The sequence below is a fragment of the Ornithorhynchus anatinus genome, chromosome 6 (assembly GCF_004115215.2).
Source record: "Ornithorhynchus anatinus isolate Pmale09 chromosome 6, mOrnAna1.pri.v4, whole genome shotgun sequence".
In the NCBI taxonomy this organism is placed as follows: Eukaryota; Metazoa; Chordata; class Mammalia; order Monotremata; family Ornithorhynchidae; genus Ornithorhynchus; species Ornithorhynchus anatinus.
The window spans coordinates 13,568,820-13,687,694 of record NC_041733.1 but is presented as its reverse complement, the minus strand read 5'-3'; the positions used below and the strand labels follow the sequence as shown (position 1 = coordinate 13,687,694).

At 46.6% G+C, this 118,875-nt stretch overlaps 5 protein-coding genes and 2 non-coding genes across 12 annotated transcripts; 4 read left to right on the top strand and 3 right to left on the bottom strand.

Annotated features, from left to right (window-relative positions):
- The first annotated feature begins 10,245 nt into the window (after window positions 1-10,245).
- FUNDC2 (FUN14 domain containing 2) lies at window positions 10,246-23,661 on the top strand. Its single transcript, XM_029067615.2, has 5 exons — window positions 10,246-10,336; window positions 16,909-17,047; window positions 18,315-18,390; window positions 18,971-19,102; window positions 20,272-23,661. Exons 1-5 carry the CDS (start codon window positions 10,318-10,320, stop codon window positions 20,347-20,349), a joined length of 444 nt encoding a protein of 147 aa, XP_028923448.1. The 5' UTR covers window positions 10,246-10,317; the 3' UTR covers window positions 20,350-23,661.
- Window positions 23,662-24,898: 1,237 nt separating this feature from the next.
- CMC4 (C-X9-C motif containing 4) lies at window positions 24,899-35,811 on the bottom strand. Of its 4 annotated transcripts, none has more exons than XM_007671564.2 (3): window positions 35,747-35,811; window positions 26,628-26,695; window positions 24,899-25,288 (listed from the first exon to the last, which is right to left on the bottom strand). In XM_007671564.2, the coding sequence occupies exons 2-3, from the start codon at window positions 26,683-26,685 to the stop codon at window positions 25,140-25,142; spliced, it is 207 nt and encodes a 68-aa protein (XP_007669754.1). In that variant the 5' UTR covers window positions 26,686-26,695; window positions 35,747-35,811; the 3' UTR covers window positions 24,899-25,139. The 4 variants fall into 4 exon arrangements, with proteins under 4 accessions (XP_007669754.1, XP_028923295.1, XP_007669755.1 ...); XM_029067462.2 differs by lacking the exon at window positions 35,747-35,811 and adding an exon at window positions 28,018-28,051; XM_007671565.4 differs by lacking the exon at window positions 35,747-35,811 and adding an exon at window positions 27,739-27,880.
- Window positions 27,833-32,186, bottom strand: MTCP1 (mature T cell proliferation 1). Its single transcript, XM_029067460.1, has 4 exons — window positions 28,428-32,186; window positions 28,164-28,334; window positions 28,018-28,069; window positions 27,833-27,924 (listed from the first exon to the last, which is right to left on the bottom strand). Exons 1-3 carry the CDS (start codon window positions 28,533-28,535, stop codon window positions 28,022-28,024), a joined length of 327 nt encoding a protein of 108 aa, XP_028923293.1. The 5' UTR covers window positions 28,536-32,186; the 3' UTR covers window positions 27,833-27,924; window positions 28,018-28,021.
- A 254-nt stretch (window positions 35,812-36,065) lies between the features above and the next one.
- On the top strand, window positions 36,066-55,633 carry BRCC3 (BRCA1/BRCA2-containing complex subunit 3). Of its 2 annotated transcripts, XR_003760492.1 has the most exons (9): window positions 36,066-36,200; window positions 43,620-43,739; window positions 45,748-45,835; window positions 47,834-47,922; window positions 48,635-48,690; window positions 50,446-50,577; window positions 51,434-51,477; window positions 54,485-54,582; window positions 54,859-54,948. XR_003760492.1 is itself a non-coding variant. In XM_001514565.4 (8 exons), exons 1-8 carry the CDS (start codon window positions 36,096-36,098, stop codon window positions 55,008-55,010), a joined length of 786 nt encoding a protein of 261 aa, XP_001514615.2. In that variant the 5' UTR covers window positions 36,066-36,095; the 3' UTR covers window positions 55,011-55,633. The 2 variants fall into 2 exon arrangements, 1 of the variants encoding a protein (XP_001514615.2); XM_001514565.4 differs by lacking the exon at window positions 54,485-54,582 and having other exon boundaries at window positions 54,859-55,633.
- Window positions 49,700-49,837, bottom strand: LOC114813080. Its single transcript, XR_003760691.1, has one exon. It is a non-coding gene; the product is annotated as a small nucleolar RNA SNORA7 (small nucleolar RNA).
- Window positions 55,634-73,204: 17,571 nt separating the features above from the next.
- Window positions 73,205-108,018, top strand: LOC100084062 (transmembrane protein 47-like). Of its 2 annotated transcripts, none has more exons than XM_029067092.2 (3): window positions 73,205-73,648; window positions 103,745-103,885; window positions 107,527-108,018. In XM_029067092.2, exons 1-3 carry the CDS (start codon window positions 73,453-73,455, stop codon window positions 107,703-107,705), a joined length of 516 nt encoding a protein of 171 aa, XP_028922925.1. In that variant the 5' UTR covers window positions 73,205-73,452; the 3' UTR covers window positions 107,706-108,018. The 2 variants fall into 2 exon arrangements, with proteins under 2 accessions (XP_028922925.1, XP_001514590.1); XM_001514540.4 differs by having other exon boundaries at window positions 73,206-73,648; window positions 107,524-108,018.
- LOC114812990 lies at window positions 85,095-85,232 on the top strand. Its single transcript, XR_003760603.1, has one exon. It is a non-coding gene; the product is annotated as a small nucleolar RNA SNORA7 (small nucleolar RNA).
- Window positions 108,019-118,875: the final 10,857 nt, after the last annotated feature.

Genomic DNA, 118,875 nt, shown 5'->3' with positions numbered 1-118,875 from the left:
TCCCCTCTCCCTTCCCCTCCCCTCAGCACTGTACTGGTCCGCTCAACTGTATATATCTTCATTACCCTATTAATTTTGCTGAGATGTACATCACCTTGATTCTATTTATTTGCTATTGCTTTATTGAGATGTTCTTCCCCTTGATCCTAATTATTGCTATTGTTTTCGTCTGTCCGTCTCCCCCGATTAGACCGTAAGCCCGTCAAAGGGCCGGGACTGTCTCTATCTGTTACTGATTTGTCCATTCCAAGCGCTTAGTACAGTGCTCTGCACATAGTATGCGCTCAATAAATAAATGAATGAATTAATGAATTAACCGAATATCTGGATTGATCAAGCATATGCTACTACAGTTTCTTTGCCGAAGATTACAGAATCAATTTTCAAGGAGTGGTATGTGTATTTACCAAATTCACTTAAGCTTTTCATGAGGTTAGCATCACTTGCACAGAGATTCTTTGGTTCACTAACTAGTTGTTCAGCTATCGACAAATGACTTAAATGCCCAGTGCTTTTCAAAGTTGACCTTCAGATTAAGGAGGCCAAAGTCCTCCAACAAGAAGGTACAGCTGCCATAGCCAATCCAGTACAAGGCAGGCTCTAATAATATTAATAACAATACTAACTGTGGTATTTGGTAAGCACGTACTATGTGCCAGGCACTCTATTAAGCACTGGGGTGGATACAAGCAAATGGGGTTGGACACAGTTCCTGTCCCGCATGGGGCTTACGGTCTCAATCCCCATTTTACAGATGAGATAACTGGTAATAACAATAATAATAATGGTATTTGTTAAGGGTTTACTATGTGCCAATCAGTGTTCTAACCGCTGGGGGAGATACGAGATAATCAGGTGGTCCCCCGTGGGGCTCACAGTCTTAATCCCCATTTTACAGATGAGGTAACCCCAGAGAGGTTAAGTGGCTTGCCCAAGGTCACACAGCAGACAGGTGGCAGAGCCGGGATTAGAACCCACACCCTCTGACTCCCAAACCTGTGCTCTATCCACTACACCACACCGCTTCTCCTCCAACAAATTGCTATCCCTCCCAGCTTCCACCTCTTCTTCACTCACCCCCTAATCATTTATTGGTTTTAATTGTATCAGCACAGGAAACATATGTGTTTGTGCACCAGCCTCTGAAAGAGCTACTGTTATTGAACACACCTAAGGAGGAGGGGTCGAAGCGGGAAGAGAGGCTTTGTGGTAAGAATCAAACAAAACCAGATTGTTCATTAGCAGGATTTTTGGGGACAAAATTTTGGCAAGTCGTTTTATTTTCTGAGATAATTGGTTTGAAGAACAATACGAGTATTATTTTATGGTCTCCGGCTCCTTCAACAACTGAATTCCCAGTCCCTCCTCTTTCCTGTTCCAGGTTTTTGTGCTTGGTCTGCTTGCAGCATGGGAGCCGATATTAAAAAGGGAGTTATTCCAGGGGGAGACTCTTTCTCTGCTCCCTTCTTTGGGTACTTCAAACCATTCATTCACTCATTCATTCAGTCGCATTTATTGAGCGCTTACTATGTGCCGAGCATTGTAATCAGCGCTTGGGAGAGTACAATACAACAACGGGCACATTCCCTGTCCTCAGTGGGCTTACGATTTAGGGGGGAGACCTGGAATGTCCTTCCTCCACACCTCCGCCAAACTAACTCTCTTCCCCACTTCAAAACCCAACTGAGAGCTCACCTCCTCCAAGAGGCCTTCCCAGACTGAGCTTCCCCTTTTCCCTCTGCTCCTCTGTTCCCTCTCTGCTCCCCCTCTGCCCTCTGCTCCCTCCCCCTTTCCCCCTTCACCTCCCCTCAGCTAAGCCCCCTTTCCCTCTGCTCCTCTCCCTTTCCCTTCCCCTCAGCGCCGTGCTCATCTGTATATATTTTTATTATCCTATTTATTTTGTTAAGGAGGTGTCCATCCCCTTGATTCTATTTATCGTGATTATGTTGCCTTGTTTTTGTCCGTCTGTCTCGCCCGAGTAGACTGTGAGCCCCTCACTGGGCGGGGATGGTCTCTATCTGTTGCCGAATTGTCCATTCCAAGCGCTTAGTCCAGTGCTCTGCACATAGTAGGCGCTCAATAAATACTACTGAATGAATGAATGGTGTTGGGGGGTGATGAATAAAGGGAGCAAGTCAGGGTGACACAGAAGAGAGTGGAAGGAGAGAAAAGGAGGGCTTAGTCAGGGAAGGCCTCTTGGAGGAGATGGGCCTTCAATAAGGCTTTAACTGGGGGTCGGGGGGGAGGATAATTGTCAGATTTGAGGAGGGAGGGTGTTTCAGGATGGAGGCAGGACGTGGGCAAGAGAGTGTATGCATGAAAAACACAAAACACACACGCACAAACATCTTGTAGGGGTTGGAAATCTGGGAGACATCCCCAAACTATCATGATTCATCCCCCGCACTTTTTTTAAATCCCTTACTTGCCAGAGAACCAACCTCAGAGTTCCTCTGCACTTATATCCGGTCTCTTCTCCTGAGTTCTGAATGAGAACTCATCTGTGAAACGTGGGCAACTGTAAGCTCCTGGAGGGCAGGGATGGTGTCTACCAAATCCATTGTACTGTTCTCCCCCAAGCATTTAGCCCAGCTCTCTGCACGGAGGAAGTGCTTAATAAGTATCATTAGTTGATTGATTGGTGGGAGGAGAACTCAGGTATGTGACAAGGGACTTGAGCGCAGTGTGCGAAGAAAAGGAAGAAGCGCTTCTCCGACCCCCCAAGCTGGCAACACGGCATTTGCTCCTGCAAAAGAGTCGTCTCTCCGGATTTGAGCATTTGGATATTCTCCACGTATTGGCTACAATCCTCTTCTAGTGGCTCATGGGCTATTTCCCTGCTCGCCGTCGAAAATGTCTGGGAATAGAGAAACGGCATGGCCTAGCGGAAAGAGCACGGGCCCAGGGCTTTGCCAGTTGTCTACTGTGTGACCTTGGGCAAGTCACTTAACTTCTCTATGCCTCAGTTTTCTCATCTGTTAAATAGGGATTCAATACGTGCTCTCCCTACTACTTCAACTCTGATCGCCCCCCACACCCCCTGGCTCCCCAAGGGGCTACCATCTGAACGATTTCACTGGTATTTACTCCAGCACTTTACAGTGGTTGAAACATAGTAATCAGTTAAAAATACTATTATTATTATTATTGCTATCATTTCATTTACCAACAAAATCAGAGTCTCCAGTGTACCCACACACCTGTATTTTTTCATCCTAGAAGAATATCTTTATTCTTTCTCTTCTAAACCATGGTTGTTAAGAACTAATTTTTGATGTTCTCATTTTCTGGCATGGGAATTTTAATGTGGTGTCAGCACAGAAAGGACCCCACCCAAGGAGGAAATGTTTTTCATATGTTTCCTAACTGGAGATCCAGGTTTTCTGACCTTTTCTGTCCCATCTCTTCAGTTTTCCTAGGAGGGACATAATGGTTGATAACAATAGTAATACCATCTGTTATATTTTTAATAGTATTTATTAAATGCTTACTATGTGCCAAGCACTGTACTAAATACTGGGGCAGACACAGGCTAATCAGGTTGGACCCAGTCCACGTCCCACATGGGGCTCACAGTATTAATCCTCATTTTACAGATGAGATAAGCGTGGAGAAGTTAAGTGACTTGCCCAACGTCACATAGTAGGCAAGTGGCAGAGACAGGATTGGAACTCATGTCCTCTGACTCCCAAGGCATGTGCTCTATCCACTAAGCCATGCTTCTTCTCAAAGATACAAGCTACTGTGTGCCTAGTACAATATTAAGCATTGAGATAGATACAAGATAATCAGGCCAGACAAAGTACCTTTTCCACCTGGGGCTCATAGTAAAAATAATAATAATGATGGTATTTATAAAGTGCTTAGTGTGTGCCCGGCTCTGTTCTAAGCGCTGGAGTGGATACCAGCAAATCGAGTAGGACACGGTCCCTATAATAATAATGATGATGGCATTTGTTAAGCGCTTACTATGTGCAAAGCACTGTTCTAAGCACTGGGGCGGATACAAGGTGATCAGGTTGTCCCACATGGGGCTCACAGTCTCGATCCCCATTTTACAGATGAGGTAACTGAGGCACAGAGAAGTGAAGTGACTTGCCCAAAGTCACACAGCTGACAATTGGCGGAGTCAGGATTAGAACCCATGACCTCTGACTCCCAAGCCCGGGCTCTTTCCACTAAGCCACGCTGCTTCTCTATCCCATGTGGGGCTCACAGTCTCAATTCCCATTTTACAGATAAGGTAACTGAGGCACGGAGAAATTAAGTGACTTGCCCAAGGTCAGATAAGTGGCAGAGATGGGATTAGAACGCATCACCTTCTGATTCCCAGGCCAGTGCTCTATCCACTATGCCATGCTCCCTTTCAACATATCAACAATATGCTCCTCGATTAAATAGAGGAAGTAAATAGACACGGAGCACCACCAAGTTGGATCATGAACAAGGCAGTACAAAGATTTTTTGTTTAATGTGAAATGGACTTGGTGGGCTTTTAATGTTCATGCCGCAGTAATAATTCCATCAAACAAAGCAAGAGTAGCAAAAGATGCAAATGGGCCCAACTGTATATTTCTTTTAAAATGACTGTTTTCAAAGTTCAAAAGGTCAAGTGGCAAAGTGAAAGAAATTCCCATAGAAGAGACCACAAAAACCTTGAATTCGAGATTGTGAAAAGTGTTCAGGAACATAAGAAGTGGCCTGTCAGCGTGGCTTAGTGGAAAGAGCAGGGGCTTGGGAGTCAGAGGTTGTGGATTCTAATCCCGGCTCTGCCACTTGTCTGCTGTGTGACTTGGGGCAAGTCACTTAACTTCTCTGTGCCTTAGTTATCTCATCTGTAAAATGGGGATTAAGACTGTGAGCCCCACGTAGGACAACCTGATTATCTCGTATCTACACCAGTGCCTAGAACAGTGTTTGGTACATAGTAAGTGCTTAACAAATACCATCGTTATTATTAACCTAGATTCATCTCTCTCATTCAACCCACACATTCAGTCTGTCATCAAATCCTGTCGGTTCGCAGCGTGGCTCAGTGGAAAGAGCCCGGGCTTGGGAGTCAGGGGTCATGGGTTCGACTCCCGGCTCTGCCACTTGTCAGCTGTGTGACTGTGGGCAAGTCACTTCACTTCTCTGTGCCTCAGTGACCTCATCTGTAAAATGGGGATTAACTGTGAGCTTCACGTGGGACAACCTGATTACCCTGTATCTCCCCCAGCGCTTAGAACAGTGGACATTGCGTGGCTCAGTGGAAAGAGCCCGGGCTTTGGAGTCAGAGGTCATGGGTTTGAATCCCGGCTCTGCCACTTGTCAGCTGTGTGGCTGTGGGCAAGTCACTTAACTTCTCTGTGCCTCAGTTACCTCATCTGTAAAATGGGGATTAAGACCGTGAGCCCCATGTGGGACAATTCCCTTGTGTCTACCCCAGCGCTTAGAACAGTGCTCTGCACATAGTAAGCGCTTAACAAATACCAACACCAACATTGCTCTGCACAGAGAAAGCGCTTAACAAATACCAACATTATTAAAATCCTCCCTCCCCTCTCCATCCAAACTGCTATTCTGCTGTTCCAAGCACTTATCCTATCCCGCCATGACTACTGCCTCCGCCTCCTCCTTGAGCTCCCGGCCTCCTATCTGCCCGCATCCAGTCTCTGCTGCCCGGATCCCTTTTCTAAAAAAAAAAAAAGTTCCACTCACATCTTCCCACTACTCAGAAACTTCCAGCGGTTTCCGATCCACCTCCGCATCAAACGGAAACTTCTAACCATCGGCTTTAAAGCTCTCAGTCAGCTCTCCCCCGTCTATCTAACCTTGCTGATCGCCAACTATAACTCAACCCACACACTTTACTCCTCTAACACCAACCTACTCACTGTACCTTGATCTCGTCTACCTTGCCACTGAGTCTTCATCCACACCCTCCCTCTGGCCTGGAACTCCCTCCACCATCGTATCCAATAGACGTCACTCTCCCCACCTTCAGAGCCTTATTAAAATCACATCTCCGCCAAGAAGCCTTCCCCGACTAAGCCCTCTTTCCTCTCCCTTCTGCATCACCCATGCACTTGAATCTGTACCCTTTCCATCCCCACCCTCAGCCTCATGGCACTTGATATCCATAGTTTATTTTAATGTCTGTTTCCCGTTCTAAACTGTAAGTTCCTGGTGGGCAGGGAATGTGTTATATTGTTCTCTGTTGTACTGTGACTGTATCGATCCATTGACTTCACGACTTGCAGAAGTAAGAGTTTACCTCACTGAATTTCCTGAATTCCCGAGGTTTCTTTGGGAAGTTGCACTGTCCTTTTTGAAATGTTAGCATCTTCCCCACCATATAGGATTAGGTTCTTCCCTGCTTCTAAAGGGTGAGCTATGTTGTGCTCTAATAGCAGGATGGTGCAATCAACGTGCTAGCACCCTTTAATTATGTCAGCAAATCAAGCGCCTTGATGTTATGCCAAATTCACAAGGAATCGTTTCAAGGAAGAGGAAGGAAAGAGTCTTCCTCCGACCCGAGAAAGAAACAACAATGGAATCCGAACCCAGGGGAAAAAGGAGTCAGGGGAAACTTGGAAACTATCAAAGATGAACTTGAAAAGAACCTGTATACTCCAAAGGAAGGCCGACTCCTCCAGAATTTGGAAGACTGTCCCACATGAAACAGCCAATGATTACTGGTACGGTAGCAACTTGGAGTGAGCTGTTCAAAGCCAGCTGGTGTTAATAATAATAATAATAATGTTGGTATTTGTTAAGCGCTTACTATGTGCAGAGCACTGTTCTAAGCGCTGGGGTAGACATAGGGGAATCAGGTTGTCCCACATGGGGCTCACAGTCATAATCCCCATTTTACAGATGAGGTAACTGAGGCCCAGAGAAGTTAAGTGACTTGCCCACAGTCACACAGCTGACAAGTGGCAGAGCTGGGATTCGAACTCATGACCTCTGACTCCAAAGCCCATGCTCTTTCCACTGAGCCACGCTGCTTGTGTTCTCGGGTCTGAATAGCCCAGGGACCTCTCCTTCCACAAAGGAAAATAGAACATATGTGACCAGATGCTATGTATGTGGTGAATAAAAACTACATTCCCGTAGCTCAGGTGAACTGAAAAATATTTACTCTTTATTTCTCTTTGTTTGGGTACTCTTCAATCTGGAAACTCCATTTTATAGTTCTGAAGTCACAATATTTAGTCCTTCATTAGTGTGGTAGAGGGGATAATTAAGTAAACATAATTAATGTGACTACACAAGGTGAATTTGTCTTTACCGAGTGAATTTTCATCATCTACGTCGGATTTTGCCACGGATACATTCCGAGCCGGAAACCTGCACTGGGTAGATCGACCATCTTGCTGACACAATTTTGGCAATAGGGGACGGGGGGAGAGGTAGGCTCACACCTGAGCCAATATCCCCTGAACTCTGAAGTCAGCCTAGAAGCCTGAGTGGCTCAGTGGAAAGAGCCCAGGCTTGGGAGTCAGAGGTCATGGGTTCGAATCCCTGCTCCGCCACTTGTCAGCTATGTGTCTGGGGGAAGGCACTTAACTTCTCTGTACCCCAATTACCTCATATGGAAAATGGGGATGAAAACTGTGAGCCCCACATAGCTGACAACAAAGATCCCTAGGTGTGGACACAAAATGATGCTTTTGCCTACCTGTCTCTTTACCACTTGATCTGAGAAGAAATTTTTCTTCAATCCTAATCATTCTAATAATGAGTGATATTTTGATGATGAATATTATCATTCTTTAGCAGTCCCTTAATAATTCTTGCAAGGCTGTTGGAGAAGTTGGTGCGAGTAAAGATGAACTATTAAATAGTCTTTTTAGATTTATGTAGTATCTCTGAAGTTCCACTAATTTGTTCTTGGGTTTAAATAAGTGATTGGTCCAAAAAACAATGTCACCAGTGATTGGCACATAGTAAGCGCTTAACAAATACCATAATAATATTAATAGTAATGATAATAATAATATTTGTTTAATGAAGTGCTTCCTACATGCCAAGCACTAACCTAAGTACAGGATTAAATACAAAATGATTAGATCAGTCCCTGTCCCACATGAGGCTCGCGGCCTAAGTAGAGGGGAGAAGAGGTATTGAATACTCATTTTAAAGACCTGGAAACGGAGGCCCAAAGAAGTGAAGTGACTTGTTCGAGGGCACGCAGCAGGGAAGTGGCGGAGCAGGAATTCGAATCCGGGACCTCTGACTCCCTGGCCTGTGCTCTCTATGTCATGCAGCGCACCACGTATCATTTAGCGTCAGCAGAACGACAACCTTTAGATGCAGGAATACTATCTTTAGCGTCCTTTATGATTACTCTTCATCAGACGTGCAGCAGATGTGAAATATCCCGGTGGTTTTTATGGATTCCCTTTTAGTTTATCATCTCTCAAGGCAAGCTTTGTGCTGTGCATCACGTTCCTGATAAGAAGCGATCACTAGAATCCCTTCCAAGAGAAGACTGTGACAGCTCACAGTTCTCCATGTCCACAGGAAGGGGTAAGCAATTTACTGCAAAGGTTAAAGGGTGTTTTTGTTTTGGATTGAACAAGGGGAAATTAAAATTATTTTTGGCTCTAGAAAAAGATGACCGCGTGCTGTTTGAGATTTAGCCATTAGCCTTTCCGTGACACCAACTCCCATATTACACAGTGTAATTCCTCAAGAGAAATACAATCGACTTGCAAGAGCCCTAAATCTGTTTACCTCTTCAGAGGATCAGAAATCCCTCATTCGTGGTCTTTAAAATGAATTTAATTCAGAGAGCTTAGATATTTGCTGATATCGTCTACGGAAAATAAAAGAAATTCATATTTATCAATGGTGTTATTAATAATATTCATAGTGCAATATTCATTAATAGTACATCTAGTCCATGACTTGTTTGCTCTGTTTTGGTCAACCCTCCGACTGCTTAGGGAATCCCCCCAAAATGAAGTGATATGGGATTTTCATGTCCTTCTACTGAATTAATTTTTGGAATCATAGTAGTAGTAATAATAAATCTTACTATGTTCAGAGCACCGTGGTAAATGTTGGGGCATTTATGGTACAGTCAGATGAGACGATTCCTATTTCACATGAGGCTCACAGTCTAAATGGGAGGGAGAACAGGTATTTAATCCCCATTTGGCAGGTGGGAAAACTGAGTCACAGAGAAATGAAGTCACTTGCCCAGTCACCGAGTGGGCAAGTGGCAAAGCCGGTGAATCCCACGTGGGACAGGGATTTTGCCCAACCCGATTAATATCCCCTTGATTCTATTTATTGTTAGCGTTCTTGTCTGTCTGTCTCCTCCGATTAGACCGTAAGCCCGTCAAAGGGCAGGGACCGTCTCTATCTGTTGCCGACTTGTTCATCCCAGGCGCTTAGTACAGTGCTCTGCACATAGTAAGCGCTCCAGAAATACTACTGAATGAATGAGTGAGTGAATGATCGAATGAATGAACGAACAAATGAATGAACGAATGAATGGCTGAATGAATGAATGGTTGAATGGCTGAATGAATGAATGAATGAATGGCTGAATGGCTGAATGGCTGAGTGAACGAATGGTTGAATGGCTGAATGAATGAATGAATGAATGAATGGCTGAATGGCTGAGTGAACGAATGGTTGAATGGCTGAATGAATGAATGAATGGCTGAATGGCTGAGTGAACGAATGGTTGAATGAATGAACGAATGGTTGAATGAATGAATGAATGGCTGAATGGCTGAATGGCTGAGTGAACGAATGGTTGAATGAATGAATGAATGAATGAATGAATGAATGAATGGCTGAGTGAACGAATGGTTGAATGAATGAATGAATGGTTGAATGAATGAATGAATGAATGAATGAATGAATGGCTGAATGGCTGAATGGCTGAATGGCTGAGTGAACGAATGGTTGAATGAATGAATGGTTGAATGAATGAATGAATGAATGAATGAATGGCTGAATGGTTGAATGGTTGAACGAAGGAACGAACGGACGGAGTGAATGAACGAAGTGGGGCGGAGCGAAGGGAGTTTCCCGCGGCGCCGCTGGGCGGTTGCCCGGCAACGTGTGTGACGCGCGGGCGGGCGGGAAGGGGGGGAGGAGGGACTGAGGTCACGTGCGGAGGGAGCGGCTGGGGTCACGTGCGGAGGGAGCGGCTGGGGTCACGTGCGGAGGGAGCAGCCGGGCCCGGCCTCTTCCGCCCCGGCCGTGGGGATGGAGACACCCGGACCACGTGCCGGGGGCCCCGCCCCGCCCCCCGCCCCGCCCCGGGCCCCGCCCACCTCCCCGCCCCCCGCTCCGCCCGACGCCGTCGGCGCCATGGACAAGGCCGCTCAAGGTGCCGAGGGGGGGACCGGGGGCAGGGGCCAGGTTAGGGACGGGCAGGGGCAGGGAAAGGGAAAGGGAAAGGGAAAGGTCAGGGCCGGGGGGGTGCAGGGGCAGGAGGATGGGCAGGGGAAGGGCAGGGCAGGGGGGAGGATGAGCAGCGGCAAGGGGAGGGACGGGGGAGGGGAGGAGCAGGGGGGAGGGTCAGGGCGGGGGCAGAGCCGGAGTAGGTAGGGGCTGCCCAGGGGAGCATCAGGGCATGGCGGGGAGCAGGGGCGGGAATATGGGCGAGGGTTAGGGATGGGCAGGGACAGGGGAGGGCAAGAGTAGGCTCAGTGGGAAGGGAAGGACAGGGACACGGGGAGCAGGGGCAGGGGGAAGGGAGGGACGGGCAGAGGAGGGGCAAGGATGGGGGCAGGCAAAGGGGGGGGAAGGGAGGGGCAGGGCCCAGAGGGGGCAAGGCAGTAAATGCCCGGTCAGGCCAGGGAAAGAGCTGGGACGGGGGAAGGACGGGGCAGGGGCGGGAGTACGTGGGTAGGGTGGGGACGGGGCAGGGGCGAGAGTACGTGGGTAGGGTGGGGACGGGGCAGGAGAGGGGGCACGGGGAACGGTGGGACCGACAGGGTAGAGGCAGGGGCACAGCAGGGCTGGTGCAGATGGGAAAAGAGGAAAAAACATCCTGCTGTAGATCTTCGACTCGGTCCTCTCGACTGCAAGCTCGTAGCGGACGGGGAACGCGTCTGCTAATTCTGCTGCGTTGTTCTCCCCCAAGCTCTTAGAACAGTGCTCCGCACCTACTGAGCGCTCGATAAATACCATTGATTGATGGAAGCGGGGAAGAGCCGGGATCTCAGTGGGCTGGAGGGCCGGCGGGTCACATTCCTGCTTCCTTGATGGAGAGACCCCCCCTCCCCCCCCCCAGAGGTCCAGTGAGGGGAAGCGAGCTAATAGTGTTGGTGTTTGTTAAGCGCTTACTATGTGCAGAGCACTGTTCTGAGTGCTGGGGGGGATACAGGGTCATTTGCTTGTCCCGCATGGGGCTCCCAGTTAATCCCCATTTGACAGAGGAGGGAACTGAGGCCCAGAGAAGTGAAGTGACTTGCCCACAGTCACGCAGCTGACAAGGGGCAGAGGCGGGAGTCGAACCCATGACCTCCGACTTCCAAGCCCGGCCTCTTTCCGCTGAGCCACACTGCTTCGGCCCAAGGTCACCCGAAAGGCAGCAGGGGGGACCCCCACCCCGACCCCCCCAGTCCACCCTGGGGCCGGGTTTCCCTCGCTTTCCTTGGCGATTGAGCGATGTCATAATATTGGTAACTGTGGTATTTGAGAAGCCTTACTCTGGGCCAGGCACTGTACTGAACACTGGGTCGGATACAAGGAAATCAGGTTGGACACAGTTCCTGTCCCGTACGGGGCTCTCGGTCTTAATTCCCATTTTACAGGTGATGTAACTGAGGCCCAGAGAAGTGAAGTAACTTGCTCAAGGCCACGTAACAGACAAGCGGGCGGAGCTGGGATTCGAACCCATGACCTTCTGATTCCTGGGCTCGTTTTCTATCCACACATCATGCTGCTTCTTGGCCTCAGGCTCCTTGCCCCCTGCCATTGGGAGTAGCTGCTCAGACAGCATCTGGCCTCATTAAAATTTTCGTTCCTTTAATCCGGGCATCTCTTCTAATAAAAACAGTCGGATGTTGGTAAACCCCAAGGGCGGGAATTGCGTCTACCTACTCTACCGATACGCTCCCGGAACAGTTGCAGATGGAGGTGGAGATAGCCCGAGCAGTGCTTGGCACATAGTAAGCGCTTAACAAATACCATCATTATTATTATTATTATTATTATTATGCCTCCGTGGCATCACTGTGGGTCGGAGACGACTCGGCAGCATAAGACAAGAGGCCACTGTACTCTCCCCAGTGTGTACAGCAGTGAATGCCCAGTGAATATCAAATCAATCCAGCAATCTATTGATTGAGTGCTTACTATGTGCAGAGCACTGTACTGAGTGCTCGGGAGATTGGGAGAGTATAATACAACAATGTAACAGACACCTTCCCTGTCCTCAATGAGCTGACAGTCTAGAGGGGGAGACTGATATTCGATTTGTCCATTCCAAGCGCTTAGTACGGTGCTCTGCACTTAGTAAGCGCTCAATAAATACTATTGAATGAGTGAGTAATATAAATAAATTGTGGATATATACGTAAGTGCTGGGGGGCTGAGGGAGGGGTGGAAAGGGGGAGCAAATCCAAGCGCGAAGATGATTTCAGAAGGGCGCGGGAGCAGAGGAAATGAGGGCTTAGTCAGGGAAGGCCTCTTGGAGGAGATGGGCCTTTAATATGACTTTGAAGGTGATTGATTGATTGACAAGTGGAATTAGCTTCTTCGGCTTTCCTTCGAGTGCATGCGCCTCCTTTTACTAAAGCAAATTTTCGAGATAAATGTTTGTGAAATATCTGCAGGCTCGGCATAGGAGCTATTTGAATTCTTAGTGACTCAGAGTCGGTAGGAGACTCTGAATCACTGCCCTATCCATAATATTTAGCTGCTTCTCCCGGATCTTGAATAGTAACGGTCCTATGTGGTAGATCTTTGAATTGACTCATTCAGACGTATTTAGTGAGCGCTTACTATGTGCAGAACACTGTACTAAGCGCTAAGAATGTACAATTCGGCAACGGATAGAGACAATCCCTGCCCAGTAACGGGCTCACGTTCTGAACGGGGGAGACAGACGGCAAAGCAAAACAGAACAAAACGAAACATTTGTTGTTTGCAGCTCAATTCTACGCTGACTCCCACCTACCAGTACATAATTAAAAGGCAATACCTTTTCCCACTTCCGTTAATAGTCATACTAATAATAATTGTGGTATTAGTTAAGTGCTTACTATGTGCCGGGCACAGTACTAAGCGATGCAACCAAATCCCTGTCCCACATCGAGCTCAGTCTTAATCCCCATTTTACAGATGAGGTAACTGAGGCCCAGAAAAATGAAATGACTTGTCTAAGTCACACAGCAGTCCAGCGGCGGAGTCAGGATTAGAACCCGGGTCCTTCTGACACTCCGGCCGGGGCTCTTTCCACCAGACCACGCTCCTTCTCTGACATAAAACAAGGCCTCACCTCAAAGGAAAGAAAATTGATAATTGAAATTAAAAGGAACCATCTGGGGGATTTGGGGTTACATCATTATCTTTGAATTTGTCCAGAAAGATTCCAGGATTTTCAGGCCCCTTTAGAAATAGAAGTGTCCCTACACTCATTCAGTAGTAGTTCCTGAGGGTCTTCTTTGCGCAGAACATTACACTATGCACTGATGGATCAACCAGCTAATCGGTGGTATTTATTGAGCGCTTACTGTGTGCAGAGCACTAAACTAAGCTCTTGGGAGAGTCCGGTACAACAGAGTCAGCAGAGCTGTGTCCTGTCCCCAAGGAGCTTGCAATCAATCCATCAATAGTCCAAGATACAAGGTGTTAATTCAGGGTCTTAGTTAATTCAGAAGGCTCCCAACCTAAGAAGGTAGGGGTGAGGGGCGATAGATATCTGGCTCAGTGGGAAGAGCCTGGGCTTCGGAGTCAGAGGTCATGGGTTCGAATTCCGGCTCTGCCACTTATCAGCTGTGTTAATGTGGGCAAGTCACTTCACTTCTATGTGCCTCAGTTCCCTCATCTGTAAAGTGGGGATTAACTGTGAGCCTCACGTGGGACATCCTGATGACCCTGTATCTCCCCCAGCGCTTAGAACAGTGCTCTGCACATAGTAAGCGCTTAACAAATACCAACATTATTATATACAAAGAGCGACTGAATTCTGGAATATAGCAGAACGAGAACCTTAATTAAAAACAAGAGCTACTCTCTGCTCCTCCCCCTCTCCCTTCCCTCCCCTCAGCACTGTGCTCCTCTGCTCATTTGTATGTATTTTTTACTACCCTATTTATTTTGTTAATGAGATGTACATCACCTTGATTCTGTTTATTGCTCTTGTTTTAATGAGATGTCCATCCCCTTGATTCTATTTATTGCTATTATTTTTGTCTGTCTCCCCCGATTAGATTGTAAACCCATCAGTGGGCAGGGATCGTCTCTATCTGTTGCCGATTTGTACATTCCAAGTGCTTAGTACAGTGCTCTGCACATAGTAAGCGCTCAATAAGTACTATTGAATTGAATGAATGGTCCCGAGTCAGTCACCCCCTTGCCCAGCATTCTCTGGAAAGGTGCGTTGCCACCGTGTCCACAGCACTGAGCTAAATGCTTGGCTGAGTACAATAAAACAGTTGGTAGGCATGTTCCCTGCCCCAAACAAGTGTAGGTTGTAAATGGGAGAAATAGATATTAATAGAAATAAATGATTAATAATTGTATCATATACAATTTGTAGATATGTTCAAAGGTGCTGTGGGGCTGAAGGGGGGTGGTGAATATCAGGTGCCCAGAGGTCACAGATACAAACGCGTAGACCACCCAAAAGGGAGACGGAGCTGGGGAAAAGAAGGCTCAATCGGGGAAGACCTCTTGGAGGAGATGTCTCTAGTAAGGTTTTGAAGATGGAGGGAGAGGTGGTCTGGTATATGCAGAGGGGGAGGGACTCGCGGGCCAGAGGGAGGACGTGGGAAAGGAGTCGGCAGGGATATGGAGGTAAAGCGAGGCAGCCGACGCTAGAGGAGCGAACGGTGAGGGCTGGCCTGCAGTAGGACACCAGCGAGCTTAGGGAGGAGCGGGGCAAACCGGTTGAGTGCTTGACTGGGAGTTCATGGCGAGCAGGAATTGTCGCTTTTTATTGTTGTATTGCACTTTCCCAAGCGCTTAGTGCACTGCTCTGCATCCAAAGGCGCTTAATAAATGAGATTGAATGAATAAAGCTGATGATGAGTGAGAACAGCTGGCAGCAGTGAGATACGAACCCAGACCTCCAGGGAGACTGGAGGCTCGTGTTTATTCAGTCGTATTTATTGAGCGCTTACTGAAGGCAGACCGTTCATTCAATCGTATTTATTGAGTGCTTACTATGCGCAGAGCACTATACTAAGCGCTTGGAAAGTACAGTTTAGCAGTAGAGACAATCCCTACCCAACAGCGGGCTCTCATGTGAACTTTTTGAGTGATATCCATTCCCAAACCTTCTTCTGGAATAGGACTAGTAAGCCAGATTTTCCAAAATACCGCCATTTTATTAGTTGCCTTAATTTTAGTGTTCATTCGATCGTATTTATTCAGCGCTTACTGTGTGCAGAGCACTGTACTAAGCTTTTGGAAAGTACAATTCAGCAATAAAGAGAGGTAATCCCTGCCCACACCGGGCTTACTCTAGTCATGTCCTCACAATTTCAGGGAGGCAGGTAGTGACGTAAATAAGAGCTTGAGCTTTAAACTTGACTGCCCCTGGTTTTCCGTGAGGTTATAGGTGGGTGATTTCATTTCTTTTTTATTAATTGATGAAATAGGGATGCTACTGCTTTCCCTTACAGGAATGATGGGTTAAACAGTGATTGTATTAGTGGTGGTAATGGATACATCACAAGCCAGAGGTTTATTTTTGTCGGTGACTAGGAACATGGAAATTGCGTGGTCTTTTAGGAGGCTTAAGATTTTTCAGTCTGGTCCAAGAATCCTGGCTAGTTGCTAGTGGACTCTTCCTTATGACAGAACTCCTCTGAAATATCTGAAGTACAGATATATGTTTTAATGCAAACAAAACTGAATTTTTTTTCCAAGTTCTTAACCTGAAACACCTTGGGGGCCCTAGCCATTTTTTTTCCATTGTATTCTTTTCCAATGCTTAGTACTATGGTCTCTGCACCCAAGAGGGTTTCAGCAATTACTACCGAATGATATCCAAACAGAAAAATGAATGGGATAAGAACACGATCTAGTTGACAGTCTGTATATTTTAATGGTACTCCTCTGACTTCTGAAAACGATTAAAAATTTGGTTAATTTGGGCCATCTCCTTAAAAGGTGAGTTTTTTACTCAAGTTCTGACTAGTTCAAGCCGAGCCCAGTGTTGCTATCCGTGTGATGTAATGAATCTATTAATGGCTACGTATTAGAAGCACACCGAGGAGTGTTTGAGCGCTAAATAAACTAGTCATGTTCACTTGTACCCCAATTTGGCTCTCATGTGGAATTAGGGAAGCAGCATGGTCTAGTGGAAAGACCATGGACCTGGGACTCAGAGGGCATGGGTTCTAATCCCTGCTCTGCCACGTGTCTGCTGTGTGACCTTGGGCAGGTCACTTCACATCTCTGTCCCTCAGTTGCCTCATCTGTAAAATGGGGATTAAGACTGTGAGCCCCATGCCGGAACTGTGTCCAACCTGATTACCTCGTATCTACCCTAGTGCTTAAAACAGTGCTGGGCAAATAATAAGCACTTAACAAATATCACCACTATTATTTTCCAGAAAATTCCCAGTTAGAATTTAAAATAAAGAATGTAAAACCCCAATTGTAAAAGTGTCACATCATGGTTATTTAAGATTCCATAGGAAATGAATAACCTTACCTTCCCTATGTGGCTCAGTAACAAATTTAAATGTTTCACGTTGCATCTTATTAATGTTATTACAGGGAAATTGGACTCACTGGACCTTGCCGAGTTCACAAAAAAGCAACCATGGTGGCGTAAACTCTTTGGTCAGGACTCCGGACCCTCTACTGAGAAATACAGTGTAGCAACACAGTTGGTGATCGGAGGGGTCACTGGATGGTAAGTGATTTGCAAGATGACAGATTGCCAAATCAACCTGTATTGCTGGAAATAAGTGGTATTTTCAAGTATGTTAGTACAAATGGATCAAATACTGCAATAGTTTCATTCATTCAGTCGTATTTATTGAGCGCTTACTGTGTGCTGTGACATAGCATCATTTGAGACATCTAAAAAGGAAGACAATAATTCTTACCAAATTTGGAACCTGCTTTTTTTTTTTTTTTAAAACAAACACTTTTAAGCACAGCAAAGTTTTAAAAATTCCACTCCTCAAAAATTCATCGCTCACGCAATCGGTCAGTGGTATTTATTGGGCATGTACTCTGCTATACTGAGCACTCAGGAAAATGTAATATAACAGAGTTGGTAGATAATAATGTTGGTATTTGTTAAGCGCTTACTATGTGCAGAGCACTGTTCTAAGCGCTGGGGTAGATACAGGGTAATCAAGTTGTCCCACGTGAGGCTCCCAGTTAATCCCCATTTTACAGATGAGGTAACGAGGCACAGAGAAGTGAAGTGACTTGCCCACAGTCACACAGCTGAGAAGTGGCAGAGCCGGGATAAGATCCGTGCCCACGAGGAGCTTGCAGTCTACAGGGGGAGACAGACATTCATATAGATTTAGGAATAGGAGAAAGAGTAGATTATAAGAATATTTACCTAACTTGGGAGCTGGGGCATCAAGATGTTTAAGGGGTACACAGCCAAGTTCAGAGTTGACAAAGAAGGGAGAGCAGATAGGGGAAATAAAAGGCTTGTCTGGGAGGGCCTCTTGGAGGAGATGTGATTTTAAGAGAGTTTTGAAGGTGGAGGGCATGTAAACTAATTTTTAAAACTACAGAAACAGCGTGGCCAAGTGGATAGAGCATGGGCCTGGGCGTCAGAAAGACCTGGGTTCCAATCCCAGCTCTACCACTTGTCTGCTGTGTGACTCTGGGCAAGTCACTTCACTTCTCTGGGCCTCAATTTCCTCATCTGTAAAATGGGGATTAAGACTGTGAGCCCTATGTGGAAGAGGGACTGTGTCCAACCCAATTGTCTTGAATCTCCCCAGTGCTCAGAACAGTGCCTGGCACACAGTAAATGCTTAACAAATACTATTATTATGTCATTCCCAAAATCTTATATTCTGATTTTGGTTAGGATAGGCCTGCTTTTAGTGTCTAACCCTAATGAAAATATGAAGTTCTGTTACCTCTGAAAAAGCTGTATAAAATGTTGGTGTACACCCATCATTCTGACTCCTGGTCTGATTCTATAGGTGCACAGGTTTCATATTCCAGAAGGTTGGAAAGTTGGCAGCAACAGCAGTTGGAGGGGGATTTTTTCTACTTCAGGTCTGTATGAGTAACTTTTAATTTATTGGAATAGATTTTTAATGAGGAAGAGGGTTACACTCGACCCTACTCCTAATCGAATCACGTTTTTTGGACTTTGACGCTCAAAAAAGAAATTCAAAATTGTATATCATATTTCGTTTTAAGCCTGGGCTAGATCCTGGTTATTTGTTTTACTATTCATGTCAGTTATAGCTTCTGCAAATGATTTCTACCTGTTTCTTGTCTGTCAGACATTTTTAAAAAAGCATATATAATAGTCCATGTGCCATTAAATTTTTCTATGTAAGAATTCTCCTAATTAGTCCAACAAAAATCACATATAGATTCTGGGGCCTGAAAACTATGTGAAAAACTTAGTCACTCACTTATTTTTCTTAAATTTGGACACACAGAATTCTAGAGCAAATTTTCCTTTTAAAACTCTGGAAAAGCAGAAAAGAAATTCATTCAAAATTGTTTAATGAGCGCTTACTATGTGCAGAGCACTGTACTCAGCACTTGGAATGTACAGTTTGGCAACAGAAATTATGCTTTTAGGTTTAACCCTTCTTTATCGCTTCACTCTTCTACTATGTAGATTGCAAATCATTCTGGCTACATCAAAGTGGACTGGCAGAGGGTGGAGAAGGACATGAAAAAAGCTAAAGCACAGTTGAAAATCCGCCAAAGCAACCAACTGCCCACAGAAGTCAAAAGCAAAGCCGAGGAGGTAGGACTTCTTTTCCAACCAGGCAAATCATGAGTGGAAAAACAGTGAGTGACAGAGCAAGAAATACTATTTATATATATCAGAAAATTGTAGGTAGGTAAAACTTGTGGATCCCAGCTCTGCCACTTGTGGGCAAGTCACTTAACTTCTCTGTGCCTCAGTTACCTCATCTGTTAAATGGGGATTAATACTGTGAGCTTCACGTGGGACAAGCTGATGACACTGTATTACCCCAGCACTTAGAACAGTGCTCTGCACATAGTAAGCGCTTAACAAATACCAATGTTATCATTATTATTATTATAGAGAAGCACGGGCTTGGGAGTCAGAGGTCGTGGGTTCTTATCCCAGCTCCTCCACTTGTCTGTTGTGTGACCCTGGGCAAGCCACTTAACTTTTCTGTGCCTCAGTTACCTCCTCTGTAAAGTGGGGATTAAGACTGTGAGCCCCACGAGGGATAACTTGATTACCTTGTATCTGTCCCAACATAGTAAGCACTTAACAAATACCATCATTATTATTATTATTATTATTATTATTATTATTAATCCTGGCTCTGCCACACATCTGCTGCGTGATCTTAGGAAACACTTCACTTCTCTGAGTCTCAGTTTCTGCCTCTGCAAAATGGGGATTCAGTACTTGTTTCCCTTGTACTTCGACTGTTAGCCTCACGTGGGACCTGTTTAACTGGTTTTCATTCAGTAGTATTTATTGAGCGCTTACTGTGTGCAGACCACTGTACTAAGCGCTTGGAATTTACAATTCGGCAACAGATAGAGACAATCCCTGCCCAATGACGGGCTCACAGTCTAAATGGTGACAGGTAGTAAGTGGTTAACAAATACCACAATTATTATTATTAATATGAGTCTGGGGCTCCGACTTATTCAGCCGAGTCAGATAACTTTTCTAAATCTTGCCTTATGAAGATACTAAACTTCTGCTGGGAAAATACCCAGGTGATTAAAGATAGGGGAATCCTAATAGTTGATTCAGCATTCAGAGAGCCCAAAATCGAGGTGTCTCCTATCAGTGGAAGCAAAACTGCTACTAAGTAACTGGAAGTTAAATCTAAGACCCTTAACGGAAATGAGCAATGTAAACGAGTGCCCTAGCAAAGAAGACGTGTGGATTGCCGAACTGACTGTTCCATCTTCTCTGCTCAGGTGGTTTCATTCGTGAAGAAGAACGTTCTCGTGGCAGGAGGCTTTGTCGGAGGATTTCTGCTCGGCATGGCTTCGTAGGAGGAAGACATCCGTACCTCCATTTTTCAGGCTGCGTTGTCCAGGCTCCGTTGCCCCCATCTCCCTTTTCTCCTTTCCCACCGCTCTTAGTAAAGAGAGAGTGTTCCCAACCGGTTGTCATCACAAATTCTGCTGGCCTCTTTGGTCAAACCGACTTTTTCTGAGACTGGTAAATCTCTGTTGGCTTCTTTTCATTTACTCCAGTAGCCGCAGTCGCCAGTCTTGTCAGTGGGGTACCTCCGTCTCCCCGCCGCCCTCTCCCCTCCGTCCGAAAGCCAGTTACACATGGCTTCCTAAACTTATCTGTGGCACAGGATAACTGATGTGTGGCCGTAATTTCAGCCGTACGGTGTTGGAAAGAATAGTCGGCATCCTGTCTCTCTTAGGAAAACACTGTCTGCGGTCCCTGCTTATGTAAATGCTGCTGTGTGGTCAGGTATTCTCTAGTAACAGGCAAGATCAAGTTTCCTCCCCTCACAGATTTCCTATTGGATTGTGTGCTCGAAAGATGTCTAACTGTGGAGATGATTCATCCACAAAGATTGCCTCTCTTTAGTTGGATCAGAAACTGACAGGCAGATAAATGTCACGCAAACACATCCTACGTGGTGGAGGGTGTGAGTACATTTGCCATTAATCCTGCAATGTTGTGGTGGACTTGCCTTGCTCTTGCTTCTTCACTTGGTGTCAGTCTGCAGGCAGCTATTTGGCATCTGCTGAGTTATTTATATCGTTACTGGAACTCCTCTATTGACACCGTGTTTGGAAACTCTGAATGTTCTCTGGAGCTTTCCCAAAGACATACCCCGTGTATATATATGAATGTTTTATTGTGACTTTCAAAATGTATTTTTCACCACAAAACGCGAATTTTCTTTCCATCTGCAGAAGGGATTTATAGCCGGCACAGCCGATGAAAAGTATTCAGAAGTTTTATTTTCACTGCAGGTAGAATGCTCAAAGGCTTAATTGCCCAGATGGAAATCTCAACTCCACTCAAACAGTACCACGACATGTTATTTTAAGGATTTTTTTTCTTTGAATGGTCATGAAAAATAAAGGAAATGTTACGTTTGTCTGGCATTCTGAGGAAATAAAAAAGCTGGTACTTATCTTGTTGTGTAGCAAGTGATATAATCGAATTTTCATTGAGGAAATAAATGGTTAAACTAACCAAGGTAACGTCTCATTAGGCAACAAAATGCTTCAGCGGAGGTAGATTTTTCTTTAGCCCATATGTGAACAGGGCCAGAAAAAGTGTTGACTTTCCTGAAAGTAATTCCCAGAGGCAACATGAGACTCTTCCCTTGAAGAAAACTGACTCCTGAAGAGTACTTATGGAGCAGTTCAAAAACTTACTAAAATGAACCTAGATGTCTCTAGCTTCATTTTCATATCTATCTCCATAGCTTTTTGAGAACTGAGGCTGCCTTTGTGTGGGTCACAACTTATTAAGCATTGCACTTTTCTCCATTTGTTTTAAATTGCAATAACCTGTTCTTAAGGCATTGTGTTATTTTACAAGCATTGGATTTAAGCACAGGGTACACCTGAAATCAGGTCAGGAACTCCTGTGTTAGAGACCTGTATTTTCCTAAAAGACCTATTATGCCTTTTTTGCAGAGATTTTAATCACGTAAAGTGAATGTGTTAGCTTGCATTTAATTACTTGATATCATTGGTTTTCCAGTTGTAAACCTTGGGCATTTCTTTCAGATCCTTAAAGTCATGTGCTGTCACCTGCGAGAACACTCCTTTTTTTAAGATTAAGCCATTGATTAGTTTTTACCATCCCATTTTTTTTTTTTCAAGATTTGAGGCAGGCAGGGTCGAGGTACTGTAGAAATTTTATCATGATCAGTTCTGGGTGTGGAAACCTATTCCCATTTTCCAGTCTAACTGCTGACTTTTTTTTTTTTAACATCCTAAGTATTGTTTGGAAGAACATGATGAATTAAAGCAGTTTTTGTATGAATCAGTCTTGCCCAAGTTATACATAGGTTAGATACTGGGAAAAAGACTGGCTGTCAAGTTCTCATCTTTCCCCTACTCCAGATGTTGATTATCCACACTATTTTCCTATTTGGGATTCTCAGCTTTAGCATCACCATTTCATTTCTTCTTCTTAAGTTTGCCAGTGCTCTTGATTTTCATTTGTTTTCCCGGTTGCTAAGTTCGTTTCCAAATCTGAGTTGCTTTTATTGTTGTTTGAATTGTTGGGGCAGGAAAGGTTTTGACCATAGCTATAAAGAGTGGATGTAGGGAATTTAATGGCATTTCTTAAGTTACTGTACTTAATGCTTGGGAGAGTACAGTACAGTAGTTAGACACAATCCCTGCCCATAAGGAGTGGAGTCTACAGGGGGTGGCAGGCATTAAAATAACTTACAGATTGGGGAAAGGGGAGAATATAAGACTAAGTCCTATAGGCGGACTATGGGTACAGATCCACGTGCACAGATGATGCAGAAAGGAGGGCAAATAGGGGAAAATGAGGGCTTAGTCAGGGAAGGTAGCTTGGAGATGTTATTTAAGTAGGGTTTTGATGGTGGGGAGCTTGGTGGACTATTGGATCCGAAACCAACATAGCATTTTTTTTTGAGGAAGTTGGGGCAAAGTAGATTTTTACAGTCCCTCGTGTCAAAGGCTTGCCTTATAAGCCTCTTCAGGGCAGGGAACTACCAACTCCATTATAATTTACTCTCCCAAATGCTTAGTACAGCACTCTGCACAGAGTGAGAGCTCAATAACAACCATTGACTGATTGATTAAGCATCTCCAGCCCCACTTGAGCCAAGCCCCAGGACCGCGTTAACTGGATCCAGGCAGAGAAGGGACCCAGACCTCACTTTGGTGGAGAGGGATGTTAGAGCCCTCCCTAGGCTGGATTTGCCTCAGCCAAATTTGCAAAAAGAAGGGGATGATTGCTTAAACCTGTACAAGGCTCCATTGCATTAAAAAGCAAAAGAACCATTAGGCACAGCAGAAACCAGAAGAACTTGATAGGCCATGAAGCTTTGCTTATACCTGGAAAACTGGCTGTAATTTAAGTGAGAGGAGAAATGACTGGAAAGTTAAACTGTCAAACTTAAAGATCTTACCTAAATTCCCAAAGTCTGCTAGTGTTTGTTTATTTTACTATATGAACCTTAAAATATGGTATTTCAGATTTTTTTTCTCAAGGTAGCTTCCCTAGCATTCGTGTCAAGGTAGAATTTAAAAATGTATAGTTTTAAAACTGTTTTCTATATTATAATGCAAGTGCTGGTTTGAGTGAAATATTTTATTAAACTGTTTTGCTCTACTCTGCGATTAACACGTTTCCTCTTTTTTTTGACTTACCTACACCAGAGTGTCCGGTCAGTGGGCATATTTATTACAAAGTGTGGATGTATAGTAATAACTAATACTTTTTATGTCACAGAAAACCTCCCCATTTTAATAATTTCTTGGGTATATGGTGAGGAACTCTTATGTCTGTACAATTTGGCATGGGCAGGTGATCAGAAACCTATTGCCTCAGGAAGTGATTCTTAGCAGACCTTTGATACCATCAGCCATTCAGGGCATGCTAAAAAACAAAAGTGAAAAAAAATGAGCATAAAGTAATGTAAAACATGAAAAAGTAAAAGCCACATGCATATACTAAAAACTACTTGAAGTACAAAAGGAGTTGAAGGATCTTGGTCAGATCAGGGTTTTCACACCTAAAAGGACAAAAATTGTCCTAAAAACAACTCCAATACTTAAAAAGTTTTCCCTTTATAAATAAGGGATTGACTAACTGATCCTACTCAAATATTCAAAATTGCTTCAGAGCTCTGCATAACTCCATTTGTGGTAATGGCCTAAGCATTAGTATTTCCTACACAGATGGCTTTAGAACAAAGGATTTTTTGGATGAGTTGTCAGTGATACTTATTCATCATATCTTTTACCTTTCCACCTTCCATCTTGCCCTGAAAGAAGGTCATGTGGGAAATCAGTTAATTGACTCTGCACTAAACAAAATATTCAGAACACCTGAAGCAGAATAGGAATGCACTCTTGCTGGGAGTTCTGTGCCCAGTTTTCTGACTTAAGATTAGATTTTAGTGATAGGAACGTGACAGTTTTTCCTAACATCCCTAGGCTGCTGTTTCAACTGTGTTTATATCCTAAAGGGTAAACCCAACTCCTCCGGGATTATTCTTGAATGTGTAATCTCAAGGGGTGGTATATCCTTAAAATGGAGCCTAGGTTCCCTTGTCAGCTCTCCCTCTGACTCAGATCTTCAACCTTGTAAATCAGCTTCCACAGCCACAAAATTACCATTTCTGCTCCTTCCCGCTAGCAGCAGCATTTGTAAAGATGAGGAATTTGGGGTATATTTAATATATCCTGTGCCATAGATTTACTATCCACAGCAAGAATATCTTTCACAAGCTTCATTTAAAAAAAAATATATTACTCGTGTGGAAAACGAGAAGAAGGGTAGAAATCCTTTTGGATTTTAAATTACTCGCATTCTGTAATTGATTATATGAGTGACCATTTCAGAATCAAAATATCCTATATTATTCATTTATTTTATCAGGTCAGCTCTGTTACAATTTACCACTTAGCATAGTAACAGGTTTTAGAAATCACACCTTATTTCTTTACCAGGCTTTATTCTCTGCATGTATTCTGTGGCCTGGATAACATAACCATTTATTCTTAGACTTGACTTTTCCATTTGGCAATTAGGACTCCGGTTCAGGAGACCAAATAAAAACTGCTCGATCGACTGTTCATCTTTCTGTAGAGGTTCACTCTGACTCAGGCTTAAGCTTCTGGCGTTCTTCATCCTCCTTTTCGAAGCCTGAACAGACAACAGACTTCCCTTTAGGGTGCCGGGCACAGCACCTTCGTAGCTCTCGGATTACATCCTGACACTTGGATTCTATGTAGTTGTTGGCTGAAGAAAAACACACACACAAACACAAAATGGGTTAATAACAAGGCCTCTGCTAACTGTGGGTAGTCGTAATAATAGGTATGGCATTTGTTAAGCGCTTACTATGTGCCAGGCACTATACTAAGCGCTAGGTACCTTCAGTCATAAAATCCCGGATTGTTGCTTGCCCTAACCACTGGCCTAGCATGCACCTCGTCCACTCCTCTACCCCCCTCGGAAGGGTAATTCAAAATATTGCCAATACCTGCTCAATATCAGGACTCCTGATTTTTGTATTTAATCTGGTTTCTACTCAAACCTTTCCCCCAAATGATATCATCCAGGTCAGCAAACTGGTAATCAAGCATCCGGACCAGATCCCTGAATATTTTAGCTAACAGAAAGGAAATAGGGAATGGCTGGGTCTTATTTCTCATTTAGGATGGGGGACTTAAGCTCAGATCAAAAAGGAGATCTACGAGTCGCTTTTCCTGCCAGCAGCTTGGGCCCTGGCCTGAGGAGCAGTAATTATTTTTTTTAAGCCTGCTTCCCCAAATTACCTCGCCACCGTTGCTGTCGTAATAAGCTCTCATAAAACACACAGGGCTCCTTCTAAGCCGATAGTGGAAACTTCTCCCTTTACACGGAGGGAGCCAGGGCAGCTTTTCATCCAGGGGAACAGCATCTACCCCCACTCTGCTATCCCTGATGGAGGGCGCAGAAAGCAGGTGTTCGTGGGGGGAAGAGAAGGGAGAGGGAATGGTAGTGAGTGGCAGTGGCAAGCAAGAGCCAGCTGGGGATGGGGGTGAGACGCCAGGCACCCCTCTTTGCTGGGTCCCTGTGGGCAGGGGCATCACCACGACCAATAGGGCTGTTATTTGCCACTGCAAGAGTGCTGGAAAAAAATCTATGTACGTGAGCCTCACAGCAAGTGAAGATTTGCCTGTGGCTCAGGAGCCGCAGTTTGGTCTCACCCGATAGTTTAAGCTTCCCCCAGTTTGTTTCCAAATTTGCCGATCATCCTCGGGGATTTACCCACAGCACTGCCACTAACAGGAAAAAAATCCCTACGAATGAATCAGGTTGTGAAACAGAAAGTTGCAGTTCGCTCTCCAAGCTTTTAGTCAAGCTATATCCCTTCTCCTCCCCCACGGGGGTCCTCACTGCTGCCCCAATTTGCCAGGTACTTTCTAAATCTTTCAAGAAGCAATAAAGGATGACCATCTTATGTATCGATAATATATCACGGGTTGCTAATTCTGTAAAATCAATTGCAGAGATGGGTCACCACATTTAACTCTTTAACTTGCAACTCTTTAACTGCAGACCGGTTTGGATTCAGAAGCACTGCACGAGGTACCTTGCAAGCATCTCTGTATTTCACAGGCTTGCTTCTGGCAGGGATCCTTCTGGGACATATCCAGAAAACTAGAACAAGAGAAAAACATTTAATGTACCATTTGTTTGTCTTTTCTCAGAAAAACACTCCGACTCATTTTATAAAACAGACCTCTATTTTTCCTCCTCTGGCCTCAATCACTGGCAAGTTGTTACACTCCAGCAATTCAAAACACTCCCAGTTCAGCAGCTGAGCCCAATAGGGCAAGTATTGCTGATTATCGGCTTAGGGAGGAAAGTATCTTTTGTAATTTTATACAGGGCTAATAAAGGACATTATGAAGGGGCTGTCTTTTCAGCCACCTCACACAATGGTTAAGTCTTTGTCAGCAATGTCCTCTCTGAACATAAAGGGTTTATAACGAATGCGTGTGTCTACCTTAAAGACATTTAATGTTTGAATACACTTGAATGCTAGCGTAGCCCTTAAAAAAAACCCAAAATCTATTCACTGATTTGTCATTTTGAAAGAGGAAACTTTTACAGTTCAAGTGCAATTGAACTATCACACATTATTAATTCAATTTTAACTCAACTCTCCTTAGTCTTTTTTTTTTTTAAAAAAAAAGGATTCAACATTATCGAACATATTGCCTAGGGAAAACGCCATTTATGCAACCAACACATTTCTAAAGGCCCTAAAAGAGTGACTCTTATTTAACTGATTTAGTTAAAAAGATCCACAAGGCTATGCGCCGGTTAATATTTTTAAATCAAATAAAATTTCAGAATCCGAAGAGTCCTAGAAGGCACCCTAGCTTCGAGCCTTGGTGAGTTTTCAAGGGATAAAAGCTAGGATAACCTAACTGAACCCAGATGTTGGGAGGATGAGGGGCAGGAAAGAGTGGCTTATAAAGAAGTCGGGGTGATATTCAGTTAGAGGCCCTCCTCAGTCAATACCAAGTTAGCAGGTTGGTTGGGGGAAACTGTGGAAAGTTTTTTTCTGCCTCTTGAATGAGACACCAAACCTCAGATGTGTACATCAGAAATTCCATGGCACTTTTCTAAAGAGTCAGGGGTTCCAAGCTAAATATCTTGGCTAAACTTTTGTTTTGAACTCACTTTCTGCCTACCTAGAGCTCCCTCTGCGGTTTCAATTGGATACAGTACTCTTCACTTCCCTTCCTAAACTGTTGAGCTGTGTTCTTGAACAGTTCCACTTTTCACCCCAAAGAGGGGATCGCATTTTAGTGCTGGGTGAAGTGATTCCCAAATACTGTACAAAACAACTGGGGCATGTCTTCTAAGTTTCCCAGCACCTGGAAAATAAAGACACTATTAAACCACCACCACAACCGGAGAGCAAAATGTACAACGGGAGGGAAGGTGGAGGGGATGGTGTCAAATATTACCAGATTAATCGTCAGGCAAAAGCTTAAGCAGCAGCTCTTGCACACCCCTGACCTGTTGAGTCAAGAAGAAAGACCAGTTTAGAACAAGGAATACCACCGCTGCAAGCAGCTGGATAAAATGAAGGATGTTTAGCCGGAACATATACCATTATATGGTGCTCTATCTCCCATAACCGGGAGTTACTATCCTTGTAGTGTTCTTCGGGGTACAGCTGCCACATCAGCGGTAACTGGGATGGTGGGAGGAGACTGGGCCGCACCGGATCGCCTAGGGGGACCTGAATCTGCTGGATTCGGACCCTTAGGATACTGGCCTCCTACGGGAAAAAACATCGACAGGCGCTAAGACTAAAGACGCCGAAGCGCGGAGAATTAAAGAAACCCCAACCATCAGAAAGCAGGGGACTTACCTCATCCAAGACCGCAACCCACGTCCGCTGACGTTCGTCCCGGTAGACACCAGCCCGGTGCACCCAGAGGTGGTCGGGTGAGGCCCCTGCGCCCCCGCCTTCTGCCATTCTAGATTTTTGGTTTTGGAGATGTGCTGACCTTTTTCCACCTAAGCCTGCAGCATCCCCGTATGACACATGCGCAGCTCCTTAGGTCTGAATGAATTCATGGGTGAGCCATTAGCCCAATAAGTCAATATCAGGTGTCAGAGACCACCTTGGAGGGGTGGGGAGGGGGCGGTGTCTGCCTAATAAATTCCCATCTGCACGACCTTAATACAGCTGAGGAAACCACAGGTGTCCAAACTGCTTAGATCTTTAGGCTCTGCTCAGTGCGCGGTCTGTGAAGCGCTCCGGGGTCCTTCTGGATGACAGGCCCTATGGCTACCTTTAAGGTTTGTTCTTTCCGCTAAGTCTGACGGTGGCCTTTTAAACTCTGCTGGGATGCACGCCTGCACTGAGAGAACAGAGTCTTTTTGCAGAACGAGGGAGCAGGCATAAATGCAAGTGAAAATCTGGGGAGGATCTAATTGTGTCCTCATCTCCAAGCAGTCCTAATTTTGAGTGAAGCTCAGGTGGAGGAGGCTGGGGAGAAGCCATTTCAGAAGTGATCTCCATATTAGAAAGTGGGATTTTGCAGGCCAGATGAAAAGTTTTGTGGGGTTTTTTTCTACTATATTTGGAAATGCTGTGATGTTGACACCTGGCCTTTCACTTTAACCCCCCCCCCTCCACACCTTAGGTGCTTCATTCAGTACTCTGCACAGTACACATTTGAAAAAATATTACTGATGGATTGATTTTCCCATTTTTTAAGAGCAGGAACAAGAGTGTCTGTTGACAAGTATCAGAGCTCACACAGAAAGTTAGCTGGAGGAAGGAGTCCAACCTAGCCAGAAAAACCTTCTCAAGCCAGAATTTTTTATTAGATATAAGCATCGACCTCCTCAGCCACTGTGTGAATAATACAAGAAAATCTCAATACTCTGTTGGGGAAAGAGGAAGATTGATTTTGTGACTTAGAAACGAGTGGCCATTCAGAACCCAACCAGTGGTATTTACTGAGTTCTTACTGTGTGCAGAGCACTGTACTATGTACTTGGGGATGTATGTTGACCTGATCCCTGCCCCTCCCAGAATCATTCATCACTTCCTTTTAACTGTTGCAACTAGGCCTATGACATCCTGTTTCTCAGTAGCTTTTCCTACAGCCCAGCTCAAGTGGGGCCTAAACGGATAATCTGAAGCGGGGATGCGTCCTCCCACACGAGGGCCTGAATTCTGCTTCTACTAGAAGAGCTCGGGTTTCACTGTAATTCAGTGGGATGCAGAGCCCACAAGAGCTAAAGGGAGATTTCCACCACAACTCCATTTTGTCCAGAGTAGAACCAGTGAAATGGGATAGAAATGTGAGAATCAAGCTGAAGCCTTTTCCTTTGGGGAATCTTTTCACCTAATGAAAGAACCTGGGTGCAGTTCATTTACCTCTGCACGAGGTCTTCTACTGATTCAAGTATTTTCAAATGGGGGTAGCAAATGCCATGCTAAGTGATAAATTGCCAAGTTTGGGGTCATTTTCAGGAAACATCACATTATCATGAATGCACCATTACTACCAGTGAGTGCACGATTTTTCATTTTCCTAAAAGCACAATGACCCCTTTTTTTAGCTTTAGCTTAGCTGTTTTTCCCCCAAAACATAATCACTCTACTCTATTTTGAATTTGAGAGTTGCAACTGTAGTTCACTGAACTATATGAGAAGACTCCTCAGAAAATACGGTGAGCAGAAATGTCCATGCTATGAACTTTGGAGTTTCAGGGTAGAGAGGGAAATACAATGGTTGAGCGTGTCATGGACACCGACACACACACAATGTACTTAACGGGGATCATTGTGTGGCTAACAAAGGAAAATACGAACCAACTACTGAGAATCAGATTCCTGTATGTTTTCTAAGCATTGCAGTTCACTCCAAGGCTTGCTGCTTTGTCCTTTCAAGTGACAACACTTCACTGTGATGGATGGTGGATGAAATTGGGGCCATTGCACACATAAGGGGATCTTCCATAAGTATCCACAGAGCTAAGTCTTTCCAATGAATCTAACTTTCCTTTTCCTTTGACAGATGCATCTTTTGTGTGCTCAACAGCTTAAGTCTACTTTGATTTGCTGGTGAATTGAGAACATTGGTGAAAGTGTATACATTATTTCAAGACTCAACAAACTCTTCAAAGAAAGTGCTCAGTACCTCTAGTCAACTAGTTTCAAATTCAAAAAAATTTATAGCATTAGATTATTTCATTCAGTAATTTACACAGTGCTCATAGTTGTAGCAAAGTTACTTGCAACTTTAAACATTTATTTTAGTGCCTCCGAAGAATGACATTCTCAAAAACCCCCTTTGCCCCCAAAAAACCCTAGCCATTTTTGTGGTGCCTTTCATCCTGAAGGAACTTAAGCACTTTAGATACTTAAATTATCCACTACTAAAAGGTAACGCTTTCTGTTCAGTCTCAACAGCAATATAAAACAATTTAGAAGTGAAGAGAAAAAGGCTACTCCGATGGAAACCGAAGAAGGGACAATCTAGCTAGGCCAAATGTAATTCTTCAGTTTGAAATCTGGACGCAGGATACTACTATTAATGTCCTAATATTTGGGGGAAAAGTGCCATGGGATCTCTAATAAGCACACTTGCAAAGAACCTTGATTTTTCCATTCTTGGGAACGATGCCTTAAATCTTGGTGAGTTTCAATATGGATTTTTGGATTAAAGAGCATTACCAGGGACATCATTTCCTGCACCTCTCAGGAGCTCTCCCAAGACTAGCAATCCACTATCGTTCAAAAAGGCTCTGAAAAGAATCCTAGCAGTACAGAACTTTTCTTCAATAGAATAGAATAGAGTGAATTTTTCTTCAATAGAAAACCCAAACTCATTCCAAAACAGAGCAACCAAGATGGGTGAATTGGTGGGCCAAGAAAGCGGCATCTCCATTGTTGAATTTTCTGATGTAAAACGAGAGCTTCACAGAGGACAGTACACCAAGGGATTACCGAGAACTTGGGACAGTTCAAGACCTTCACTCAACTGAATTTGTTGAGTACTTACTGTGGGCAGGACACTGTACTGAATGCTTGGGAAAGTAAAATATAAGAGAGTTGGTAGACGTGGTCCTTGCCCACAGTGAGTTTACCATCTACAGGACTGAAAAACCTTCATCCTAGATACCCTGAATCAATCAATCAATCAATGGTATATATGAAGCACTTACTGCGTGCAGAGCACTTGGGAAACTACAATAGAGTTGGTAGACAACATCCCGGCCTTCAAGGAGCTAAGAAACTCTTTCTAAACACTGGATATGGGGACCAAAGGAACCAAAACCTTTTTTGCTTTGGAAATCGTATGGGGCAAAAGCCTATTTTCAAGAGCCAGCCGATATTGCCCTGCGGTTATATATACATACCCAGCTCTGCCACTTGCCTGTTGTGGGACCCTTGGCAAGTCATTTAATTTTTCTGTGTCTCACTCTCCACTTGTATAAAATGTGGATCAAATTACCTGTTTTCTCTCCCCACTTAGACTGTGAGCCTGTGTGGGATGGGGACTTATGTTCAACTTGGATATCTTTGGATCTAGGATTTAGGAGAAGCAGCATGGCATAGCAGAAAAACCTCGGGCTTGGGAGTCAGAAGGTCATAGGCTTTGATCCCTGCTCCACCACTTGTCTGCTGTGTGATCTTGGGTAAGTCACTTCACTTCTCTGGGCCTCAGTTCACTCATTCTGTAAAACGGGGATTAAGACTGTGAGCCCCATGTGGGCAGGGATTGTGTCCAACCTGATTTGCTTGTATCCACCCCAGTGCTTGGTACAGTGCCTGACACATAGTAAGTGCTTAACAAATAACATAACAAATAACATAATTATTATTATTATCTACTTCCAATGTTTGGCACAGAGTAAGTACTTCAATACCACAACCATTATATATATATATATATGTACATATACATCATTGTAAATATATGTGTATAAAGTTTATACAACATATATTTGACCATTCCCTATGAATTACTGTGTGATTGTTTTGAGTGTGGCACAGTAGATAAGAGCACAGGCCTGGGGAGTCAGAAGGACCTGGGTTCTAATCCTGGCTCTGCCACATGCCTGCTGTGTGACCTTGGACAAATAACTTCACTTCTCTGGGCCTCAGTTCCCTCACCTGTAAAATGGGGATTAAGAGTGTGAGCCCCATATGGTACAGAGACTGTGTCCGACTGATTAAGTTGATCTACCCCAGTGCTTGGAACAGTGTTTGGCACAGAGTAAGCATTTAACAAGTGCCATAATTATTATCATTATTATTACTGTGAGCCTGTTGTTGGTTAGGGATTGTCTCATATTTGTTGCTCAATTGTACTTTCCAAGTCCTTAGTACAGTGCTCTGCACACAGTAGGCACTCAATAAATATGATTCAATGACTGAATGATTATTAACAGTGGCTTCAAGGGGCCTAATCCCAGAACACCAACTAATATCACCTTCCCAATGAAAACCGCATTTGCTCCTTTCCAGCACAAGAACAGACAACGACCGAGAGCAATACGGCCCCGGCAACGATCTAATCCAGGCTCCGTCACTTGTCAGCTGTGTGACCCTGGGCGAGTCACTTCACTTCTCAGTGTCTCAGTTCCCTCCTGTGGAAAATGGGGATGAAGACTATGAGCCAAACGGGGGACAACCTGATGACCTTGTATCTACCTCGGCATTTAGAAAGGTGCTTGGCATGTAGTAAGTGCTTAATAAGAACCATCACCCTTATTCCTATCATTATTATCCTGGAGGCCAGGAGATTCCCCAAAATGTGAGGTGACCATTTTCAGGCCATTTTCCTGCAGAAAGGTACTTGGCACATAGTAAGTGCTTAATAAAAACCACCATCCTTATTCCTATTCTTATTACCCTGGACGCCAAGCGATTCTCCCCAGTGAGGTGACCATTTTCCCTCAGAAAGGTGCTTGGCACAAATTAGGCGATTAATAAAAACCATCACCCTTAACCCTATTCTTATTATCCTGGAGGCCAAGGGATTCCCCTAAAAGTGAGGTGACTATTTCCAGGCCATTTTCCCTCAGAAAGGTGCTTGGCACACAGTAAGCGCTTAATAAGAACCATCATCCTTATTCCCATTCTTATTATCCTGGAGGCCGAGAGATTTCCCCAAAAGTGAGGTGACCAATTCCAGGCCATTTTCCTTCAGAAAGGTGCTTAGCAAATAGTAAGCGCTTAATAAGAACCGCCATCCTTATTCCTATTCTTTTATCCTGGAGGCCAAGGGATTCCACAAGAAGTGAGGTGACCATTTCCGGGCCATTTTCCTCAGAAAGGTGCTTGGTACACAGTAAGCGCTTAGTAAGAATCATCCATCCTTATTCCTCTTTTTATTATTCTGGAGGCCAAGAGATTCCCCAAAATGTGGGGTGACCATTTTCCCTTAAAAGGTGCTTGGCAGATAGCGCTTAATAAGACCATCATCCTTATTCCTATTCTTATTATCCTGGCAGACAACAGATTCCCCAAAAAGTGAGGTGACCATTTCCCCTCAGAAAGTTGCTTGGCGCATAGTAAGCTCTTAATAAGACCATCATCCTTATTCCTATTCTTATCCTGGAGGCCAAGAGATTCCCCAAAAAGTGAGGTGACCATTTCCTCTCAGAAAGGTGCTTGGCGCATAGTATACACTTAATAAGGTCATCATCCTTATTCCTATTCTTATTATCCTGGAGGCAAAGGGTTTCCCCAAAGGAGACCATTTTCCCTCAGAAAGTTGCTTGGTGCACAGTAAGTGCTTAATAAGAAGCACCATACTTATTCCTATTCTTATTCTCCTGGAGGCCAAGGGATTCCCCAAAGTGAGGTGACCATTTTCTCTCAGAAAGGTGCTTGGTGCATAGTAAGCGCTTAATAAGACCATCATCCTTATTCCTATTCTTATTATCCTGGCAGACAACAGATTCCCCAAAAAGTGAGGTGACCATTTCCCCTCAGAAAGTTGCTTGGCGCACAGTAAGCTCTTACTAAGACCATCATCCTTATTCCTATTCTTATCCTGGAAGCCAAGGGATTCCCCAAAAAGTGAGGTGACCATTTCCCTCAGAAAGGTGCTCGGCACATAGGAAGCGCTTAATAAGACCATCCTCCTTATTCCTATTCTTATTCTCCTGGAGGCCAAGGGATTCCCCAGAAAGTGAGGTGACCATTTCCCCTCAGAAAGTTGCTTGGCACACAGTAAGCGCTTAATAAGACCATGCTCCTTATTCCTATTCTTATTATCCTGGAGTCCTGGAGGCTAAGGGATTCCCCAGAAAGCGAGGTGACCATTTCCCCTCAGAAAGGTGCTTGGCACATAGTAAGCGCTTAATAAGACCATCCTCCTTATTCCTAGTCTTCTTCTCCTGGAGGCCAACGGATGCCCCCCAAAGTGAGGTGACCATTTCCCCCTGAGAAAGTTGCGTGGCGGATAGAAAGCGCTTAATAAGAAGCACCATCCTTATTCCTACTCTTCTTATCCTGGCGGCCAACAGATTCCCCCCAAAGTGAGGGGGTCCTTTTCCTCAGCAAGGTGCCTGGCACATAGTAAGAGCCACCATCCCTATTCCTATTCTGATTCTCCTGGAGGCCCAGGGGTTCCCCAAAGGCAGGTGACTATTTTCCCTCAGAAAGGTGTTTTTCAGCGCCTCATCAGAAGCACCACCCTTCTTGCTATTCTTCCTATCCCGGAGTCCAGGGTGGGGCGGCCCTGGCCTGGCCCAGGTGAGCTGGGGGTTTCCGGCGTCTTTGGCCTTCGGGGGCGGTGACCCGCGCGGCCCGGAAGTGCGGCCCAAAGTTGGGGGCCGCCCCGCCCCTATAAGCTTCGCTTTTAGGGTTTTTTTCTGAGGTGGGGGTGGTGGTGGGAGGGGGAATCTCCTCTCCGGGGGCGGGCGGGTGGCAAGGGTCCTGTGAGGAGGTGTGAGGGGGAGCCGGGGCCCGCCCCCGTCGGGGTCTCCCCTTCGGCGGGAGGGGGCGGGGGGCGCTGCGATGGCAGGAGCGGGCAGCCCCCGGCCGGGCCCTCGAAGGAGGAGGAGGAGGAGGGCGGCGTTGACGAGGGGGAGCCCCGGACGCCCCGGAGGGCGGGGAGGCGGCCCGCCGAGGGGCTCGGAGCGCCGTCGCCATGACGCCGCCGCCTCGGCCCCCTCGGAGCCCCCCGAGCCTCCCCCCTCCCTCTGACCTACCTGTTCCCCAGCCAGTCAGCGGCCTCTACCCTGTGCGCCGCTCAAACCCTTCCGCCTCCCTCCTCCCGCCCCGCCCCGCCCCGGGGCTCCGGCCCGCCGGCTCGCCCGACCGTCTCGGCCCGCTCCCCCCGCTCCCTCGGCTCCTCCCGGGCCCCTTCCTCCCCTCCTCCTGCCCGCCGGCAGCCCCCGGGGGCCGAAGGCGGAACCCCGCCGAGGGCCGGCCGGCCGGGGACGGGCCCCGGGGGCGGCGGACCCGTTCGGGGGACGGACCGGAAGCGGCGCGGGGGCCGCCGGGAGTTGTAGTCTTCGGGAGGGGGGGAGAAGGGGGGGAAGGACTGGCCGGGCCGAGATGGCGGTGCAGGCCGTGCATCTGGAGGCCGATGCCTTCCTCGTCTGTCTCAACCACGCCCTGAGCACGGAGAAGGAGGAGGTGATGGGGCTGTGCATCGGGGAGGTGAGTGCGGACGCCGCCATCTCCCATCCGCCCCAATGCATTCCTTCGGTGGTGGTTATCGAGCGCTTACCAGGTGCGGAGCGCCGCCCTGAGCGCTTGCAACGGACACTTAACACTGCTGGGCTTGGTGAGGCGCTTTACTCTGCGCCGAGCGCCGTTCTGAGTGCGGGGGGGCTGCCAGGGGATCGGGTTGTGCTCTATTTATCGCCGTTGTCTGTCCGTCTCCCCCGATTAGACCGTAAGCCCGTCAAACGGCAGGGACCGTCTCTGTCTGTTGCCGACTTGTTCATTCCAGGCGCTTAGTACAGTGCTCTGCACCGAGTAAGCGCTCAATCAATACTGTTGAATGAATGAATGAGCAGTCTTCATCCCCATTTTGCAGATGATAGTAATAATAAGGTTGGTATTCGTGCAGAGCACTGTTCTAAGCGCTGGGGGAGACACAGGGACATCAGGTGGTCCCCCGTGAGGCTCCCAGCTAATCCCCATTTGACGGATGAGGTAACCGAGGCACCGAGAAGTCAAATAATAATAATATGTTGGTATTTGTTCAGCGCTTACTAGGTGCAGAGCACTGTTCTAAGCGCTGGGGGAGACACAGGGGCATCAGGTGGTCCCCCGTGAGGCTCCCAGCTAATCCCCATTTGACAGATGAGGTAACCGAGGCACCGAGAAGTCAAATAATAATAATGTTGGTATTTGTTAAGCGCTTACTAGGTGCAGAGCACTGTTCTAAGCGCCGGGGGAGATACAGGGTCATCAGGTGGTCCCTCGTGAGGCTCACAATCTTCATCCCCGTTTGACAGATGAGGTAACTGAGGCCCAGTGAAGTGACTTGCCCACAGTCACACAGCTGTCAGGTGGCAGAGCTGGGATTCGAACCCATGACCTCTGACTCCCAAGCCCGGCCTCTTTCCACTGAACCACGCTGCTTACTGAGGCCCAGAGAAGGGAAGTGACTGGCCCAAAGTCACACAGCTGGGATTGGGAAACTGAGACCATCCCAGTCCAACGGCGGGCTCGCAGTCTAGACGGGGGACGGATAAAAACCACAGCAGTAAGAATGAAGGGGACGTAATAATAATGATGTTGGTATTTGTTAAGCGCTTACTATGTGCCGAGCACTGGTCTAAGCCCTGGGGGAGATTCAGGGTCATCAAGTTGTCCCTCTTGGGGCTCACAGTCTTAATCCCCATATCACAGATGAGGTCACTGAGGCGCTGAGAAGTCAAATAATAATAATGTTGGTATTTGTTAAGCGCTTACTAGGTGCCGAGCACTGGTCTAAGCGCTGGGGGAGATACAGGGTCATCAGGTTGTCCCACCTGGGGCTCACAGTCTTCATCCCCATTTTACAGATGAGGTAATTGAGGCACTGAGAAGTCAAATAATAATGTTGGTATTTGTTAAGCGCTTACTATGTGCAGAGCACTGTTCTAAGCGCTGGGGTAAACACAGGGGAATCAGGTTGTCCCACGTGGGGCTCGCAGTCTTCATCCCCATTTTACAGATGAGGGAACTGAGGCACAGAGAAGTTGGTATTTGTTAAGCTCTTACTATGTGCCGAGCACTGGTCTAAGCACTCGGGGAGATACAGGGTCATCAGGTTGTCCCTCTTGGGGCTCACAGTCTTAATCCCCATTTTACAGATGAGGTAATTGAGGCACTGAGAAGTCAAATAATAATGTGGGTATTTGTTAAGCGCTTACTATGTGGCAAGCACTGGTCTAAGTGCTGGGGGAGATACAGGGTCATCAAGTTGTCCCACTTGGGGCTCACAGTCTTAATCCCCATTTTACAGATGAGGGAACTGAGGCACCGAGAAGTCAAATGACTTGCCCAAAGTCACACAGCTGACAGGTGGCGGAGCCGGGATTAGAACCCATGACCTCAGACTCCCAAACCCGGGCTCTTTCCACTGAGCCACCCTGCTACTCCAACGTACACCTCGTTAACCAAATAAATAGGGTAATAAAGATGTATACAAATGAGCAAATGAAAATGGTGGCATTTGTTAAGCGCTTACAATGTGCCAAGCACCGTTCGAAGCGCTGGGAGATACAAGGTGATCAGGTTGTCCCACGTGGAGCTCACAGTCTTCATCCCCCTTTGACAGATGAGGTCACTGAGGCACAGAGAAGGGAAGTGACTTGCCCCCAGTCACACAGCTGACGAGGGGCACAGCGGGGATTAGAACCCACGACCTCTGACTCCCGAGCCCGGGCTCTTTCCACCGAGCCACGCTGAGCGTCTACTGTGTGCAGAGGGCTGGGCTGAGCGGCTGGAGCGTATGTACCGGGGGGCAGCAGACGGAGGGCCAGGGAGGGGCTCACTGTCCAAGCCGGGGAGGACGACGGCACAGCAGGACCAGCCAAACGACAGGGCCCGCGGGACCCGGGCCTAGGCACAGTGCTTGGCACATAGTGGGTGCTTAATACCTGCCATCATCATCATCATCATCATCATGATTAGATGGAGAAGCAGGATTATCATCATCTGTCAAATGGGGATGAAGCCTGTGAGCCCCACCTGGGACAACCTGATCACCTTGTATCCTCCCCTGCACTTAGAACAGTGCTTTGTACGTAGGAAGCACTTAACAAATACCATTGTTTGGGGGAAACAGCGTGGCTCAGTGGAAAGAGCCCGGGCTTGGGAGTCAGAGGTCATGGGTTCGAATCCCAGCTCTGCCACTCGTCAGCTGTGTGACTGTGGGCAAATCACTCCACCTCTCTGTGCCTCAGTTACCTCATCTGTAAAATGGAGATGGACTGTGAGCCTCACGAGGGACAACCTGATGACCCTGTATCTCCCCCAGCGCTTAGAACAGTGCTCTGCACATAGTAAGCGCTTAACAAATACCAACATTATTATTATTTTTAGTACAGTGCTCTGCACATAGGGCTCAATAAATATGACTGAATGAATGAATGACACATAGTAAGCGCTTAATAAATACCACAATTGTTATTATTGCATCAACCCCCTTGCTGACCTCCCTATCTCCTGCCTCTCCCCACTCCAGTCCATACTTTTTTTTAAAAAAAAATGGTATTTGTTAAGCACCTACTGTGTGCTGAGCACTGTTTTAAGCACTAGGATGATAATGATGATGCTATTTGTTAAACACATACTATGTGTGAAGCACTGTTCTAAGCGCTGGGGTAATAATTGATGGTATTTGTTAAGCGCTTACTATGTGCTAAGCACTATTCTAAGCACTGGGATAATATTATTATTATTATATTATTATTATAATAATAATAATGATGGTATTTGTTAAGTACTTACTATGTGCTAAGCACTGTTCTAAGCACTGGGATAGATACAGGGTATTGAGGTTGTCCCACGTGAGGCGCACAGTCTTCATCCCCATTTTCCAGATGAGGTAACTGAGGCACAGAGAAGTTAAATGGGTTGCCCAAAGTCACAGAGCTGACACGTGGTGGAGCCAACATTAGAACTCGTGACCTCTGACTCCCAAGCCTGGCCTCTTTCCACTAAGTCACGCCGCTTCTACTTCAGTCCGCTGCCCGGGCTCATCTTCCCGCAGAAATGCTCTGGGCCTGTCACTCCCCTTCTTAAACACCTCCAGTGGTTGCCTATCGACCTCCGCTCCAAACAAAAACTCCTCACTCTAGGCTTCGAGGCTCTCCGTCACCTCGCCCCTTCCTACCTCTCCTCCCTTCTCTCTTTCTACCGCCCACCCCGCACGCTCCGCTCCTCCGCCGCCCGCCTCCTCACCGTCCCTCCTTCTCGCCTATCCCGTCGTCGACCCCCGGGCCACGTCCTCCCGCGGTCCCGGAAGGCCCTCCCTCCTCACCTCCGTCAAACTGATTCTCTTCCCCTCTTCAAAGCCCTACTGAGAGCTCACCTCCTCCAGGAGGCCTTCCCAAACGAAGCCCCACTTTTCCTTACTTTCCATTCCCTTCTGCTTGCTCCTGACTTGCTTCCTTTGCTCTTCCCCTCCTCCCAGCCCTACAGCACTTATATATATGCTGTATATATCCGTATAGATATATATATATATATATGTATAGGTATTTGTAATTTTATTTGTCTTGATGTCTATCTATCTGTGTTGCTTTCTGTCTTCCCCTGCCGCCTAGACTGTGAGCTCACTGTGGGCAGGGATTGTCACTGTTTATTGTTGTATTGTACTTTGCCCCCACTTCTCTGAGGTGTGACCTTGGAAAAGCCACGTCACTTCTCTGTCCCTCAGTTACCTCATCTGTAAAATGGGGATGAAGACTGTGAGCCCCACGTGGGACAACCTGATTACCTTGTATCTACCCCAGCACGTAGAACAGTGCTTGGCAAACAAATACCACAATTATTATTTCCCAAGTACTTAATACAGTGCTCCTCACACAGTAAGGGCTTAATAAATACGATTGAATGAATGAGTGATTGACCTCTCGCTTGGACCAAACTAAAAAAAATTAAAATTATGATATATGTTAAGCGCTATTTGCCAGACACTCTACTAAGCGCTGAGGTGTATACAAGCAAATCGGTTTAGTCACAGTCCCTGCCCCAAAGTGGGACTTACAGTCTTAATCCCCATTTTACAGATGAGGGAAATGAGGCCCAGAGAAGTGAAGTGATTTGCCCAAGGTCACACAGCAGACAAGTGGCAGAGCCAGGATTAGAAGTCATTCATTCATTCATTCAATCATTTATTGAGTGCTTACTGTGTGCAGAGCCCCGTACTAAGCACTTGGAAAGTACGATTCGATAACAGAGAATCCCTACCCAGCAATGGGTTCACAGTGTAGAAGAGGGAGACAGACAACAAAGCAAGAAGACAGGCATCAATAGCATCAAAATAGATAAATAGAATTTATAGATATGTACACATCATTAATAAAATAAATGGAATGATAAATATGTACAGATATAAACAAGTGCTGTGGGAGTCACAGCCTTCTGACTTCCAGGCCTGTGGTCTGTCCACTACCCCGTGCTGCTTCCCAACGTAAGCCCCGCACTGAGCTCCCCGAGGAGAGGCGTTCCCAAAGAACGGTTATTCCCCAGGAAAATAATAATAATGTTGGTATTCAGCGCTTACTATGTGCAGAGCGCTGTTCTAAGCGCCGGGGTAGATTCAGGGTAATCGGGTTGTCGCACATAGGGCTCACACTTAATCCCCATTTTCAGATGAGGTAACTGAGGCACAGAGAAATTAAGTGACTTGCCCAAGGTCACACAGTTGGCAAGTGGCAGAGCTGGGATTCGAACCCATGACCTCGGACTCCCAAGCCCGGGCTCTTTCCACTGAGCCACGCTGCTTCTCAGAAAATCTATAGAAATCTTAGGGACCCACTGCCAGAGCCATTCCAAGGAGTCTTGAGTTTCTTCAACCCGCAGCTTCCTTTTTGTAAAGTGTGCTTGACTGTAATAATAATGATGGCATTCGTTAAGCGCTTACTGCATGCCAAGCACTGTTCTAAGCGCTGGGGAGGATACAGGGTGATCAGGTTGTCCCACGTGGGGCTTGCAGTCTTCATCCCCATTTTACAGATGAGGTAACTGAGGCCCAGAGAAGTGAAGTGACTTGCCCAAAGTCACACAGTTGACAAGTGGTGGAGCCGGGATTCGAACCCATGACCTCTGACTCCCAAGCCCGGGCTCTTTCCACTGAGCCACGCTGTGGAATGTAAGCTCCCTGTGGCCAGGGATCTTATCTGCCGACCCGATTGTATTACATGTTCTCATACTCCCAAGTACACAGGCATTCAGTAAATGCCTTTGATTGATTGATTATCTTTTCAAGGCTTGACAAGTGCATCAACAACTCTTCAAATCCAGCAGTGGTTACCTCTTCCCCTCTGCATCAAACCGAAGCTCCTGACCAGTGGCTTTAAGGCGCTCAATCAATTCTCTCCCTCCTACTTATGCACTCTCTTCTCCCGTTATATCCCAGCTCGCACTCTTCATTCCCCTCAAGCTGACCTAATCAATCAATTCTCTCCCTCCTATTTATGCACTCTTCTCCCATTATATCCCAGCTCGCACTCTTCATTCCCCTCAAGCTGGCCTAATCAATCAATCAATTCCCTCCTATTTATGCACTCTCTTCTCCCATTATATCCCAGCTCGCAGTCTTCATTCCCCTCAGGCTGAACTAATCAATCAGTTCTCTCCCCCCTACTTATGCACTGTCTTCTCTCTCCCGTTACATCCCAGCTCGCACTCTTCATTCCCCTCAAGCTGACCTAATCAATCAATTCTCTCCCTTCTACTTATGCACTCTCTTCTCCCGTTACATCCCAGCTCGCACTCTTCATTCCCCTCAAGCTGACCTAATCAGTCAGTTCTCTCCCTCCTACTTATGCACTCTCTTCTCCCGTTACATCCCAGCTCGCACTCTTCATTCCCCTCAAGCTGACCTAATCAGTCAATTCTCTCCCTCCTACTTATGCACTCTCGTCTCCCGTTATATCCCAGCTCGCACTCTTCATTCCCCTCAAGCTGACCTAATATCTCGGCGCCTCGTCGTCCTCTCTTCTGCCGTTCGCCAGTGCTCTCCCCCTTTATGTCTGACAGACCACGGCTCTGCCCGTCTTCAAAGCCTTTTTGAAAATCCGTTTCTTCCAGGAGGCCGCCTCGAATCTCCCCACCTTATATCCCCCCAGCTGCTACATCGGCCCTTCTGTGCCACCTTAACGCTCTCAACCCTCACAGCACACTCTTTTATCGTAAACACTCGGCTAATTCCTCCCATCTGTGTTTGTCCCTGCCTCTAGGTTGTAAGCATCCCGAGGACAGGGATCGTGTTTGATCATTCCATTGTCGTCGTTCAATTGCTTAGTATCGTGCTTTTTTAAAAGGTACTTGTTCGGCACTTACTACGTGCCGGGCATTCTTCTAAGCGCTGGGATGGACACAAAATAATCAAGTTGGACACCGTTCCTGTCCCACGTGGGGCGCACGGTCTTAATCTTCATTTTACAGATGAGGTAATTGAGGCGCAGAGAAGGAAGTGACTCTTTCGAGGTCTCACAGCAGAGCCGGGTTTAGGACCCTGGTGCTTCTGACTCCCAGGCCCGTGCGTAGTCACATGCTATTGCTTGATTAGAAAAACCTTGTCTAATGCTGGTGAGAAGCTGAGAAGCAGCCCGGCTCAGTGGAAAGAGCCCGGGCTTGGGAGTCAGAGGTCATGGGTTCGAGTCCCGGCTCTGCCACTTGTCAGCTGTGTGGCTGTGGGCAAGTCACTTAACTTCTCTGTGTCTCATCTGTAAAATGGGGATTAACTGTGAGCCTCACGTGGGACAACCTGATGACCCTGTATCTACCCCAGCGCTTAGAACAGTGCTCTGCACATAGTAAGCGCTTAACAAATGCCAACATTATTATTATTATTATTATTACCGAATATTGAAAGTGGCTCTTCTCTCTTATTTTTTTTCCCCTCAGGTTGATACCAGCAGAATAGTCCATATTCACTCTGTGATCATCTTACGGCGTTCCGACAAGAGGAAGGATCGAGTGGAGATTTCTCCGGAGCAGCTTTCTGCGGCTTCTACGGAGGCGGAGATATCCTTTGAGAAGCAGCATGGCGTTGTGGATAGAGCCCGGGCCCGGGAGTTAGAAGGACCTGGGTTCTAATCCAGGATCCGCCACTTGTAATAATAATAATAATGTTGGTATTTATTAAGCGCTTACTATGTGCCGAGCACTGTTCTAAGCGCTGGGGTAGATACGGGGTAATCAGGTGGTCCCAGGTGGGGCTCACAGTCTTAATCCCCATTTTACAGATGAGGTCACTGAGGCGCAGAGAAGTTAAGTGGCTTGCCCAAGATCACACAGCAGACAGTGGAAGAGCTGGGATTCGAACTCATGACCTCTGACTCCAAAGCCCGTGCTCTTACTTCGCTTCTCTATGCCTCAGTTCTCTCATCTGTAAAATAGGGATTAAGACCGTGAGCCTCTTGTGGGACAGGGACCGAGTCCAACCCGCATTGCTCGAATCCACCCCAGTGCTTAGTACAGTGCCTGGTACGTAGTAAGTGCTTAACAAGTACAATTAATATGATTATTTTGTTGGCAGCAGAGTCTTAGGAGCAGACCAAAGCTGAGCAACCAGGTCCCTCCTTTAACTGTCTTTGATCTGCTCAATCAATCGATCAACTGTATTTATTGAGCGCTTACAGTGTGCAAAGCACTGTACTAGGCACCTGGGAGAGTGCCGTTCAATAGAGTTGGGAGACTTGGTCCCTGTCCTCAAAGAATTTACCGGTGATCTCAGGCTGTCTCTCTAGACTGTAACCTCGTTGTCGGCAGGGAATGAGTTGTATTGTACTCTCCCCAGCTCTTAGTACAGTGCTGTGCATACAGTAAGTGCTCAGAGCAGCAGCATGGACTAGTGGATAGGGCACGGGCCTGGGAGTTGGAAGGTCCTGGGTTCTAATCCCGGCTCTGCCTCTTGCCTGCTGTGTGACCTTGGGCAGGTCACTTAATTTCTCTGTACCTCAGATCCCTCATCTATAAAATGGGAATTAAGACCATGAGCCCCTTGTGGGACGTGAGCTGTGTCCAACCTGATTAGCTTGTATTGACCCCAACCCTTAGTGTGATTTCGGGCACATAGCAAGCGCTTAACAGACACCATCAATCAGCCTGGCAGGGACTTTACTAAGTTTTGGTCTCAATACAAGCTAATTGAATTCAATTCACATCAATTCAGTTGTATTTATTGAGCGCTTACTGTGTCCAGAGCAGTGTACTAAGCGCTTGGAGAGTACATCAGGTTGAACACAGCCCCTGTCCCACATAGGGGCACTTAACAAATACCATCAGTCAATCAATCAGAGGATATTCTGCTGTACCAGGGCGTTTCTGTAATCCCTCCTGATGATACTTCCCCAGATTTCATATTTGCCCTCTCTGTCCAGTTGGGTAGAATTTCTTCCCCTAAATTGGAGAAAGAATTGCCAAATCTTACTTCTCCTTTTGCAGATTTTAAATATTTCCCCTGTACTGTACCGTAAGAACTAGGCAAAAGGTCTGGCTCGGCGGGTTAAGAAATTTGGAAATGTCTCGTGATCCATTCTGAGAGTCCTGCTTCATTAGACTGCTTCCTTTTCCGCATCGTTCATATCAGTGAGGGGAGGTAAGACGTATCCATCTGCCTGCTCAATCTTCTGACCGTTGAGCTGGTTAAATTGGGCTTGGGAGATAAAAATAGCCTCAGTCACGTGTAAACTGCTTTTTAAACTTGAGGGACCTCAGTTACTTGGACTAATGAAGTCGGATCGCTTTCTTTCACAGGTGTTTTACTTGAATTAGATTGCTGTCATGTTCACCTTCAATTTTATTAGGCTCCATTTCCCCTTCCAGTTGCTTCCCAAACCCTGTATGATAATCGTGGAACTTGTTAAGCGTTTACTGTGTGCCGCGCACCGTGCTAGGCTCTGAGGTAGATAGGAGAGAATCAGAGCGGCCACTCTGTGCCCCACATGGAGCCGACAGCGTAAGTGGGAAGGAATAAGATAGCGTCACCACTTTCTCTTTCTCAGTTTAAAAATTACCTTGACCGACACACAGATTGGCTGAGATAACTGGACGCCCCATGAGAGTCGTGGGCTGGTACCACTCCCACCCCCACATAACGGTCTGGCCGTCACACGTTGGTAAGTTCGGTCCTGCAGCTTCTGACAAGTAAAGCTCTCAGACCAAACTTGCCCAGAAATGACTCAGGCCCTAAACCGACATTCTGTCTAGCTTTGAACAACCGGGTTTCTGTCTGTCTTTCGTTTTTCTTGAGTTTGTAGGAGGATTAGCTTGTCCAGAAATGACTCGGGCCCTAAACTGACATTCTGTCTAGCCTTGAACAACCAGGTTTCTGTGTTATTTTAGTTTTTCCTCAAGTTCATATGAGGAGAAAAAATGCCCGTTTTTGTATCGGGGTAGGTCAAAAGTAAAATTTCCAGGCGATTTTTAGAAATGGTTTAGAGAAAGGGATCCCAAGTGAACCGAGACCTGGGAGAAGGGCATTTTTCCAAGAGCCGCTGGGAGCGGCCAGGAAGGAATTCTATCTGTGAAGAGAGGCCCAGGGTACCTTAATCTTAAGGGTTGAGGTGTGTCCTGCAAGGCTCTCGCCTGCAAGCGTGTCCTCTGGATCAAAGTGAAAGGCTTCCACTAGAGAACACTGAATTCTGAGTTGTACAGATCAGCCAGCGTATCTGCTCGATCTTCATCCGGTCTTATCCTGCCAAGATGGAATTGTTCAAGGGAAATTCTGTGGAGCCATTTGGAGGTCCATGGCTGGAGACTTCTCTAAGTAAAATTCCAAATTTTCCCTATTCTGAAAAAGGACCCAGGTTTCTCCAGTTTGCCTTTAAAATGTAAACGCAAATTTTCAGTGAGCACAAACAAGGAAAAAATCCAGGTCTTCAGCTCCAAGCGTTCCCTGGGAGAGCACTGTTCAGACACTGTTCAGGTGAGCGGAACTGAATGAGGGAAGGCCTGCAGCTTTAGTGGATTTGGATTGTTATGAGCACATCCTTTCCTACCAGTTGTCTGTACGTGGGTCTGTCTCACTCCGTGACTTTCCTAGCTACTGCATGGAACACGCGCACATCATCAAGACGTGAGATACTCTTTAGGCTGAGAGTCAGTCTAGTATTCATTCGTATTTATTGAGTTCTTACTATGTGCAGAGCACTGTACTAAGCACTTGGGAGTGCACAACCTAACAGCAAACAGACATTCCCTGCCCATAATGAGCTTACAGTCCGTAGGTATCCCAGCCCAGCCTTTAGTCTTCAGCATCGATCCCACCCTTGATATCCATCCTCAGTGTTGCACCATCCAACACCCCTTACATTTCTGCCCATTAACCTAATTATGTTCCCGGTCACCCCTCACTTCATCTTTGTGTCTGTTATGTGTCAGGCACTGTGCTAAGTGTGCAAGTTAAATTTCCATTTTCCAGATGAGGCAACTGAGGCACAGAGAAGGTAAGTGGCTGCCCAAGGTCACACCGCACACAAGAGGCAGAGCTGGGATTAGAGCCCAGGTCCTCTGACCCCCAAGCCCATGCTCTGTTCATTAGGCCACACTGCTTCTCATCCAGTTAGGTCTCTTGCTCTTTTCCTCCTCATTATTTCTTCTGGAAGTGAATTCTCTGAACTTTGGCCCTTTGTTTGAAGATGCACTTCCTTCACGCTTTAATGGCTACTCCCTAATTCTCGAATGATGGGATTTGGGATTTTCACAGATCTTTGCCTCCCTCTCGACGTTCCCTCCCTTCCAAGCTTTTGCTCCTTGGTTAGAGTCTAAAATATCTTTTTGGTTCACCTCGGTTGGAACTTGCTCTCCCTGCATCTTTTGTTTAGTAGAAAAAGAAATCTCGTGTGTTAAATTAAAAAATAACTCGATAAAACCCTGCTAATGTTGTGGGTGCAAATGAGACATTTCCTTCAGTGAAATAAGTCTTCTGACCTCTTCAGATTTGTTTTGAGGGTGGATCACTAATTTAAGCTGCCTCCTGTGCTTCCGTTTCCCTAAGGGAAGAGAGCTTTACTTAAAATGCTTTGAAACCATCGGGACAAAGCTGGTCAGCAAGGAAGAATGAATAACATTGTGGTTTTTGGCAGATGGTTTTATTTATGTTTATCTGTTTACAGATGTTCGTACCCAAGCCATGTATCAGATGATGGACCAGGGCTTTGTGGGACTTATTTTCTCCTGTTTCATTGAGGACAAAAACACCAAGGTGTGCAATACCAAAACAGAGAAAACTCCAAGAAAACTCTCTTAGCTAGCTGCTCTGAAATTAATATCAATTGATACGTTGCCGAGGTTTCTGTTAAGCCCTGAGAAGATGATGTTTGACTCCAGGCCAGCGTGTGTGTGCCTACTGTATATACAGTAGCTCTCATCACGCGTCTTGAATGCGTGGAGCAAACCGGGAAATCTCAACACGAATAGATTTTGAAAAGAAATCCGACGGGTTCCCGTTACCGTTAACAATTTGCTTCTGAGTGTACGGTGGTCCTATTCTTCAGTTTCATTCCTTCAGTCTCACTTTCCTCAAGAGATCATCCTCTCTCCTCGGTCTCCACCCAAACACTCAACGTCTTAGTTTTGCTTTTAAGTTTAAATTGGGATTTTGCCCACGTAAAGTTGGCCTCAAATTTGACTGTGATTTTAAAGGTGGAATTTGCCATTTTCTAGTTCTGGGCTTCTTTGATTTCATACTAAGGACATTCTTCCTTTCTCTTTCTTCCTCACATCCAATCCCTCCACCTGCCCGTCCTTATGAAAACAAATGCTTGTGTGGTTTCTCTGCCTTTTTGGTACCCTCTGCTTCTACTCCAGTATCTGCTTTGGGGTTTGGATGAGTCGATGTGTTCTTTACGGTCAGTTCTGACTTGTTTCTGCGTGAACCTAACTCAGCCTGACTTCCACTTCTTCTGATTCCGTAGACTGGCCGGATACTTTATACCTGCTTCCAATCCATTCAAGCCCAGAAGAGTTCGGAGTAAGTAGCACAAGAAAGATATGTGTTTTCAGGCTCAGCCTACCAAAGAGAGTTGATTCTCTCTGTTTCCTTTCACTCTTGAGCTTCTTGTTCAGTCAGTCGGTGGCATTTATCGAGCACTCACCGTGTGCAGAACACTCAACGAAGTGCTTGGGAGAGTACGCTGTTGGAAGGAGAGACTTTTCATTCAATAGTATTTTCATTCAATAGTATTTTTTGAGCGTTTACTATGTGCAGAGCACTGTACTAAGCGCTTGGAATGTACAATTTGGCAACAGATAGAGACAATCCCTGCCCAATGACGGGCTTACAGTCATTTTGTTTTTACAGTGTAACGTTGGTTACGGTCATTTGCACCCACATCACAAGGGCTTTATTTCCACCTTATTTCCCTATGAGCAGGGAACGTGACTTCCAACTCTGTTGCCTTGTGCTCTCCCGCACTTCGTGCAATGTTCTGCACATAGTAAGCACTCACTAAATTCTATTGACTGATTGAAGGAGGGATCTCAGAGCTTTTCAGAATGCTTCCCCTTTATTGGAATTCCTTTGAGGTTTATCGATTAACCTCTTAGACCACGGACCTGGGAGTCAGAGGACTTAGCTTCTAATCTCGGCTCCCTCATTTGTCAGCTCTGTAACCTTGGGCAGCTCACTTAACTTGTCTATGTCTCACTTACCTCGTCTGTGAAATGGGGAGGAAGACTGTGAGCCCTGTGTGGCACACGGACTGTGTCTAACCTGATTAGCTTATATCTAGCCCCGCGCTTAGTACAGTGCCTTTACTAGAGTAAGCACTTTACAGATCTTCCGACCCATAGCGACACAATGGGCACATCTCTCCCAGAACGCCCAGCTCTCCATCTGCAATCGTTCTGGTAGTGGATCCGTAGAGTTTTCTTGGTAAAAATACGAAGTGGTTTTCCATTGCCGCCTTGCAGGCAGTAAACCGGAGTCTCCGCCCTTGACTCTCTCCCATTCCGCTGCTGCCCGGCATGGGTGAATTTTGACTTGTAGCAGATTGCCTTCCACTCGCTAGCCACTGCCCCAGCTAGGAATGGAATGGGTAAGTCTCTGCTTGACTCTCCCTCCCATAGCCGAGACTAGTAGAGTATTGGAAACTCTCCAGAAGCGACCCTGAGAGGGGACTTAACAAATACCAAATATATCTATACATCTGAAGCCTAGAGATGGGCTCTGATCTTTCCGTTGTTAGGTGCACCTGAATAAAACCCACGATTACTCGTTCGTAAGAAGAACCCAGTATGACACCTAGTCCTTTTTCCTTCCCCTTAGTTACCTAACAGCAAACGGCACTGCTGTTAGCCCAGTGAAAAACTGTGATGAGATGAGAAGGTGCTGGGAATTGGGGCCGTATTGCAGTCTAGCAGGGCCAAGGGCTTTATTTCCACCTTTTGGAAAGTTATCAAACCATCTTCGTGTAGATATCATCACTTGTAAAATAACATCCGGTACCGATTCTTCCTTTCACTCCAGGAGCCTAAGGCGCTTTGGAGAACATCCTTTTTGAGCCCTTTTTTTAAATGGTATTTGTTCAGCGCTTCCAGTAGGTGCCGAGTTTTTCATAAGCTTCGGTGCCGCTCGTAGTCTTGGATTGGATGTGCCCCTCTAGCCTTGACGTTCTTGTCACCAGCCAGCCTTAAATGTACCCTCTGGAGGTCTTAAACAGCAAGTTTAGGAAACCAGAATCACCATTAAAGTGCGGAGGAGTTCTGAGAAATGCTTTCACTGCAGGTACGAGCGAATCGAAATCCCCATCCACGTGGTCCCTCACGATACCATCGGGAAAGTGTGCCTCGAGTCAGCAGTAGAACTGCCCAAGATCTTGTGCCAGGAGGAGCAAGATGCCTACAGAAGAATCCACAGGTACCGCGACACCTCGAGACCCAGTCGGAATTAAGTAATAGGATTTACATTCATCCTCTAGAGCGTAAGGTCGCCGTGGTCGGGGAACACGTCTATCAACCTTGTTGGAGTATATTCTCCCAAGCGTTTAGTACAGTGCTCTGCATCCAGTGAGCTCTCAGTAAATACCACTGATTGATTAATTACCACACTTCCTGGGCCTGGGAGGAACTTGAATCACTTTACCTAGAGCGTGATATCATTTCGTATGTTCTCGTAGCGTCTCTCTGAAATAGGTGTGGGTAGATACTGTGATCCCCCCCCGCCCCGTCTGTAATGGCTGTGCACTTGTTTCTGTCCCCCTTAAGCACGTGATATTCACCCCACCCTCAACCCCACAGCGCTTCTGTCCCTAGCTAATTTATTTTCCTGTCCATCTCCCCCTCTAGACTGTAAGCTCCTTCGGGGGCAAGTGATGTGTCTGTTGTATTGGGCTCTCCAGAGCTCTTAGTACAAGGGCTCTGCTCCCGGGAAGCACTCAATGCCACTTACTGATCCCCGAGGTGTGAAATCCTCAACCCAGGATCACTCGGTTAGTGCTCAAGCCGGGATGAGAACCTCTCTGAGTCCTGCCCAGGGCTCTCTTCAACAGTCTTCACACCCGAAAGACCGCAAAGGTCGTAGGTCTTTCCCGACCTGACTCTGTAGCAGAGACCGTGATTAGACTAGAATGAAGACACAGGGACATCACGGGCTCATTAAACATTTAAAGAACGGCGAAGCGACTCGCAAGTCTGAGGTTTCACCGTCATTCAGGGTTGTTCTGTATTCCTCTCGGCGGGGCTGTTGACAGACCTGACCTGTGTTCTCTCTTTAGCCTCACTCATCTAGACTCAGTCACCAAGATCCACAATGGCTCAGGTGAGATTCTTTTCTTGGAAACTCAGGGCTGGGAAGGGTAAAGCCGAAGGCCGGAGCGTCGAAACCGTGACCGACGTGCAGTTGCAGTGTGGTGGCGATCCGCAGAGGGCAGTTAATTCATTCAGTAGTACTTACTGAGCACTTACTTTGTGCAGAGCACTGTACTAAGCACTTGGATTGTGCAATTCGGATTGTACACTGTAATTGATGATGATGGCATTTGTTAAGCGCTTACTATGTGCTGTTCTAAGCACCGGGGAGGATACAAGGTGATCAAATTGTCCCACGTGGGGCTCACCGTCTTAATCCCCATTTTACAGATGAGGTAACTGAGGCCCAGGGAAGTTAAGTGACTTGCCCAAAGTCACACAGCTAAGCGGCTGAGCTGGGATTTGAACCCATGACCTCTGACTCCCGAGCCCGGACTCTTTCCACTGAGCCACGCTGCTTCTCGTAGTTAATTGTCCTGCGAAGGTGTCATCTCGGGTCTTTCGTAAGGATTGATCGGTCAGTCCTGAGCCGGCGCTGTGCACATAGTAAGCGCTCAATAAATACTATTGAATGATCTGCCCATCTCCAAGTGTCGTTGAACGTCCAGCTCGAACAGCAGAGGGCAACGCAACTCAACTCCGCACGGCGTCGAGGTTCAGGGCACTGCGGGAACCGGGGAAAAGTGATTCACCGCGAAAGGTTGGGGTTATTACCTCTTGGTGACTCCTTCCCGCCTCAGCAGAAGCAGCGTGGCTCAGTGGAAAGAGCCCGGGCTTGGGAGTCAGAGGTCGTGTGTTCTAATCCCGGCTCTGTCTACCATTTGTCTTCTGTGTGACCTTGGGCAAGTCACTTAACTTCTCTGGGCCTCAGTTACCTCATCTGTAAAAATGGGGATTAAAAAAAGTGTGAGCCCCACGTGGGACAGTCTGATTACCTTGTATCTCCCCCAGCGCTTAGAACAGTGCTCAGCACATAGTGAGCGCTTAACAGATTCCGTAATTATTTACAGCCTAGTCCCTTGATTCCCCCTCCCTCCGTCCTCATCCCCGAGAACGTGACGAAAGCCCCTTTGCTTGACCTTCAGGTTAATACTGTACCGCAGTCTGCCGCCGGTTCAATTTTCAGTCGCACCTGCGGTTCTTCTAAATGTCAGCCTTGGTCAGTAGAGTTGGAATGTTTATATAACTTAGGGATGATTATTGGGTTTTTCCAAATTTGCGTCAAAATTTTGGTCAACCTATTTTACCATTTTGAATTTTAGTTTAGCTTTAATGATTCACATTCGCCGTCTACCCGGTGAGAGCTGCTGGGCGAATGACTCAAGCAACAGTATTTATCGAGCACTTACTGTGGGCGGGGCAGTGCACCGAGTGCTCGGGAGCATTAAATACAATAGAGTTGGTAGTCACGTTCCCGGCCCTCCGCGTGCTTACGGTGTAGAGGGACACAACTGGCTGAACAAACGCTTACCATCCCGGCTACCAGTTGGCCTTCATTGTAGTGTTACAGCTGCCTTGCTTAATGAGAAGCAGCGTGGCTCAGTGGCGGGAGCCCGGGCTTGGGAGTCAGAGGTCGTGGGTTCTAATCCCGCCTCCGCCACTTATCAACTGTGTGACTCTGGGCAAGTCACTTCACTTCCCTGGGCCTCAGTTACCTCATCTGTCAAATGGGGATGAAGACTGTGAGCCCCACGTGGGACAACTTGATGACCGTGTATCTACCCAGTGCTTAGAACAGTGCTTGGCACAGAGTAAGTGCTTAACGAAGACCAAAATTATTCTTATTAACTTAATACTCTCCGAATCTCGGTTTTGAGGCGAACTGTACACTGGCCTGAGAAAAAGGGTAGAGATCTCACAGTGGTCAGACGGAGACCAACCGTCGGGTGCCAGTTCCCCAAGGAAGTTCCAGACTCTTTACAGGGAGGAAGACGGGAAATACCCCAGTTAAAAAAAAAAAAAAAGATACCAATAACACATTTTTAAATGGTCATCCCTTTCAAGTATCACATTTTTAAAAAGTACGTCACCGATGTTAACTCGTCCGTCAAAAGCGATTTTGAAGGAGATTTAAGGCACATGAAGTCAATAGAGTGGATTCATAAAGTGGCAGTAAACTATTAGTCTGGGAAAACTAGATAATTAAAATAGATCAAAATCGGAGGGATAGGAAAAGTTAATATCTAAACGTTAAGTAACGTTTATCTTGGATCGTAAATTGGTAGCAGGCGGGAACCACAACTTTGGCTTACGTTGTTTAGCGCATCGGGCAGTTAGACCTACCACGTGATTTCAACCGTCTGTCATGATCCTCATCCCCCAAAGGCATACGGGTAACATCTGTTTCATTGGAAGAAATTCCCCTATTTTCTCCCTTAGTGATAATAATAATGGTATTTATTAAGCGCTCAGTATCTGCTGAGCCCTGGGGTAGATGTAAGATAATCTGCTAGAATACAGACCCCGTCCCACATGGGGCTCACAGTCCGAGTAGAAGGGAGTAGGATTTAGGTCCTTTTTGACGATGGGGAGACTGCAGCCCGGAGAAGTTAGCCGACTTGCCCAGAGTCCCACAGCTGGCAAGGGGTGGAGCTGGGATTAGAACGCGGGGCCTCTGAGTCCCAGGCCCAGGTTCTTTCTCGACCGCTTAATGTAGCGTTCTGTACGTAGTAAATATGATTGATTCTAGTAGGCCATGCTGCCCGCTTGTCATTTGAAATCTACTTGTTCCTTCCCGGACGCCAGGGGCAGCGTGGTTCAGTGGAAAGAGCCCGGGCTTGGGAGTCAGAAGTCATGGGTTCTAATCCCGGCTCCGCTGCCTGACAACTCTGTGACCTTGGGCGAGTCACTTAACTTCTCTGGGCCTCAGTTACCTCATCCGTAAAATGGGGATGAAGACCGTGAGCCCTACGTGGGACAGCCTCATTATCTTCTGTCTCCCCCAGCGCTTAGAACGGTGCTTGGCACATAGTAAGCGCTTAACAAATACCAACGTCGTCATTATTACCTCACGACAGACAGAAGTGCCTCTATGCAGCGATATTGCCATTGACGAAGGCGGGATGGTCGGGGTTCTGGCGGATGAGAAGCGACGTGGCCTAGTGCCCGGCACAGAGTAAGCGCTTAACAGATAGGCGAGAGCCCGGGTTTGGCAGTCAGGGGTCGTGGGTTCTAGTCCCAGCTCCACCACTTGTCAGCTCTGTGACTTTGGGCAAGTCACTTCATTTCTCTGAGCCTCAGTTCTCTCATCTGTAAAAGGGGGAATGTCTGTGAGCCCCACACGGGACAACCTGATCACCTTGCCTCTACCCCAGCGCTTAGTGCTTGACACATAGTACGTGCGTAAAAATACCATCGTCATTATTACCGTAATAATGATGCCTCCCTGCAGTTTTCACCAAAAATCTGTGCAGCCAGATGTCGGCCATCAGCGGGCCCCTCCTGCAGTGGCTGGAAGACCGGCTGGAGCAGAACAAGCAGCGCGTGCAGGAGTTACAGCGGGAGAAGGACGAGCTCCTGCGGGAACTGGCCGCCCTGGAATAGAGCCACAGGCGGACGGGGAACCCGACTCGCCCGCTCCGCCCAGCGGACGCGGACACCGCGCGGACGGGACTTGACCCCGGGCCGGGCGCGAGGCCCGCTCCTCTTCCCGTGGAGGAACGCTTCGCCCGACACGCGTCGCCCGGATGGGACCTTGACCGGATTTCCGGCTAAAACCGCCCCTCCCCCGCTGGCCGACGGCACGGAGGCCTGCCACCCGCGTGCCACCGGCTTGGGCGATATGCATCGCCGAGGCCGAGCTGCAGGGAGCTCGGAAGGGGCTGCCTGGCCCGTGACATTTGATTTGGGCTTCACCCTGAACTGGGCGGAGATCCCTCTTCCCATTTTAAAAGCTCGCCGGTTCCCTGAGATGAGCTGAGGGAGGAGGGGACCGGCCAGGCGGGGTTTACCTCTGCCCCGTGATAACGGCGACTTGGTCACGGAACAGATCCACGAGCGGCGTGGCCGTGATGGATTGGAAGAGCCACGTCCGACCAGCACACGGATAGGAAAATTGGAACCTTTCAAGCGGGGCAGAGTTTGCTTCGAGGTGGTGGGGCCTGGCGGAATAAACCACGTACCTGCACCTTCTGCTTTTATGGAAAATAAATATTATTATGGTATTATGTCAGTCGTATTTATTGAGCGCGTTCAGTCATTCGGTAGTATTTATTGAGCGCTTACTGTGTGCAGAGCACCGTACTGAGCGCTTGGAAAGCACAGTTCAGCAACGAGAGAGACGATCCCTGCCCACAACGGGCTCACAGTCTAGAAGGGGGGGAGACAGATATCAAAACAAGTAAACAAGCATCAATAGCATCAATGTAAATAGAATTATAGATAGATACACATACTGTGGGCAGAGCACTGTACTAAGCGCTTGGGAGGGAAGAGTATGACAATATAGCAGACACATTCCCTGCCCACAGCGAGCTTACAGTCTAGAGGGGGAGACAGACATTAATACAAATAAATAAACTGCAGATAGGCAATTCTAGGCTTCAAGGCTCTCCATCACCTCGCCCCCTCCTACCTCTCCTCCCATCTCTCTTTCCACCGCCCACCCCGCGCCCTCCGCTCCTCCGCCGCCCACCTCCTCGCCGTCCCCCGTTCTCGCCCGGCCCACCGTCGACCCCCGGCCCACGTCCTCCCGCGGTCCCGGAACGCCCTCCCTCCTCACCTCCGCCAAACTCATTCTCTTCCCCTCTTCAAAACCCTACTTACAGCCCATCTCCTCCAGGAGGCCTTCCCAGACCGAGCTCCCTTTCTCCCTCTGCTCCCTCTACCCCCCCTCTTCACCTCTCCGCAGCTAAACCCCCTTTTCCCCCCATTTCCCTCTGCTCCTCCCCCCTCCCTTCCCCTCCCCTCAGCACGCACTCGTCCGCTCAACTGTATATATTTTCATTACCCTATTTATTTTGTTACTGAGATGCACATCGCCTTGATTCTATTCATTTGCTATTGTTTTAATGAGATGTTCATCCCCTCGATTCTATTTATTGCTATTGTTCTTGTCTGTCGGTCTCCCCCGATAAGACCGTGAGCCCGTCAAAGGGCGGGGAATGTCTCTATCTGTTACCGATTTGTCCATTCCAAGCGCTTAGTACAGTGCTCCGCACATAGTAAGCGCTCAATGAATGAATGAATGAATGAATGAATAGGGACATGAGTGCTGTGGGGCAGGAAGGGGGGGGACGAATTAAGGGATTACTATTAGATCTTGTCATCTTGGGATGGTTTCTGCCTTCATCCTGCCTTATGCTAAACCGTCAGCCCACAGTGCAACTGTTGGAGGGGAACCCCCCCCCAGAGTCAGGCTGATGTCCAGGGGGAAGGGGAGCCAGAGGAGAGGTCACGACCTTTTTCTCCCGGATTACAGCCTCTCGCTCAGGGCCGGACAGGTGCCGCTGGCCCGGTCGCATTCCTTTCTGCATTTAGCTCAAGGAACGCGTCACCACGTACTGAAATATCTGGTGGCCTCGTGGGAAGGGACCCGGAAGTCAGGACCTGGATTCTAATCCTGACTCTGCCCCTTGCCTGCTGTGGGACCTTGGGCAAGTCACTTCTCTGTGCCGCAGTTTTTTCAGCTGTAGGGGATAAATACAAATACCTTTTCTCCCTCCTACTTAGACTGTGAACCCCATCATGATGATAATTATAACTGTGGTATCCGTGAAGTGCTTACTGTGTGAGCGAATGTATGAGACCGAATTTCAAATTCAGCTGTTTGCATTTCAAGACACAGAAGACTGCCCTTTGAGAACAGACCCATTGATGTTGGAGCAGAAGTAGGTCTAGGATGTGATGGAGAGATTAAGCAGAAAATTGCCAAATCGAATTAGTTTTTTTGTTTCAGTGTTATTTGTTGCAACTTATTTTCTAAAGTTATTTGTTTATTTTCTTATTATTTCTTATTTCTTCTTATTTCTTATTTCTAACTTATTTTCTTATTTGTAAGTGAAACACCTTCCAAACAAACATTGTGACCAAAGTCTGTTCTAAGTGCTGGGGTAGATACATGATAATCGGGTTGGACACGGTCCCCATCCCACAGCGGGTTCAGAGTCTGAATCCTCATTTTACAGATGAGAGAGATGAGGCACAGGGAAAGTGATTCGGAGCCTTAATCCTCATTTTACAGATGAGAGAAATGAGGCACAGAGAAGGTAAGTGACTCGCTCAAGGTCACACAGCAGATGTGGCAGAGTTGACATCAGAACCCACATCTTCTGACTCCCAGGTCCGTGCTCTTTCCGGTAGGCCACACTGCTTCCCGCGACTTAATCGGGTTCGACACAGTCCCTGTCCCACTTGGGGCTCCCGGCCTAAGAAGGAGGGAGTAGGATTTAATCCCCATTTTACAGATGAGGAAACAGGCACGGAGAAGTTAAGTGACTTACCCAAGATGTTGCAGCAGTCATTGTTTTGGAGCCAGGATGGGAACCCAGGTCCTCTGACTCCCAGGCCTGTGGTCTTTCCATGAGGCCACACTGCTCCTCCGTGACCCCGGGCTATTCTCAGAGGTCAGGCCGGCTGGAAACGGTGGTGCGGAAGCAAGTCCTGGCTTCCTGTCCCCTATGGCGGATGCTGTCAATAGGGTGGACTCTCTCCAGCCCATGAGGAGGCTCAGACAAAGACAGAGACAGGACCTCTCAGCAGACACAACCTACTTACAGCAGCTCAATCTAATGCTCCAGCCACCTTCGGTTAGCCTGAAAATGAGGCTACTAACATCCTAGGGGGAAAAAATGAGACACGCATTCCTCCCCCACCACTTTTTTTTTCCTAAATGGAAACACGTATTCCTGACATAAATATGTTTGACTTTCCTTGGAAGGAATTACTACCAATTTAGGTTCTGCCCAGGAAAAGTCCGTCGAATTTAAGGTGCCAAGGAAAGGCAAAGGTGATCTTTCTTACCTCTATGGCGCTCCCCGAAGGACTTAGTACGAACTTTTGCACAGAGCAGATGCTCAATTCTTTTTAATGGTATTTATTAAACGCTACCTATGGGCTAAGCTCTGTAACAAAATAAAAAGAATTAAATGTTGCTATTTGTTAAGCGCTTACTATGGGCAGAGCACTAAGCGCTGGGGTAGATACAGGGTAATCAGGTTGTCACATGTGAGGCTCACAGTTAATCCCCATTTTACAGATGAGGTAACTGAGGCACAGAGAAGTGAAGTGACTTGCCCACAGTCACAGAGCTGACAAGTGGCAGAGCCGGGAGTCTAACCCGTGGCCTCTGACTCCGAAGCCCAGGTTCTTGCCACTGAGCCATGCTGCGCCGGGTTATTAATAGCAGTGCTACTGATTGATTAATTAAAACTGAGAGTAACCAGGGCTACAGATGATAATGGTATTTGTTAAGCGCTTAACTATGTGCCAGGCACTGTACTAAGCGCCGGGGTGGATACCAGCAGATCGGGTTGGACACAGTCCCTGTCCCACATGGGGCTCACAGTCTCTATCCCCATTTTACTGATGAGGTAACTGAGGACCAGTGAAGTGACTTGCCCAAAATCACACAGCTGACAAGGGGCAGAGCCAGGATTCGAACCCATGACCTCGGAGTGCCAGATGAAGGAAGAGTTCATGGGTTTCAGCCAGAATGATGATGATTCAAGAAGCACCTCGGCCCAGTGGAAAGAACGTGGGCCTGGCAGTTAGGAGGTCTCGGTTCCCATCTTGGGTCTGCCACTTACCTGCTGTGTGACCTTGAGCAAGTCTCTGAACTTCTCTGTGCCTCAGTTCCCTCATCTGTAAATCGGGGATTGAAGACCTGTTCTCCCTCCCCATTAGACTGTGAGCCCCATTTGGGCCAAGCACTGTGTCCAATCTGCTTACCTTGTTTCCACCTCAGTGAGTAAACGCACAGGGCTTGGCACATAGTAAGCGCTGAACAAACGTCAGTATGATTATGATGAAAAATAGTATGGAAATTCAAGGAAAATCATACCTGGACCGAGGGAGCAAGTAAGCATTTTATTCCTTTTTGTGCCTGGCACAGAGTAAGCGCTTAACGAATGCCATAAACGTAATGATAGGATTTAATCGATGCTTTGTGTCAAGCACCGTAGTAGATATAAAAGTTATATCAATCACAGTCCCTGTCCCACAGGGAGCTTACGAGCTGAGAGAAAGGGACGACAGGCATTGAATTCCCTTTTCACCAGGATTTTGGGGAAACTGCAGCCCAGGTAGGTTGTCTCTTACCCAAGGTCACCCATCAGGCAATTGGTGCATCCGTAACTAGAACCCAGGTCTCCCGCCTCCATGCTCTTACCACTAGACCGCACTGCTTCAATCTAAATGATAATAATAATAATAATGGTACTTCTGAAGTGCTTACCGTGTGCCAGCCACTGTACTAAGCACTAGGGTAGATACAAGATAATCGAGTTGGACACAATCCCTGACCCACACTGGGCTCCCGATCTCAATCACCGTTTTACAGATGTGGTAACTGAGGCACAGAGAGGTTAAGTGATTTGCCCAGAGTCATAAAGCAGACAAGTGGTGAAGCTGGGATTAGAACCCAAGTCATTCTGACTCCCAGGCCTGGACTCTGTCCAGTAGATGACACCCTCACCATCCTCCCGCTTAGGAAAAGATTCATGTCCTCCAGGAAGTTACAGCCCAAGTCACCTTGAACCCACTGCGAGACTCCTTGTCCTCCATGTCCCCACGCTCACAGCTGTGATGCGTGGCTAGAAGCAGCTGGGAGCTGAGCCTTGCCAAGGGTGTGGAGAACGTGGCGTGACCAAGGGAGGGGGAGTCTATATACAATAACAAATGGGGTGGGAGGAGAGGCAAGAGGAGGAAGAGAAGGTGGAAAAGCACAGGTCAAGGCAGCTATCAATACAGTTCCCTGGCTCTGTGTCTGCCTAACTGGGGAGAGGAATCGATCAATGGTATCGAAAGAGCGCTTAGTATGTGCAGAGCACTGTAATAATAATGATGATGGTATTTGTTAACTTCTAAGTTCCACTGTTCTAAGTGCTGGAGTAGATATAAGCTAATCAGTTTGGACACCGTCCCCGTCACATTTGGGGCTCCCAGTCTTACTCCCCATTTTACAGATGAAGTAACTGAGACGCAGAGAAATGAAGTGACTTGCCCAGAGTCACACAGCAGACAAGTGGTGGAGCTGGGATTAGGACCCAGGTCCTTCTGACTTCTAGGCCCGTGTTTCTATCCACTAGGCCGTGCCGTCTCCCCAAGCGCTGTATCGTACTAAGCGCTTGGGGGAGTACAATACAATAGAGTCGGTAGACACTTTCCCTGCTCGTAATGAGCTTACAGTTGGGAGAGGGAAAAGTCAGTGAGTCCGTGAGCTGGTAGACGGACACTAACTTTGTTTTGAGTGGGAGCCCTTTTTTGAGTTTGCTGGGTTAGGATGGTCATGTGCCCAGACTGCTACTTCGATAGTAATAACAAAAATAATAATGATGGCATCTGTTAAGTGCTATGTGTCGAGCACCGTACCAAACAACGGGGTAGATACAAGATCATCAGGTCCCATATGGGGTTGTCAGTCGGTCAGTCCATCATATTTATGGATGCTTACTATGTGCAGGGCACTATACTAAGCACTCAGGAGGGTACAGTGCAACGATAAACGGGCACATTCCCTGCCCACGACAAGCTTACAGTCTAGAGGAGGAGACGAACATAAATTTAAATAAACACATTACAGATCTGTACATAAGTGCTGTGGGGCTGAGAGGTGGGATGAATAAAGGGAGCAAGTCAGGATGACGCAGAAGGGAGTGGGAGAAGAGGAAAAGAGGGCTTTGTCAGGGAAGGCTTCTTGGAGGAGATGTGTTTTCAGTAAGGCTTCGAAGGAGGGGGAGAGTCCTGTCCGTCGGCTATGAGGAGGGAGGGCGTCCTGGGTCAGAGGCAGGACGTGGGCGAGAGGTCGGCGGAGAGATAGACGAGATCGAGGAACAGTGAGAAGGTTGGCGTTATAAGAGCCAAGTGTGTGGGCTGGGTGTGTAGTAGGAGAGTAGGCGAGGTGGGACGGGGCGAGTGATTGAGTGCTTTAAAGCCCATGGTTACTCTAAGTAGGAGGGGGAGTGGGTATTGAATCCCCATTTTGCAGATGAGGGAACTGAGGCCCAGAGAAGGGACGTGATTTGCCCAAGGTCACACAGCAGAGAGGCGGAAGAGCCGGGATCCTCTGGCTCCCAGGCCCTTGCTCTTTCCACTAGGCAATGCTGCTTCCCCGGTCGCCTTCACCCCACTCCTTGCGGTCAGAAACTCTTTCAACATCAGTTCTGACTGGTCAGCTTATTGCTTGCTACATGACATGAGTAGGCCTAGGGTTATAGTGCTTCTGGTGTGTCCATCGTTTCCCAACTCGCCAGCCTCTTCCTCCAAACAGGAGCAAGCCCCTTTTTCTCCAGGAATCAAGGCTGGGGAGAGGAGGAAGAGATGGGGCTCCCCTCCCCTTCACCAAGCAAGTCAATTCAGATGCAGGCCACCCCCCCGGGGGTTGGTATGCTGGCAGATGATGCTTTTGATGTCTTTCTCCTGCCATTGTTCTATCCCCAGGCTCTGCAGCAGCTCAGCTGGGTCTCGTTAATGCAGAAAATCTGTGTGTCGCCCCACCAGCCTCCTTTTTGTTTTTCCTTCCAGATTCGCCGAGTTTTAGGGGAGACTCTGGGTTCAGGAAACTTCCACAGTCTCTGTTGGTTCTAATCCCAGCCCTGCCACTTGTCTGCTGTGTGTCCTTGGGCAAGGCAGTTAACTTGTCTGTGTCTCAGTTATGTTAACTGTAAAATGGGAAAAAGGCTGTGAGCCCCATGCGGGACAGGGACTTTGGCTGACCGGATTTGCTCGTATCCACTCAGCACTTAGTACAGTGCCTGGTACATAGAAAGCGCTTAACAAATACCATTATTATTCTTTTATAGATGAGGTAACAGAGACACAGAGAAGTGTAGTGATTTGCTCAAGGTCACGCAGCAGCCAAGTGGTGGAGCGGGGATCAGAACTCAGGTCCTTCTATCTTCCAGGCCTGTGCTCTGCCCACTAGGCCATGCTGGCAGTGGGACCTTCATCTGGAGGCGAAGATGGTGGGGGGAGCGGAAGGCGGAATCAATCCTTGGTATCCTGCTTTGAAGGAATTTCTCCCTTTCCCCTCCTCCCCACCCCCCCACGCCCCTTCCTCTATTTCCCACGCTGCACAAAATTTGGACTGCCAAGGGGCTGAGGCATCCAAGACTTTATTTTTAGGAAGTAAGGCCAGTGGGTGTGTCTGTTCTAGTTTATGCTCCTGCTCCACTTTATGTTCCCATTCCACTTTGGGTCCAGCTCAAATCCATGCCAAGTACTGGGTTTTCACGTCTTTCATTCCGCACAGGCACCTCCTGAAGTGCGGAACTGCAATGTTCCTTGGGTCACAGGTTTTCTTTTGGTTGTTGTTGTTTTTATGGTATTTGCTAAGTGCTTCCTATGTGTAGGCTCTGTACTAACTGCTGGGGTACATACAAGTTGGACACAGTCTATGTCTCACGTGGGGCTCCGAGTCATAATCCCCATTTTACAGATGAGGTAACTGAGGCATAGAGAAGTTAAGTTACTTGCCCACCGTCACACAGCAGACAGTGATGGAGCCAGAATTAGAACCCAGGCCCCCTGAATCCTAACTTGTGCTCTTTCCTCTAAGTCAAGGTGCTTCACTTAACGAGAATTCCCTTACTTAAAGTTTTGAGGAAGAATGTCTTCTAGAAGAAGAAAACAAGGAGCGATGAAAGAAAAGATGTTTTCCTCTCTGCGATGATCACACAATCCAGTAAGGGAGAGGTAGAGGAACACCGCCAGCCTTCTGGACATGTGAGAATTCCCTCTGGGGTTCCGCTGGAAGAAGCTGGATTGGGATTTGAAGTTGGTTCTTTTCCAGAGGGCCCTGACGAATTTCCCCAATTGTCAAGGGAGCCTAACTGCGTCTACTTGCTCTCTTAGATTCCCTATTTCTAGTCCTCTTTCTCGTTCCTTGGTTACAACGTTTTTTCTTTGGACTTGGAGTTGTTCATTCAGTTGAATTTACTGAGCACTTACTGTGTGCAGAGCACTATATTTAGCTCTTGGCAGAGCACAGTATAACAGTAAAGAATCCTTCCTGTTCTTTACTCTGATAGGGAGGTTAATAAAGGTGGTACATGCAGAGTGCTGACTTTGTGCCAAGCATTATACTAAGCCTTGTGTTAGATACAAGATAAGCTCAGTGGAGAGAGCCCGGGCTTGGGAGTCAGAGGTCACAGGTTCGAATCCCAGGTCTGCCACTTGGCAGCTGAGTGACTGTGGGCAAGTCACTTAACTTCTCTGTGCCTCAGTTACCTCTTCTGTAAAATGGGGATTAAGACTCTGAGCCCCACGTGGGACAACCTGATTACCCTGTATCTACCTCAGCGCTTAGAACAGTGCTCTGCACATAGTAAGCGCTTAACAAATACCAACATTATTATTATTATTATTATATCTCCATAGAGCCAGCATCTGGACCCCAGCCCTTTCCAAAGTCACTAAAGCCATATTGAAGTGGCTGGTGTTTTCTCTGGTCTGCTGTTTTTACCTTCAGCCAGAGCTCACCAGCTGCAGCACTGGAAAATACTGGAGTGATGAGTACAAATTCTGCTAAGATCCAACCCCTGAACAACTCAGTAACCCCAGCTTTTCATTGCCTTACAGAGGGACTGTTGGGGAAATGGAACCAGGAACTGCACTAAACCCTGTGGGAAGCAATCCTTCCTGCCTCATAGTCACTAATTCAAAATAAATCCAGGTGTTGGAGATTGCTAATTGGCTCTCTGGCCTTCGGTCACCTGGAGTGCACTGGTTTGGTAATCTCATCCACTGAAGGGTCGGGGTCAGTAGGGCTGAAGATCCCTGGAGGGCTGAGACAACACTGTGTGTGTGTGTGTATGTGTGTTGTATAAAGTGTCAAACATGCTGTGGGTGCTGGATAAATATTCAGCAACAATAACAATCACAGCATGAGTCCTTGGGTGACCATCTGTTCTGTTCCACCCCCTACATTCCTGAGCTTGAGCTCAGACAGCTCTCTCCCCAGCCCCTCCCCAACCTCCCAGCTTCCAGTGGGTAAGAGGAGCTGGTCACCCTTGTGGATCTTGCCCTTTTTCTGCTTGGAGAGTTTTTGAGTCAGGCTTCTGTACAGCTCCAACAGGGAGGTAATGGTGAGAAGGGCAGAGAGGGTTGGAGTGGAAGAGTGAGGCTGAGGGTTAAGTAGGTCGGTAGCACTGCGCGTCTTGGCCGGTCTCATTCTGTGAAACAGATGGATCTACGATGGAGAAGCTCCCTACCACTATGATCTAGCAGAATCATCCCCACAGGGCACCCCACCTTTCCCCTTCTCCCCCAGAATGATATTGTAGACAGTACTCTTGGCCTTGTTCTCTCCCTTTCCCTGCAATCAAAAATTGAAATCCACAGAGCCACACACTTCCACAATCCCTTCTGCTTCTCCAGGCCCGGAGCACATCAAAGACTGTGGGTTTCCTCCTCTTTCTCCCTGTTCCTTGCCACCTCCTGAAGGGATTCTGAGTCAACAGGCTAAAAATACACTGGTTCAGCCAGGCTGCAAGTGGGTTATGCAGGCAGGGAGTCTTTGAGGATCACAGTTGTGCCTTGCTGGAATTGGCCCTCATCTTTGAGGAGGGAGGGAGAAACCACCACCAAGTATTCTCAGGACCCCTCTCTCTTGCTCTCTTCTCTCTCCTCTCTCCATCTCTTCCCCCTTCTCCCTCCTCCTCACTCCTTTTCTCTCTGTCTCTCTCTCTCTCATATTCTGCCCTGACTCTCTGCCAAGAGGCTCAGGGCAGCTCTGAGAGAGTCACCCATATCAGAAGAGTTCCCACCTTGGGGTCCTGATCTTCACAGAAGACTCCCACAGATCCATCCCCAGTGCCTCCATCACCCCAGAGATGACACCTGTCCCCTCTTGAATCTCATCCGCTTCCCAAACCCTCATGGCAGCCCCAGGTCCCTAAAGCACCCCTAATAATAATAATAAGTATAATAATAATTGTGGTAGTTTTTAAAAGTGCTTACTATATTATTATGGTATTTGTTAAGCGCTTACTATGTGCCAAGACTGTTCTAAGCACACTGGGGTAGATACAAGGTAAGCAGGTTGTCCCACGTGGGGCTCACAGTCTTCACCCCTATTTTACAGATGAGGTAACTGAGGTACAGAGAAGTTAAGTGACTTGCCCAAAGTCACACAGCTGATAAGTGGCAGAGCCGGGATTAGAACCCACGACCTCTGACTCCCAAGCCCGGGTTCTTTCCGCTAAGCCATGCTGCTTCTCTACTTTATGCCAAGCACTGAAGGAGATACAAGTTAGACAGACACAGTTCCTGTTACACATAGGGCACACAGTCTAGACGTGAGAACGGGTATTGAACTGAATCCCTATTTTAGAGATGGGGAAACTGAGGCACAGAGACGTGAAGTGACTTGCCCAAAGTCACACAGCAGGTAAGTGGCCGAGCAGGTATTAGAAACCAGGTCCTCTGTCTTCGAGGCCTGTGGTCTTTCCGTTAGGGCATGCTGCATCCCAAATCCTAAAATGTTCTTTGAGCTGGAATTGAACCGTTACTGAGGGACCTAAGAATTGTAGGGAAGTAGAAGTGCAAGACTATTCTGAGACTGGGGGTTCTTAACTGGGCTACTGGGCCTCCTGGATTCGTAATCGGACTCACGGTTACATTAAGTTGGATTCTCCCCTCAATCAATCAGTGGTATTTATTGAGCACTTACTGTGTGCAGAGCAGTCTACTAAGCTCTTGGGAGGACACAGTACAGCAGAATTAGTGGACATGTTCCCTGCCCTTAAAGAGCTTACAGCTAGAGAATTGGAAACGTGTCCTTTCCTAGTGTGGAAAGAGAAGAATCTTCCTCTAGAATGTAAGTTCAATGTGGGCAGGGAATGTGTCTGCTATATTGTACTCTCCCAAGTGCTTAGTACAATGCTCTGCACACAGTAAGTGCTCAATAAATATCACTGACTGATTCCCCGATTGATCGATTCCCCTTATATAGGGCTTACATGAGCCTGGAAGATGCACTCCGGCCTGTAGCTCCCATGGGTCATGAGTCTGATTTTCAGTGTTTTTTTGTCAGTCATATAGGGAACAATGTTTTTTTGGGTTTTTTTTTTGATATCTGTTAAGCACTTACTAAGAGCAATGAGCTTACGGCCTAGAGGGGGAGACAGACATTAAAATAAAGAATTATAAATTATATATAATAAATTTGCACCACACTCTCCTCCCCCGTGAGCTCCAAATCCAAACACCTTCAGTTAACCCCTGAGAACCCCATAAAGGGATGAGTAACTAGCACTGTGGGGAGAGAATGTGTCTCTTTATTGTTCTATTGTACTCTTCCAAGCGATTAGTACAGTGTACCCCCTTTCCTCTTCTTCTACTCCCTTCTGCGTCGTCGCTCTGACTTGCTTCCTCTAGCACTTATGAACATAGTTGTAATTTTTTTTATATTAATGTCTGTCTCCTCCTCTCTAGACTGTAAACTCATTGCAGGCAGGGAATATGTCTGTTTATTGTTGTTTTGTATGCTCCCAAGTGCTTAGTACAATATTCTGCACACAATAAGCGCTCAAAAATACGATTGCATGAATGAATGAATGAAAAGCTCCAAACACACTTAGCGCTCAATAAATACACTTGAATGCATGAATGAAAGGTGCCACCAGGATGTGTGATGGATGTTGGGAAGCAGCGTGACTCAGTGGAAAGAGCACGGGCTTGGGAGTCAGAGGTCATGGGTTTGAATCCCGGCTCTGCCACTTGTCAGCTGTGTGACTTTAGACAAGTCACTTAACTTCTCTGTGCCTCAGTTACCTCATCTGTAAAATGGGGATTAAGACTGTGAGCCTCACGTGGGACAACCTGATCACCCTGTATCTACCCCAGCACTTAGAACAGTGCTCTGCACATAGTAAGCGCTTAACAAATACCATCATCATCATCATTATTATTATTATTATGTTGAGATCAGGGAGAAGAAGGGAGGGAAGGAGAGAATGATTGCAGGGGAGGGGCTGGTCTGGGTGGGGATGGGGCAGCTTTGTTATTTGATCCTGCTGTGGCTCATACCCATGGCATGGAGAGACTATTAATCCTCCAGTGGCCAGCTGGGCCACCAGTTGAGGATCCAGCAGGGGAGGGAATGGGGCCAGAAGGCGGGAATTCCACGTATTCTGTCTATGGGACATCCTGCCATCTGTGCATCCCATCTCATGAGAGAGCTCCCCTCATTTGTGTTTTTCCTTTCCCGTTCCATGGCTCTCTCCTGCTGTCCTTTGGAGTCTGGCCCTCACACAAAACCAGGAGCCTGCTGGCTTTTTCCATCCACTACAACTAGCCTGCTCCATATGGCTGCTTGGCTAGTATCGGGTACTGTCAAGAGGGGACATCGGAAGCTGCCAGCCTACGTCACTTGAAAACACCCCCGACCCAGCCTCCTCGATCATTAAGAGGAATCAGGAACCAATTCCCTGTGAATCTCAGCATTCCAGAGAGGGGCAGTTGCCTAGAAATACTAAGAGCAAAGAAAGCGGGAGGGAATACGCTAAAATGATAGACCCAAGTCGAAGGGCATTAACCGACAGAGGGCAGGGAGAAAGGAGAAGCAGTGGAAGATAGAGGATTGAGGAGAAAAGGGAAGTGAGAGGGATTAGGTATGGGGAATCCAGAAATAATTTTATTAATAGAAAGTGAGAGATGGAGAATTAATCAGTAGTATTTATTAGTAACAGTTATTGTGGTATTTGTTAAGTCCTTACTATGTTCCAGACACTGTACTAAGCTTTGGGATGAATACAGCCAAATCGGGTCGGACACAGTCCCTTCCCATATGGGGCTCACAGTGTCAATCCCCATTTAACAGATGAGGTAACTGAGGCCCAGAGAAGTAAAGCGACTCGCCCCAGGTCACACAGCAGACAAGTGGCAGAGCCGAGGTTAGAGCCCATGACCTTCTCGCTCCCAGGCCCAAGCTCTATCCACTATGCCATGAGCACTGGGCAAAGCACTAATGGAGTTAGCAGACCTGATCCTTGCCCTTGAGGAGTTTACAATCTACCAGAAGAGGAAGGCATAAAAATAATTTACAGACCAGAAGAAGAAGGAAATTGGATAAGTAGGTGAGTGGGTGCTTAGGAGATTTACAGAGACGTGCTTCAGGTGTTTGGAAATAGATGTGTGTAGTTGAGAAGCAGCATGGCCTAGCATGGACCTGTGAGTCAGAGGACCTGGGTTCTAATCCAGCTCCACCACGTGCCCACTGTGTGACCTTGGGCATCTCAGTTTTACAGATGACCTCAGTTTCGTCATCTGTGAAACAGAGATTAAAAACCCATCTCCCTCTTATTTAGACTGCGAAGCCCTTGTGGGCCAGGGATTGTGATCGGCTTAACTGCTATCTACCCCAGTGCTTAGTATAGTGCTTGACACATAATAAGTGTTTCTTTTTTAATGTTATTAAGCACTTACAATGTCAAACATTGTACTAGGCACTTAACAAATACCAAAGTGATAATCATTATCACTATTACTAAGTCATGAGGTGGTAGTTGATTGGGGCAAACTGGGAGAGAGGAGACATTCATCAGCAAAATAGATAGGAGGGGAGGGAGGGAAGGAGGGAGGCATTTCTGGGAGAGTTTTATCCCGATAGAGGCTGTTTCTGAGAAGCATCACGGTGTAGTAGATAGAGCACGGGCCTGGGAGTCAGAGGGTCACGGGTTCTAATCCCAGCTCTGCCACTTGTGTGACCTTGGGCAAATCACTTCACTTCTCTGTGCCTTAGTCACCTCATCTGTAAAACAGGAATAGAGACTGTGAGCCCCATGTGGGACAGAGACTGGGTCCAATCTGATTAACTTACACCTTCCCCAGCTCCAAGAACAGAGCTTGGTGCATAGTAAGTGCTTAACAAGTATCATAATTATTATTATCATTAGAGTAAAGAGTTCATGGTCACTCAGGGCATTACAGGAGCTACTGGACACGCACCTAAGCAGAGCTGCTCACGGACACTGCAGCAAAGGTATTGACGTCTACCTCCCCCACTCTATACTGTAAGCCTGTTGTGGGCAAGGAATGTCACTGTTTATTGCTGTATTGTACTCTCCCAAGCACTTAGTACAGTGTTCTGCATTCCGGAAGAGCTCAATAAATACGATTGAATAAATGAATGCATGAATGAATGAGTTAGGGAGGTGATTAGCAGGAGGGCCTGGAACTCATTCCAGGCAGTAAAGGTCCATCAGGTGTGTCCAATTTTCCTCTGGATATGGAGATCAGAGGCTCCTCTCTTTTCTTTAAAATGGTAAAAATCTGGAGAGCCTTCCAGAACCCCCTTTTCTTTGTGGGTCCTAATCTGCACTTTGGTCCAAACCCTCAGTCCTCCAGCTCTGGGGTTCCCTCTGCCATTGAGATCCCAACCAGCAAACACCATGATGTCGGGGAAGCTCTATGGGAGCAATCGCCTTAAACAGCCCTAGGCTAAGGCACTGATGGTCCAGGGCAGTTGAGTTTATTCTCCAGGCCAAAATCGGTTGGTGGAGGAGAGGGAGAAGATCATTTTTCCCATTCCCATCCCAGGCCACCAGAACTATTTTTAGACTAGAGCAGAAGCCAGGAGGGAGGTAAGCATGGGGAGAGGGCAAAGTCAGAGTGGGCTGCTGTGAGGATGCCGGGTCCTCTAAATTGTTTCAGCGTGCCCTTGCGGGCCATGGCCCTGGAGCTGTTTAATGTTGTAATGCACTTAGCACCATGTTCTGCAGATAGTAAGCACTCAATAAATAGTTTACTGAAACGATCACCCTCATTGCTATATTTAATATGGCCCTCGTTCCAAAGCAACATCATCATCCTCAGCAGGGGCAAGATTTATCCAATGCCCGCTGGGGGTAGTGGACTGTATTCAGTGCTTGAAGAATATGCAAAAGAAGCCAAAGTCCCATTCCCTGTCCTCAAGGAGCTTAGATTCATCAACTATTTTGTGAGGCCCATAATGTGAGTTATCACTGTGTTAAGCACTTACTTTGGATCAAGCAGTGTTCTAAGCGCTGGGGAAGTTACAGGTTATCCACATGGGGCTCACAGTCTTAATCCCCATTTTACAGATGAGGTATCCGAGGCCCAGAGAAGTTAAGTGACTTGCCCAAGGTCACACAGCAGACAAATGGCAGCTCCGGGATTAGAACCTAAGACCTTCTGACTCCCGAGCCCGTGCTCTTTCCACTAATCCACGCTGCTTCTCTAAGGAATGTGTCTACCAACTCTGTTGTATTGTCCTCTCCCAAACACTCAGTACAGCACTCTGCATGGGTAAGTGCTCGATCAATACCCTAATCTCCCTATTTATCTTTTATTGTAAACTGATAGCAGCCAAGAACCAAAGATGTGGAATGTTTTAATCCCATATAGCAGAATTAGCGGCCACATTCCCTGACCATAATGAACCTGCCTTGGATTTCTCCACAGATCACCTCTCCTGTCTCAGGAATGAAAGTCTACAAGATGGGGACCGAAAGAGGAAAAATCCCCACTTTGCCCTTATGTCTTGCCCCAGTTCTTCCCAAGCTTCGCTTCCCCACAATTTACACCCCTTTCGGAATTGGGATTTGAGGGTCGGGAGGCTGGATCTTACTGCCCCACTGCAAATTGTGGGAGAATCGCCCAAACTTCCCTTCTTCATCTGTGCCTGTGAGATCCTGCGTGGGTCCCCCTGCCAGCCCAAGCAGAACCCAACCCTGATCAACTCTTTTATATTGTTATATTGGCCTCTCTCAAGCGCTTAGTACAGTGCTCTGCACACAGGAATCACTCAATAGAGAAGCAGTATGGCTTAGTAGAAAGAGCATGGGTTTGGGAGTTAGAGGCTGTGGGTTCTAATCCCGGCTCCGTCACTAATCAGCTGTGTGATTTCAGGCAAGTCACTTAACTTCTCTGGGCCTCAGTTACCTCATATGTAAAACGGGGATGAAAACTGTGAGCCTCATGTAGAACCACTTGATTATCTTGTATTTACCCCAGTGCTTAGAATAGTGTCTGGCACATAGTAAGCGCTTAACAAACACCATCATTATAATAAATACAATTGATTGATGGATGTGTGATTCAGCAGAGCAGATCACCCCTTCACCCACCAACACACACACACACACACACCCCACCCCCCACCCCGAAACAGTGGCACCTTCAGGAAAGGCTTGAGGTGGACCCAGTGCCTCTCACATAGCACTGATGTACTTATCTGTAATTTATTTATATTAATTCATTCAATCGTATTTATTGAGCGCTTACTGTGTGCACAGCACTGTACTAAGTGCTTGGAAAGTACAATTTGTCAACAGATAAAGGCAATCCATAACCAACAATGGGCTCACATGTCTATCTCACTCTGTAGACTGAGAGCTCATTGTGGGCAGGGAATGTGTCTGTTTATTGTTATATAATAATAATTATAATGATTATGGTATTTTTAAATGCTTACCAGGCACTGTACTAATCGCTGGGGTGGATACAAGCAAATTGAGTTGGACACAGTCCCTGACCCTCATGGAGCTCAGAGTCTCGATCCCCATTTTACAGATGAGGTAACAGAGGCCCAGAGAAGTGAAGTGAGGTCACACAGCTGACAAGTGGCAGAGGAGGAATTAGAACCCATGACCTTCCGAGTCCCAGGCCCGTGCTCTATCCACTCCGATATTGTTCTATTGTCCTCTCCCGAGATCTTAGCACTGTGCTCTGCACACAGTAAGTTGCTCAGTACCTACGATTCAATAAAGGAATGAACGGTGAGCGCTCAGTAAATACAAGTGACCGACCGAGCAGTGTGGCATAGTGGTAAGAGCACAGGTTTGGGAGTGAGAGGTCGTGGGTTCTAATTCTGGCTCCTCCACTTGTCAGCTGTGTGACTGTGTGACACTCAGTACAGCACTCTGCATGGGTAAGTGCTCGATCAATACCCTAATCTCCCTATTTATCTTTTATTGTAAACTGATAGCAGCCAAGAACCAAAGATGTGGAATGTTTTAATCCCATATAGCAGAATTAGCGGCCACATTCCCTGACCATAATGAACCTGCCTTGGATTTCTCCACAGATCACCTCTCCTGTCTCAGATGTGTCTACAAGATGGGGTCCTCTAAATTGTTTCAGTTACCTCATTCATTCATTCAATCATATTTATTGAGCACTTACTGGGTGCAGAGCACTGTACTAAGCGCTTGGAAAGTACAATTCGGCAACAGAGACAATCCCCACCCAACAAGGGAATCACAGTGTAGAACCTCGACTGTCAAATGGGGATGAAACCTGTGAGCCCCACGTGGGACAACCTGATTCATTCATCATTCATTCAATCATATTTATTGAGCGCTTACTGTGTGCAGAGCACTGTACTAAGCGCTTGGAAAGTACAGTGTGGCAACTGAGACAGTCCCTACCCAACAACAGGCTCTCAGATGACCTTGTATCTCCCACTCTGCTTAGAATGGTGCATGGCACATAGTAAGCACTTAACAAATACCATCATCATCATTATTAGTATTAGTATTAGTATTATTAAGAGAGTTTCCCTGGGTGGCTTTAGGACCCAGAGGACAGCTGCTGAGCTTGCGATGTGAGTGAATGGAGGGGAGTCGGGCAGTGCTCTGATGCCACGCTCTCCCCCACACCTAACTCCACTCGGACGCTTGGCCCTCCCTCCCTCCTGGCACTTGGACAGTCTGCTAAGCCGCTGGACAGAGGGACCAAGCTTTAGGAGGAGCGAGGACCGGAGCAGATGGCACGGGAACCTGTTGGTGGCTAAACTTTTTCCTTTTTTCTTTTCCCCCTTTCCCTCCCTGCCGCTGTAGCTTCTGCTCCGGAGCCGGAGGACGGGATGTCTTCCGACGAAGGCTCCGCGATCCGGCCCTTCAAGCTGATTGCCCTGTTCTGCATCTCCATCGCTCTGTCCTTAGACGTGGTGGCCCTCCTGAGTCCGGCCTGGGTCACCTCGGACCGCTACTCCCTGTCCCTCTGGGAGGCCTGCAAACAGTCCACAGATGTGTGGCACTGTCTGTCCACCTTAAAGACAGGTAAGAGCCGCCGGGGGAGGAGGGGAGGTCGGGTGGGGAGAAGGGGAGCCCCTTTATCCGCTAACCTAGGGGAAATCAATCGATCAATCAGTGGTATTTGTTCAGTCCTTACTATGGGCGGAGCACTGTACTAAGCAGTTGGGAGAGTATTAGCAGAATTAACAGAATTAGCAGACATATTCCCTGCCCGTGAGCCAACAGTCTTGAGGGGAAAATAGATATTAATATGAACTAATAATGTTGGTATTTGTTAAGCGCTTACTGTTTGCAGAGCACTGTTCTAGACGCTGGGGTAGATACGAGGTAATCAGTTGTCCCACGTGAGGCTCACAGTTAATCCCCATTTTACAGATGAGGTAACTGAGGCACAGAGAAGTGAAGTGACTCGCCCACAGTCACACAGCTGACAAGTGGCAGAGCCGGGAGTCGAACCCATGACCTCTGACTCCGAAGCCCAGACTCTTTCCACTGAGCCATGCAGGCAAATGACAGAGGGGTGGGGGGACCTTCGTAATATCTGCGGTATTTGTTAAGTGCTTACCGGGTGCCAAGCACTGTTCTAAACACAGGGGTAGATGCGAGTTAATGAGGTGTCACGTACTCCCTGTCCCTCGTGGAGCTCACAGTCTAAATGGGAAAGAGAAGAGCTATTGAATCCCCATTTTGCAGAGGTGAAACCTGAGGCACAGATTAGTTCAGTGACTTGTCCGACGTCACACAGCAGACCAGTGCAAGGGCCACATTAGAACCCATGTCCTCGGACTTTCAGACCTGTGCTTTTCCACTAGACCCTACTGCTTTTTGTTCATGCTTCTTATTTATCCCTGTTGTATGTGCGTGTATTGGTGGGGGTGGGGGATGATCATCTGTAAAATGAGGATTAAGACTGTGAGCCCCACGTGGGACAGGGACTGGGTCCAACCTGATTAGCTCGAATCCACCCCAGCCCTTAGAAGAATGGCTGACACAAAGTAAATGCTTAACAAATACAATCGTCATCATCATCATCATTATTATTATTATCTGCTGTGCTGTTTTTACCATCAGGTTTGGGGTCTGCTTGGGCTGGGTGCCCACACAGATCTCCCAAGTACAGATGAGGAAAATAAATTTGGTGATTCTCCCACCATTTGCGGGGGGGCAATGAGGTCCAGCCTTCCGACCCTCAAACCCCAATTTTGATAGGAGTGGAAGTTGTGGGGAAACAAGGCTTGGGAAGAACTGAGCTAAGTACCGGCTTCTGGTTCTGGCGCAAAGCAACCAGAGCTTAAAGGGACAGTGTTTGCCTCTGCCTCGGTTCAGTGGGAAGAGCCTGGGTTGAGGAGAAGGAGATTTGAGTGTGTGCCTGGTTTAAGTTACTCTGGCCATACCCCTCTGGAAAGGGAGGGATGAATCTCTGGGCTTGGCACACCCACAGCCCCCACCTCGGTGGAGAGCGGCTTGGCCTTGGCCAGAAAACCCTCAGTAAGGTTTGATTTTCCTCTCAACTGCTCCCATGTGCCCCCGATATTGCTCTTCCCTTTGTGAAGTTGCCAGGCAGTGCTAGGATCTAAGTAAAACTGGGAACTAGCTGCTTTTTTCCATCTGACCTTCAGGGATGGGAAAAAGCAACGTTATCATCCGGAGGATGAAAGATTAATATCCAGAAAATGAAACGAGGGGGAGGTTGCACCACAAGGAGAACAGCCAGGAATGAGAGAGTAAACTATTATGTGAGGGGGCTGAGGCTGAGATTTCAGTTTTCCTCAAGAAGAGATTAAATAAAGGAGGATAAAACGAAGGCAACTCTGATTCTGATGGTGGTGGAGGAGAAGGGGGAGAGGGAGGCAGAAACAGAGACACGCAGCCAGAGATGGTTAAGATGAGGCGGGCTTCAGTCCCCCGTGGCTTCCTAAAGTTGTGAAATTGAAAGAGAGGAGGAGGAGGAGGCCTGCTTAGTGCAAGGACATCTCAGCAGGCTTAAGAGCTAGAAATTGCCGCTTTGTGGTTCTAAAGATCTTGGGCTGTTCTGAAGTCAAAGCCGCATTTGCGGGAATCAGAAAGAGGTGGCTGTCCCCAGAGAGAGGCTCAGATTGGACTGGCCCCGTCACCATAGGGATGAGATCTTAAAACACCAACCTGCTGCGACTTATCGATGGGATACTCCATGTCTAAGAACTCTGATTTCCCAAACCAGTTTAAGGTATTTCTCTTTCCTTAAAGGGGAAAATAGAGAGGTGGCATGGCCTAGTGGATAGAGCATGGACCCGGAAGTCAGAAGGGCCTGGGTTCTAATTCTGGCTTCCCTACTTGTCTGCTGTGTGACCTTGGGCAAGTCACGTCACTTCTCTGCGCCTCAGTTACCTCATCTGTAAAATGGGGATTAAGACTGTGAGTCCCTTGTGGGCTTTGGACTGTGTCCAACCTGATTAGCTTGTATCTACCCCAGCTCTATAGTGCCTGACACATAGTAAGTGCTAATCAAATACCATAAAAGCAAAACAAAGATATTGGCTACTCCCTTCCTGGGAGATCAGTGATGCATCCATTATGCTAGACATGTAACATTAGGGGAAGCAGCATGGCTCAGTCGAAAGCGCTCGGGCTTGGGAGTCAGAGGTCATGGGTTCGAACCCCGGCTCTACCACTTGTCAGCTGTGTGACTGTGGGCAAGTCATTTCACTTCTCTGTGCCTCAGTTCCCTCATCTGTAAAATAGGGAAGAAGACTGTGAGCCTCACATGGGACAATCCGATTACCCTGTATCTACCCCAGCGCTTAGAACAGTGCTCTGCACATAATAAGTGCTTAACAAATATCAACATTATTATTATTATGTTATATGAATGTCATATATCTGTAATTCATTTGTTTGTATTGATATCTGTCTCCCCCCTCTAGACTGTAAGTTTGCTATGGGCAGAGAATGTGTCTCTTTATCGTTGAATTGTACTCTCCCAAGTGCTTAGTAAGAACAGTGCTATGCACACAGTAAGCGCTCAGTAAATGCGATTGAATTAACAGGGCGGCTTGGTCTACTGCAAAAAGTGTGGAAATGGGAGGCATGAGAGTTGGATTCTAGTCCCAGCTCTGCCCCTGGCCTGCCATGTGACCTTGGACAAATCACTTACCCTTTGCCTAAGGAAAATGGGGATAAAATAGAATACCACAAGTGATGTGTCCACTCTAATAATCTTGTCTCTACCCCAGTGCTTAGCACAGAATAAGTGCTTAATAAGTACCGTCATTAGTTACAGAACATTTTACAGAAATCCACCCAAGTCAAGGAAGTCACTTTGCTTTTCTGCACCTCAGCTACCTCATTTATAAAATGGGGATTAAGACTGTGATCCCCATGTAGGACATGGACTGTGTCCAGTTTGATTAGCTTGTTTCTACCCCAGCGCTTAGAATAGTGCCTGGGACGTAGTAAGCGCTTAGCAAATACCATAGTAAGAAAGAATTAAAAGCAGTCGGTAAATGCGAACCGCTAACAATTTTAAATTTACTATTAGCACATCTCAAAATGGCTGTGCTTTAAAAGTCCCGAATGGAAAACCTTCACAGATAAAATCTGCAGAGTTGAGACTCTTAAGCAGCCTGCCACCCCTTCGCCATATGCCCGAGGTATCTGCCTCTCTTGCTTACTGTCTTTAGCTGTCCTTGCTCATTTGCTTCACCGGACAGCAGGGACCCTTGTTCACAAGCTGACTTCTCGGGCCTTGTTCTGAATTCCCTCAAGCGGAACATGGATTTCTTTTGGGGAGTCTGAACCAGAGGTTGCCTTGGAGTAGACAGAGATTACTAGACTCTAACAAATTTTACCTGGATCACAGTTAGACTGATTCCTAGGGGTCAGCAAGCTTGGCCAACTCCTGCAAGAACGGCTTCCACATAATAATAATTATAGTGGTGTTTGGTAAGTGCTTACTCTGTGCCAATTATAATAATGTTGGTATTTGTTAAGCGCTTACTATGTGCAGAGCACTGTTCTAAGCGCTGGGGTAGATACTGGGTCATCAGGTTGTCCTATGTGAGGCTTACAGTCTTAATCCCCATTTTACAGATGAGGGAACTGAGGCACAGAGAAGTGAAGTGACTTGCCCACAGTCACCCAGCTGACAAGTGGCAGAGCTGGGATTCAAACCCATGACCTCTGGCTCCAAAGCCCGGGCTCTTTCCACTGAGCCATGCTGCTTCTTTATGTCCTAAGCAGTCAGTCAACCATATTTATTTAGTGCTTACTGAGTGCAGAGCATTATATAAAAGCACCTGGAAGGACAATGTAACAATAAATAGACATATTCCCTGCCATGCGCTGGGGTAAATACAAAATTATCAGGACTGACACAGTCCCTACCACACATGGTGGGCACAGTCGAAGAGGAAGGGAGAACGGGTATTTAATCCTCACTTTACAGATGAAGAAACTGAGGGTCAGAGGAGTTAAGTGATTTGCCCAAGGTCACACTGCTGTAAAATGGCAGAACTGGAATTAGAACTCAGATTCTCGACTCCAAGGCCTGGGCCCTTTCCACTAGAACATGCTGCTTTTCCATATCTGTTCCACGAGAGTTTGAGGCTGGATGAAGAGGAGCATCATAGAATAGAATACCACATGGGATATGTCCACTCTGATAATCTTATCTCTACCCCAGTGCTTAGCACAGAATAAGTGCTTAGTAAGTACCATCATTAGTTACAGAACATTTTACGGAAATCCGCCCAAGTCAAGGAAGTCACTTCACTTCTCTATCTACTCAAAGGCAACCTCTGGCTTAGACTCCCCAAAAGAAACCCATGTTCTGCTTGAGGGAATTAAGAACAGGGCCCGAGAGGTCAATCTGTGAATAAGGATCCCTGCGTCTGGTGAAGCAAATGAGCAGGGACAGCTAAAGACTGTAAGCAAGGATGAAGAGGAGAATCAGAGCGTTAGGAGACCCAATACGGCAGTAATAGAAAATGAAGAGTACTGAGTTTAAAACATCTTCCAAGCCATCTCCCAATCCTCAGGACCTACACCGAGGAGGAAGCAAAGAGATCTGTTTTCACATCTCCCTGGCTCCTCATCGACTAACCGACTGTAAGATAGCATAGGCCTGTGGTCTCCTGTCGACATTTTGGGAGTCAGAAAAGCCCTGCAACAGATGGTGAGCCAAGGGTGTATTTTCACACACCCCACTCACAGTTCACCACAAACAAGCCTGTTGGTACAAACAGGCTTCTGTCATTAGTCCAGATTGTCTCAAAGCTTCTCTTTTGTCTCTAAAATCCGACCCATTAAGGTCCCTTGCTCGGAACCATCATCAGTGCTAGCTAAAAATAAGCTTGCAGAGAACTCGGAGGAGGAGGGGAAGGAATGAAATGTGGCAGAGTCTCAAACAATTCTCCAGGGGCATGGGCCATTTCGGTGTCGAGCTCTGGAGTGATCCCTGGATGGAGTCAGATGTGACCACATCCCCACGGCCCTCCAATTCCCCATTTCTTTTGAGCCCACCTCTGACTCCGGGCTCCTTCTCACCCTTCTGTCCCCGTTTTGGGTTGAGGAATTAGAGGAAGGGAAAAGCAAGTGGCGGGGGGGGAGGTATTTGGAAGGCTTTATGAATGGCAGCTTTTCTAGCAACAATTCACATGAGGGAGAAGGGGTACTAGTCTGCAACAAGGGAGAGCATGTGTAGCTGACTCGGTGATGGGATGGAGTCACCTACAATAATAATAATAATAATGTTGGTATTTAAGCCCTTACTATGTGCAGAGCACCTTTCTAAGCACTGGGGTAGATACAGGGTAATCAGGTTGTCCCACGTGAGGCTCACAGTCTTAATCCCCATTTTCAGATGTGGTAACTGAGGTACAGAGAATTTAAGTGACTTGCCCACAGTCACACAGCTGACAAGTGGCAGAGACGGCATTCGAACCCATGACCTCTGACTCCCAAGCCCGTTCTCTTTCCACTGAGCCACGAAACAACCTCTTCTGCAGTCAGACTCTGGAGTTATCATCCCATAGCCCTTTTTCCTCGATCTTCTTTCTGATTCAGTGTCTCTAGAAGTATCAAACCCTAAAGTTTCCTGATCCCTTTCAGTGTCATCGTTTGCCCCTTAAGGCTTTGAAGGGGAATATGAGAAGTTTACCAATGGAACTGTGCTAGGGGGTCACTTCAATCAGTGGTACCGAGCACTCACTGTGTGCAGAGCACTGTTTGGAAAGTTCTTGTACTTTCTTGAAGGTGAATGTTCAGTATGGTAGTGGGGGTAAACTGGATTGGACAATTTAATTTCGGAGCTTTGTGAGGAGCCATTTAGGGTTTTAAAGGGCTTTGAAATGCATAGATGAAAGGTGCTATAAAATTGGTGGATAAAAATAATAGCGAAGATGTCTCCCTGCCATATAGCCTCTTATTCCATGAACTCCCGGCACTTTACCAATGCTGAGTTAATTTATTAAGTCTCACAAAACCCTGATGAGATAAGGACCACAGAAATGGAACCTTCAAAAATGTCGACGGTTGGATAATTAGAAAGCGCAATAGAGAATTCCATACTAGGCACAAATGGCTATTTGGATGAAGGTTGACTCTAACCAGATAAAAGGGAGGATCTAATAGGGTGTGAATTCTTTATGGGCAGGGAACATGTAGAGACATGTAGAGAAAGAAGAGTCTTTCTATTATATTTTCTCCAATGCTCAGTAGAGTGCAGTGCACCCAAGGGGTACTCAATAAATAATAATCATTAATAATAGTAATTGGGGTATTGGTTAAGCACTTACTGTGTTCCAGGTACCGTACTTAGTGCTGGGGAGGATACAAGCAAATCGAGTTGGTCACAGTCCCTGTTCCACATGGGGCTCACAGTGGAAGGGAGTAGGAAGGAGTAGGATTTAGAGATGAGGGAACTGAGGCATAGAGAAGTTACGGGACTTGCCTAAGGTCTCACAGCAGACAGGTGGCAGAGCTGGAATTAGAACTTAATCCTCTGACTCTCAGGCCCGTACTCTTTCCACTAGGCCATGCCGTTTTAAGTCCTTTTAGTCCTCCTGAGGGCAAAGTGATCAAAACTGCCCATGGTATTCCAGGCGAGGATCAACCATGATTTTTTGATATTTTTCTATGATTTTGTGTCCCTTCCTAATGGAGTCCCAATTTGGGCCTTTCTGGTTCAATGAGCTAATGATTTTAAGGGCTGTGCCACTGTGACTCTAGGCTCCCTTTTCTAAATTATCCCTTTGATAACTCAAAGTCCAGCCCCTTGTCGGCAAAATTTAGATCTTTTTTTTCCGCCTCTTTTCTGTCCACTCAAATTTAGTGTTACTATAGCAATTATCAGATAGACTTTACTAGGCAGCCACACTGACTGCAGGTAAATCTCATTATTCCAAGTAAGGCTGATGCAAACGCATTCCAGATAGATGATTTTTTAATGGAGAAACGGAGGGTGGCTAGAATCCATCAATCAGTGGTATTTATTGAGCATTTACTGTGTGCAGAGCACTGCCCTAAGCACTTGGGAGAGTACAACAGAGTTGGTAGACATGTTCCACAAGGAGCTGACAGTCTAGAGGGGGAGCTTGACATATTTTGTTACACCCCTCTCTGGCCCAGTGGGAGTTCTTACAATTAAAAAAAAATGAAATTTAGGACATGAAAAGATAAATAGCTAAATGAAATTTCTCTGGAAACGAATGTCCCTTGTTGAGTTCTTCCATCCCAGTAACCAAGATGGCGATGAAAGCAGGTACCTGTGAGACATCCCTTGGACGGGAAAAGAGAATTTCAGAAGAAATGTTAATCTAGTAAAAGAGATTAACTTTTCATTAAGGTCTAAATTAACTTACTTCACCCAGTAGCATGGTTATTATCTTGCCTGAATGATTTAGTCTGCTCAGCTCTCTACTTTACCTTGCCGGAACAGACACAACCCTAAGGAGGCCACCAGGGTGGGGATTACCCAGGACCTTCCTCTCCCCTCCTCTACCCCTCCTCCTCCCCTCTTCTTCCCTTCTCCTTCCTCCGAGTATCTTCTGTCCCCATAACCAGATGTCTAGTAGGAGGAGGAGGAGGAGGCACATTTACTGAGCACCCAGAGGGTGTGCAGCACACTGTACTAAGAGCTTGGGAAAGTACAACGGAAGTAGTAGACATTTTCCCAACTCTCAAAGACCTAATACTCTGATGGCTCAAATGGGCATTTTAAATCTCTTTCAAAGGACGGTTTTCCCCCTCCCCTTCCCCCCACACCCCACAAAACACAAAGCTTCAGTTCCTTCGGCTACAGCAGGGGATGAGGATCTGTGGTGCCCCTCCTGCTTCTCGAAGGCCACCACCCTCGGCCCTGGAGTCGGTGGAGGAAACCCCCGGGTATCATCTTGGCCTGTGGCATAAAGTGGAAGAGCTTGGAAGCCAGTTGAAGGAGAGGACCCTCCGTTGGTGTCTTTACTTGGCCATCTGGACTGGGGAGCATTTTAGGCCCAGATAGGCCCCTCTGGGGACCATAAAGGCTTCAATTAAAACCAAAAGTATTGCGGGAAAGGTTCTCTGATGCTCCCACGGCCTCAGCCAGCAAACAGCTGGGCTCGCTGAGGGGAAAGGGTGACATTCTTCTTGAGAGAGAAGGGCTACCGAACACCCCCCCTCCCCGCCCCCCCCCCGGAACTCTGTTTCTTACAGACCCAAGGGAGAACAATGGGAACCGAGCAGGGAGGGATTGGCGGGAGAGCGGAGACAGAAAGCAAATGCTATAAAGACCCTTCTTTTGTTTTCTTTCTGTTGGCCGCAATTCGGCTGGAAAATTCTGGGGCCAGGGCTGCAATTGGGCCTGGAGGGAGGGAGGGGAGTATGCCTGTTTGTTTCCATTAGGAGAGGAAGGGCTAACTTGCCAGCGGGTGGAGGGAGGGGAGGCTTTCTGAGCAGATGTTTGGGGTGCACGATACCAGCTTTTAGCTTCTGGGAAACTTTCCCCTCCCGCCGTTGTCCTCCACCCCCGTGATTTATGACAAACCTTTGGTTAATTCCCCCCCATCCCCCAATCCCATCTGCAGAGTCTGCTAAGCAAAAGGTCAGCTCCTCTCCGCTTCCCTGGCACCTTTTGCCATTCTATTCAGTGACAAAGTGATTGGGGGAAACTACTCGGAGATCTCCCTGATGCAAGGAGGCAGCATGGTGCCTGTAGCACTCTCCCACCCCAAAGCATCTGGGAAGTGTGTTGCTCTCCTATACGGCCAGTAACCTTGGAAAATTTCAGAGCATTCCTCTGAGCCAGAGCTCTTGGGTCTGCCAGGTCAAAGGTTGCACTCCCACCTGGTTTGGGGAATCTCTGGCCTTGGCTGGTAACTCAGGTTCTAGGACTCAGTGGGTGTTTTTTGTTTCATTTTGTTTGTTTTTTTTATGGTATTAAACGCCTCCTATGTGCCAGGAAATGTACTAAGCTCTGGGGTAGACACAAGCTAATCAGGTGGGATACAGTCCCTGTCCCACATGGGGCTCACAGCCTTAATTCCCACTTGACAGATGAGGTAACTGAGGCGCAGAGAAGTGAAGTGACTTGCCCAAGGACACACATCAGACCTGTGGAGGAGCTGGGATTAGAACTCAGGTGCTCCTGACTCCCAAGCCCGTGCTCTATCGACGAGGCCACGTTGCTTCTCGTGACTCTGCGTGGCTGGTTCCTTAACACTTTTGTGGAAATTCCACAGTGACTACACTGGTACCCGGCAAATGGAAGCAAATTGGGAGGATGAGCCGAGTGAAATTAAACAAAACAGTGAGCTGCCCTCTGAGGACTTCTTTCCTCCTCAGAAGCCGTTTGTTTGGTTCCCCAAGCACCAGGTGCGGAGCTGGACACCCTACGAAGTTATTCTATCAGACGTGATCCCTGATCTCTGAGTGCTTACTGTCACACTACATCAACCTCATCAGCAGCAGCAGCAGCCCAGAAATGCCTTAAGCAGGACACACAGAGTTAATAATAATAACAATGAAGGTTTTTATTTAGCACTTACTATGTTCCAAGCATTGGGTTAAACCCTGGAGTAGATATAAGAAAACTGTATTAGTCAAAATCTTTACAAAATCATTTGTAATCATATTACAAATCATGTGTAAATATTGTTATATCTGACTCTCCTGTTAAAGAGCTTACATTCTCACTTTCCTTGTGGGAAAGGAAATTCCCAATTCCTCAGTACAGTGCATGTACCCAATGGGAGCGCAACAAATACCCTCACTCCTATTATTACTGGGGCCTTAAAATAACTCTGGGTAGCGCTTGAATAATAATAATAATAATAATTATGATATTTATTAAGCACTTACTATGTGTGAGACACTGTACTAAGGACTGGAGAAGCAAATTGGGTTGGACACAATCCCTGTCCCATGCAGGGCTCACAGTCACGATGATCTTGATGAACGATCAGCCTCAGAACACCGTGGGTCTGCCCTTGACTACTGTTCAAAACAAAGCAAGAGCGGATGTTCTCGAGAACGGCTCGTAACCAGCAAATAGTCAAAAATAATTTCTCTGGGCCGAGTCCTGGTCTTACAAAGCCGAGTTCTTCTCTACGGGGATCACAGGGAGAAAATCTGAAAGAGTGCTGATCTGTCTGTTCCTGCTGCCTCTGTTTCCACTGTGGAATCCCCGGAAGCGTATGTTTTAAAATGGTATTTGTAAAGTGCTTACTACTTGCCAGTACCTGTACTAAGTGCCGGAGTAAATACAAGCTAATCATAAGAGACCCAATCCCTTTCCCACATGGGGCTCACGATCCCAATTTACGGATGAGGTAGCTGAGGCACAGAGAAGTTAAGTGACTCGTCTCAGGTCCCACAGCAGGCAAGTGGGCAGAGCAGGGACGGGAACCCAGATCACCTGACTTCGAAGCCCGTGCTATTTGGTTTGGGCCGTGATGGTTCTAGGTCCTTTCCGAGACGCCGATCGGAGCAGGGACCAGAAACACTGCGGTGCTTCATTCAGCCCGTTGTAACTCTGCCAATCCACACTTGCTGTTTGCTAGGCTAATTCATGCGTGGCACAGACAAAACCCTAGGGTCATAATGGGAGACCTGTGTTCCCGGGCTCTGGTGTGAAAAAGGAGCCAAAACAACACCACTTGCCTCAAGCCTCTGTTGCTAAGCAAAGTAGCTATTTTTTTTTTCCAACTTACCAGAGTGCAGATCCAGAATTCAAGTGCCTAGCCATAATTCAAGTGCCTATCAAGGCTGATTTTCCAAAAGGAATATAGTTTCCAATAAACAGCGAAGTCTTGTAGAAAGAGCACAAGACCGGGAGTCAGAGGACCTGGATTCTAATCCCAGATCTGCCACTTGTCTGCTCTGTGATCAAGTGTGGGTCGCTTCACTTCTCTGAGCCCTCGGTTACCTCATCTGTAAAAATAGGGATCAAGACTGTGAGGCCTATGTGGGTCAGGGATTGTGTCGGACTCGATTATCTCGTATCTGCTCCAGTACTTCCCTCTCAGGGTCGCACCTGGAGAGTTTCTAATACTCTACCAGTCCCGGTTATGGGAGGGAGAGTCAAGCAGAGGTATATCCATTCCATTCTTAGCTTGGGCAGTGGCTAGCGAGCGGGAGGCCATCTGCTACGAGGCAAAACTCACCCACGCCGGGCAGCATCAGCATGGGAGAGAGTCGAGGCCGGAGACTGGAGTTGACTGTGAGGAAAGTGGCGATGCTAAACCACTCCTGCATATTTACCAAGAAAACCCTACGGATCCACTACCAGAACGATTGCAGACGGAGAGCGGGGAGTTCTGTGAGAGATGTGTCCTTGGTATCGCTATGGTCAGAAGCGACTCGACAGCATAAGACAAGACTCCAGGGCTTTATACACTGCCTGGCACATAGTAAAGGCTTAAGAAATACAATTATTATGATTCATAAATCCATATTACTGAACCCTTGAAAGGGGTGGGGGGAGAGGACGAGACTCACTGGCCCAAGCACACGTTAACATCATGTCAGAGGAGAAGAGAAAGCTTCTTCTCCACACTGCTGCAGTGCTACTTCTGGCTGTGGCACCTGGAAACCACTCCCGCATCACAGGTGACAAAATGGCACAGCTAGGGGTTGGGGCTTGCGAAGCGGTTGCTCTCCTACTCTTACTCTTCACCCTTACTGATTTCTTGTGTGCTTTTCCACTTTACACTCAATCAGTCTTTTCTGTGCATTCCGCCAAAATGCCACTTGTCTGCCGTGTGACCTTGAGCGAGTCACTTCACTTCTCTGAACCTCAGTTCCCTCATCTGTAAAATGGGGAATAAGACCGTGAACCCTACGTGGGACACGGACTCTGCCCAACCCGATGAGCTTGTGTCTACCTCAGCGCTTAGTATAGCGTCTGGCACATAGTTAGTGCTTAATGAATTCCTTTAAAAAAACAGACCCTGTAATGAGGTACATGAGGTGATCCAGCCTGTGAATAGAGCTGAATGGGATTCCCAGTTGGAATGGCCATTCTTAAAGGTCCAGTTTTTGGCCATTTCGGAAAGTCATTCTTTCATTCTTTCAATCGTATTCATTGAGTACTTACTCTATGCCGCACACTGTACTAAGCGCTTGGGAGAGTATAATATAACAATCAGCAGACACATTCCCTACCCACAGCGAGCTTACAGTTTAGCCAGTCAGTCGTATTTCTTGAGCACTTACTGTGTGCAGCGATCTGTAGTAAGCGCTTAGGAGACTACAATAGAACATTATAACAGACACATTCCCTGCCCACAGGTTTATAGTCTAGAGTGCTCATCGAAACACAGAAGGCACTTTGAGAAGCAGCGCGGCTTAGTGGAAAGAGTCCGGGCTTGGGAGTCAGAGGTCGTGGGTTCTACTCCCGACTCCTCCGCTTGTCTGCTGTGTGACCTTGGGCAAGTCACTTAACTTCTCTGTGCCTCAGTTACCTCATCTGTAAAAATGGCGATTAAAAATGTGAGCCCCATGTGGGACAACCTGATTACCCTGTATCCACCCCAGCGCTTAGAACAGTGCTCTGCACATAGTAAGTGCTTAACAAATACCATAATCATTATTATTATTAATTATTATGCCTCTTTCCCCAGGGCCCACATTCTCTATCCTGACACAGGAGAGGCTCAATCAGGAACAGCTTAGAGCTTCTGATGTAAAATAAACAGTAGAGGGCCAACCCCAAGGCAGAAGACTATGCCTCTGGCTCCTGTAACTGGGGTTTGAGACCCCTCTCCCCCCACAAAAAGACTACCCCAAGCTTCCACCCCAGGAAAATCTCCCCTGAAACTATACGAATCTTAGAAAAGCAGCGCGGCTCAGGGGAAAGAGCCCGGGCTTGGGAGACAGAGGTCTTGGGTTCTAATCCCAGCTCCGCCGCTTGTCAGCTGTGTGACTTCGGGCAAGCCACTTAACTTCTCTGTGCCTCAGTTCCCTCATCTGTAAAATGGGGATTAAGACTGTGAGCCCCTTGTGGGACAACCTGGTCACCTTGTATTCCCCCCTGCCCCCAGCGCTTAGAACAGTGCTTGGCACATAAGCGCTTAAAAATACCATCATTATTATTATTATTATCATTATTATTATTCTCCAAGAGGCCTTCCCTGACTATGCCCTCCTTTCCTCTTCTCCCACTCCCTTCTGTGACACCCCGACTTGCTCCATTTATTCATTCAATAGTATTTATTGAGCGCTTACTATGTGCAGAGCACCGTACTAAGCGCTTGGAATGGACAAGTTGGCAACAGACAGAGACAATCCCTGCCCAATGACGGGCTTGCCCCTCAACACTTATGTACACATCTATCTTCCACTCTAGAGTGTAAGGTCACTGTGGTCATGGAATATATCTAATTATTATGTTGTTCTCACCCAAGATCCTTTAGTACAGCGCTCTGTACACAGTATTATTATTAAGTGTCATCGAGTCATTTCTGATTCATAGAGACTCCATGGATAAACTCTCTCCAGAATGTCCTATCCTCTGTCATGATCTGCAACCTTTCTAATGGTTCTTCCGTTATCGTTGTTGTGGCCTCCATCCATCTAGCTGCCAGTCTGCCTCTTCCATGTTTTCCCTGGACTTTTCCTAGCATTAATTAGTGTCTTCTCCAGAGAATCAGTCCTCTTGATGTTGTGTCCAAAATATGCTAAACTAAGTCGAGTCATTTGGCTTTACAAAATCCACTTTGGCTTAATTTCCTTCAAAATCCATTTGTTTGTTTATGGGGCAGTCCATGGTATTTGCAAAAGCCTTCTCCAACACCACATTTCAAAAGAATCGATTCTCTTTCTATCCTGTTTTTTCACTGTCCAGCTTTCAGATCTATACATTGTCACTGGAAACACCCTACAGTTGACAGTTTATATTTTTGTGGCAATTTTTACATCGGCACATTTAAGGACCTTTTCCCAGGCTCTTCACAGCAAGTCTTCCTAATATTAATCTTCGGCGTATTTCTTGGCTACTAGTTCCTTTATTATTGATTTATCGATCCCAGAAGAGAAAAATCGTCAACTATTTTAATCTTTTCTCTGTCCGCTACAAATGTGTTAAAACTTCCAGTTGTCATGATCTTTGTTTTCTTGACATTCAATATAGGCCCATCTTTCTGTTCTGTTCCTTAACTTTTAATAATAAGCCCTGCAAATCTTCTTCACTTTTTGCTGATGGGGTTATATCATCAATATAACGAAGGTTGTTTATATTCCTTCCTTCAATTTTTACTCATTCGTCTTCATCCAGTCTGGCTTCTCTCATGAGGTATTCGGTGTAAAGGTTGAACTGCTAAGGCGATAAAGCTACCTCCTTGTCTTACACCCTTACTGATGGGAAACCCATCTGTTTCTCCATATTCTGTTCTTATTGTAGCCTCCTGTTTGTCGTACAGGGTCCGTATTAATGCAATTAAATGGTCCGGTATGCCCATTTTCCTTAATGTGCTTACTGCACACAGTAAGCCCTCAATAAATACGATTGATTGACTGAGGATGACTGAGGCCCCCTGAGCGGGACTCCCTTGGCGATGGGGGAGAGGTAACTCAACCAACTTTAGCCTTTGATATCTGGGGCAAAAACCTCAGTCCATACTTCACTTTGCTGCCTGGATTCTCTTTCTACAGAAATGTTCTGGGCATGTCACCCCCCTTTTCAAAAATCTCCAATGGTTGCCTATCAACCAAATCTAGTATCAAAGTATCAAACAAAAACCCCTGACTATTGGCTTCAAAGCTCCCCATCACCTTGCCCCTTCTTGCCTCACCTCCCTTCTCTCCTTCTACAGCCCAGCCTGCACACTCCGCTACGCTGGTGCTAACCTTTTCATTGCGCCTTTCTTGCCTGTCCCTCCCACGACCTCTGGCCCTCGCCCTACCTCTGGCCTGGAATGCCCTCCCTCCTCACATCCACCAAACAATCACATCTCCCCCCTTCAAAGCTCTCCTGAAGGCTCACCTCCTCCAAGAGGCCTTCCCAGACTAAGCCCTGCTTTTCCTCCGCTCCCCCTCCCCTCACGTCGCCCCGATTTGCTCCCTCTGCTCTATCCCCCCCCACCAGCTCACAGCACTTGTGTATATATGTACACATCTATAATTCTATTTATTTATATTGATGCCTGTTTAGTTGTTTTGATGCCAGTCTCCCGCCTTGTAGACTGGACAGGGATTGTGTCTCTTTATTGCCGAATTGTACTTTCCAAGTGCTTAATACAGTGCTCTGCACACAGGAAGTGCTCATTAAATACGATTGAACGAATGAATGAAAATCAACAACAACGAGAAGCAGCACGTCCCAGTGTGGAAAGAGTAGGGCCTAGGAGTCCCGGCTCCACCACGTGTCTGCTGCGTAATCTTCGGCAAGTCGCTTCACTTCTCCGGGTCTCAGTTACCTCATCTGTAAAATGAGGATTAAGGCTGTGAGCCCCATGAGGGACAGGGACTGTGTCCAACCTCATTATCTTGTATCTACCCCAGCTGCTTAGCCTAGTGCCTGGCATATGTAGTAAGTGCTTAACAGTACCGCCGAAAACAAACAAACAAAAACCAAATAGAACTCACTGGCCATATGGGCATTCCAGCGTGGAGCTGCTGAGACCAGCAGGGGTTCCAGGATGTACTTAATGTTGAGAGGAATGGACAGCTGTGGCATTCACCCCTTCCCACCAGCACTAACCCTCGAAGGGGATGACCCCTCCCTTCCCCCATTTCCCTCCCCTTCCCCTCCCTCTCTGATTCCTCAGTATCTCCCTCGGTGTTGCAGTCTGGCTCAGAATCCTGACTCGAATGTTTAGGATGAAGGCGGGGGAGGCATAAAGTCAGGCCCCCAGGGCACAAGTTGGTGAAATCTGTCATAGGTGTCGACATAGTTACCCCTCTCGCTTATTCCAGCATCTTCCTTGGCACCGATTCATACTCTCAAACACCTGCTCTTCCGATGGCTCCCAGCACACACGTTGAGCCTTATTTCTCCCTAGGAAATTCCCCTTCTCCTTTCTGCTTCTTTTCCCTGCTCACTGGCACAAAGTAGGGCCCTCATGCCCTTGGTTTCCCTCTCTCTCTCTGCATGATTTTGTTAACTGTGGTATTTTCCAGGCACTGCACTAAGCACTGGGGTAAAAACAAGCGAATCAGACTGAACACAGGCCCTGTCTCACATGCGGCTCGCGGTCTCAATCCCCACTTTACAGTTGAGGTAACTGAGGCCCAGAGAAGTGAAGTGACTTGCCCAAGGCCACACAGCAGACAAGTGGCAGTGCTAGGATTAGAACACATGATCTTCTAACTCCCAGGCCTTCCACTACGCCGTGCTGCTTCTTCATGCTGCTTTGCCACTTGTCTGCTGTGTGCCCTTAGGCAAGTCACTTCACTTCTCTGTGCCTCAGGTACCTCAAAACTGTAAAATGGGGATTAATAATAATAATAATAATAATAATGGCATTTGTTAAGCACTTAGTAAGTGCAAAACACTGTTTTAAGCACTGGGGAGGATACAAGGGGATCAGGTTGTCCCACGTGGAGCTCACAGTCTTAATCCCCATTTTAATAATAATAATAATAATAATAACGTTGGTATCTGCTAAGCGCTTATTATGTGCCGAGCACTGTTCTAAGCGCTGGGGTAGACACAGGGTAATCAAGTTGTCCCACGTGGGGCTCACAGTCTTAATCCCCATTTTACAGATGAGGTAACTGAGGCACCGAGAAGTCAAGTGACTTGCCCAAAGTCACACAGCTGACGAGTGGCCGAGCCAGGATTCGAACCCATGACCTCTGACTCCCAAGCCCATGCTCTTTCCACTGAGCCACGAGGGAACTGAGGCACGGAGAAGTTAAGTGACTTGCCCAAAGTCACTCAGCTGACAAGCGGCTGAGTTGGGATTTGAACCCACAACCTCTGACTCCCAAGCCCGGGCTTTTTCTACTGAGCCACGCTGCTTCTCCAAGACTGTGAGCCCCCCATGTGGGACAGAGACCGTGACCAACCCGATTTGCTTGTATCCACCCCAGCGCTTAGTACGCTGTCTGGCACACAGTAAGCGCTTAACAAGTACCACAATTATTAGTATTATTGTTATTATTGTTAACTCTTGTGGCAATGTCTTTGCGATCCTCTGACTCTTTTTCTCTAGTTTTCAGCCTGGCTCTTTATTACTCCCTTAAGGCTTTAATAATGATGGCATTAAGTACTTACTGTGTGCCAAGCACTACACTAAGTGTTGGGGTAGATACAAGGTAACCAGGTTTGACCTAGTCTCTGTCCTACAAGGGGCTCACAGTTTAAGTGTGAGGGAGAACGGGTATCGAAAACCTATTTTAAAAATGAGGAAACGGAGACATAGAGAAGAATGTCCTCATTACCTATTGCCAAGGGATTTGGTGAATTACAATTCTGTGTTCTCCCTCTCCACATCCTTCACGATTTTATAGGTTTCAAATACGTTCCCTCTCGGTGTCCACTTTTCCAGTGTTGTTTACTGAGCACTTACTGCATTCAGAGCACCATACTACGCGCTTAGGACTCGAGTACAATAAAACAGAGTTTGTAGACGTGTTCCCCGCCCACAAGGAATTTATAATGAAGGGCGGGGGTCACCGTTGTTTTACTGGAGAGTTGGGAGGGATTTGGGTTAGCCTGATATAGCTCAGTGACTCTTCTGACTTCAGAAAATCGGTTTCTTTGCTGTATTGGAGTTTGGGACAGAGAGACCCTTAGAGTATTTCTGTACTGCCCACTCTTTTCACCCATCTCCACCTCCTCCCCAAACCTACACATCCTTCTCTTAGGCAGCTTTTTGCTCTCCTTGCTGTACCCGAATTTCCTTCAATTTCTACTCTTTCAGCTTTCTCCAAATCCTCCCCCGACTGGCTGTTACTTTTTTTTTAAGGTATCTGTTAAGCGCTCACTACATGACAGGCACCCTTCTAAGCGCTGGGGTAGATACAAGATCCTCAGATTGGCCACCGTCCATGTCCCACACGGGGCTCACAGTGTTAATCCCCATTGTATATACGAGGTAACGGGTTCAGAGAAGTTAAATGTTTGGACCGAGGTCCCACAGCAGACTAGTGGCAGAACTGGAATTAGAACCCAGGTCCTTCTGACTCCCAGGCTCGTGCTCTACCCCGCTAGGCCACGCTGCTTCTCTAGCCGAGTCAATGGGTTGTCCTAGAAGTGGTGACAGTACGTCTTTGCTTCAGATACAGCTTAATTCAAGCGTCCATCCAAATCGAGTCAACGTACAACCCCCCAGAGCAACATAAAAACACACACAGAAGTTGAGTGGCATTTCCATGCCGAGTTGAATGGTAAACTTGATCAGAGAGACCGTTAATCAATCATTCTCTTGCAAGTACACGATGCCTTTCTCTAATGAACTGCGCCACTCTCTCTCCCTTATAATGCGCCTGTTCTGAGCAATAGAAACAATGAGTGTGGGCTTCTAAAGGCTGGGAGTGGGAGGAGTAAAGACCGTGGAGGAGGAGGTCAACAGCAAAGGCTTTATTAGGCTGGAACATCCCTGCAGGGGGCTTTGCATTCAGAGAAACAAGCCAGACATGGTCCTATTAACAAGCTGTAGACAAACCTCCAAATAAAATTACCCTCTCTGAAGTGTTCCTACTGAAAAGTCCTTAAGAATCCTCAGTGCTCCCCTGCTCCATGTTTCCATCCATCAAAGAGACAGATTCTCTGAATACAGATCAATCCCCGAAATACACTCAGGCTCAATCTAACCCCTCCACAATCCCCTCTTTGCCCTCCTCATCCTCCAACTCTTCCTCCTGCCTATCTAGACCAGGGAGGGAAACTTTTCTTAATAACATATTATTCAGGATCGAGTCCGGCCCATTCCCGCCGTTTAACCCGTCGGATGCACGCCTGCTGAAATCTAAGGGAGTTTGGGATGTCTTCCAGTTATTAATTGCTGATTAACAGAATTCGAGGCCACCCTTTTGTCTCTGGCCCATTCACTGGCCTTTCTATTCTGCCGTTTCCAGATGCTTCACCCACTGTCTCCCCAGCTGACGATCACAAGCCAGAACCTTAGCGAGAGTGATTTCCCAATTCAGCTCTGCTCTCTTGCCCTACTTGGATAGTTTCCCCGGAGACGTCGGATTCGATTCCGTCCTCCACCAGCTAGTGATTTTCCATTCTGCAGTTTTTTTGTAAAGGACATGACTGAGATCATTGTATTTTTGAAGGATGGGTCATTCTTCATTTTATTTTTTAAGTTACTGGTTAAGCACTATGTACCCGGCACTGTACTAGGGTGGGGGTAGTTACAAGATAAGCAGGTTGGACCCAATCCCTGCCCCACAGTCTATTGGAGGAAGGAGGATTTAATCCCCATTTTATTCAATGGTATTCATTCAATAGTGTTTATTGAGCGCTTACTATATGCAGAGCGCTGTACTAAGCGCTTGGAATGAACAAGTCGGCAACAGATAGAGACGGTCCCTGCCGTTTGACGGGCTTACGGTCTAATCGACGGGCTTACGTTTGATGCCCATTTTACAGATGAAGTAACTGAAGGACAGAGAAGTTAAGTGACTCATCCGAGATAATAACGATCACCATAATTATGGTATTTGTGAAGTGCTTTTTATGTGTCAGCCACTGTACTAAGTGCTGGGGTGGATACAAGCAAATCCTGTCCCACGTGGGGCTCAGTGACCCAATCCTCCTTTTACAGATGAGGTGAGTGAGGTACAGAGAAGGTAAGTGCCTTGGCCACGGTCACACAGCAGACAAGTGGCAGAGCCGGGATTAGAACCCATGACCTTCTGACTCCCAGGCCCCTGCTCTATCCACTACACCATACTGCTTCCTATGGATTTGGCCAAGGTCACACAGCAGGTAGTAACAGAGTCGGGATTCGAATAAAAATGTTGGTATTTGTTAAGTGCTTACTATGTGCAGAGCACTGTTCTAAGCACTGGGGGAGATACAGCGTCATCAGGTTGTCCCATGTGAGGCTCATAGTTAATCCCCATTTTACAGATGAGGGAACTGAGGCACAGAGAAGTTAAGTGACTTGCCCACAGTCACACAGCTGACAAGTGGCAGAGCTGGGATTCGAACCCATGACCTCTGACTCCCAAGCCCGGGCTCTTTCCACTGAGCCACACTGCTTCTCCAGGTCCTCTGACTCCCAGGCCCATGCTCTTTGCACTAGGCCACGCTGCTTCCTTATGTTATGTGGAAATGTTATGTGGAAATCACTCCTGTGATCAGTAAGTGGCATTTATTAAGTGTTTACTCTGGGCAGAACACTGTACTAAACAGTTGGAGGAGTACTATTCATTGGAATTGGTAGACATGATACCTACCCACAAGAAGTTTACAGTCTGGGGGGGGGGATACAGACATTAAAATAAATTAGAAATAGGGGAAATGGGAGAGTATAAGGAATATATACTAGTGCTGTGGGGCTGAGGATGGGGTATCAAGTGATTAAGGATTGACCCCTGCACAAATGCAATCTCTCCATCAGTCAATCATGTTTATTGAGCGCTTACTATGTACAGAGCACTGTACTAAGCATTTGGGAGTGTACAATATAGCAGAGTTGGTAGACATATTCCCTATGTAGGACAGGGACTGTATCCAACTCGATTATCATGTATCTACCCCAGTGTTTAGAACAGTGCCTGGCACATAGTAAGCACTTAACAAATACCATTAATAACAGCAGTCTAGAGGGGAAGACAGGCAGTAATATAAATAAATATATTATCAATATGTACCTAAGTGCTGAGGGAGGGATGAATAAAGGGAGAAAATCCAAATGCAACTCTTGGATGTGTGCAAATCCAAGGCTTTAAAATTTTGGAGGATCAAACAGTGCAAAGAGCGTATATACTCTTGAGAAGTAGGGTGGTTGAGTGGAAAGAACCCGGGCTTGAAAGTCAGAGGTCATGGGTTCTAGTCCCGACTCCGCCACTTGTAAGCTGTGTGACTTTGGGCAAGTCACTTCACTTCTTGGTGCCTCAGTGACCTCATCTGTAAAATGGAGATTAAGACTGTGAGCCCCATGTGGGACAACCTGATCACCTCGTATCCCCCCAGTGCTTAGAACAGTGCTTTACACATAGTAAGCACTTAACAAATACCATCATCATTATTATTATTATACGGAAGAGCTTTTCTGTTTGCAGCAATATGATTGCTAAACTTTGATTTGTAGTAGTCCTCTATGGACTCCGGGTTATGGTTTGGGAAATAGCGGTGAATGACAAGGAAATGAATCTCATTTGGAAAAATCAGTTTAGATTCCACTGCAGCTTGAGTCGTGTGCTCCCTGGACCCTTCTGCCCTCTCGCCCACATCCTGCCTCTGGCCTGGAGTGCCCTCCCTCTTCTTATCCAACGAACAATTACTCTCCCCACCTTCAAAACCTTATGGAAGGCCCATCTCCTCCAGGAACCTTTCCTGACTAAGCCCTTCTTTTCTCCCACTCCCTTCTGTGTCACCTTGACTAGCTCCCTTTACTCATCCCCCCGCCCAGCCCTTATGTAGACATCTGTAATTTTATTTATTTATATTAATGTCTGTCTCCCCCTCTAGACTATAAGCTCACTGTAGGCAGGGAATGTGTCTGTTATATTGTTATATTGTACTCTCCCGGGTGTTTGGTACAGTGCATTGTGCACAGTAAGTGCTCAGCTAATACAGTTGACTGACTCCACTGCCCTGGTATTGTCCAGAGGAAAGAGCAAAGGCTTTCTGGGGTTCAGGAGGTCTAAGTTCTAACCCTAGCACTGCAAGTATGGGACTGCCTACTGGCGCTCTATCGTCAGTGATGATGATCTGTGACTTAAGAACCACCTAGGACACCCCACAAGATGGATACACCCCGCAGGAATCCTGAAAAACAGCTGGCCAATCCATGGTATTTATTGAACACTTACTGTATGCAGAAAAAGCACTTTACTAAGCGCTTGGGAAAGAATCACACAACAGAGTTGGCAGATGTGATCGTTGCCCACAAGAAGCTCACAGTGTCCAAGAAGAGAAGGAGACCTAGCAGATAAAGCACAAGTTAGGGGTCAGAAGGAGCCACATTCTAATCCCAGCACTGCTACTTGTCTGCTGTGTGACCTTGGGACCTTGGGTAAGTCCCTTGACTTCTCTGTGTCTCAGCGACCTCATCTGGAAAATGGGGATTAAGATCGTGAGCCCCGTGTAGGACAGGGACTGTGTCCAACCCGATTAGCTTATATCTACCCCAACGCGTAGTACCCTGGTATCTAGCACAGATACCATTAAAAATAGGCCAGTGGTCAGTGAACACCATAGTGGCTAGTGGCTACCAAGGCTACTCCCTTCTGGGCCAGGGTGCCACAGCACAGCATCGACCATTTGTTGCTGTCATCTGCCAGTACCAGGTCAGACAGGCGCACTGAATTGGCGAAGATGCTCCAGCCGGAAAATCCCATTAGCCGACCCAAACCGAACTGGACTTTACAATCTCAGTGCAAACTTCCAGAATGGGGTTGGGACCCTATTTCAACTAGGGAGGGGATCCTCAAATAGCTTTCCAAGCTAGAGTTAGATCTTTCACGAGACGATTCTTCAATCCTCAGATGTGAGCTGGGTTGTCAGCCTTGGGATCTGCTGCCCATTTCACATCTTACAGAAATGAAGCTTTGTAATTGTTTCTAACGATTTTGTAGAGAGTAGTAGCCGCTGAAGGTGGCTCTCTAGGTTTGGGGAACAGACTCTTCATTCGAGGCCTGAGGGGAGGGTGTTTTTTCATTTTGTTAATAATAATTATGATATTTATTAAGCGATTACTAGGTGCCAGGCACTACACTAAGCATTGGGGTAGATAGAAGATAATCAGGTTGGGCCCAGTCCCAGTCCCACATAGGGCTCACAGTCTCAATCCCCTTTTTACAGATCAATTAAGTGAGGTCCAGAGAAGTGAAATGGCTTGCCCAGTGTCACACTGCAGACAAGTGGCAGAGATGAGATTAGAACCCAGGTCCTCTGACTTCCAGGCCCAGGCTCTATTCATTAGGTTATGCTGCTTCTAGTGTTAATAGTGATTCTACAACCTCGGTGATTGTAGACTGAAAGGCAAGGTTCCGAAGCTTCAATCCAACAACGGTATCGCTGAGAGTTTACTATGTGCAGAGCACTGTACCAAGTGCTTGGGAGGATACAGTAAAACATAACAGATAATGAGCTTATCCAAAGAACTGGGCCAGTTAGCAACTCTCTGAAGTAGGGAGTCATGATACACTAACCTGCCCACAGAAAGCACCCCTCCCCACTCCCACCCCTCTACCCAACCCAAGTTTCAGGCCTCTTTGGACTGAGGGTACTGGGACTTTTGATAAATGAAGTGGATTTGGGGCACACTACCAATCTCAGCAACAGGCAGGGATGGGCCTGGGAGTCAAAGGACCTGGGTTCCAATCCCCCCTCTGCCTATTCTTTGCCGTGTGACTTTAGGCAAGTCACTTTACTTCTCTGTGCCTCAGTTACCTCATCTGTAAGATGGTGACTAAGCTTGTGACCCCCATATGGGACAAGGACTATATCCGACCTTGTATCTACCCCAGTGTTTAGTATAGTGTCTGACACAAAGTAATCACTTAATAAATACCACAATTATTATTATTATTATGAATAATAGTAATGTATACAGGTCAATCAATTGTATTTATTGCATGCTGATTATGTGCAGAGGATTCTTGGGGGAGCACATCATAACAGAGTTGGTAGGCATGTTCCCTATCCATAACAAGCCTACAGTCTAGAGGGGGAGATGGACATTAATATAAATAAATTAGAGCTAATAATAATTATTATTATTACGATATTTGTTAAGCGCTTACTATGTGCCAAGCACTGTACTAAGTGCTGGGGTGGATACAAACAGATCAGGTTGGATACAGCCCCTGTCCCACGTGGGGCTCACGGTCTCAATCTCCATTTTAGAGATGAGACACAGAGAAGTGAAGTGACTTATCCGAGGTCACACAGTAGACAAGTGGCAGATCCGGGATTGGAACCCATGACTTTCTGACTCCCAGGCCTGTACTCGATCTACTACGGCAATCCTGCTTCCCACTACGCCGTGCTGCTGTGCGTAAGTGCAGTGGGGCTGAGGAAGGGGTGAATAAAGAATACAAATCCATGTGCAAGGGTGACATGATTGCCTCCCCTCCTTGTTCTTCCGGGAAAGGGGGTTGGGCCCAGCTGGGGCATCTGGCCATATACAGACCCCGCACGAGGCAGGTGGGACCCAGCTCCAGATTTCCAGGCTTGGGTGGGATTCCAATTCCGGCATACCACATCCGGCCTTGAGGAATATTCAGCGGAGAAAAAAGGAAAAAATGTAATTCCTGAAGAGCCAGAACCAGGGTGGGGTGAAAGATGCCTCTTGGAATTCCCTGGCCGGGGCACAGCTGAAGAGATTCGGGAATCAGGGGGCTTGGTGGCTTTGCAGCCAAAGCCCTCTATTGGCCCTTAAGCATGACATTATGATGTTGCTACGCAACACCGGAGAGAGCTCTCGGCACAGGATGATGGAGAAAATTATGATGAAACACGTATTTGTTTTCCTGGCTTATTTGTTTGGTGGTTTGTTTGGTATTTTGTTATAAAAAGGCTCCAAGTGAGGAAGTGTTGGGAGAGCTACCCAAGAGAAATCTCATAGAAGTGAGGAGTCACCTGCTCAAATTGGAAGGGGTAGTGGGTAGAAAAAGCATCTGCTGCAGCTAATAAACTTATTTGCTCTTGTAGCACAGGCTGTGTTTGCTTAGCCGGTGTTTTCCCATTCTATTTTTTTTTCCCCTCTGGCACATTTTGTTCTTCTCAAAGCCATTTGGGTTTATTTCTTAGGATCCTGTCCTCTTCTGGGTGGTTGCAAATTGATAGTTCCATCACATATTCTAGTAATTTCCCAGATAGCGATGTTAAAATGACCAATCTCAAAAGACTACGGTGCCTTTCCCCTTCCTTTCAATATTAATAAAAATCCTGTGTTTCGTTAAGCACTTTCTATGTAGTAATACTTGTTCAGCATTTAATATGTGCCAAGCACTGTTCTGAGCACTGTCAGGTTGGACACAGTCCCTGACCCACTTGGGGCTCACAGTCTCAATCCCCATTTTACAGATGAAGTAACTGAGGCCCAGAGAAGTGAAGGGACTTGCCCAAGGTCACACAGCAGGCAAGTGGCGGAGCCGGATTTAGAACCCGTGACCTTCCGACTCCCAGACCCGTGCTCTGGGCTGAGACCTATGGCAGAAGTAGGATAATTAGAGTAGAAACAGTCCCTTTACCACAAAGGACTCACTGGCCAAGGGGGAGAAAGAACAGGAATTTAACCTCCATTTTACAGACGAGGAAATCGAGGAATTGAGAAGTCAAATGATTTGCCCCAGGTCCTATAACGGGCAAGAAGCGGAGCCAGGATTAGAACCCAGATCTCCTGCATTCTAGTCCTGAGAGATTGCTGCCAAGTCAGGCTGCGATGGGCTGAAACTTAGTGACTAAATGCCTTTGGAAAGAAGCAAATTCATTTGCCACTGGCCCTTTTCTATGGTGTTTATGCGTTGGAGGAAGGCTGGAGATCTGTGCAGGTTAGCACGCCTTTTGCAGCAGGCTTAAATCCAACAGTACATCTGAAGAACCAAAATGTTGGCAGTGTGGCATTTACGCTTGTGGCTGATGTATCCGCTGCTGGTGAATTTCGGAGAAAATGGGGTAAAGGAGCAAGCACGGCCGTTATCATTCACAAAATTTGACTGCAAAGCAGGGTCGAAACCCAACTCATGGGTGAACCATTTAAAGCAAGCTAATACCCTGAAGCATCTCTGAAAGAAAATTGGAATTTGCTCATCTGTATTTTAATGAGAGATTTGGGGTTTCCACTTTCTATTTTTTGTGCCCAACTCCCATTCCAGTGACTCTCCTATCCTCATACTCTGAATTGGTTTCTAAAATCCGTACCATTAGTCTGTCTAACTCCCAGTGCATGCCTGGGAGTCAGAGGATGTGGGTTCTAATCCCGGATCTGCCACGTCTACTGCGTTTCCCTACTGTATTTTTAATGTCTGTCCTCCACTCTAGACCGTGAGCTCCTAGGGGACAGGGATTTTAACTAGAAACTCTATTGCACTGTACGCTCCTAAGTGCTCAGTACAGTGCCCTGCTAGTAGACAGTGCTCAAGAATTCCACCGATTGACTGATAAAATTTGGCAGGGTGCATAAATTCCCTCTGAACCCAACTCCCAAGTCAGATCTCTAGTTTACAATCCATCAATTTCAGGTTCCTTTCTCCAGACTTGTTCGGAAATACGCATCACATAAAATAACACATCCTACAGAAAGATCAAGTGAGGCAGTTTCCAGACATAAACAGCTTCGGATCTTTTACAGCCGCGGTCCTTCTCGGCTCCACTCCCGGCACTATGCGGAGCAGACAAAATGAAGACTTTTGGCTTTATTTCAATAAACATTTCCTTAGGAGTAATTAAGCAACCTCTCCCAAGAATTGGACATTTGATTTAGAAAGAAAGAGAAGAAAACAAGCATTTTCACTTTTCAGGGCAAGCATTCTCACTTTCCATCACGGACGTTCTCACTTTTCATCGCAGACATCCCTGGTATTCAGATTGAACCCTGTCTCCGACAGTAGCTAGAGCTGCGGCCCCTTCAGCAGGCAATTTTAGTCACAGTCAGAATTAGGCGTGCAATCATTTTTCATGTCTCCACCTGTGGATAGCGTCGATGCGTGGTCATTAGAGAGTTCCTATCCTCCACCGCAGAACTGTCGACATTTCATTTATTCATTCGGTCGAATTTATTGAGCGTTTACTGTGTGCAGAGCACTGTCCTAAGTGCTTGGGAGCGTACAACACAACAATAAACAGTGTCATTCCCGTCCACAGCGAGTTCACAGTCTAGAGTGGGGGAGACAGGCAAATAAATAAAATTACGGCTATGTACATAAGGGCTTCAGGGCTGGGGCCGGGTTGGGGAGAGCAAAGGGATAAATAAAATTACAGAATTTCCCTGGTGGAGGATTTGTTCATGGAGTCTGAGAGGTAAGCAAGATGATTATCATTATGAATGACAGAAGCAGCGTGGCTCAGTGGAAAGAACAAGGGCTCTGGAGTCAGAGGTCATGGGTTCAAATCCCGGCTCGGCCATTTGTCAGCTCTGTGACTTCGGGCAAGTCACTTAACTTCTCGGTGCCTCAGTTACCTCATCTGTAAAATGGGGATGAAGACTGTGAGCCCCCCGTGGGACAACCTGATTCCCCTGTGTCTACCCCAGCGCTTAGAACAGTGCTCGGCACACAGTAAGCGCTTAACAAATACCAATATTATTATTATTATTATTAAATTGATGGAAATCCCAAATTCACTGATAAATTATTTTTCTTTGCTGAAATCTTTATTGCCTAAGGATGTCTTTTCAATCAGTCAATCAAACACTCAATCAGTGGTATTAATTGAGCACTTACTGTGTGCAGAGCCCTGGACTGAGTGCTTGGGAGAGTACAATGTAACAGAGTGGGTAGACTCGTTCCCGGCCCACAATGAGCTCTCAGTCTAGAGGGGGAGACAGACATTAATACATCTTTTCTTTTTTGACATATTTTGGTTGGGATTTTCTAAGCCACTTGATAAATCATTTAAAAGCCAAAATCCACAACGAGACCATTGTGCTGACAAGAATAAGCAGGCGCGATCCAAAGAAATCCCCTAAGAGAACGAGCCAAAACAAATTAGTATTTTAATGTGGAACATGAAATAGAGTCAAAGAAATGTCTGTCTGAAAATTGCTGAGTCTGAGATACTCAAGGGTTTCCCAGGTACCCCATTTTTTCTTTTCTATCAGTAGGTGGTTTATGGGGTTTTTTTCTTTCTTCTTTTTCTTTCCCTCTCTCTTATCTGCTAATTTGTTAGTCACCCTCCAGATGTGTTTGAGGCCTGTCAGGGCAAGTCTGTTTGGACAAGTCTGTTTACCGCCAGATGGTCTCATTCAGCAATTTTCCAGGTTTCCAAAAATGAGACGTTTTCCCTTTTGTAACACTTGAGATAAATAATGGTCTCTCATAATTCAGCTTCATTGGTGGAACTCCATTCCGAAATGTTTACTCCAGCCAATTAAAAGAACAGTGAAGACATTTCCAGAACTCTTCCTGAGACCTTTGTAATCATCCTCCAAGCATTCATTTTGTTTTCTACTGAAAGTAGCAACGCCCCGATTTCCGAGAGGGAAAATGGAGACCCAGGAGTAGGGGGTTTCCCAGAGTGAAAGCGAGCAGCGATGCTCGACTGAGGTCCAGAAGTAAAGCCAACAGTTTGGGCCGCCGATTCACCAGAGTGCCAAGAGAAAAGCCACTCAAAACGAAGGGAGTGAAGGAATTCGATTCATTCCTAGCAGATGTCTCATCTGAATCAAAGGGCTGTGAGATCATGTACTTTACGCATCACCCATTCCCACTAGCTCTTTGCTCTTTGCAGAGAATTTGGAGGTGGGGCAGAGAGGGGAGTAAACAAAGTACTTAAAAGTGAACTGAGAACTTCATTAAGTATCACTGCTCCCAAACTGTGTTCTCTGACTCAGGTATTCATGACTCATCTTGGTTCCACCATCCCCCTTCCTAAAGAATATGTTTAATAAAGTGAACTTAACTATTCATTCATTCCATAGTATTTATTGAGTGCTTACTATGTGCAGAGCACTCTACTAAGCGCTTGGAATGTAAAAATCGGCAACAGAGACAGTCACTGCCCTCTGACGGGCTTACGATCTAATCGGGGGAGACGGACAGACAAGAACAATGGCGATAAATAGAATCGAGGGGATGAACATCTCATTAAAACAATAGCAAATAGATAGAATTAAGGCGATGTACATTTCATTAACAAAATAAATAGGATAATGAAAATATATACAATTGAGCAGACGAGTACAGTGCTGAGGGGATGGGATGTAAACCTCTCTGGGGTGTCAAAGCTGTCCCTGGATTTAATGATGATAACATTAATAATAATGATGGTATTTGGTAAGTACTTACTATGTGCCAAGCACTGTTCTAAGCACTGGGGTAGTTACAAGGTAGTCGGGTTGTCCCACAAGGGGCTCGCAGTCTTAATCCTCACTTTACTGATGGGGTAACGGAGGCACAGAGAAGTGATTTGCCGAAAGTCACACAGCTGACAAAGGGGAGAGTCTAGAGGGGGAGAGAAGATGGATTCAGAGAAGCAGCGTGGCTCAGTGGAGAGAGCCCCGGCTTGGGAGTCAGAGGTCATGGGTTCGAATTCCTGCTCTGCCGCTTGTCAGCTGTGTGACTGTGGGCAAGTCACTTAACTTCCTTGTGCCTCAGTTACCTCATCTGTAAAATGGAGATGAAGACTGTGAGCCCCGTGTGGGACAACCTGATTACTCTGTATCTACCCCAGCGCTTAGAACAGTGCTCTGCACATAATAAGTGCTTAAATACCAACATTATTATTATTATTATGGAATATAGTGAATGCTTAATCAATACCTCACGGTTATCACTACTGTGTTCAGATTGTGCCATTCCAACCTGCAACCTCCTGGCACTGTTTCACACTGAGTGTTGAGGGCTCCAGTGCTTATCCTTTCTTTTCCTCTCCCGTAGACTGGCAAGTGGCCACTCTGGTGTTGATCCTGGCGGCATCCACCATCACCCTGCTGGCATTCCTCATCTCCTTGATCTCCTTCTGCTTGGGGACTTACAGGCGCTATTATCGAGTTGTTGCCGTCTTCCTCTTCGGTGCAGGTAAAAGGTTCTGTCAGTATTATTAGAAATGATAATAATAATATTTGTTAAGTGCTTACTGTGGGCCAGGCACTGAACTTAAGCGCTGGGGTGGACACAAGCCAATCAGGTTGAACAGAATCCCCGTTCCCCACTGGACTCCCAGTCTCGATCCTCATTTTACAGACGAGGTAACTGAGGCACAGAGCAGTGAAGTGACTTGCCCAAGGTCACTCCAGCAGACAAGTGGCAGAGCCGGGAATAGAACCCTGCTCCTTCTGAATCCCAGGCCTGTGTTCTATCCACTAGGCCGTGCTCCTTCCAGTTAATACCCATATTCTGAAATCAGTACGTCTCGATCAGGAGACGCAGCGGTGTGGCCTAGTAATAATAGTAATAATCATAATGTTGGTATTTGTTAAGTGCTTACTATGTGCAGAGCACTGTTCTAAGCGCTGCAGTAGATACAGGGTAATCAGGTTGTCTCTTGTTAGGCTCACGGTCTTAATCCCCATTTTTCAGATGAGGTAACTGAGGCACAGAGAAGTGAAGTGACTTGCCCACAGTCACACAGCTGACAAGTGGCAGAGCAGGGATTCGAACCCATCACCTCTGACTCCCAAGCCTGTGCTCTTTCCACTGAGCCATGCTGCTTCTCACAGTGCACAGGTCTGGAAGTCAGGTGACCTGGGTTTCAGGACCAGCTCCACCACTGGCCTTATGTGTGATCTTGGAGAACTCATTTTACTTCTCTGGACCTCAGTTTCTTCATCTGTAAAAATGGGGACAAAATACCTGTTCTCCCTCTCCGTTATGCCAGGAGCCCTATTTGGCACAGGGATTGTCTTTAATTGACTTATATTGGATTTATCCTAGTTTTTAATACAGTGCTTCACACAGAGCAGTCACTTAACATAAACCATCATTATTATTATTATCAATTTTATGGGACATGTGGGCCTAAAAGAGGAATGTTTCAACTCATCTTCTCAGATCACAAAATTTGAAATTCCTGATTTAGGAGTTTCCGGTAAAAGTAAATTGGTGTGAGACTCGGGGTTCTGGGATGGGTGTGCAGTTGATCTTCAGTGAGAAAGCACTGATTGAGTCCCTTCAGGGTGGCCTAGGTGAAAGGAAAGAGAATGCAACAAATTCCATTTCATCTCTGCTTCGTTACCGGGCTAATTCTCTGGGCCCGAATCCTGCTAATTTTATTCAAGGCAAGCTGATAGGTCAATAATTATAATCAGGAAGAGTTTCTGGACAATGAAAATATTCTAACAGTACCCCAGCACTATATTTCATTTCAACCCTTCTGGGTGGCTTGGGCAGAGGTTGGAGGGAAGTTAGACTTTACTGTGGATTCCAAACATTTGGGGTTGGACTACATTTTTTTAAAATGGTATTTCTTAAACACTTATTATGTGCCAGACACTGTACTAAGCACTGGGGTAATAATAATAATAATAATAATGGTATTTGTTAAATGCCAACTATGTGCCAAGCACTGTTCTAAGCGCTGGGGTAGATATAAGGTAATCGGGTTGACCCTTGTGGAGCTCACAGTCTTAATCCCCATTTTACAGATGAAGTATCGGAGGCACAGAGAACTGAAGTTACTTTACCCAAGGTCACACAGCAAACAAGAGCCGGGATTAGAACCCAGTTCCTTCCGATTTCCAGGCCTGTGCTCTATCCACTGAGCCAGGCAGCTTCTCGTTCTCATTTCATTTGGTGGCTCAGAGGGGAGAAACCACAACCTCACACTTCTGTAGCCTCTGGATGTGAGGGCAAATTTAGGATGGGGTTTTGAAGGGGTGGGAGACGAATCAAAAGAGACACCCCGAGAGAGGGAGGAGGAGCAGGGAGACAGGAGAGAGCAAAGCCCAGAAAGGAAAAGGAGAAACAAAGCGAGACGAAGAGAGAACCTGAGAGGAAAAAGAAGGCGGAGAGAGATAGATCCGGGGGAGCGAAAAGTCAATCCAGTCAGGAATCAAGTAGAGGAGAGACACATTACTGACCAGAAGGTCAGACTCCTGGACTGGCCTCAGAGTTGCTGGGCACTCAGGGACTCCATTTGAGACCCTTCCCTGGCTCTGAGGTGTGCGGAGGTAATCATAATAATAATAATAATGGTGACCAGGTACTAATAATTATTGCAGCATTTTTTTAAGCACTCACTATGTGCCAGGCACCGTATTAAGCGCCGGGGTGGATACAAGCTAATCGGGTCGGACACAGCCTCTGTCCTGCATGGGCCATTTTACAGATGAGGTAACTGAGGCTCAGAGAAGTGAAGTGACTTGCTCAAGACCACAAAGTGGAGGAGCCAAGATTGGAACCCATGACCTTCTGACTTCCAGGCCCGTGCTCTGTCCACGCTATGCCATGTGAGAGTCCACTCCTTGCCATGGCTAGGTCTGAGAGAGCTCGGGCGTGGCCTAAAAGTAGAGTCCCCATCTTGGCAGCTATCATTCGATAGTATTTACTGAGTGCTCACTATGTGCAGAGCACTGTACTAAGCGCTTGGAATGGACAGTTCGGACATCTCTGGTCAGTCCCTTTGGGCTGCTGCCAGTCCCACCCAAAATGCTGTGAGGGTGAAAGCATTAGCTCCACTGCACCTTCTCCAGAAAGGGAAGGGGAGAATGGAAAGCCCTGCGCATTCTCACAACTTCTATCCACCCTAACCGACAACCGCCGATTGAATCTCACCTTGGAGGAGGGAGAGAGGGATAGGGCAGAAACCAAAGCAAAGTCTGTGGCCTCGAAAGAAATTAATTAGAGCTCAAAACCTACACCTCAGCCTCTGTCAAACCTCCAGAAGGAAGTCAAGGCCCTCAGGTGTGACTTGAACTTGGACACCATTATCTAATGAGAAGGAACCTGAAGAAACTCCGCCTTGCCCTTAACCACCTGACTCTCACTCTGTTGGTGGATGGTGGTTCAGCATCCACGTGAAAAGCCCTTTCACGTGGGCTTTTCCTTCTGATTTCCAGGCCTGTGCTCTATCCACTATCTACCTATCCACAGGAGAAGCCCTTGAAAGGATATTTTAAAAATATCTTTGGTGGCTATTCCTCTTCATTCATTCAATAGTATTTATTGAGCGCTTACTATGTGCAGAGCACTGTACTAAGCGCTTAGAATGTACAAATCGGTAACAGAGACAGTCCCTGCCCTTTGACGGGCTTACAGTCTATTGAGGTTCCCCCCAATCCCACAGTCTTAGGGTTGTTATCACATTCTCTTCGTTTCACGATACTGCCGGGTGTTTCTGAAATAAATTCTACCTTGTCTCTGAACAGCAGAGATGTAGCCCGGGGCAGGGAAGTCTACCGTGTTCTCATTAGCTCCTAATACACGTTTTCATGGTAATATAGCCAGGACAAAAGGAGCGTGTGTTGATTTAGATCAAATGGAATGTTTGAACTTCACCAGACAAGAAGATTTAACTAAATTAAGTTGAACAACAGAACCCCAAAATGTGCTTATGGATTTTGGCTCTGAATCGGAGAGAAGTCAAGCCAGCCATTTTTCAGAAGGATAGCGAGCGGCTGAACCAAGTGGAAGGGGTCCGGTGGGTGTTTCGTCGCGTGGTTTATCGATCCTGGGTTTTAACTCCTTTGTTTTTCCCCTCCCGTTTCCTTTGTGTGTAGTAGTCCTGCAGGTCTGCGCCTTAATCCTCTACCCGATCAAATTCATCGACAGCAGCATGCTGAAATCCTACCATGAGTTCAACTGGGGCTACGGCCTGGGCTGGGGATCTGCCATTTTCATGCTCGGTGGGGCCATTCTCTACTGCTTGCGCACAGACATTTATGAGGACGCCTATTACTAGCAGATCCTTTGGCCGGAGCGAACGATTTTGGGTTCCAGGACTGTTACGGGCATGATGGGGGGAAGTGGAGGGCAGAAAGGCGAGTTCTCGGGGGGCCTTGAGGGCAAGTAATGTGCCTACCAAAACTGTCTTATTGCATTCTCCCAAGCGCTTAGTTCAGTGCTCCGCACACAGTACGCAGTCAATAAATACGATTGATTGATTCAGAATTGGAAGCGTTCCAATTGCGCAAAGATTACGGGCCTTGGAGTCAGAAGACCTGGGTTCTATTTCCGGCTCTGCCACCTGTCCCCTGTGTGGCCTTGGGCAAGTCACTTCGCGTCTCAGAGCCTCAGTTACCTCATCTATAAAATGGAGATTTTTAAGACGCAAGCCCCACGTGGGACATGGACTGTGTCCAACCTGATTATCCTGTATCGACTCCAGTGCTTAGTACAGTGCCTGGCACAGGGTAAGGTTTTAACAGATGACATTAAAGAAAGGAACATCTGCCCTCTGCCATAATAATAATAATAATAATGATGGTATTTGTTAAGTGCTTTCTACATGTCAAGCACTGTTCTAAGCACTGGGGTAGAAACAAGCTAATGAGGTTGGACACAGTCCCTGTCCCACAGTGGACTCACAGTCTTCATTTTACAATTGAGGTAATCGAGGCACAGAGAAGTTAAAGGAATTGTCCAAGGTCACACAGCAGACAAATGGCAGAGCTGAGATTAGAACCTAGGTCCTCTTGACCCCCAGGTCCGTGCTCTCTCCACTAGGCCATGCTGCCTCCCCATGCTACCAGTTGCTAGCAGGAAGTCAAAAGTCTCAATAAAATAAATCTGAAAAACAGACTCTTTTTTTGGAATAATCAGGACCTTGGAACAAAGCAGAATGTAGCTAGACGTGTCCTCGCCTACCCTGTCCTTTCCAGACTTTTTCCATTCGAGCTATGAAATGAGGTGAGGTGAGCCAGGTTTCAAAGAAGGCAAAGGTTAGGAGGCCAGAATTTATTTTATATTTTAATGTACTGTATTTGCATTTGTATCTATGTCATAGAGAGTGAAGTGTATCAGGTGGAATCCTGCTTTTTCATTTAAATAAACGTGTGCAAAGATCATTTTGATTCTATTCCTTCTCTCCCTCCTTTTATAGTGGAGGCCTTGTGTGGCTTATGTGTATTCAGAGGCAAAAAAAAAAATAAATAAACGTTCAAAGAAAGAAACTGGGTTATGGAACCTGTGCCTCATTCTGAATTTTTAATGAGCTACTGTCATCTGATGGAAAAAGTTGGAAAAAAAAATAAAGAAAAGGACCAGTTGTTTGGAGCTTCAGACACGGGAAGGAATTCAGAGTCACTGTGGGAATAGTTTTCCTTTTTCACTCCACGATACTCAAAGAACACAGTGAAGATTTTCCAGTTACAAACTGCCCTGAAATTCTCCTTAGTAAAGTGAAAAACAAAGTAGTTCTGTTACAATTCCAGACAAAAGGATCTCTTGCTTGGAATCGATGTCAATTGCAAAGGAATCCCAAATGCAAATAATCTTTGGCAAGATATATCTTATATCCAATCTCTCTAAGCTTACCTTACTAGATCACTTATTTCCAAGAATTCAGTTTAATTCCAGAGCTACACTTGCTCAGGTGTGAACATAGTATGTTTGAGTCTTCTCATTAACTAATAAAATGAAATATACCATGATAGATTTCCATACAATCCTTTTTCTAAATGGTAAGTCATTCATTGGTGCATTCAGTTGTATTTATCAAGCGCTTACTGTGTGCAGAGCACTGTACTAAGCACTTGGGAGAGGACAATACAACACTAAACAGACACACTCCCTGCCCACAATGAGTTGACAGTCCAGAGGCGAGGAATCGACAAAGGAGACAGTGCAATGTAATGCAAAGAATAGCGTCTGGGGTTTCTTATCCCAATTCTGCCACTAATAATAATAATAATAATGTTGGTATTTGTAAAGCACTTACTATGTGCAGAGCACTGTTCTTAAGCGCTGGGGTAGATACAGGGTCATCAGGTTGTTCCATGTGAGGCTCACAGTCTTCATCCCCATTTTGCAGATGAGGTAACTGAGACACAGAGAAGTTAAGTGACTTGCCCACAGTCACCCAGCTGACAAGGGGCAGAGCCGGGATTCGAACCCATGAGCTCTGACTCCCAAACCCAGGCTCTTTCCACTGAGCCACGCTGCTTCTCTCTGTGCTTGGGCCACAGAGCCACTCTGCGTCTCAGTTTGATAAGAGGTTAGTGCTGTGTTCTGCAGACAGTAAGCACTCAATAAATATCATTGACTTTGTAAAATGGGGATAATAATGATAATGACGATGATGGTATTTGTTTAGCACTTACTATGTGCCAAGCACTGTTGTAACCGCTGGGGGAGATACAAGATTATCAGGTTGTCCCAGGTGAGGCTCCTGATCACACAGTAGATAAGTGGAAGAGAAGCATTGTGGCTTAGTGGAAAGAGCCCGGGCTTGGGTGTCCGAGGTCATGGGTTCTAATCCCGGCTTTGCTGCTTGTCTGCTGTGTGACCTTGGGCAAGTCACTTAACTTCTCTAACTTCTCTGGGCCTCAGTTAAGTCATCTGTAAAATGGGGATGAAGACTGTGAGCCCTGTGTGGGATAACCTGATTACCTTGTATCTCCTCCAGCGCTTAGAACAGTGCTTGACACAGAGTAAGCAGTTAACAAATACCAACATCATTATTATTATTATTAGACTCCCATGCCCATAATCCCTCCACTAGACCTTGTTCTTCCACTGATTTTATAGTATTAAATGTTTACTGTGGGCCAGGCACTGGGTCAGGTGACAGAATAGGTATAAGATGATCAGATCAGATGTTGTCTTGGTCCCGCTTAGGGCCCCTAATCTAAGAGGGTGGGAGAGCAGATATCATCCCCTGAGAAGCAGTGTGGCTTAGTGGAAAGAGCACGGGCTTGGGAGTCAGAGGTTGTGGGTTCTAATTCCGGCTCCACCACTTGTCAGCTGTGTGACTTAACTTCTCTGTTCCTCAGTTAGCTCGTCTGTAAAATGGGAAGTAAATACCTGTTCTTCCTACTTAGATTTCCCTCCCCATGTGTTGGATGGGGTCTGTATCTGACCTGATCAGGTTGTATTTACTCCAGTGCTCAATAATGATAATTATTATTGTGTTTTTGTTAAGCACTTAATATGTGCCAGGCACTGTACTAAGCTCTGGGGTAAATACAAACAAATTGGGTTGGACACAGTCTGTGTCCCACGTGGGGCTCCCAGTTTCAATCCCCATTTTACAGACGAGGTAACTGAGGCACTGAGAAGTGAAGTGACGTGCCCAAGGTCATACAGCAGACAAGTGGTGGAGTCGGCATTAGAATCCAGGACCTTGTGACTCCCAGGCCGGTGCACTTTCCACTATGCCGTGCTGTTCTCACAGTGCAGTATGTGGCACATAATCGACACTTAAAAAATATTATTATTAGTTTGGTGTCATCTTGTATTAATTTCCTCACATAAAAAATTGCCATAAAAAAGTGCTCTGCCACTTGTCAGCTGTGTGACTGTGGGCAAGTCACTTAACTTCTCTGTGCCTCAGTTCCCTCATCTGTAAAATGGGGATTAAGACTGTGAGCCCCACGTGGGACAACCTGATTCCCCTGTGTTTACCCCAGCGCTTAGAACAGTGATCTGCACATAGTAAGCGCTTAACAAATACCAACATTATTATTATTAGTATAAATCTGACATGGCAGCAATATTTCCACTTCAGTATTTTTAGAAGACAGTCTCTGAAAGAGTCATTTACACAGACTTAGTAACTGAAAGAAAAAGCTAAGAAATTCTTTACTGGACTTGGTTTTGGATCATATTACATATTTTGAAAGACGCTTCCCTTTTGCCCTTAGAGAACAATATAAAGAGCTGCATTGCAACTTTAACAGCCCAGCTGTGGGGCCTGCTGTACTCTGGAATTTTCAGGCAGCAAACACCATAAATTTCAGAAATCTGAGCTTCAGGTAGTGAAAACGTTTTCCATTACGGGAGACTTAACTATTATATCTTGCTTTACCTCAAGAGCTTTAGACTCCAAGCAGAAGTGCCCCCAAAATAGAAGCAGTATGGTGTAGTGGATAGAGCATGGGCCTGGGAGTCAGAAGCACCTGGGTTTTGATCCTGGTTCCACCACACGTCTATTGTGTGACCTTGGGCAAGTCACTTTTCTGTGTGCCTCGGGTAACTCATCTGTAAAATGGGGATAAGAGTACGAGCCCCATGTGGATAGGAATTGTGTCTGACCTGACTAACTTGTATCTACCCCAGTGCTTAGTTGAGTGCCTGGCATCTAGTTAGCGGTTAACAAATACCACCAAAAAACAAAGAAACAAAAGTCAAAACCCTATCCTTCCGCCTCTCCCCAGCAATGGAGTCCAGCGTTGAAGAGAAAAGAGGAGACGTCTGGATCCCATTCCTGGTTCAGAGCTGTACAACTAGGGGACACCTCACCCTGAGCAAATGGGACTTGAGTACTCACTCATTCATTCAATCATATTTATTGAACACTTACTGTCCATTCATTCAATTGTATTAATTGAGCACTGTACTAAGCACTTGGGAAAGTACAATACAACAGTAAAGAGACACATTCCCTGCCCACCTTGAGTTTACAGTCTAGAGGAATTTACAGTCTACAAAGCACTATACTACGCACTTGGGAGAGTATAATTTAACAATAAACAGACAGATTTCCTGCCCACAACGAGCTGACAATATAGAGGGGGAGACGGACATTAATATAAATAAATCAATTACAGATATAACAGACTCCTCCTCTTCGTTGCAGTTCTGGTCTCCCAGATAGGAGGGTGCGGGGATGCTTGCTATCCGGGCATCTAGAGTAGCCACTCCCCTGGAAAGGGAACCAAGGGATCTCCTCTGATAACTGAAAAGAAATCAGTTACTTGGGAAAGGTTTCAACCCCATCTCTTACACTATTGGAGTCCTTAGTGGTATTGATTCCCTGACAAAGCCCTCCTCTCCTCTTCCACTCCCTTCTGTGCCGCTCTCACTTGCTCCTTCATTCATCCTCCCTCCCCTCCCCACAACACATATGTATATCTCTGTCATTTATTTATTTTAGTCATAAAATCTATTTATAGTAATGTCTGCCTCCCTCTCCAGACTGTGGCCTAGTTGTGGGCAGGAATGTGTCTGTTGTTACAGTGTACTCTCCCAAATGCATAGTAAGTACTTTGCACACAGTAAGCGCTCAATGGCCCACGTCCTACCTCTGACCTGGAATGCTCTCCCTCCTCACAACCCCCTTTTAGACAGTGAGCCCGTTGTTGGGTGGGGATTGTCTCTGTTGCGAAATTGTACATTCCAAGGGCTTAGTACAGTGCTCTGCACACAGTCAGTGCTCAATAAACACGAATGAATGAATGAAATCCGCCAAACTAACTCTCTTCCCCTCTTCAAAGCCCTACTGAGGGCTCACGTCCTCCAGGAGGCCTTCCCAGACTGAGCCCTCCCTTTCCCTCCGCTCTTCCTCCCCTCCCTATGGCCCCGACTCCCTCCCTCTGCTCTACCCCCTTCCCCTCCCCACAGCACTTGTGCATATTTGTACCTAGTTATTACTCTATCCATTTTATTAATGATGTGTATAATTCTAGTTATCTATTTTGACGGTAGTGTTGCCTGTCTACTTGTTCTGTTGTCTGTCTCCCCCTTCTAGACTGTGAGCCCGTTGTCGGGCAGGGATTGTCTCTGTTGCCGAATTGGACTTTCCAAGCGCTTAGTACGGTGCTCTGCACACAGTAAGCGCTCAGTAAATATGAATGAATGAACGGATTCAATACTGAGAGGCTGATTGAGCCAACAGAGGGAAACAGTGCTACCGGGAGGTTATAAGTAGTAATAACAGTATTTATTACTTTGGGCACAGAGCATCGGCTGGTGGGAATTAGACACACACTCCCTGTCCCTTGTGGGAGCGCACGATCTAAAAATAAAATGGGGGAGAAGGAACTGGAGGCCGATCCATATGTGGGGCCCACAGTCTCAATCCCCATTTTACAGATGAGGTAACTGAGGCCCAGAGAACTAGTGACTTGACCAAGGTCACACAGCAGGCAAGAGGTGGAGACAAACCTGAATTTTCCCACGGAATTGGCAACTGAATTTCCCCGGAGACCTTCGGAGATGAGCGGAGTCGTCACCGCGTTACGTTTTCAGCTTGAAACATCCTGAGACTGTTCAATCTTCATGCACATATGCCGTTCAAATTGCCAAAATTTAAGAGAGGCAAATGTGCTGTGAGTAGGAGGGGGAACCGTTCCGGTTTCCAAAGCACTTAGGCATATCTGGAGGGAGGATCTCCATTAGCTGAGACGGTAGCTGGGAAATAAATTGCCCAGGTCTTAGGAACTAAACTCGATTTTATTTAGATTTGGCTGTAAGATATTAAGGAGGGTTGAGAAGTTAGAGCTCTCCACACCACCGAAGGGATTAATTCATAGCAACAGGAATCTGATGTAGCCTGAGTTCCCTCCTTCCGTTTCCTGTTGGCGCTAAAGACCAACACTGAACCTGGCTTTAAAATTATACGGCTAAACCAGTGCTCCGGAATATTTCAAGATAAAGTTGTTTATGGCCTGAATTAAGCAGATAATTGAGGGCAGTGCTTATTTTGGAGTCCGAATTATCCAGGTAATTTGTGAGGGGTTTTTCTGTCTTTTTTTGTCTTTATATGGTATTTGTTAAGCACAGTGCCAGGCACTGAACTAAGTGCCGGGGTAGGTACAAGCTGATCAGTTTGGACACAGTCCCTGTCCCACAGGGGGTTCAACAGTCTTAATCCCCATTTAAACTGCGGTAACTGAAGCACAGAGAAGTGAGGTGACTTGCCCAAGGTCATAGATCAGAAGAGTGGCGAAGCCAGGATTAGAACCCAGGTGCTTTTGACTCCCAGGCCCATGCAATATCCACTAGGCCACGCTGCCTCCCTGTGAGTGAGTACACGATTTAAATTAAAATAATACCTGAAGAGGCAGGTTTACTGGATTTAAAAACTATTCTTTATTTGGGACATTTGTATTTTCTCACTAAACTGTAAGCCACCTCCTTGGCCGGCTCGTGTAAGTTTGATGCCTTGTGTTGCACTTGAGGTTAAAAGATGTTAATTACTAATACAAATGTGACCTTTCCACTAATTATACTAGCAGTCACACACCTCTTATTTAACTAGCAATCAGTTCTGCTCTTTGTCAACAGAAATCATGTTTCCACAATATTTCAAACCAACACCAAACCTTCTCATTTTAAGAGCAAATCTGCACTGGGGAAGCAGTGTGGCCTAGCGGGAAGAGCACAAGTCTGGGAGTTAGAGGTCCTGGGTTCTACTCCTGACTCTGCCATTTATCTGCTCTGTGACCTTGGGTAAGTCACAACTTCTACGCCTCAGTTTCCTCCCCTGTAAAATGGGGACCTACTACCTGTTAACCCTCCTTGAGCGTGAGTCCTGTGTGGGACAGAGACTATGTCCAACCTGATTATCCTGCAACTACCCAAGTGCTTAGTTTAGCGCCTGGTACATAGTAAGTGACTAATAAGCACCATAAAAAAGGAATCACCTCGCCCCCTCCTACCTCTCTTCCCTTCTCTCTTTCTACCGCCCACCCCGCACGCTCCGCTCCTCTGCCGCTCACCTCCTCACCGTCCCCCGTTCTCGCCTATCCCGCCGTCGACCCTCAAGCCACGTCCTCCGGCGGTCCCGGAACTCCCTCCCTCCTCACCTCCGCCAAACTCATTCTCTTCCCCTCTTCAAAACCCTACTTAGAGCTCACCTCCTCCAAGAGGCCTTCCCAGACTGAGCTCGCCTTTTCCCTCTGCTCCTTCTACCCCCCCCTTCACCTCTCTGCAGCTAAACCCTCTTCTCCCCCCTCTTCCTCTGCTCCTCTCCCTCTCCAGTCCCATCCCCTCAGCACTGTACTCGTCCACTCAACTGTATATATTTTCATCACCCTATTTATTTTGTTATTGAGATGTACATCACCTTGATTCTATTTATTGCCATGGTTTTTGTCTGTCCGTCTCCCCCGATTAGACTGTAAGCTCATCGAAGGGCAGGGACTGTTTCTATCTGTTACTGATTTGTACATTCCAAGTGCTTAGTACAGTGCTCTGCACACAGTAAGCGCTCAATAAATACTATTGAATGAATGAATGAATGACTTTGGTGTTTATTGAGCATTTACTGTGTACCGAGGACTGTATTAAGCACTTGAGAGTGTCCACTAAAATAGTGTTGGTAGACAGGATTTCTGCCCACAAGGCTAATAATGCAGTCTCTTCCTATCAGTTCATAACTAGACCTAGATTTACTCCGCCCTCAAAAACCTGTTTCTCTCCTACTTATCATTATCCATTACTCACTGCAGAATCTCTCACTTGGGAAATCGAAGATATGAAACTAGACAATGAAGAAATTTTTTTCTTGATTTCAGGTCAAGACGCCTCTTGTTTTCCAGGATTCTTTGTTCAATTTATTTGCCTAAACGATCCTTAATATGATAAAGGTTTGACTTTAGATATCAATTTTGTCATTAAAAATTTCAATACAGAGAACTTGAGAATTTGGAGGAGCGAAGATTTTATCATCATCATCAGTATTTATTGAATTTCAACCCTATGCACTACACTGCTCTAGGCACCTGGGAGCACAAAATATGAGAAGCAGCATGGCCCAGTGGATAAAGCACAGGCCTGGGAGTCAGAATAATAATCATAATTACCATATTTGTTCAGCGCTTACTATGTGCCATGCACTGTTCTAGGCGCTGGGGTGGACAAGTAAACGGGGTTGGATGCAGTCCCTGTCTTACGTGGGGCTCACAGTCTCAGTCCCCATTTTACAGATGAGGGAACTGAGGCCCAGATAAGCAGTGACTTGACCAAGGTCACACAGCAGACAAGAGGTGGAGACAGGATTAGAACCCATGACTTTCTAACTCCCAGGCCCATGCTCTATCCCCTACACCATGGTGCTTCTCATAATAATAACTGTGGTATTCGTTAAGACTTACTACGTGTCAGGCTCTGTACTAAGCTCTCGGTGGGGAGGGAGAGGGGAGAAACAAAAGCAAATCAGGCTCGACACAGTCCCTGTCCCACGTAGGGCTCACAATCTAAATCCCCATTTTATTGAGGAGGTAACTGAGGCACAGACAGGTGAAGCAGCTTGCTCAAGGTCAAACAGCATACAAGTGGCAGAGCCGGGATTAGAACCCATGACCTTCTGACTCTCTCTATCCACTAGGCCATGCTGACCTGTGCTCTAATTCTGGCTCTGCCACTTGTCTACTGTGTGATCTTGGGCAAGTCACTAAACTTCTCCGTGTCTGTTACCTCATTTGTAAAATGGGGATTAAGACTGTGAGCCTTATGAACTGTGTCCAACTGTGATTAACTCAGCACTTAATTGAGTGTCTGGCACATAGTAAGCTCTTATTAAATACTATATATGAATATACACACACATAGGTGTGTGCATTCATATATAGATTTTATATATATATACAAATACATATACACACATATATGTATATATATAGTGCTTAAAACAGTGTCTGGCACATAGTAAGCACTGAACAAATACTGTAATTATGATTATAATTCTGACTCCCAGGCCTGTGCTTTATCCACTGGGCCATGCTGCTTCTCATATTTTGTGCTCCCAGGTGCCTAGAGCAGTGTAGTGCATAGGGTTGAAATTCAATAAATACCGATAATGATGATAAAAGCTTCGCTCCTCCAAATTCTCAAGTTCTCTGTATTGAAGTCAGGTGATTTTTTTAAAATTCATGTATCTATAGAACAGTCCCTGCCTTTTAGGCTATTGCCTTTTATTGGGCAAGGTAGGCAGATAGAATATATACAGTGGGAACAACAGGGAAAGCAAATATGTTTAGTAAAAGTAAGTAAAACATAAATTGATGAGAAAATAGAATGAGCAAAGTTGTATACCCATAAGTGTTAATGGGATGATCTGATTGGGGAAGTGGAAAATGAGGGAGGGAATAGATCTTCTTCTATCCCAAGAAAAAAAATAAAACTTCCCTTTCATTCATGAGCTATGTAATAAAAACAGAAGAGAACTTCATCTTCTTTTATGGGATCAGCTGGATTCTTGGCTGAAACTGGCATCCAACTTTAGGGAGAGTGCCCTCCTACAAGATCAAAGCCTCAACAATTCCCCTTTCTGTTATCAGGGCAAAGATGAGGCCCTGGCACCCAACACTCAGAACAAGCAGTAATTACAGCTGTTGCTAATTCCCATCTCCTAGCAACTCCTAATTCCCTCCTTTCAGTAAAGGAAGAGGAAAAGAGGGTGGTTTGGGCTATGAGTTAGATAAGTAGGTACTAGAGGATGGAAGTATTTTAGGACATTGCAGACATAAAAAGGTTTTATTTTTTGTTGTTGTTGATCCTGAGCACAGTGAAGTTCAGGCACTTTGCCCTGATGATGCAAACTCAGTAGACTCAGATGCAAAAGATATGTCAGGAGTATGTTGAGGTCACTGTGCTTGGGTCTTTACAGATAGTAAGGTTGGTGAGTAGACGTTAGGGAATTTTGGCTTCGGGGAGCAAGTGTAACCGGATAATCCTGTGGAAGAAGTGAGTATAGCCTGTGGAAATTTGTGTGGGTGGGTGGACGCTGTCACTGTCATGTGTAAGGATGTCCAGTCCTGACTCTGGGGCTGTTATCATTTACAGAACCTGGTAAGCAATCTTTGCTCTCAGCCCAACTGTCTCTGTTCCTGCAATACTAACAATAATGATGGCATTTTAAGCGCTTACTCTGTGCAAAGCATTGTTCTAAGTGCTGGGGGGGATGCAAGGTGATCAGGTTGTCCCACATGGGGCTCACAGTCTTCATCTCCATTTCACAGATGAGGTAACTTCCCTGTGTCTCAGTTAAGTGACTTGCCCAAAGTCACACAGCTGACAAGTGGTGGAGCCAGGATTAGAACCCATGACTTCTGACTCCCAAGCCCGGGCTCTTTCCACTGAGCCACGCTGTGTCTCATTATGGAACCTAAGTGCTTCCTATGTGCCAAGCACTGGGGTAGATAGAAGTTAATTAGGTTTGACACAGTCCCTGCCCCACAGCGGGTTCA

Excerpts from the sequence above, each read along its gene's own strand:
- FUNDC2 (XM_029067615.2), top strand. Across the intron at positions 18,391-18,970 it reads GGGGATTTTTTCTACTTCAG|ATTGCAAATCATTCTGGCTA; the intron begins GTCTGTATGAGT and ends TCTACTATGTAG. Across the intron at positions 19,103-20,271 it reads TCAAAAGCAAAGCCGAGGAG|GTGGTTTCATTCGTGAAGAA; the intron begins GTAGGACTTCTT and ends TTCTCTGCTCAG.
- CMC4 (XM_007671564.2), bottom strand. The coding sequence starts at position 26,685 with ATGTCCCAGAAGGATCCCTGCCAGAAGCAAGCCTGTGAAATACAGAGA. Across the intron at positions 25,289-26,627 it reads AATACAGAGATGCTTGCAAG|CCAACAACTACATAGAATCC; the intron begins GTACCTCGTGCA and ends GTTTTTCTTCAG.
- MTCP1 (XM_029067460.1), bottom strand. The coding sequence starts at position 28,535 with ATGGCAGAAGGCGGGGGCGCAGGGGCCTCACCCGACCACCTCTGGGTG. Across the intron at positions 28,335-28,427 it reads GGGTTGCGGTCTTGGATGAG|GAGGCCAGTATCCTAAGGGT; the intron begins GTAAGTCCCCTG and ends TTTTTCCCGTAG. Across the intron at positions 28,070-28,163 it reads AGATAGAGCACCATATAATG|GTCAGGGGTGTGCAAGAGCT; the intron begins GTATATGTTCCG and ends TTGACTCAACAG.
- BRCC3 (XM_001514565.4), top strand. The coding sequence starts at position 36,096 with ATGGCGGTGCAGGCCGTGCATCTGGAGGCCGATGCCTTCCTCGTCTGT. Across the intron at positions 43,740-45,747 it reads CGGCTTCTACGGAGGCGGAG|AGATTGGCTGAGATAACTGG; the intron begins ATATCCTTTGAG and ends TGACCGACACAC. Across the intron at positions 47,923-48,634 it reads TTGAGGACAAAAACACCAAG|ACTGGCCGGATACTTTATAC; the intron begins GTGTGCAATACC and ends CTGATTCCGTAG.
- LOC100084062 (XM_001514540.4), top strand. The coding sequence starts at position 73,453 with ATGTCTTCCGACGAAGGCTCCGCGATCCGGCCCTTCAAGCTGATTGCC. Across the intron at positions 73,649-103,744 it reads TCTGTCCACCTTAAAGACAG|ACTGGCAAGTGGCCACTCTG; the intron begins GTAAGAGCCGCC and ends CCTCTCCCGTAG. Across the intron at positions 103,886-107,523 it reads CGTCTTCCTCTTCGGTGCAG|TAGTCCTGCAGGTCTGCGCC; the intron begins GTAAAAGGTTCT and ends CTTTGTGTGTAG.